We start from the raw sequence: 143,843 nt of genomic DNA, 5'->3' as shown, positions 1-143,843 counted from the left end.
GTAGTACTGTATCAAACCCTGCACGGGACTAGGTAGTACTGTATCAAACCCTTCACGGGACTAGGTAGTACTGTATCTGAGAGTGCATGGGACTAGGTAGTACTGTATCAAACCCTGCATGGGACTAGGTAGTACTGTATCAAACCCTGCACGGGACTAGGTAGTACTGTATCTGAGAGTGCATGGGACTAGGTAGTACTGTATCTGAGAGTGCATGGGACTAGGTAGTACTGTATCTGAGAGTGCATGGGACTAGGTAGTACTGTATCTGAGAGTGCATGGGTGCCTTTGTTATTAGACGACAGTTGGTTGTGTATTAGACAAGTACATCTAAGTTGTAGTTGTGGTACATTGTGCATTGCAACTCCGAACGGGTGCCTCTGTCAGGACCTGCACATCTCTGAAACTAAGAGACTCCTAGTATTGTTATATTCAAGGGAATGGTAGACATGCAACATTAACAATTTGCCTTATGTGAGAAGAGCAGGCCAAACAAGCCTTCACATCAGTAACCAAATGGCGCCAAGACTGTTTCTCCCTTTTGTGATTCATTCATCCTGCCTGTGAATTGGATTGCTGGAGATCTTCCATATTGAGCTTGCCAGTACTATACTATCATTACATTATATTGGTATACATTATTTTATTCCAAACTGTGGTGCTATGACAGAATGCCGCTATTGGTGTTCAGAAGTACTGTTTGAAGAAACATTTTTTTTTTTTTTTTTATCCCTGTGACATATTTAGATGTTTGGCCTTGCTCCACAAGCTCATTGTGAATGTTACACACCATGTATGCTGGAATGGCTAGAATGTACAGTGTTTGGTAAACCCATTAAGACAGTATTTTAGGGCATGAAGCCAGCAGGGCCTATAGTTTCTAGTGTGTAAAGATGGGTCTTAGCTAGCACTTCGTGGCATTAGACAGTTGGGGCCAGAGAGGGACTCAGTCAGGAAACACAGTGTCCCCTTATAGAACAATAATTTACTATGGATAAGCACATAAACAAGGATCAACAAATAGTTTCTCTCAACAGGATTATTTTTAGCGTATGAATGAATAATATTATTGATCCCCTATAAAACAAATATATAACTCATTCCTCAACCAAAATCAATATAGAATGATTGTACACCGTTATAATCCCTATATGTATACCCTTCTATAACAGGAAGCAGCCATAGCACTCCTGTAGGTGATACTTGAGGGTTCAGGTGTGGAATGTTGTCCCCTTTTGATATTTCCATTGATCCCCCAATGAGAAAGGTGTCATTTTAAACAATATGACAGGTTCAGCCATAGAGGTATACTGAACACAAATATAAACGCAACATGTAAAGTGTTGGTCCCATGTTTCATGAGCTGGAATAAAAGATCCCCGAAATGTTCCATATGCACAAAAAGCTTATCTCAAATTGTGCTAATATTTGTTTACATCCCTGTTAGTGAGCATTTCTCCTTTGCCAAGATAATCCATACACCTGACAGGTGTGGCATATCAACAAGCTGATTAAACAGCATGATCATTACACAGGTGCACCTTGTGCTGGGAACAAAATGCGCAGTTGGCGTCACACAACACAATGCCACAGATGTCTCAAGTTTTGAGGGAGCGTGCAATTGGCATGCTGACTGCAGGTGTGTCCACCAGAGCTGTTGACAGAGAATTGAATGTTCATTTCTCTACCATAAGCAGCCTTCAATGTCATTTTAGAGAATTTAGCACTACGTCCAACAGGCCTCACAACCACAGACCACGTGTATTGCGTCGTGTGGGCGAGTGATTTGCTGATATCAATGTTGTGAACAGAGTGCCCCACGGTGGGGTTATGTTATGGGCAGGCATAAGCTACGGACACAATTGAATTTTATCTATGGCAATTTCAATGCACAGAGATACCGTGACGAGATCCTGAGGCCCATTGTCGTGCCATTCATCCGCCGCCATCATTTCATGTTTCAGCATGATAATGCACAGCCCCATGTTGTAAGGAGCTGTACACAATTCCTGGAAGCTGAAAATGTCCCAGTTCTTCCATGGCCTGCATACTCACCAGACATGTCACCCATTGAGCATGTTTGGGATGCTCTGGATTGACGTGTACGACAGCATGTTCCAGTTCCCACCAATATCCAGCAACTTTGCACAGCCATTGAAGAGGAGTGGGACAACATTTCACAGGCCACAGTCAACAGCCTGATCAACTCTATACAACGGAGATGTGTTGCGCTGCATGAGGCAAATGGTGGTCACACCAGATACTGACTGGTTTTCTGATCCACACCCCTACCTTTTTTTTAAGGTATCTGTGACCAACAGATGCATACAGTGCATTTGGAAAGTATTCAGACCCCTTGACTTTTTCCACATTTTGTTATGTTACAGCCTTATTCTAAAATTGATTAAATCGTTTTTTTCCTCATGTAAATAATGTATCTGTTTATGTTCAATACATTTGCAAAAAAAATTTAACTATTTTCGCTTTGCCATTATTGAGGAATTTTTTTTATTTAATCAATTTTAGAATAAGGCTGTAATGTAACAAAATGTGGAAAAGGTAAATGGGTCTGAATACTTTCCGAATGCACTGTATCTGTATTCCCAGTCATGTAAAATCCATAGATTAGGGCCTAATGAATGTTTCAATTGACTGATTTTCTTATATGAACTGTAGCTCAGTAAAATCTTTGAAATTGTTGCATTTATATTTTTGTTCAGTGTATATACACACACACCTCTAGAGAAGCCCTAGAATAGTTAAAGACTGCCTGATCTGCAGGCCATTTTCCCCTTGTAATGAAGAGTTGGCCTTTCGGGCTTCAAAATCAGTTAAAATGTTGAAGGGTTGTTTGATGTATAAAGATGGAGGAAAGGGAAAGGGAAAGGGGATACCTAGTCAGTTGCACAACTGAATGAATTCAACTGAAATGTGTCTACCGCATTTAACCCAACCCCTCTAAATCAGAGAGGTGTGGGGGGCTGCTTTAATCAACGTCCACATCATCGGATCCCGGGGAGCAGTTGGGAGTTAACAGCCTTGCTCAAGGGCAGAACGGTAGATTTTTTCCACCTTGCCGACATTACGTTGAGATTCATGAGGTATGGGTTTGGGTTGCGGAACATGCCATGCAATACTTGGTTGTACCCCTCCAACAGAGATGCAGTGATTTATATTATTGTATTGAAGTATACCTATTCCAACAGTGTCCCATGTGCTGTCTGAGCTTTACCCTGCTTTGTTTAATAAGGTAGTAGATTCCTGGACTAGACCAGGGATCCGAATTGCAGTGATTTGACACTGTCGGGGTTAGACACTGCACACCAGGCTCTATGAAATGGGCCTTGTACTCAAATTTTTGGGATTTAAATATCATCAGCTTCAAGACTCTTGAACAAGTAGGAGTCTGTTTTTTTTACATTAATGGTCCAAACAACTGGATCAAGGCAACTCAAATACTTTCAGTAAAGGGTAGTGTTTTTTTATTGGCGAACTACTATATTCATTATCATTCTGCCAGACATTGCATTGTCCCTATATTAAAGAAATGAGCGAGCTATTTTAGTGTACATCTGCATCACATTTTAAACCTCTAGAGCAACTATGACACACAGCACAGCCTATGAACCAAGTTTGTAAATAGTTATATTTATTAGTATTTTCTAATTATTTATTATGTCTCCTCGGTCTTAAAATGCCTACTCCAAAAATGTATTATGTACCGCAAACTTTCCGCTTTTTTTGTCTTCCTGTGCTGTATTTTTGTACAGACTATTACAACTAACATATTCCTGTTTTTTTTGTTAAAATGCTTAATGTCAAATTCAACAACCTGGTATTACTGCTTTTCTTTTTACTTTTGTATAAACTGTACGTGTGTGTATGTGTAGAGGAATCACATAAATGCTTTTTAATGTGCTGTCAATTGCCTATTTTTCTTTCCATGTTCTTTGGGGACTGGCATGTTTTCATACTGTATTCCTACCTGAATTCATTAAAGATAAAGAATTAAGTAATTGCTTGTAAGTGGAAAATACTTTCGCAGAATTTTATTATGTGCGGTTTATAGTCAACATTTTTATGATGAATATGCTTTGTGCAATGATAATTACACATTTGGGAATCAGAAAAAATCAAGGGTCTTTATGGGGTTGTAAAGTGTGATGAAACGTACATCCTTTAGTGGGGTGCAGGGGCGAAAAAAGTAGGTATAAAAGAAATGGAGCCCGCACATTCAAGCCCCACCACGTACCTACTTTTCGATCCTTCATGTTGTGTGTTTATTAATAAAGGTATGTGGTGGAGCTTGAGCAAAGACATTACAGTATGCTAAGGGCCAAAACTGCTTCCCCAATATGAAAGATCAAAATGTCACAATAGCAAGCAAATTTAGGGTGTGTTCATATATTCACTCCAATTTCAAAACAACTCTTCTGAGTATGCCAGAGTGCAGAATAACTGATGAATTTACAAACACACCCCTAGTTCCAGGTGGAGAAAATTGCATTCTGTGCATGGTTGTACTCTGTATTTACAAATCGGTAATCGCATAATGTAGTTTTTTTTAAATTTATTTTATTTTTTATTTTTTATAAATAAATAAATAAATAAAAAAACATGTATTTTTTACGGGGGGAATGGATCAGCTTAATATTGCAGATAGATTGTATCTTCTATCAATGTAATTGTCTGCATCACTTCCAATCCCCCATGTTTATTTTTATTTTTTATATATATATTCCCCTTTATTACTTTTCAACCCCACCATCCTTTCCCTACTTGGAGTAAATTAGTGAACAACAACGCCCAGGCCTCTACTTCCGGTCTATACTTACTATCTACACCTTATGGACAGAGTTAATTTTACAATAATTCTGTGTATATATATATACAGTGGGGGAAAAAAGTATTTAGTCAGCCACCAATTGTGCAAGTTCTCCCACTTAAAAAGATGAGAGAAGCCTGTACTTTTCATCATAGGTACACGTCAACTATGACAGACAAATTGAGAAAAAAAATCCAGAAAATCACATTGTAGGATTTTTAATGAATTTATTTGCAAATTATGGTGGAAAATAAGTATTTGGTCAATAACAAAAGTTTCTCAATACTTTGTTATATACCCTTTGTTGGCAATGACACAGGTCAAACGTTTTCTGTAAGTCTTCACAAGGTTTTCACACAATGTTGCTGGTATTTTGGCCCATTCCTCCATGCAGATCTCCTCTAGAGCAGTGATGTTTTGGGGCTGTCGCTGGGCAACACGGACTTTCAACTCCCTCCAAAGATTTTCTATGGGGTTGAGATCTGGAGACTGGCTAGGCCACTCCAGGACCTTGAAATGCTTCTTACGAAGCCACTCCTTCGTTGCCCGGGCGGTGCGTTTGGGATCATTGTCATGCTGAAAGACCCAGCCACGTTTCATCTTCAATGGCCTTGCTGATGGAAGGAGGTTTTCACTCAAAATCTCACGATACATGGCCCCATTCATTCTTTCCTTTACACGGATCAGTCGTCCTGGTCCATTTGCAGAAAAACAGCCTCAAAGCATGATGTTTCCACCCCCATGCTTCACAGTAGGTATGGTGTTCTTTGGATGCAACTCAGCATTCTTTGTCCTCCAAACACGACGAGTTGAGTTTTTACCAAAAAGTTATATTTTGGTTTCATCTGACCATATGACATTCTCCCAATCCTCTTCTGGATCATCCAAATGCACTCTAGCAAACTTCAGACGGGCCTGGACATGTACTGGCTTAAGCAGGGGGACACGTCTTGCACTGCAGGATTTGAGTCCCTGGCGGCGTAGTGTGTTACTGATGGTAGGCTTTGTTACTTTGGTCCCAGCTCTCTGCAGGTCATTCACTAGGTCCCCCCGTGTGGTTCTGGGATTTTTGCTCACCGTTCTTGTGATCATTTTGACCCCACGGGGTGAGATCTTGCGTGGAGCCCCAGATCGAAGGAGATTATCAGTGGTCTTGTATGTCTTCCATTTCCTAATAATTGCTCCCACAGTTGATTTCTTCAAACCAAGCTGCTTACCTATTGCAGATTCAGTCTTCCCAGCCTGGTGCAGGTCTACAATTTTGTTTCTGGTGTCCTTTGTCAGCTCTTTGGTCTTGGCCATAGTGGAGTTTAGAGTGTGACTGTTTGAGGTTGTGGACAGGTGTCTTTTATACTGATAACAAGTTCAAACAGGTGCCATTAATACAGGTAACGAGTGGAGGACAGAGGAGCCTCTTAAAGAAGAAGTTACAGGTCTGTGAGAGCCAGAAATCTTGCTTGTTTGTAGGTGACCAAATACTTATTTTCCACCATAATTTGCAAATAAATTCATAAAAAATCCTACAATGTGATTTTCTGGATTATTTTTTCTAAATGTGTCTGTCATTGTTGACGTGTACCTATGATGAAAATTACAGGCCTCTCTCATCTTTTTAAGTGGGAGAACTTGCACAATTGGTGGCTGACTAAATACTTTTTTTCCCCACTGTATATATATATATATATATATATATATATATATATATATATATATATATATATATATATTTATTTATATTGATTTATTTTTTTGCTCCTGAACTACTTCTACTCTCAACCTCTCCGATCATTTTCATGATGTCCATCCGGTTTGCTTCTAAATGCCATATCTTTCTAACTGTGCTCTTTCCCAAAAGCTCCCAACATACAACCTATATACTTATTATGGACACAGTATGCTTACATTATTAGCTATCTTTGTTATTATTTGTTGTTATTTGTTATTAGTCCCATCCTTCAACTCTATTCAATACCTCCCATCTATCTCTTAACACCATCCATATAGGATTTCTATTTGCCATATATATTTCAACCGTACTGTGATGTTTTACAAAAGTTCTGAACCTTTCTATTCTCATTGCTTCTACAGATTGTGAATTAAAAATAAACATTTTTGCTAAAAGTATTATTATATTATTGATTGATTGACTATGACTTTTCAGATCACCCAGTAAGAACAGAGGAGCCTCTTAAAGAAGAAGTTACAGGTCTGTGAGAGCCAGAAATCTTGCTTGTTTGTAGGTGACCAAATACTTATTTTCCACCATAATTTGCAAATAAATTCATAAAAAATCCTACAATGTGATTTTCTGGAGAAAAAAAATCTCAATTTGTCTGTCATAGTTGACGTGTACCTATGATGAAAATTACAGGCCTCTCATCTTTTTAAGTGGGAGAACTTGCACAATTGGTGGCTGACTAAATACTTTTTTTCCCCACTGTATATTGTAGTGAATAAATTGGCAAAATGTATTTACATTTACAATTCTATGTACTGTCTTGTGCAAGTTTTAAATTGACAATACCTGTTAGCAAAGGTGTCAGCTAGAGACGACGTGCAGGAGCTTGCAGGGATTTGTAGTCTTGCATGATGTCTACTTTGATGATAATTAGCATTTTTGAATCAGTAAATAGAGCCAAATATGTTAAGTCACCTTGTCCGAGAGATTTACACAGTTATCAAAACGTCACGCCAGGGTAAGCCTACAGGAAACACAGCCCTTATATTAAGTGTTTCTAAAATTTCCTATTGGAAAAATGAATGGTGGAAAAACAATTGGAACCATTTCTCTGTTTGACTGCTAGGTTTTATGGGTATTAAGACACCTCCACTGTGGGGCTCTATAATATTATATTTTTAAAAGGTTATTTTCTGTGTAACACTAGCTACAAAAAGCAAGCAGGCAACTAGTCCAATCCTTGGAGCTAGATTAGGAAAACCATTAACAAATAAATATTGCAATTAGCTAGCTACATGTCGACATGTAGGCTATGGCTTATGCCAGACAAGTAGCTACCTAGTACACTTTCTGATGACCTCGTAGCCCCAGCTCAGCAACTCACATATGGCAGGCTATGGAAACATCGTCGGCATTAGGTAAGGAAATGTGTGTGTGCTGATGTAGACAGCTACCAAACCAGTTTATTAATTGAAAACTACTCGTCTTTGCTTGTTAACGTTACATGACTGACATCTACATTCATCCATGCATGCTGGCAAGATAGCCAATGCAATGGCTGAGGCAGGGATATCTAACTACACTGAACAAAAATATAAAACGCAACATGTAAAGTGTTGGTTTCATGAGCTGAAATAAAAGATCCCAGAAATGTCCTTTATGCACGAAGCTTATTTCTCTCCAATTTTGTGCACAAATTTGTTCACATCCCTGTCAGTGAGCATTTCTCCTTTGTCAAGATAATCCATCCACCTGACAGGTGTGGCATATCAAGAAGCTGATTAAACAGCATAATCATTACACAGGTGCACCTTGTACTGGGGAAAATAAAAGGCCACTCTAAAATGTGTAGTTTAATCACAACACAGTACCACAGATGTCTCAAGATTTGAGGGAGCTGGCAATTGGAATGCTGACTGCAGGAACGTTTTTTTATTTTATTTAACCCTTATTTTATCAGGTAAATTGACTGAGAACACATTATTTTTTACAACAATGACCTGGGGAAGTTACAGGGGAGAGGAGGGGGCATGAATGAGCCAATTGGAAGCTGGGGATGATTAGGTGGCCATGATGGTATGAGGGGCCAGATTGGTGATTAAGCCAGGACACCTGGTTTAACGCCCCTACTCTTAGCTTCAGAGGCAAACCAGCAGTGGTATGCTGCTGGCAAATGTCCACCAGAGCTGTTGGCAGAGAATGTAATGTTCATTTGTCTACCAATGTCGTTTTAGAGAATTTGGCAGTATTTCCAACCGTCCTCACAACCGCAGACCACGTGTATCCACGCCAGCCCAGGACCTCTAGATCCGGCTTCTTCACCTGCGGGATCGTCTGAGACCAGCCACCCGGACAGCTGATGAAACTGTGGGTTTGCACAAACAAATCATTTCTCTGCTAACTGTCAGACCGTCTCAGGGAAGCTCATCTGCGTACTCGTCATCCTCACCAGCGTCTTGACCTTACTGCAGTTTGGCGTCGTAACCGACTTCAGTGGGCAGATGCTCACCTTCGATGGCCACAGGCATGCTGGAGAAATGTGCTCTTCATGGATGAATCCCGGTTTCAACTGTAGCGGGCAGACTGCATGTATGGGGTTGTGTGGGCGAGCGGTTGCTGATGTCAACGTTGTGAACATAGTGTCCCATGGTGGTGTTATGGTATGGGCAGGCATAAGCTACGGACACTTGCATTTTATCAATGGCAATTTGAATACACAAATACTGTGACGAGATCCTGAGGCCCATTGTTGTGCCATTCATCCGCCGCCATCACCTCATGTTTCAGCACAATGCACGGCACCATGTTGCAAGGATCTGGGGACAACATTCCACAGGCCACAATCAACAGCCTGACCAACTCTATGCGAAGGAGATATTGCGCTGCATGAGGCAAATGGTGGTCACACCAGATACTGACTGACTGGATTTCTGATCCACACCTGTACTTTTTTTTACGGTATCTGTGACAAAGAGATGCATATCTGTATTCCCAGTCATGTGAAATCCATAGATTAGGGCCTAATGAATGTATTTCAATTGACTGATTTCCTTATAGGAACTGTAACTCAGTAAAATCGTTAATTGTTGGGTTTTATATTTTTGTTTAGATAGCTACCACCCACTGGCAGGCAATTTGTGGTCATTCCGTGAAAATAACTATAACTAAATTAGCCAGTTAGGTGGGCAACAGATTGGCTTACTAACGTTAAAGCTAGTTAACGCTAACTATACTGTTTTTGCCTACAATGCACAGTGCCGGTGGGTGAAAAATTGGGTAAGTTAAAATACCGTTTGAATTGTCGCTATTTTCATAAATGGAACAGATTGGCTATCTATCCAATATTACAATTAGAGCTGGCTGCCTATGTATTGTAGAAAAAAAATACACATACAAATACATGGCTCTAACTAGCATCCGTCAGCTGCAACCACTAGCTTTGTAGCTAGTTAGCGTTTCCCCCATGAACAAAGCAAACTAGCTACCAACTTAAAGAAGCATGGAGTCTCGATAACAAGAGTAGTGTTGATGATTTATAGAAATATTAGAAGACTAGTTAAGTATATTATTCATTAGCTAATCCGGCGGTCTGCATATGGTTTCCTACACGTTCTCGAGTCCAGCGTTCCGACACTCGCAACCCGGAACTACTAGAACCGCTTTGTTTACAAACATTCTGATTTGGTCTATAGAAATCCCCGATCACACATGTAGGCGATGTCATCGCGACGCTTAAACTCGCGTCATCCAGTCTAACGGTGGTATCGCGGCAAACTGCGCATGTGCAGCCGTCAAATCAAAGGCACTCCTTCAATATAAATAATGAAAACGTGTCACTTTCACGAGGTTGGAGTAATAACATGTTAAACTACTTAAGACATTGGCTCGAATCTATTTAGATTTTGAGAAAATTAACAACTGACTAATAATTTTTGTGTTTAATAAAAGTGCCTGTTTGGTCTGTTTCGCAAGCGTTCACGGTAGTCTCACGATGGGAGTGAAAATGTTACGAGTGTGCGGGCTCTGTTTCTTTTATATATTTGAAATGAGGTGCCATCAGCCAATCACATTTCCTGTTAACCTCTTCTGTCCAATAGACCAGTAACGTTCTTACATTGTCGTCAGAGAGACCAGGACGTTTTCTAAATGGGTCTCGAAAGTACTATGGTCTGGTAAGAACAACAAACATCTTGTTTGATTTATATTGGTTTCATAAAGAATTTTGTTATACAAAAGAATGGCAGGAAACGTCGATGCAATTGTATATTTATTGGGATAAAATTGTTGATACCAGCTAATCCTGTGAAATAGCGGGATTATACTGGACTGGCTGTCAGGGCTCAGTCTCACTGTCCTGTCATTAGTTATCACTAGCTAATAGTTATCACACTAGGATAGTATCCGTGACCGGCAAAATTCCTCAACGTTTTTCATTATTACATACTTGTCACTTTACAAATGGATAACAAACCAGTGGTGCCCGTTTGCCTGTTAGTATATGTTATTAACTAGCTTTGCCTGCCATTAGCTAAACATTAGTTCAGCTTTTATGCTAATCACAACAGAGTTTGCCTAACGTTACAAACTTCGTTAGCTGCTAGCTGGCTAGACTGACATTAGCTGTAGCTAACAGTTTCAGTCTTGGATTGCAATTTATTCCTCATTGTTCTTTTTTCCGTGTATACATTACTTGGTCCCTTTTTACATATTTCATATTTCTGGGTGCTCAAGCTACTTGGCTAGAGTCCCCTGTCAGTCCCCTGGCCCTGTGAATATTTATCACCCCGGTCTCTAAATTTGATGAATTTCCCTAGACCTCGCACTTCTTGTTATCCTACATGTACACACGACCAATTTATCTTGAATATTTCAACTGCCATCCAAACTATTCATGTCTCTAGAGTCCAGATTAGCATAAGAATGGCATTTGTTGATTTATCTAACTTTCATTAGCTACGCTTTTTTTGCACTGTCACCATTGTGAAAATAGGTGCTTAGCAATTGTTGGGTTCTATTTTTCTCATAATTGGATCTGTATGTGATGGATAGCTTGGAAGGAATGCATTAATGAACTGTACTGATATATATTGTTTCACATAACAGGCTGTTATTCATGTGGGGAACGTTGGGGGTAGGACAGATAAGACTTGTGTTTCTTGCAGATGCGAACACTCTCTCTTTGTAGTCTGTGAAACTGTCCTTGAACATGGAGTACAGTGGAATGGTGTCTTTTCGGTGCTGACTCCGCAGGTTATTATCATAGCAACTATGCCTGGCAACAAATGGAGTGCCGAGGAGTTGGGACCAACCCCTGCGCCAACGGATTGGCTGAATGGAGTCTGGACCACACTCAGTCCTTTGCTCTGGTTGGCCAACAGAAGAGGTGGAGGCTTTCTGTCAGAGTATTTGAGAAAGAATCTGTAAACAATCATTCTAGTTAACTGAGTGCCCTGCGTGGTATTTCAGTGGACCCGTATATACGAACCTTCATACTTATCATACATACATTTTGCATATAATAAATTAAGCTTGGATTGAAGATCTCTTGATTCTTATTCCAATACCAGATTTGAATTACGCAATTTCTAACAATTGGTGACCTCCGACTGTGATCTGGTGGCGGAACTTCGCTGGAATTCACCCAGCCTATTGGACATCACTGTCATCGAACTGTGTTTCACAAATTGCCCGGGCTTCTAAAAAGGTAAGCAAAACACCTATTGTAATATAACTAAAGTTTTGCACATTGGCTTTATCCAAATTAATTTTGTGAAACACCTCTTTGATGTAAGTGAACCCTATTGTACTATAAATAACGATTACAGTATACTATTTCGATTTCATAATATACTATGCAAATGTTTGATAAATGTGAGGGTTAAAAGCCATGGTATATTGAGTATTGTTCCACAGAAGAGCGGTTCTGGGAAAATACTGAAATCCCCAGACTAGGTACCACCAGGGGTGGGCTGGGGATATAGGGAATTATTGGATAAAAGTGTGTACGCTATTTGTCACTATATTCCATAAAAAGCTATTGTCATTGTATCAGTCTAGGCTGAATATAATTGGGAACATAGTCTGGATATAGTTAGCATCATAGGACAGCACTCGAGTGTGTACGCTATTTGTCACTATATTCTATAAAAATCTATTGTCATTGTATCGGTCTGGGATGGATATAATTGGGAACATAGTTTGAATATAGTTGGGATCATAGGACAGCACTCCTAAAAACTTAGAAGACAGTATAAATCGCCATTTGTCGTTGTACTTAGGTATTGGCCGGGGCAACTGGGAACATGGGTAGATACTGCAAATTAGTAGAGAGTATAAACGTATTGTCTTTGCACCAATAGGGTGCAAATGGGAACATAAGTGAGATACTGCAAATTAGGAGAGAGTATAAACTTATTGTCTTTGCACCAATAGGGTACAAATGGGAACATAAGTGAGATACTGCAAATTAGTAGAGAGTATAAACTTATTGTCTTTGCACCAATAGGGTACAAATGGGAACATAAGTGAGATACTGCAAATTAGGAGAGAGTATAAACTTATTGTCTTTGCACCAATAGGGTGTAAATGGGAACATAAGAAATAGAGTAGGTTAAACGAAAGGGGTAAGGGCGTGGCAACGTACCTATTGTTGGTACTTTAAAAGTTAGACAGTGCGGGTGTTGTCGTATGCATGAGTGTGAATGATAAACCTGTATACCTTGATAGAAAACTAATTGGGAATCAAAGACGTCTGTGCATGTCCAAACTGTATAAATTTGGGGATAACTGTTGGGTTTGTGGTTGCTTAAAACCGTATAACCTGTTATTGATGTTTGACATAGCATAATACTGGTTTTGAATAGTTGTGTTGAAGCAATTCGGTTTATTATTTGATTTAACGTTTGATGTTTGACCCTGCAAAATACTGGTTAAACAATTAGACTGAAATAATTTGGTTTATCGTTTAAATATAAACATGCACCAACTTTAACTAATTAGGTGGGAATAATTTGATTTAAATAACTAGATTAAAGTACCTTAAATAACGACAGAATATTGGAAACACAGCTCCTCAAAAGCTGAAGAGAGAGTTGCGAGGGGAGGGGCTGGAGAGAGCGAAAGTGTGGCTTTTGGAGCGAGGAAAGACTGGAGTTGGCTGGGAACACCACGGGGTGATTATTTGAGAGGTGCATGTGGGTTTCTGACGAGGGATGAGATGGGTGAGAAAGTAGAGAATATTTACATTTGCATTTTTGGTGATTTGGCAGACGCTCTTGTCCAGAGCGACTTGCAGGAGCGATTGGGGTTGAGTGCCTTGCTCGAGGGCACATCGGCAGATTTTTCGCCTGGTCGGTTCGGGGATTGGAACCGGCGACCTCTCGGTTGTTGGCGCGGCGCTATTGATCACTAAGCTGCCTGCCGCCCCATATGAGTTTAAGGTTGTGGCGTTGTTTGATCATGTGATAAGGTTTAATTGCTAATCGGACCATGACTAATGTGGTTATGGAAGTAATGTATAGGTAGGGGAGAGCCAATAGGGGGCTCCATTGAACTATTATGGTTTATTTGGCATTTCAATGGCATAAGGTGAAATCTGTATGCATGAGGGGAATTCGATTATGTATTATTATAGTATTATGGACACTCCGTAATAAATAAACTGAACCAAAAACAAGACGTTACTACAGCAATAGAGAATAGTTAATGTTGTTACGTTAGTTCTTAAACCCGATGATGGAGGTAAATGCAGAACGCTGTTAGAGTGTGTTTTATTTTTGTTACTAGGGTGTTTGAGACGGAAGGGCTGGCTAGACGGGGGTGATGACGTGGCTGGATGTGCGACGTGAAAGTATTTACTTTGAGAGAATCGTAGATGGTGTGGAGTGACTGGCGATGTCCCTGGTTCGAACACAGGCAGGGACAGTAGACAAAGCTTTCGCAGTGGGGCTATATACCTAGATTACTATGTGGATTGAGAAATGTGAAAGGTTGAATTAGATAGCTTAAATAGAAGTATTCTAGAAAAGTCTATGAAAATATGTTATAAGGTTACCATGCGCTCTCCCCGAAGGAGCAAGGGGAGGGTGAGAGACAGTACAGTTCAGATGGTAGGAACATCATTAAATGTATGCTAATCAACGATAGCAAGTATTTGTTTTATTAATTAGGGCATAATCAGAGAGAACAGTTAAATATATTGAATAGCGAACTGAAATGGTTTAGCGGGAAAATATTTTTTTTTGGTACAATTAAGAACGATAATGTATTCTGGTTAAGTGGATGCAAGTGACATTGGCTGTTGTGGTGGGGGAATAGCGCCAGCCTGTGGTGGGTTATGGATTTGTTACATAAACTTATATTTTAAAACTAAAGTGATAACATTATCAGAAAAAAAGACAATTTAATGTGAAATAGTTATTACAATTATTATTGATAGTTATTACAGTTATTATCATTGATCCAGTAATGATATAAGGATAGTAGAGGAAGGCAGGGGATTTAATCTCATTTAGGGAAGTTATATTAGGAAGAAAATACCATTAAATGAGGGAACATTTGATGTAACCGTGATTGTATTGGCTAAAAACTCAAATATGACATTTACAGGGGGGACAGGAACAATAGAAGGGGAGAAAGATTTTCCTAGGGGGTTGAACAGATAATTGATAATGGATCATTTGAGATGAGATCACATGTAGCAGAGTTAGGGTAATCAATTAAATAATCATTGTATACTCGAGGAATTTTGAGTGGTTTTATAGATTAATTATGAGGAATTAGATTGATGCAAACAATTATTGATGGGTTAAGACTGGGGATAACCAGGAGAAAGAGATTAGCTCATCTCGTTGGAATGTTGCCAAGGGCTAGGGGAGCAGTAGTGAAGTTAGGCAGTATTTAGGTCATAAAAGTGAGCTACCAAATTAAGGCCTGGCTATTTGTGGTTGTTTTTCAAATTGGGTTTTTCAAACAAAAAATAACACACCTAGTATGATGTTTATAAAGCCTTGTTGTTTCAATTTTGGGGGGGTTTCAGCAGGTCAAGGGTGATAGGTCTTAGAGGAGCACACAGTGAATTTTATGGAGTTTTTTAGCTTTTGGCTGAGTTTGGGGTATATATGATTTCTTATGAGAATGAATGTCATGAGGACTTAATGAACACTTGGGATAACTAACATTTATGAAGTATTTAGAATAATGGTAATGTTTAGTATACTATGGGATTAAACAGTTCGTTAAATGATTTCAATTGCCTCTGAACTCTGTTTTAACATTCTGGTGTTATTTTAATCATCCACACTAGTAAATTCTAAAAGGCATGAGAGGAGGACTTTAAGATAGTTTATTTTACTAAGTTGAGGGTAATTTGTAATACTGTGCAAATTGTGAAGAAGATTATAATTTGGTAATAATATATTTAATTTTAACCATAAAATAACAGAAGAGAGAGTGGAGGAATGGCAATTGGATAATGAATTACCAATATTAACTAAAGTGATTGTTTAGGTAGGTGGTAATATTGACACATGGCCAAATCATGTGTCAAAAAGGGGGATGGTTGGATTAAATATTAAATATATACGAAGGAGAGGACAAAATACTTTTAAAAAAACAAACAAACAAACATGTATGATAGTTTATTAACCACACCTGTATGTCAGAGGTTTTGTGCCCCACAGGTGAACTAAAGGAGAAGGTGACCCACTCTATCTAACCAGGAGACTGAAGCAGGCCTGGCGGGAAGGGCCCTACCAAGTACTGCCTTCGCCAGCAGAATAGCTGAGAGATCCATTTGGGTGCATGTCACTCACTGCAAAAAGGTAAACCCAGCTACACCTGACGAACAAACACAGAGTTAGGAGAAAGATCCGATCACCATTAGGGCTCGGGGGTTGGCTCCTTAACGAAGATTCCCTTACCCTGTCTGATCATCCCTGTGTGAGTTCGATAGAAGGTGAAGCAATGGGTTGGCCTCTGGCGTCTGACATGTTCTCAGGGCGAGGGTGGGGATTCACAGGTCTCCCGACGGTAGGTAGCTGTCTGATTGTGGGGGCCATATTCCTAACACACACGGACCCTCCTGTTTCAGCCAGAAGTGGTAGTTAACCTAACACAAGTTGAAAAGGCATAGGAGACAGCTAGACGTAGGGAAAGGGGAAGTACTAGGGACTTTAGGGAAGGACATCACCAATCTCCATACACAGTTTAGGGTTGTGAAAGTAGGGAATTATCAGAAATGGCAGTGCGACCCATATAAGGGAAGGTACTGTCTGAAAGTCTGAATTATGCTAAAACAGATTACAGACCTGACAAGTGAGATATCTTCTTCAACTGGGGCACCCTATAGAGTAAACCTGTCTGAGGGAGGTAGTGAGATAGTGCAAACTATAGACCTGAAGGAAGTAGTACAGATGGAGACGGAGTAAATAGATTTTAACCTGTGGTTGGAATGGATTCAGTATACGGTCTAAAGAGGACTGTTATGCCTGTAGGACAGCCAAACCAAGGTTAACAACTACTCCGTTCCCCTTAACAGGCTTTGACTCTCTGTCAGGTTTATCCTCCATGCAAGCCACCTGGGGATGTGGTGAAAGAGTCTTATGGTAACTTGCACTATCTGTTTCCCCCGATAACAAAGTCATCCCGACCTGGGTTGCCTCAGTTTGAAGTCACAGGGGATTCTTATTGTTTTTCTAGGACTAATAAGATAGGATACAGGGTAGGGCCTCTTAGCTCCTGCTCCCACACAGAGAATGTCACAACTAAAAGAGACCATGACTAATCTCTCCTCTTTGTTGCAGACCAGGCCCGTGCTGACATCTGATGGTTGTGTGGTGATAACTGATTGTGAACTCACCTACATACGCAAACAATCAAATGTGTCAGAGACTGGTGAGTTGTCACGTAGAAAGTAGGACCTCCTCCCGGGATCCTTTGATGAAAGGATATATATTGATGGGATCCACAATCAGATCGCAGCTGGGTTTGAATCAAGTATTTTCTGGTGGTCAACAATTAATAAACATTTAGATTGGATAAATTATATTTAATATAACCAGCAAAATATTTATAAACCACACTCGTGATGCAATAAAGGGATTAGCTGAGCAGACAGCGGCAACTAGCTTAATGCCATGGCAGAATAGAATAGCTTTAGATATGCTTTTGGCTGAGCGGGACGGGGTTTGTGTTCTGTTTGGATATATGTGCTGTACTTTCATCTCCAACAACACAGCACCGGACGGGTCCGTGACCAAAGCGCTTCAGGGACTCACCACGCTGGCGAACGAACTGGTTGAGAACTCTGGTATTGATAGCTCCATAAACGGTTGGTTTGATAACATATTTGGTAAATGGAAAACTATTGTTGTGACTATTCTGGGTGAAGTTATAGCTTCTATGGGTATACTTGTTCTTTGTGGATGTTGTCTTATTTCCTGTGTCTGAGGGTTGGTGAGAAAAGGAGATGGAGAAGGTTATTTCCAAACAGATGGTGAGATACGGCCCAATCCCGGACTCCGACCTAAGGAATGAAGGATATGACCTACCAGGCTTGGTGGAGTGACACTCTAGAGGGTGTCTAAAGGGGGCCAAAATTTACTTCCCTGTTGGTGTTTTATGTTTTAATAATCTTATGTTTTGTGTTCTATTAATCCTGTGTTTTATGCTTTATTAATCAAGTTAACCATTGAGAATGTTTGTCTTTCCTTATGTGAAGGTTTGAAGTGCCTGGGTGACTTGTGACCAACCGTTTGCAAGTTGGGTGTAGATGGAAGGACTGAAGGACTTTTATTATCAAATTGTCTATTAATAAAAGTGTTTATTTTTGTTTGTATTGTATTTTAATGAGTGACACCCTAGAGGGTGTCAAAAGGGGGAATTGTTGGGTTCTATTTTTCTCATAATTGGATCTGTATGTGATGGATAGCTTGGAAGGAATGCATTAATGAACTGTACTGATATAGATTGTTTCACATAACAGGCTGTTATTCATGTGGGGAACGTTGGGGGTAGGACAGATAAGACTTGTGTTTCTTGCAGATGCGAACACTCTCTCTTTGTAGTCTGTGAAACTGTCCTTGAACATGGAGTACAGTGGAATGGTGTCTTTTCGGTGCTGACTCCGCAGGTTATTATCATAGCAACTATGCCTGGCAACAAATGGAGTGCCGAGGAGTTGGGACCAACCCCTGCGCCAACGGATTGGCTGAATGGAGTCTGGACCACACTCAGTCCTTTGCTCTGGTTGGCCAACAGAAGAGGTGGAGGCTTTCTGTCAGAGTATTTGAGAAAGAATCTGTAAACAATCATTCTAGTTAACTGAGTGCCCTGCGTGGTATTTCAGTGGACCCGTATATACGAACCTTCATACTTATCATACATACATTTTGCATATAATAAATTAAGCTTGGATTGAAGATCTCTTGATTCTTATTCCAATACCAGATTTGAATTACGCAATTTCTAACACAATAGTTGGGCGATATGGACAAAAATCCATATCGTGATAGTGTCTGAATTGATAAATGGAACGATAAGTTTATAACATTAATGTGCATCCGTTTTTTATTATCCTTTAAACTACTACTACTACGGGTAGTTTGCTGGTTGTAGTAGCCATCAGTTGTCCCATTAAAGCTGCAATATGTAACTTTTTGGGCGACCCCCCCCCCCCCCTGACCAAATTCAAGAAATGTGAGTTATAGATCTTTCATTCTCATTGAAAGCAAGTCTAAGTGGTAGATATGTTCTATGTGCGCTATTTCTATGCTTCGCATTCTTAAATTTAGTTTTGCGGCTTTTACTTTCGGTTTTGTACACCAGCTGAAAATGCAATATTTTTGGTTATTGAAAATATATTTCACAGCGGTACAATGATTCTCTACTCTTGTTTTCTCTCACAAACTGAAATTAGGCGAATTATTAGAATTTTACCAACCTTGAAATGGCGGCGCGATTTCTGCATATTGCACCTTTAACAATAACCCATATTAGCGCACTTATTTCATTTCTCTAGTATAGGCTACTTTATCATAATGAACGTTATCAGCAAAATGCGTGCGTTAAGTGGTCGGTGTCGATAATTTTCAGTTTATCGTCCCAGCTCTACATAGCAGCATTAACAATCCTATGTTCTTCTTCAATAGGGTTTATCGTCGATTGGCATCCAACGGTATGGTGCATTACCGCCACCTACTGTACTGGAGTGTGGGCCAGAGACTGGGATAAACTAAATCCTACCTGCCAGCCCTGTTGCTCTTAAAAAGATAACAAAATATTTTAGACTATATCTAATAACGTTTTAATCAATATACTCTTTAAACTATTTTCCTGTATCCCCTTCTCCCTCATACTAGATCTCATCCTCTCTCTTTCCCTCTGACACTGCCCACACTGTAGCAATACATGCTCCACGATCTCTGTTTCCTGGCAATAATCACACTTTCCTGTTGGATGCTTTCCAATCACATTTAATGTCTTATTCAACTTAATCTTGTAAAAATAGCCTCCTCTCTTCTGTCCCTTCCTGCCATCCTCCCCTCCCTGACTTTCCTCTGTACTTGAAATAAATGCCTGCCCTTATTATCTCTATTCCACTGCTCCTGCCATCTCTGCACCATCACTGTATATATCAGGCTTTTTGCCTTGCTCATTGAAACTACAACATCAACATCCCCACTACTAAGTGCTTGTTTAGCCAGTACATCAACTGCCTCATTCCCCTCCACCCCCACATGGGCTGGTACCCAAGTAAATCTTATCTGTATACCCATCTGTCTAATCCTGCCATGGGTTTGTAGCACCTCATAAAGCAGGTCTTGTCTGCTACGTGAGCTAAAGGACTGGAGACTCATTAACACTGCACATGAATCAGAGCAAATAACTACTGTGTCTGGTTTGACTTCTTCCACCCACGGCAAGGCCAACAGTATGGCCATCAGCTCTGCCGTATATACAGCCAGATATGTAATACGTTTCCTGACTTCCACCCCACATTCCTGCACAACAAATGCTGACCCAGTACGTCCTGTCCTTGGATCTTTTTAACCATCTGTGTAAATGGCCACCAAATCCTGATACACAGTATCCAGACATCTCTTAAACCAATCAGATGGATCAACACTCTCCCTATCTTTCTGTAGTCTCTCCAACACTTCTAGATCAACTATGTGCTTCTACATCTGCATTGCTTGCTGTTTGGGGTTTTAGGCTGGGTTCCTGTATAGCATTTTGTGACATCTGATGATGTAAAAAGGGCTTTATAAATAACATTTGATTGATTGAGTTGATACTGGAGGTGGGAGTAGCCATGGTGGATTTACAGGAATAGCTACCGTTGGACTCAACTCCCTTCCATACAGTCCCATCTCCTTCGCCTGGGTATTACCCACCCACCCAAAGCTCGTGTTCTGTCTTCGCTCATGTTCCCAGCATGCCTGTAAAATCCCTTTCATAGGATGAGACACCCCATGTCCTTGTAGGTTGACCCAATAATTCATTGCCAGCTGCTGTCTCCTAATCTGCAATAGCATATCCCCCATCTCCACCTGTAATGCAGCCACTGGGGACGTCCGAAACGCCCCACTACATATTCTGAGTCCTTGCCCCTGTATGATATCTAGCCTTTCCAATGAGGTCCGGGCTGCCGAACCATATGCAGATAAACTCAGCAAAAAAAGAAACGTCCCTTTTTCAGGACCCTGTCTTTCAAAGATTATAATCCAAATAACTTCACAGATCTTCATTGTAAAGGGTTTAAACACTGCTTGTTCAATGAACCATAAACAATTAATGAACATGCACCGGTGGATCGGACACTAACAGCTTACAGACAGTAGGCAATTAAGGTCACAGTTATGAAAACTTAGGACACTAAAGAGGCCTTTCTACTGACTCTAAAAAACACCAAAAGAAAGATGCCCAGGGTCCATGCTCATCTGCGTGAACGTGCCTTAGGCATGCTGCAAGGAGGCATGAGGACTGCAGATGTGGCCAGGGCAATAAATTGCAATGTCCGTACTGTGAGACGCCTAAGACAGCGCTACAGGGAGACAGGATGGACAGCTGATTGTCCTCGCAGTGGCAGACCACGTGTAACAACACCTGCACAGGATCGGTACATCTGAACATCACACCTGCGGGACAGGTACAGGATGGCAACAACAACTGCCCGAGTTACACCAGGAACGCACAATCCCTCCATCAGTGCTCAGTCTGTCCGCAATAGGCTGAGAGAGGCTGGGCTGAGGGCTTGTAGGCATGTTGTAAGGCAGGTCCTCACCAGACATCACCGGCAACAACGTCTCCTATGGGCACAAACCCACCGTTGCTGGACCAGACAGGACTGGCAAAAAGTGCTCTTCACTGACGAGTCGCGTTTTTGTCTCACCAGGGGTGATGGTCAGATTCGCGTTTATCGTCAAAGGAATGAGCGTTACACCGAGGCCTGTACTCTGGAGCGGGATCGATTTGGAGGTGGAGGGTCCGTCATGGTCTGGGGCGGTGTGTCACAGCATCATCGGACTGAGCTTGTCATTGCAGGCAATCTCAACGCTGTGCATTACAGGGAAGACATCCTCCTCCCTCATGTGGTACCCTTCCTGCAAGACAGGAATGTCAGTGTTCTGCCATAGCCAGCGAAGAGCCTGGATCTCAATCCCATTGAGCACGTCTGGGACCTGTTGGATCGGAGGGTGAGGGCTAGGGCCATTCCCCCCAGAAATGTCCTGGAACTTGCAGGTGCCTTGGTGGAAGAGTGGGGTAACATGCTCGGAGTACACGTCCTGGTAATCCGTCTGGCCCTGCGGCCTTGTGAATGTTGACCTGCTTAAAAGTCTTACATCGGCTACGGCGAGCGTGATCACATAGTCATCTGGGACAGCTGGTGCTCTCATGCATGCTTCAGTGTTGCTTGCCTCGAAGCGAGCATAGAAGTGGTTTAGCTCGTCTGGTAGGCTTGTGTCACTGGGCAGCTCACGGCTGTGCTTCCTTTGTAGTCTGTAATAGTTTTCAAGCCCTGCCACATCTGACGAGCATCAGAGCCGGTGTAGTACGATTTAATCTTAGTCCTGTATTGACTCTTTGCCTGTTTGATGGTTCGTCGGAGGGCATAGCGGGATTTCTTATAAGCGTCCGGGTTAGAGTCCCGCTCCTTGAAAGCGGCAGCTCTACCCTTTAGCTCAGTGTGGATGTTACCTGTAATCGATGGCTTCTGGTTGGGGTATGTACGTACGGTCACTGTGGGGACGACGTCATCGATGTACTTCTTGATGAAGCCAGTGACTGATGTGGTGTACTCCTCAATGCTATCTGAAGAACCCCGGAACATGTTCCAGTCTGTGCTAGCAAAACAGTCCTGTAGCTTAGCATCTGCGTCATCTGACCACTTTTTTATTAACCGAGTCACTGGTGCTTCCTGCTTTAGTTTTTGCTTATATGCAGGAATCAGGAGGATAGAGTTATGGTCAGATTTGCCAAATGGAGGGCGAGGGAGAGCTTTGTATGCTAAATGACGTAAATGTAAATGTAAATCTCAGTGTGTGGAGTAAAGGTGGTCTAGAGTTTAATTTCCTCTGGTTGCACATTTAACATAAAGTCCCCGGCCACTAGGAGAGCTGCCTCTGGATGAGCGTTTTCCTGTTTAGTTATGGCCTTATACAGCTCATTGAGTGCAATCTTAATGCCAGCATTGGTTTGTGCTGGTAAATAGACAGCTATGAAAAATATAGATGACAACTCTCTTGGTAAATAGTGTGGTCTACAGCTTATCATAAGATACTCTACCTCAGACGAGCAAAACCTTGAGACTTCCTTAGTATTTGATTTTGTGCCCCAGCTGTTGTTTACAAATATACACAGACCGCCACCCCTTGTCTTACCGGAGTCAGCCGTTCTATCCTGCCGATGTAGCGTATAGCCTGCTAGCTGTATGTTGTCCATGTCATCGTTCAGCCACGACTCGGTGAAACATAAGTTATTACAGTTTTTAATGTCCCGTTGGTAGGATAACCGTACTCTTAGGTCATTTAAATTATTTTCCAATGATTGAAGATTGGCTAATAGGATTGATGGAAGAGGCAGTTTATTTGCTCGCCGTCGGATCCTTACGAGGCACCCCGACCTACATCCACAATATCTCTGTCTCTTTCTCCTGCGAATGACTGGGATTTGGGCCTTGTCGGGTATCTGTAGGATATCCTTCGCGTCCGACTCGTTGAAGAAAAAATCTTCGTCCAATACGAGGTGAGTAATCACTGTCCTGTTATCCAGAAGCTCTTTTTGGTTATAAGAGACGACGGCAGAAACATTATTTACAGAATAAATTACAAATAACGCGAAAAAACACATAATTGTACATTTGGTTAGAGGGCTGTAAAATGGCAGCCATCTTCACCGGCGCCACTCCTAGAGAGACCCTAGCTCAGTGCATGTAAACTTCCGACTTCAACTGTATATGTTTGTGTGTGTACCAGTATGAAAAATGTATGCACTCACTAACTGTAAGTCGCTCTGGATAAGAGCATCTGCTAAATTACTAAAATGTAAATGTCTTGGCATTCTCTCAACCAGCTTCACAAGGAATGCTTTTCCAACAGTCTTGAAGGAGTTCCCACATATGCTGAGCACTTGTTGGCTGCTTTCCTTCATTCTGCGGTCCGACACATCCCAAACCATCTCAATTGGTCAATTATCCTCACATGGCCTCTCCTATCATTGCTACGCAGACGACACACAACTAATCTTCTCCTTACCCCCTTCTGATAACCAGGTGGCGAATCGCATCTCTGCATGTCTGGCAGACATATCAATGTGGATGACGGCTCACCACCTCAAGCTGAACCTCAGCAAGACGGGGCTGCATTTCCTTCACTGCCGTCCGACTCATCCCAAACCATCTCAATTGGGTTGAGGTCGGGGGATTGTGGAGGCCAGGTCTTCTGAGGCTCCATGATGGGTCTGGGCGCCAGCGATTGAGTTTGGCGTGGACCCCAGCGCTGACCCCGAGCTTGCTCTGGTAAGAAGGCAATAGTTGTTGTTTACATTTTGGTCATTTAGCAGATGCTCTTATCCAGAGTGACTTAGTCAAATGAACCAGAGTTACCAGCTGTATTATTGTTTCCTTGGCCTCAAACTCTGTGTGCCCCTCTACTCAGGCTCTGTGTGTGTCCATGAAGGAGCAGAGACCGAGGCAGGAGGGGGAGGAGGAGGCTCGCCGGGTGGCTGTTGCTTCTGCAGCCGATGTCACCACAGCGGACGGTAAGGAGAGGGAGGGTAGGGATAGATGTCTCTATAGTGAGTAGGTTTTGTATCCCTTTGTCTGATGTATTTTTTTATGCGACTTACAGGAGCAATTAGGGTTAAATGCCTTGCTCAAGGGCACATCGACAGATTTATTCACCTAATCGGCTCGGGGATTAGAACCAGCGACCTTTCGGTTACTGGCACAACGCTCTTAACCACTAAGCTACCTGCCGCCCCTAGTTCCACTGACGCACCGCAAACCAAAACTAAGGGACGGATGCGGCCACTTGCCATTGCCAGATACACAGAGTTTCCATACAGTGAGGGAAAAAAGTATTTGATCCCCAGCTGATTTTGTACATTTGCCCACTGACAAAGACATGATCAGTCTATAATTTTAATGGTAGTTTTATTTGAACAGTGAGAGACAGAATAACAACAAAAAAATCCAGAAAAACGCATGACAAAAATGTTATAAATTGATTTGCATTTTAATGACGGAAATAAGTATTTGACCCCTCTGCAAAACATGACTTAGTACTTGGTGGCAAAACCCTTGTTGGCAATCAGAGGTCAGACGTTTCTTGTAGTTGGCCACTAGGTTTGCACACATCTCAGGAGGGATTTTGTCCCACTCCTCTTTGCAGATCTTCTCCAAGTCATTAAGGTTTCGAGGCTGACGTTTGGCAACTCGAACCTTCAGCTCCCTCCACAGATTTTCTATGGGATTAAGGTCTGGAGACTGGCTAGGCCACTCCAGGACCTTAATGTGCTTCTTCTTGAGCCACTCCTTTGTTGCCTTGGCTGTGTGTTTTGGGTCATTGTCATGCTGGAATACCCATCCACGACCCATTTTCAATGCCCTGGCTGAGGGAAGGAGGTTCTCACCCAAGATTTGACGGTACATGGCCGTCCATCGTCCCTTTGATGCGGTGAAGTTGTCCTGTCCCCAAAGCATAATGTTTCCACCTCCATGTTTGACGGTGGGGATGGTGTTTTTGGGGTCATAGGCAGCATTCTTCCTCCTCCAAACACAGCGATTTGAGTTGATGCCAAAGAGCTCGATTTTGGTCTCATCTGACCACAACACTTTCACCCAGTTCTCCTCTGAATCACTCAGATGTTCATTGGCAAACTTCAGACGGGCCTGTATATGTGCTTTCTTGAGCAGGGGGACCTTGCGGGCGCTGCAGGATTTCAGTCCTTCACGGCGTAGTGTGTTACCAATTGTTTTCTTGGTGACTATGGTCCGAGCTGCCTTGAGATCATTGACAAGATCCTTCCGTGTAGTTCTGGGCTGATTCCTCACTGTTCTCATGATCATTGCAACTCCACGAGGTGAGATCTTGCATGGAGCCCCAGGCCGAGGGAGATTGACAGTTCTTTTGTGTTTCTTCCATTTGCGAATAATCGCACCAACTGTTGTCACCTTCTCACCAAGCTGCTTGGCGATGGTCTTGTAGTCCATTCCAGCCTTGTGTAGGTCTACAATCTTGTCCCTGACATCATTGGAGAGCTCTTTGGTCTTGGCCATGGTGGAGTGTTTGGAATCTGATTGATTGATTGCTTCTGTGGACAGGTGTCTTTTATACAGGTAACAAGCTGAGATTAGGAGCACTCCCTTTAAGAGTGTGCTCCTAATCTCAGCTCGTTACCTGTATAAAAGACACCTGGGAGCCAGAAATCTTTCTGATTGAGAGGGGGTCAAATACTTATTTTCCTCATTAAAATGCATATCAATTTATAACATTTTTGACATGCTTTTTTCTGGATTTTGTTGTTGTTATTCTGTCTCTCACTGTTCAAATAAACCTGCCATTAAAATTATAGACTGATCATTTCTTTGTCAGTGGGCAAACGTACAAAATCAGCAGGGGATCACTGTATGATATATGTTTTATTTGATTTTGACTCTCTCCCTCCACTCCCTACCAACCTGTCCCTGTGATGGCAATGGACATAGGTGCCCCCATAGACACTGAAACTGCCAAGGTAGGTAACTCACATGATCAATGAAATCAGGAACCATACAATTTGTCGTTCAATACAGTCATGTGTGGTATCGTTCAGCAAAAAAATCCCAGTTGCATTTTATATATAACACGCTCTCTCTTGATTGTGTATGATCTCTATCTCCCTTCCAATCAGAATCATCTTTATTTGCCAAGTACATTTACAGGTACCAGGAATTTGACCTGATGAAATGCTGAAAACAATAAACATAATATGCAATCAGTGCCCTTATTAATGATGTACCTTGTGGCTCTTCCTCAGGAGGACGATGACTATGATGTGATTCAGGACCCAGAGTTCCTCCAGAGCGTTCTGGAGAACTTGCCAGGCGTCGACCCTAACAACGAGGCCATCCGAAACGCCATGGGCTCCCTGGCCTCCCAGACAGGCCCACCCAAGCCTGACAGCAAGAAGGACGAGGAGAAGAAGAAATGAGGCATGGGGACAGACAGATTGACGATACACATGGGCTGCGTCCGAAATGGCACCCTTTTCCCTAAATGGTGCACTACTTAGTTTTGACAGGGCTATGGTCTAAAGTAGTGCGCTATATAGGGAATAGGGTGCCATTTCAGATGAAACCATGGACAACCAGACAAAGACATGACACATATAGGGTAGTTGACACTGACAGACTAACGCAAGATTACATACAGGACTGACGCTAATGCATGACATGACTTACTGATGAAGGACTGTCGACAACATCCACAAGAAACCCACAAGCAAACCAAACGGGGATGCCACCAGTCTTTACTGTCATGAAATTGGATATGATCTTTATATCTGCATAGAATCTCAAAATGGAATATCCATCTTTTCCGGTTTCTCACTGATTTACCCCATCTTAACTGGCTGACTGGCATTAAGTGGTATTTAATGACAGGTCCCCAAGCTTGTAAACTAAACAGTATCCTCCTTTCATTTCTTCGTTTTTTCTATTGCAATAAAAAAGATGGATGAAGCTTGGTGGTATGCCTGGCTCTTTGATTGCTCGCCAGGTCCCCATGTCCCTCTCAACCCCATATAGCTAGAACAGGAAAGTTTAATAAGAGAGGTGTGTGTGTGTGTGATCTGTGGCAAGAACTAACATATCTGGTTTTATTGTATACAAACTGTAGACACCAGTTTAGTGTCCCCATTTAGAAATGAACAAATTACATTTGTTCGTATGTGGCACCATTCCCTTGACAATTTAATTTGTAGCGTCGGCAGTAAAAAAATTAATTGCATCGATACAATGATCCGATAGGACCTCTTCATCATGTGACGGGAAGTAAAGGCTCTTCGTCTGGAGTGTGCAACGATAGTCGGGAATCACAGATCCAGGTAAACAATCAATGTGCAATATACCAGTCCCACCAATTGTCCGCAGTGACAATGATCGACCCATAAGATCCTTTCATTGACAATAGTGCATGGTTATTCGCCAGTAACCCGTTATGAATGGATGCAATGGCCTCCGCTAAAGGAACCTCGCACTGCTTGGGCTCAACGCAGCCAGCTAGCCTGGCTGAAATGATGAAGGGGAAGCCGAAAATAAACTCACAGCTGCAAGACGTTTGTGGTGTTAAATTATTCATCATTGTGAAACCATTGCAAGTTAATCCATATGTAAGGCATCTCAAAAGCGGCATTTAATGTCCACACTCAGTGAATTAATCTATTGAACAGAATTGCATTTCTTTCTTCGCTAGCTGTAGTAAGCTAGCTATGTTGTAGCTTTTACCTAGCTAGCATTAGCTAGTCGACATAATCGTAGCCAAGACGATCGGTCTGTGTCAGAAACTGTATTGTGTTCATGTTAGCTAACTAGGCAATATAGCCCCCCTCTCGCAATGTTTACTGTACAATACTTTGAGAAGCTGGCTAGTAATGTTCGTGTCGGCACAGTCGGGGCTACCACTGCTCGGTCAAAGAAATCCTGCTCTGTTGTCCATCGACATGGATCTGTGTTGCTAGCTTGCTTAGCTACTAACTAACTAGCTAGTTACATTTACTGAACAGGAACATTTAAGGATAGCCAACTGGCTATCAATTTAGCAATTTCAGTACTGTTGCAGGTTTGTAAGCCAAGATGTCCTGCAACGTGCTGTTTTTATCTCCCTTTTTATTTAAAATGTGTATACATAATTTAACTACAATTGAGACAATGAGAAACACAGGGTGTTGTTATCTTACCATCATGTCACTCATTATCTGTCCGCTTGGTGTACCCTGTCTTGCAGGATTAGGTCCCGGCATGGGGGACATGAAGACCCCAGATTTTGATGACCTGTTGGCAGCGTTTGACATTCCCGACATCGACGCTAAAGAGGCCATCCAGTCTGCTCCTGATGAGGCTGAGAGCTCACACGGGCCAGGCGGTGCTCCTCTGGGAAAGCCGGACGGTGGGGTTGGTGTAGGGCCGTCTCTGAGACCACCTAGCCCCCCAGACCCCCAGGCTGACACCCCTATTGTCAGCGTTATCGTAAAGAACCGTGTGCGACCCGACACCAACGATGGAGGGGATGGAGACACAGACCAGGACACTATGGACGGCATTGCTGGGGTCGCTGTGGGTCCACGGCTCGGTGCCTGTGCCCCAGGCATGGCGGAATCTGAACCACTCAACCTCAATGGGTTTGGGGCCTCTGGTGTGACCCTGCCCCTAACCCAGGTTCATGCCCAATCTAATGGGCAGACGTGGTCAGTGTGTACCCCCAAAACAGCATCAGAGGGCAGAGGATGCAGTGCTGGATCAAATAAATCTGCCAAACAGGTTGGCAATATATTCAACAGACTGAAGCCTCTTATGGCGCAGGGGTCGGGAGACCCTGTAGGGAGGGCTAGGAAGATGCAGCTCCTACAGCAGCAGCACCACCAGCAGCAGCACACACAGCAAGAGACAGGCCAAGAAGGAGGAGATGAGGGCAAAGCTTCATTATCCTCCTCCTCCTCTGTCCCAGGAGTGTCAGTTGGACTGTCCTCTCCTTTCTTCCCACCTTCCAAGCCTCTCCCGTTCCCGCCATCCGCCCTCTCCTCACACCCGCTGCACTCATCTCAGCCGTTTAATGGGGCACCTAAAGCCGGCCCAGCATTATTCCGTCCCCGAGACTCAGAGGAGGATGATTCTGATCCGGACCTAGGGCCCCCGCTGATGATCCAGGAACCCCCTGACACCCCCTCCCGCACCCCTCCCAAACTGACACGTCGTTTTAGGTCCCCTGCTGCCAGCTCTAACTCCACCCATCCCATGGCCTCATCGGCAGCTCACCCCAAACCAGGGGACACTCCCTCGGGCACTAGCGTGACCTCCTCAACCCCCCAGTCAGGCTCCACCAAGAGTCCACCACAGGAAGACAAACACCCAGAGCATGTTATAGAAGAGCGGGACTCTCCTGAAAGTCCTGAGCCAGAGATGCCCAAATCGGCAGCACCAGTAACTGCAAAGAGGTGCTCCAGCCCTGCAGTAGCCTCCACACCGCCCCCCTCAGACCTTCAGGAGCCTAAGGAGGAGATGGAGGGGAATGGAATAGAGAAGGCTATGGATGGCAAGGCAGATTTTGGAAAGGAAGAGGGTGCAAGAACAGGAGAGGAGAAAATGGAGGTGGATGATGGCAAGTCTAAACCTACAACCACTGAAGGTGGCACCTCTACTCCAGGAGGGCCTGCAGCTCCTGCCCGGCCCCTCAAAGTGCGGATAAAGACCATCAAAACCTCCACTGGTGGAATCACCAGAACCGTTACCAGGGTCGCACCCAAAGCAGGTGCTGCCGGAGCCAAGGGTTTGGACCCCAGCAAAGCTCATCCAGGGGGGCACAAGGCCCCAGCCAACAGGGCTCAGAAACCGGACACTCCCTCTGGTCGTATGGTAGCCTCCCAGCCGCAGAAAGTAAAGAGCCTCAACACACTACCCGTGTCTACACTAGCAGCCAGTAGCGCTATGCTAGTCGCTGCAACCAAGGCTCAGAACAAGATGGCTGCCTCCTCGGACAAGGCCAAGGTATCTACCACTGCTGTTAGCTTCACTAAATCTGCCACCCTGCCTGCCACTCCCTCTGTCGCCTCCTCTCCTAAATTCTCAGTAGCCACTGGTGGGATGTGCATACGTCCTGTCGGTGCTAAAACGGCTAACGGAGGCAGCACCAGCGTCCTAACCGGCACTCAACAGCCAAACAAGCCTGCCTCCATCGTGAACAGTACGGGAGCCGTCATCTCCCGCAGCCAGTCTAGCCTGGTGGAGGCCTTCAACAAGATCCTCAACAGCAAGAACCTGCTGCCCAGTTATAAACCCGACCTCTCGGCTCCTCCGCCCCCAGAGTGGGGGCTTCCTCTGCCTGCCACGGGCTACCGCTGTCTGGAATGTGGCGATGCCTTCGCCCTGGAGCGTAGCCTGGCCCGCCACTACGACAGGCGCTCGCTGCGCATCGAGGTGACCTGCAACCACTGTGCCAAGCGGCTGGCCTTCTTTAACAAGTGCAGCCTGCTGCTCCATGCCAGGGAGCACAAGGAACGCGGGCTGGTCATGCAGTGCTCTCACCTCGTCATGAGGCCCGTCACCGTGGAGCAGATGATTGGCCAGCAGGACACCACACCCATCGGTAAGGCGGGTCTTTCAGAAGAGTTTTTAGTGACAATGGCTGCGTCCCGTAGGGCTCTGGCCAAAGGTAGTGCAAAAAAGTTAAAGCCATTTAGGACGCATACAATGTGGCTTCATAAACAATGCTTTATTTCTGTCAGGATGTGGTCAATGTTATTGCGTGAAATACAAGAGAGGTGAGAGATACCATCATGCACCTGTAAATAAGTTCAATTCACCTCCATCTTCTTTGTGTTCTTGCTTCGCTTTCTTGCTTGGTTGACAAGGCATGCTCTCCCCTTCTTCAATCTCATCTCCTCCTCCAGTCTGCTCCCCCTCCACTATGTCCGGAGTCCCCGTCGTGTCGTCCAGCTCCAGCCCACTGAAGGACACACCGTCTCCCTCCGCAGCCCAGCCGAGACCGGTCCGCCGCGCGCTCCAGAGCCCCCAGGCATTGATGCCCCTCCCCTGCAAGAAGGGCGAGGTGCTGCAGTACCACAACTTCAAGTGTTCCGAGTGCCAGGCCCAGTTCTCTGGCAAGGCTGAGCTGGTCGCCCACTTCCAGCAGATCAGAGCTACCCCCAACTCAGTGAGTCCTTTGATACAGAGCCTGAAGTATGGGTGTGCATTACTTACAGGCTAGTATCGAACTACTAGTGTCAAGCTTAGTCATGCATAATGACTGAATAAGGCAGTTTCCCAGACACCGATTTAAGCCTTGTCCTGGACTAAGAAACACTTAGAGGTTCTCCATTGAACATGCCTTTTAGTCCAGGATTAGGCTTAATCTGTGTCTGGGAAACCTCAATATGTTTAATGGCCTGCTTTACTTTATGTATTAGTCAATACTATTACATAATACTAGTGTTTACTATGAAAACAAGCCATTTGGAATGCCTCAATATGCTTTATTAACTCTCCCTCCCACTTCTAAGACCTGTGGGTGATGACTGTCTTATTACACAATACTAGTTTTAGTATTAGTAGAAGTTTTGCAGTATTAGAAGTAGTAGTGTATTCATAGTGTTATGCCGTAGTCAACTTTTAAAGCCTTTCTCCCCTCCCTACCCAAACATGTATGCTGTGCTCCACTCCCATGGTGCTGCTAATGTTTACTATGAAAACTAGTTATGATTAATGCCTCTGTGTGTACTATATGTCAATTGTTTAACCTGTTCCCTCATCTTCCTTCCCAGACCTGTACCCTGTGCTCCCCTCCAATGATGCTGCCTAACTGGTGCAGTGTGTCGGCTCACCAGAGGATTCATAAGCACCGGGCGCCCCACGTCTGTCCAGAGTGTGGGGGCATCGCCCGGCAGGCCAGCTTCCAGACCCACCTGGAGGAGGCCTGTCTACATTTCGCCCGCCGCATCGGATATAGGTGAAGAGATAGTGTCTGCACTGATAAGTCAGTAACAAATGTAATAGGTCTGCACACAAAAAGATGTCGCAAAAAGTATTTTCACTAGCTTATTCAGATGTTTCGGCTTAGCAGCCTTTTTCAGTGTGTAGGTACTCTGCACTAATAGGCAAACGTGCCACAAATACATGCAAGTCTACATACCACAAATTACTGCTTAAATGCAGCATTGTCAGGTGGATGTATGAGAGGGAGAGCGATGCCTACAGTCATCAAATGCAAATATGCCTCTCACGCATATATAAAACATTGTTTGTGAAAGGACACTTTGGTGGTTGAAGATTCTTGCCGTAGTTGCATGACAATCAAGCCACCCAATTGTCAATGGACACTATATTAGCATAATTGACAACAGCGACTAAACCTATGTGTTTAACATTTGTTTTTGTTCATATCTGTTCCCCAGGTGCTCCAGTTGCCAGGTGGTGTTCGGGGGTCTGAACTCCATCAAGTCCCACATCCAGACGGCCCACTGCGAGGTGTTCCACAAGTGCCCCAGCTGCCCCATGGCCTTCAAGTCTGCCCCCAGTGCACAAGGACACATCAGCACCCAGCACCCTACCCTCACCGGGGGACAGGCCAAGTAAGTGCCCCACAGTCACTGAACCATGTTATGTCTCTTTAGTTTTCAAGTCAAATCAAATTGTATTTGTCACATGCGCTGAATACAACAGGTGTAGACCTTACAGTGAAATGCTTACTTACAAGCCCTTAACCAACAATGCAGTTTTAAGAAAAATAAGTGTTAAGTAAACAATGGATAAGTAAAAAATAAAAGCAGTAAAATAACAATAAGAATAACAGCAGTGAGGCTATATACAGGGGGTACCGGTACAGAGTCAATGTGCGGGGGCACCGGTTAGTCAAGGTAATTGAGGTAATATGTACAGTTGAAGTCGGAAGTTTACATTAGCCAAATACATTTAAACTCTGTTTTTCACAATTCCTGACATTTAATCCAAGTAAGAATTCCCTCTTAGGTCAGTTAGGATCACCACTTTATTTTAAGAATGTGAAATGTCAGAATAATAGTAGAGAGAATTATTTATTTCAGCTTTTATTTATTTCATCACATTCCCAGTGGGTCAGAAGTTTACATACATTCAATTAGTATTTGGTAGCATTGCCTTTAAATTGTTTAACTTGGGTCAAACGTTTTGGGTAGCCTTCCACAAGCTTCCCACAATAGGTTGGGTGAATTTTGGCCCATTCCTCCTGACAGAGCTGGTTTAACTGAGTCAGGTTTGTAGGCCTCCTTGCTCACACATGCTTTTTCAGTTCTGCCCACAAATTTTCTATAGGATTGAGGTCAGGGCTTTATGGCCACTCCAAAACCTTGACTTTGTTGTCCTTAAGCCATTTTGCCACAACTTTGGAAGTATGCTTGGGGTCATTATCCATTTGTAAGACCCATTTGCTACCAAGCTTTAACTTCCTGACTGATGTCTTGAGATGTTGCTTCAATATATCCACATCATTTTCCTTCCTCATGATGCAATCTATTTTGTGAAGCTCACCAGTCCCTCCTGCAGCAAAGCACCCTCACAGCATGATGCTGCCACCCCTGTGCTTCACGGTTGGGATGGTGTTCTTCGGCTTGCAAGCCTACCCCCTTTTTCCTCCAAACATAACGATGGTCATTATGGCCAAACAGTTCTATTTTTGTTTCATCAGACCAGAGGACATTTCTCCAAAAGGTACGATCTTTGTCCCCATGTGCAGTTGCAAACCGTAGTCTGGCTTTTTTATGGCGGTTTTGGAGCAGTGGCTTCTTCCTTGCTGAGCGGCCATTCAGGTTATGTCGATATAGGACTCGTTTTACTGTGGATATAGATACTTTTGTACCGGTTTCCTCCAGCATCTTCACAAGGTCCTTTACTGTTGTTCTGGGATTGATTTGCGCACGAAACTACGTTCATCTCTAGGAGACAGAACGCGTCTCCTTCCTGAGCGGTATGACGGCTGCGTGGTCCCATGGTGTTTATACTTGCGCACTATTGTTTGTACAGATGAACGGGGTACCTTCAGGCGTTTGGAAATTGCTCCCAAGGATGAACCAGACTTGTGGAGGTCTACACATTTTTTTCTGAGGTCTTGGCCGATGTCTTTGGATTTTCCCATGATGTCAAGCAAAGAGGCACTGAGTTTGAAGGTAGGCCTTGATATACATCCACAGGTACACCTCCAATTGACTCAAATGATGTCAATCAGAAGCTTCTAAAGCCATGACATCATTTTCTGCAATTTTCCAAACTGTTTAAAGGCACAGTCAACTTAGTGTATGTAAACTTCTGACCCACTGGAATTGTGATACAGTGAATTATAAGTGAAATAATCTGTCTAAACAATTGTAGAAGCTGACAATGCAAATAGTCCGGGTAGCCATTTGATTAGCTGTTCAGGAGTCTTATGGCTTGGGGGTAGAAGCTGTTAAGAAGCCTTTTGGACATAGACTTGGCTCTCCGGTACCGCTTGCCGTGCGGTAGCAGAGAGAACAGTCTATGACTAGGGTGGCTGGAGTCTTTGACAATTTTTAGGGCCTTCTTCTGACACCGCCTGGTATAGAGGTCCTGGATAGCAGGAAGCTTGGCCCCAGTACTGGGCTGTACTCACTACCCTCTGTAGTGCCTTTCGGTCGGAGGCCGAGCAGTTGCCATACCAGGCAGTGATGCAACCAGTCAGGATGCTCTCGATGGTGCAGCTGTAGAACTTTTTGAGGCTCTGAGGACCCATGCTAAAATCTTTTCAATCTCCTGTGGGGGAAGAGGCTTTGTCGCGCCCTCTTCACGTCTGTCAGTGACGTGGACACCAAGGAACTTGAAGCTCTCAACCTGCTCCACTACAGCCTGCTCCACTGTGTTTAGAGCAGTGTTTTCCAACCCTGAGGAACCAGAGGGGTGCACATTTTTGCCCTAGTGCTCTAGTACTAACACACTTAATACAACTGTGTTCATGTGTATTAAAACAAAAATTTGCATATTTTGGGTCCCCAGGACCAGGATTGGGAAACACTGGTTTAGTGTATTTTAAAGCACGTCTCTTGTCTCAGGTTTTGTCCAAATTTGAGTGCTGATAAAAACGCAACATTCACGCCACTATTTCCCTCTTTCTCTGTATTTCCAGAATGATCTACAAGTGTGTGATGTGCGATACAGTTTTTACCCAGAAACCGTTACTGTACATGCATTTCGACAACCACCTAGCCAAGCAGAAAGTGCATGTGTTCAAGTGTCCTGACTGCACCAAACTCTACGCACAGAAAGGTTCCATGATGGAACACATAAAGGTTTGTTTAGTTACATTATAACTCACAGGGAAACATATGTTTGCAGTAAAGGATAGTGATATGTTAGTTGTTCAATCCCCTGATGGTAAATAGTCACTTCTATTTGCTCATTTGTCAGTGTTGTCTTCCATTCTCACTTCTCTCTTGTCTGATTTGTCATTCCTCTCTCACTTCCTCTTATACTCTTGTCCAGACTGCTCACAGAGGGCTGTCAGTCAAACAGGAGGGACAATCCGATGCCTCCGCCCCTGCCACAGCCCCCACCACCCCCTCCCTCCCCAAATCTAAGCCCTCTGCAAAAACAGACAACTCAGATGGGGAGGACTGGGGCCGAGACCAAGAAGAAGAAGAAGAAGAGGAGGAAGGAGAGGAAGAGGGGGATGAGGACTATGAGGAACCTGAGAATCAGTCTAGTTCTATTGAGGTAGGCAGTCATCGTGGGACCCCCTCAGAATGGAGCTGTCAGCAATGTCAGAAGAGCTTCACACAGAGCGACGACTACATCTCTCACATGAAAACAGAGCATGGAAAGGTAAGGCCATACAAATGTAATTAATTGCATAACGGATGCCCCACTTCAGAGGAAAAAAATAGAAAAAAAATATTCATTTGATTCATGTGAATAAATTTTTTTAAACGATTATTTTTGACAAATTGAATGATTCGCTTCACTATTGTAGTAGTTGGGATTCGGTAAGAGCTCAGTGAATTGAATCATGGGAATCAAAATAATTTGTGAATCGCAAAAATTAAAAGGGATTTCTTTAGTAGCCCTCCTTTTGGATTATTTCGCTGTTAAACTTGTTTTGTAGATACTTTAAGTTGATTTGGGCATTGCAACTCAATAGATGCTAGTCAGACTGCAGTAAACACTTCTAAGGTAAGATCAATCTGACTGAACTAGAATAGGTACATTTCCTGAAGACAGTGTGTGCTTGCTTCAGCTGTCTGAAAATAGTTGTATGATTACGGTAGTGGGAGATATGTTAAATGTAGAATTCAAGCTAAATAGTAGCTGAAGCAGTTCAATATAGTAAAAATATGTCTGATTACTTTAGTAGAATGCTATACACTGAGTGTACAAAACATTAGGAGCACCTGTACTTTCCATTACATAGACTGACCAGGTGAAAGCTATGATCCCTTATTGATGTCACCTGTTAAATCCACTTAAATCAGTGTAGATGAAGGGGAGGAGAGAGAGGTTAAATAATCATTTTTAAGCCTTGAGACATGGATTGTGTACTGTATGTGTGCCATTCAGAGGGTGAATGAGCAAAACAAAAGTTAAGTGCCTTTGAATGGGGTATGGTATTAGGTGCCAGGCGCACCGGTTTGTGCGTGTCAAGAACAGCAACGCTGCTGGGTAATTTCCGTGTGTATCAAGAATGGTGCACCACCCAAAGGACATCCAGCCAACTTGACACAACTGTGGGAAGCATTGGACTCAACATGAACCAGCATCCCTGTGGAATGCTTTCAACACCTTGAGTCCATGCCCTGACAAATTGAGGCTGTTCAGAGGGCAAAAGGGGGTGCAACTCAATATTAGGAAGGTGTTCCAAATGTTTTGTACACTCAGTGTAAATGATCAATTATGAAAAATGCCTCTGAAAAATTAACTGTGACTAATTCGGCTGGGATATGCTTTCAATGATGCTATCCAACACCTGACACCAATGTAGTTAATTAGGAGGGTACCCTGACTGGGACTCAAACCCTGGTCCTTGTGACTGTCGTTCCATAACCATTATACCAAAAGGCTAAAATCTCTTGCTGAGGTCACTAGGTGTTGTACCAAGGTTGCTTAGTATTTGTACAACTTGTTGATGTTTGTTTTTTTCGCTCGCTTGCTTCACTTTTCCGGAGAAAAAATCTGTTATGCAGTAAATCAAATTTGTATGGCCGAAGTGTAATGTCGGTGTCTGTGTACACACACACAGGGAGATTACAAAAGGACTCACCCTCTCTAATTTCCTTGTGTGTGTGAATCTGCCTCTGTAGGCTATGAAGAAGTTCCCGTGTCGTGTGTGTGAGACTTCCTTCTGCACCTCTTCCAGCCTGCGGCGCCATGTACGTGTCATCCACGAGGGCAACAAGAGACTTTTCCACTGCCAGTGAGTGAACCCCATACTCATCTACACATCCACAAAAGCACCATATTTGGTTCCCTGTAGCTCAGATGGTAGGGCATGGATAGTGGGTTCGATTCCCGGGACCACCCATACATTGAAAAAAGAAGATGCACGCATGACTAAGTCGCTTTGGGAAAATGGCATATATTATATTTGAAAACGTCTGTAAGAGTGGATGGGACAAGACAATTAGCAGGGACATTTTAGAATGTTATGTTCAGTCTAATATCAGCCTACCTAGGAAGTGTATAGCATCCTCAGAGCGTGCGTGTGTACTTGTGTGTTTGCAGATATTGCACAGAGGGCAAGCGGACCTTCAGTAGTCGGCTCATACTGGAGAAGCATATCCGGGTCCATCATCACGGGGTCAGAGCCACTGACGGACAGGTCAGTTAGAATCCATTCTTCTTTCCATCACATGGTGGGGGTACATTTCAGTTTGTCATAACTGGACAACTGTACTCGTTTCCTGTGTGCTCTCTGCAACTTTGGTCTGTAATGTTACCCATCGTGTGGTGACTTGGATCTGAATATGTTAAACCAAAAATCAAGATAATACGTTTTGATGGTCTCTCTTTTTCCCCATCACCGCTCTGTCCCCCTGCAGGGCCCTCAGACCAGGAAGCGTTCAGCACCGGGTAAGGGGCCAGGCAGCTCGTCTGAACCTGACGGGGAGGGGTGTCAACCAGGTGATGAGGATGGGGGCGGCACGGACAGCGGAGAGGCCACAGAGGGGTGCGAGGAGGGCTGCAGTCCTGTGAAGAGAACTCGAGCATCGGCGCCTCCAGAGCCCGAGGAGGACGACAACGTGTTCCACTGCATGCCATGCGGCTTCGCCACGGAGGATGGCGCCGAGTTCCAGCGCCACATCCCGCAGCATCGCGCCGACGCCGCCTCCTTCCAGTGCCTGCAGTGTGGCGTGTGCTTTGCCTCGGCCGGCTCCCTGGGACGCCACCGTTTCATCACCCACCACGTAAGAGACCCCCAGGGGGAGTCCGACCGCAGGGCGCCCCGCATTCCCTCCTCCCCGGATGGCTCACCCTCCTCCCCCCAGGAGGGAGAGGACGGGAAGGGGAGCATGAGCTGCAGGGTGTGCAGGCGGCACTTCAACAGTGCCTCCGACCTTAACACCCACTTGAGGACCCACGGCATGGCCTTCATCACCGCCCACAAGACGGACAAGACCCAGTAGGGTGAAGTTGCCCCTAGATGCATTTCCCCCACTAATGGTTAAGGTTAGGATTGGGGGAGAGAAAGCTGATCCTAGATCTGTAACTCAGGGAAACTTCAGCCCAGAGCCGTACAAGCCCCAGTATGGAGAGGAGGGGTGAGGTCTCAGCGTGACGGACAGGCCTGGGAGATGAGGGGTTTTGACTTGGAATCATTCTTGGGGAGCTGAATTTGGATAAGAGCCGACCCAGATCTACTTCTGTGCTGTTTTGAGCCACCTGAGCTCTGTGTTTCTTTGTCACTAACTGTGCAGTCATACTCGCATGCTGAGCAGTGGACTGGACACGCATGGGGATGGGAGTTCTGATGGTCAAGACCACCTGATCATAGCATTTACATCAGCCATATGTGTCCATCAACTTTTCCATAACTGTGTACATTTATCTGCCTTTAATATTATTGTTTGTCTATCTTCATGTGAACTATACTATATTTTCTACATTTCCTTCTGTATTGTCTTTCTATCATTTGTACTGATATTCTTGTATTTTTTCACATTTGTCCATGTCTTTCTTACTAATTTCCTTGTCTAAGCCATGTGTCTTGAAAGGTATTCTGTCTTGCATTGTCAAACTCACATCCACTGTACAAAGAAAGCACTCTTGTTGGTCCTAGATCAGTTTCTATGGGTCCGTCTCTTTAGTGAGGGCTGGATGAAATCAGTAACTTTAAAAATAGGTATCTGAAACAAAAAAGGGAGTATTTGAAGAGTTTTAAACACTGATTCTAAATATTAATTACATTGTTCTATTTATATGAAACACATTATTGTTGTTTGTGTGAGTCATTTGCCACCAATCTTAAACCAAGATGAAATGGTAAAAGTAGTTTGAAATGGATGCCACAGACAGAGAAAGGTTCGGTACACATTTCTGTAGGAGACAAGGTTACATAGATTATTGTAACCGGTCTTGTTTTGAGTGGTACATTGTGTCGTCAAAATTGTAGCTAGGACAAGAGAGATTTCACCTGTGGTGCACATGGGTGTATGTCGCGCTGTAAATACATATTATACACTAAAAGAAAGCTTTCGGGTCTTGTTATTTCTTTTGAAAATGTTAATTTAAGTATAGTATTTATACTTGTAACTGTATGTATATATATGTATGTGTGTTTTTTTAACCAATTTGAAACAAAAACAAATTGGATTTTTATGGGAGGTAGCTAGCTATATATTGTCACTCACAAATAAGCAGAGGGAAAGTGCGAGGGGTTGTATTGTGTTTTAATGTGTACAAACGTTTCTCTTTGGTATGATTGTTTTCTAACTGCAGAATCGGTGCTTGCTGTACCCCACTTTCTTGTGTATCTGTTTCAATAACCTCTTGTCACGTGAAGAAAGCCTATTATATTGTTTTGTTTTTATTTATATAGAGAAATGATTCCACAAGCATCGTTTTATTTTCCATTATGATTGTGGTCTGCTTGCTGAATTGCCATACACTTTTTGTGCAGTTTCAAAATAAATGTGTAAAGGAGAACTTTACTTCTGTCCAGTCTTTGAATAAGCTTTATAGAACTGTTTTGAGATAGGCAAGTTTACATTATGTACAACAATTTTATACATAATTCCTCTGTTCATAATCTTGGCACAGACAGTGTATTGCAAAGGGAGTAATCTTATACTACAGTCCTTTGGGATATATTGGATTCTCCCCTTTCACATGATGGTCCCATCAAGTCTGTCCTTTAGGCAGTTTTTTTTCTTCTGGATGTACCCCCTCCAGCGCCACTGTAGTACGACTTAAGCAGTTTTTTGGGGTATCTTTACTATTTATATTTTTGACAACTTTTACCCCATACATTTTCCCTGACACCCAAAAGTACACGTTACATTTCGAATGCTTAGCAGGACAGGAAAATTGTCCAATTTGGCGCACTTCTCAAGAGAACATCCCTGGTCATCCCTACTGCCTCTGATCTGACGGACTCACTAAACACACATGCGTCGTTTGTAAATTATGTCCAAGTGTGCCCCTGGCTATCCTTAAAAAAACAAGAAAATGGTGCCATCTAGTTTGCGTAATAAGGAATGTGAAATGATTTATACTTTTACTTTTGATACTCAGCTATTACAATTTACTTTTGATGCTTAAGTATATTTAAAACCAAAATCTTTGATACTTTTACTCAAGGATTATTTTACTGGGTGACTTTCACTTTTACTTGAGTAATTTTCTATTAAGGAATCTTTACTTTTTCCACCACTGGATTCTAGTATTGTAGATTTTGATACTACATTTTGTCCTTATTCCCTTACCATAGTAATGCAGGCCTACGGTGGCAGCAGCCATAAAGGCCCCCAGTATCTGGAAGAAGACGTAGAAAGGTAGGCGTGTCCAAGGATGCCTGCCCAGAAAGCAGAGGCTGAGAGACACTGCATGGTTCAGGTGAGCACCTTTTGAGAGAACAGTACAACCACTATTTGATAATGTATCAATTATTTTGTCAAGATACAGATGGTTACTTTGCTCTGATAAAAAGGCTATAAGAATAGATTAAACTAGTATTTCCTTCCATCTGTACCACCAACTATAATCTCATCCACCCAGCCGGCTCTCTCTGTGTAGCAATTGAGCCTGGAGACAAGGTTATGCCAACTAGACCTTGTGGGCCATCTCCACAGCATTGTTGTTTTTGATGATTTCCAGCTTTTTCACAGTCTTTATATCCATTGTCTTGAACTGCAGGTCATTGGTTTCATTTATCTCAGAGTCTGGTAAGTGCCATTGGACGAAGACCAGGTAGAGCCCAGAGCCGAGCACTGCCCCCACCATTGGGGCCACGATGGGGACCCAAAACCAGTAGTTATAGCACCTGTAGGGTCAGAGAGAGTGAGGTTAGTTAGTGTAGATTAGGGAGGTTTTGCATTGTTTTGTTGAGCTCTAGACTGCACATAGTATGTATATTATATGTCAAATGTATTTGCACGTAAGAGGTGCTGAACCTCCATTTGAGTCCCTTGATCTAATGTTGCATTATCTAAATATCAATGTATAATAGTGAGTACTCTTCATTGCACGTCATTAAAATGTCTCACTACGTCTCCTCCATCTCCCTCCCCAAAGACACTCTTGTGTAATCTCTTGTGGACAGACGTATATAAATATATGTTACTTAATTGAGTAGCTGACATGAGATTTTGGTTCCGGGTTGCCGAGATGACTCACGTGAAGACCTCTGTACCCCATCCTGCAGTCAGGGTGAGGAGGCGTGGCCCCAGGTCCCGGGCAGGGTTGATCCCTCCCCCACAGTTTGAGGACATGGACTGGGAGATACCCATGAGAACCACGGCAGTGAGGGGGGGCACCAGGTCAGCGGATGCAGGCTTGTTCCGCCAGTCATCCAGGGGTAGAAAGCACAGCATGATCATGCCTGTGCCCACCATCTGAAGGAAACAACAGAAATGTATGAATTAGCTTTTGTGAACTACAAGTCCAATTACACTTTCAAATAGGTTTTATTTCCTGAGGGAACTAACTGTGTGTGGGGAAGGAATGGTAGATACAACAAGACACAACATAGTAAACTAAAAACATGTACAGTGTAAAGGATTAGAGATTAAGTTAGAGGTACAGATGTAGGATCTTAATTTGATCACTTGTTGCTGAGAATTTTCCTGAACCACAGGAAATGCAGATGAGCGTCAGGATTTATATAAATTAACTGAAAACACGCAATAACACACGGTTATATTAACAGTATTGCACTTTTCATGTTGCCTAATTTTGGTCAGCTAATAGCCTAACCACCGATAAAGCAACATGGACTAAACGTTCAAATCCTGTTGCTGCAGGATGTTTTTTCTTGGTACAATACTGGTCAAATTCAGATCCTACATCTGTACAATATCCTCTAAAGGAGGTACAATACCCACAATCCTCAAGAATGCATCACTATATGCACTGATTATTTTCCCTCTCTCCTACCTGGTCAAAGAAGCTGCCCCCTAGAGAAAGGTAGTCGGATGGGTAGGTAGCAAAGATGGAGGCTGTTTCATTTGGGCCGTATACAGTCAGGACGCCACCGCTGTAGTCCATAATAGCATCTGGATAGAGGGACAGAGAGAGGAAAACCAAGAAAGACGGTTAGAAATATCTAAGACAACTGTCATTTCAGCAGTGTTATCAGACCCACCATAGTACATGAGGAAGACCACAGCAGCAGCTATATAGGCCCCCAGAACCTGAGACAGGCAGTAGGGCAGAAGTTTAGACCAAGGCAGCCTCCCCAGCACACAGCAACTGAGGGAGACAGCTGGGTTCAGGTGGGCTCCTGAGAGAGGGAAAAGGAAAGAAAAGAGGGAAGGAAGAAGAGGTAAGACGAAAAATATTTTTCTTTTTGATATGTATGGTACAATATTGATAACATTCAGTATACGTAGTGAGTCTACAGTACAAGGGTCAGGTTACAAACAGTAAGGTTCCAAGAGAGTTAAATGAAAACATTCACACTGCTTTGACTTGATTATCACTACAATTTGGATTCTCTGTCTTGTACTTGGAAGGGTTATGCATATATGAGGCTACCGGTAGTTGTCTTGAATTACCACTTACCGGAGACGCCCCTGGCAAGGTACATGGCACTCATGACACCCACTGAGAAGGCCATATTGACAGAGAGGTACTCGCCCTTGGTCCCTCGACTCAACTTCACCTGGGCCATCGCCGCACAGCCAAACATCTGAGGGAGAGATTGAGGAAGGAGAGAGGGACGGAGTAGGGAGAGTGGAGGAAGGGTGGACGGATGGGAGAGGTATGGGGAAGAGAGATGTTCCATGGTCAACTTAGTACAGTCACCATGCATGCTTGCCAAATATCTTCAAAAGAAAGCACACTGATTAAGGAATGAAGATGGAAGAGAAAAAGAGACATTGCAACAAGGTTGGCGAGAACTAAAAACAGCACGTAGAGACTTGCAATGGTGGAGGTGATAGAAGAGTGAAGTACTTTCTAGAACATTCCGTTTTAACCCAGGGTTGCTGTGTTCAGTTCCATGTTTCTGGATCTGATTCCAACTCAAGTCTTGACCGTGTCAAAACATATATTTGAATGGTCAATGGATTCTTGAGGAACAGCTACTCTAGAGCATTTTGATTGTTCTTCAATGGTGGTGAGGTAGTTTTTGCTCCCAAGCACTTTAAAACACATAGAATAAACAAATTCCCAGGAGATTTAAGAATACATAAAACAGTAACAACCCTTGATCATTGATGATAACAATAGGAAAAGATACATTTACCATAAGTACTCACCATAAGGACGAACGTAGCCAAGGTCTCAGCCATTAACTCCCTAAACAGCATATTCCTCACCCTCAGCCTTCCCTTCAGTACCTCCATCCTTCGTACCCGTCTGTCCCAACTAAATCAAGTCCCCCAATTGTTCTCTATCATATCACCCTCTTAGGTCTCCGATTGTCTCCTGTCCTGGTAGTCCTGTGTTAAACCAAAAATACTTACAACTAACTCTAAACTGTAGACTGGTCATCTGTGGTTAAACTGGCTGAGTATGCCTGTTGTCATCCCCTGCTTAAGCCTCCGTCTGTCTGCAGAGGCTCTGTCCAGGTATCTCAGCTTGTCCGTCCAATATGTCCCCAATAAGTAGGTTACTGAGTAGGATAACCTAGCAACTAAAGTCTGCAACTATACTAGATAAGCTGCTTGCTCTACTGTAGCCAAGCACAAGGTCAAAAACAAACTGCAGATTACATTTTTTTTTTATTAAACCAGTTTAGTCTCTGACCATATAATGGAACAGATTAGGTCAGAGGTGAGCATTTAGCTAAATGATGATATCATCCATCATCAATAAGATTACCATCTTATTGATGGTCATGTTGCTTTTCTTAACAGACATACCCCTTTACTAGCTCTATTGCTTCTCAATAAATAAGTGTATGACATCAAATACATTTTAAAATCAGAAGCCTTGGACTGTTGTTTAACAGGCCATTAACCCCACACCTACAGAAGTATCTGGCAAAAACATACATCAGATTGTGTCTATTGCAAAGCAAAAATGTGGTAGCTTATGTCATCATGAAGATCACATTAAAGTTAACCCATATTTTAGAGTACATGTAGCAATGCTTTCATTGAAGGCAGGTCAACAACCTTCAAAATTACTTCAGTTTGTCCTCATGCAACAACAAAAAGGTGCAAGTTACGCTTGTTTTCTGGAAAGACCATTTAATTGTTGCGAGAAGCCTAGTTCTTTTTAATCTCAGTTCATAGAAATGGCATCACACACATTATTTTGTGTGTGACCTACAAAAAATGATATCGCTTCTGAGTAGTGTGAGGCTTATTGAGGCAAAAGGGTTAAAGAGGTCCTCGTGTGAGTGTGACTGCATCCCAAATGGAACCCTATTCCCTAAATTGTGCATTTATTTTGACCAGGGCCCTCAACAGGTTGTTTTTCAACAGATTTAAACAAGCATCGCAATTTTATAAAAAACACTCAGTGTAAATATATTATGCCTCTTTATTGTTCAGTCAAAAATTCACATTGCAGAATTTGAAAAGGATTTCACAAAAATAAAATACGCATATTGAGAAGTGAGAATTTTCTTATGCCTGATTTAGGTTGCGCTCTTTCTGCAAACTATTCACAAAAGGGTTATTTGACTCTTCAATTCTGTCCATAATATCGTCTGCCTAGCTCACTTAGTGGTCATTGGTCAATTAAGAATCACACTGCCATGCTACACGTTTTACTGTACAGAAATACTCAGGTTTTTTGGCAATCAGTTGATTCTAGCCTGAGTGCCAGTCTGTTGTACCATCATGCCAACTCCTTGTCACTCATTGTGTGCCAAGTCATGTTTGGCTTGACAATGAGCAATGGAGTTGGCAAGAGCACAAACAGATCTGGGACCAGGCTTAGTTGATCCAGCCTGACCACACTTAAGAGAGAGGCAATATAACCAACAGTCTTCATTAAATCCTTACTGAATATATAACCAACCCTAAACATGACTTTACCACAATGCCATACAGTGAAATAATGTCTACAACTGATTTGACATTTATTCTTCTTCCGTGCTCCCGATCGATAGGTTCACCTCCTGCCTCCAAAGAATTTGGAAAACAAGGAAAGATCATCGTGCATGTCCGAAAAGGGGTGTGTGCCACCTGGGGGAAAAAATGGTTTAATATACTGTTAAGTCCGTTGGAGGTTGATAAGGCATTTTACGTATCTTCACAAGATACAGTTTTCCCCCATACTCAGTGATAAATACATGGCTGCCAACCTTGACCATGCAAGGTTCTCAGTGTCAAGGTTTTTTCACATACAATTGTGTCAAATCATCGGTCTATGTAAATGAATAGGATTGCTGTATTGAATATGATCTGCCATTTCATGGTTCCATTTCTGCATCTGTTAAATGGCATATATTATAATATGATCCAGTTAATGGGGCATCATTTTGGTGACTAGAAACATAAACCCTACTGGAGGACACTGACCTGGTGGTAAGAGGGGTCCGGCTTGATCCTGTACCCCCTCGCGCCCCCCTATATAAGTCACTGTGGTTTCCTCGTTCCCCTGGCAATCTTGGACGGTGCGCCTCTCCTCAACACTCTAAACAAAACACATACAAACAGAACATCCAAGACTGTCATACAAACTCTATAAGGGTTTGGTAACTCTGCATGGTTCTGAAAAGCGGAGTGAACATGTTGTGCGTCCCAAATGGCACCCTATTCCCTTTGTAGTGCACTACTTTTGACCAGGGCCCATAGGGACACAGATATTGAGTGTCTCCATGTTGACCATCTTGGAAAAAACAGGGAGCACTTTATTGTAGACCAAGATACAACATTCAAAATGAAGTACACTAACTTCTGTCTACCATCTCGAGGTGAACTGTATCTCTTACCCCATCAGGCTTCACCACTTTGGTGACAGTGACCGACTGGTAGAAAGAGCGCTTCTTTGGCTGAGTGGGAGACCAAGCCGGTGGCGCTAGAACCTGATCCAGCCCTCCAGAGGAGACTTGCGAGTCCAGATCTGAGGAGATGGTGTTTGGGAAATTGAAATTATTATGGAAATCCAACAAAGAACAAGACAGGTAACTGTAGAGAAGGCTGATATTTTCATCATCTACCTTTGTTACAGCGTCTTTATCAAACTGCAGTGTTGCAAAGTTCGCTATTTGCTAATATGATGAGTGTTATACCAGAACCCAACCCTAAAGCACTTTCAAGGAGCGGGACACTAATCCGGACGCTTATAAGAAATCCCGCTATGCCCTCAGACGAACCATCAAACAGGCAAAGCGTCAACACAGGACTAAGATTGAATCCCACTATACCGGCTCCGACGCTCGTTGGATGTGGCAGCGCTTGCAAACTATTAAGGACTACAAAGGGAAACCCAGCCGCGAGCTACCCAGTGACACAAGCCTACCAGACCAGCTAAATGCCTTTTATGCTCGCTTCGAGGCAAGCAACGCTGAAGCATGCATGAGAGCACCAGCTGATCCGGACGACTGTGTGATCACGCTCTCCGTAGCCGATGTGAGCAAGACCTTTAAACAGTTCAACATTCACAAGGCCGCGGGGCCAGATGGATTAGCAGGACATGTACTCAGAGCATGCGCTGACCAACTGGCAAGTGACTTCACTGACATTTTCAACCTCTCCCTGACCGAGTCTGTAATACCTACATGTTTCAAGCAGACCACCATAGTCCCTGTGCCCAAGAAAGCGAAGGTAACCTGCCTAAATGACTACTGCCCCATAGCACTCAAGTCGGTAGCCATGAAGTGCTTTGAAAGGCTGGTCATGCATGGCTCACAACACCATCATCCCAGAAACCCTAGACCCACTCCAATTCGCATACCACCCCAACAGATCCACAGATTATGCAATCTCAATCACACTCCACACTGCCCTTTCCCACCTGGACAAAAGGAACACCTATGTGAGAATGCTGTTGATTGACTACAGCTCAGCATTCAACACCATAGTGCCCACAAAGCTCATCACTAAGCTAAGGACCCTGGGACTAAACACCTCCCTCTGCAACTGGATCCTGGACTTCCTGCGCCCCCAGGTGGTAAGGGTAGGCAACAACACATCTGCCACGCTGATCCTCAACACAGGGGCCCCTCAGGGGTGCGTGCTTTGTCCCCTCCTGTAATCCCTGTTCACCCACGACTGCATGGCCAAGCACATTTTACATTTTTTACATTTTAGTCATTAAGCAGACGCTCTTATCCAGAGTGACTTACAGTTAGTGAGTGCATACATTTTCATACTGGCCCCCCGTGGGAATCGTAATTACCAACTGAGCTACACGGGACCTTAGCACGACTCCAATACCATCATTAAGTCTGCTGACGACACAACGGTGGTAGGCCTGATTACCGACAACGATGAGACAGCCTATAGGGAGGAGGTCAGAGACCTGGCAATGTGGTGCCAGGACAACAACCTCTCCCTCAACATCAGCAAGACAAAGGAGATGATCGTGGACTACAGGAAAAGGAGGGTCGAACACGCCCCCATTCACATCGACGGGACTGTAGTGGAGCGGGTCGAGAGTTTCAAGTTCCTTGGTGTCCACATCACCAACAAACTATCATGGTCCAAACACCCACGAAAGTTGTGAAGAGGGCACGACAACGCCTTTTTCCCCTCAGGAGACTGAAAAGATTTGTCATGGGTCCCCAGATCCTCAAAAAGTTATACAGCTGCACCATCGAGAGCATCCTGATCGGTTGCATCACCACCTGGTATGGCAACTGCTCGGCATCCGACCATAAGACTCTACAGAGGGTAGTGCGTACGGCCCAGTATATCACTGGGGCCAAGCTTCCTTACATCCAGGACCTATATACTAGGCAGTGTCATAGACTCCAGTCACCCAAGTCATAGAATGTTCTCTCTGCTACCGCACGGCAAGCGGTACCGGAGCGCCAAGTCTAGGTCCAAAAGGCTCCTTAACATCTTCTACCCCCAAGCCATAAGAATGCTGAACAATTAATCAAATGGCCACCCGGACTATCTGCATTGACACCCACCCCCTTTGTTTTTACACTGCTGCTACTCGCTGTTTATTATCTATGCAGTCACTTTACCCCTACATACATGTACAAATTACCTCAACTAACCTCTACCCCCGCACATTGACTCTGTACCGGTACCCCCTGTATATAGCCTCATTATTGTTATTTTACTGTGTTATTATTTTTTTTACTTTATTTTATTTAGTAAATATTTTCTTAACTCTATTTTCTCAAAACTGCGTTGTTGGTTAAGGGCTTGTAAGTAAGCATTTCACTGTAACGTCTACACCTGTTGTATTCGGCGCATGTGACAGGACCTTGCGTCTAAATTCAAATAACTTGGCCGTTTGACAATAACATGCCCATACCTCTGTCTGCTTTCGGCTCCTGCTCTTGACCCCTTTGTAGCCTTCCTCTCCAAATATCATTGAACTGGAGAAAATAAAAGATAATAAAAAGGACATGATTAATGAAGAGAGTAAACTGTACACAAAAAGTAACCACCCGCAGGATCATGTGTAGCTCATATTAATTATTATTCAGAATGTACTATACTGTGAGAATGATGACTGGGATAGATCTCTCCTATACCTTAGAAAAGGGTGTCCAGCGATCAAAGGGTGTGTTGGGGGAAAATGGGCCACCAGATGGAGGGCTCTTATCGACCCCGGGGCCTCCTGATGGTCCTGAGGGCAGCCCAGTCGGCCCGCGTGGGCAGTCATTCGGGCCTTTCAACATGAAGTCCCTCAAGGAATTTCCACTGGATCCTCCCCCACCTCTCTCCGGCCTGTCCTGGGGAGTGGGCGCCTCAATACTGGGAACACCTGGCATGAGGGAGAGGTCACAGAGATTGATAGTGTTGAGTATTAAATAATAATTACCGTAGTGTTATTAGACCAGTCTATTACAGAGATGATGCTCAGTTGGTTATGGCAATTGGCAAGCATTAGTGAACACAGATAGTTCTTAGTTAAATAACTAAACCAGTAGCAACGACATGGCTCATCCATAACATATATTTTTTAACCTGGGAATTTCATTCACACTACACAGAATCAGCATTCCCCTGTCAATATCAACTTGGTAGAGGTATGTCTGAGGGTTGTCTTGGTAAGTCGCTTTGGATAAAAGTGTCTGCTAAATGGCATATTATATTATTATATTTTTTTTTGTGTCATATTAACTCCTTGTCACTCATTGTCAATGCAAAAAAAAGGATCTGAGACCAGGCCAAGGATCACTGACTGCTCCTACCAAACTGTCCTGCTCCAAACTGACCATCGAATCGGCCTAGCTGTGAGAATATCTCCTCCATCTCTCTGAAGACCTGGCCAAACACCTCAGGCTCCTGGATCCTCACTCCGTTTGGGCCCATGCTGAACCCAAACCTCCACTGATCATCAAACGGGTCCTGCTGGCCACCACCACCCTGGGAATCATCAAAGTAGATTCCATCCTCCTCTTCATCGTCGTCGTCATGGGTCATGCCTTCGAAGAAGGGGTCCCTGAGCAAGATTAGGAACAGTGAGCCAGCAGAAACTTTAAAGACGTCACTGTGCATGTAAGCAGCAGTGCTTGTACAAGAAAGTACCATTTAACCTACACTTTAGCCCCACCTTCTGGTCTCTTGAGCAAATAACACGTTACAAGTTATGTCAAATCCAAGACTTATATCGTGATAGAAGACAAGCAAATAAAATACTTAACATTAAATAGCTAGCTAAACATATAGCTAGTCAGCTCTACTAGTTACGGCGGTGGTTTAATTTGCTTCAAGACACTGATTATGAAGCAGGTTATGCAAGACCATTTATGCTATCTAGTTAGCTAGCCAAGTGGCTAACGTTTGCTAGTAACCGACAGCTGTTCTTGTTTTTGCAGACCAGCCTGAAAGCTAGCTGGCTTTAGGCATCTCACCTTCGGCCCTCCCCACGATAATGGCCTCCAGGTACCCCAAAAAATCCACGAAATAGATCAAAAACGCTCATTTGAATCAAACATTTGATGTAAACTTAGCTACTTCATGCTGAACGACAGTCAAAAGACGATGTCAACATTACCGTAAAGCGCTAGACGTCCCTGAAGAATGACGCAATCGACGGGTTTGGAACACACAGACCAATTTACCGGAGAAATAGTAATGGCGAATTTTTGTAGGCACTAACTCCACTATGGTTCGTTTGGACAAAGCCTATCGGGAAAATTAATGTCGTTTTGGGATAAACGCCTTAAATGAGGTATGTCGTAATCACAGGTTTAGGAGATTTGATACGTTTTGTTCTGCGATAATCTCTATTAGCTAACGTCACTTAGCTATGCAATAAATAAATAAAGCACAAAGACTTCATAATGGTCACGTTAACCGACTTCTATTATCTCAGAACAAAACGTAAACTAAAATCTCCTAAACCGGTGTAAACATCGGACCTTATTTTCGGCGTTTATTACAAAACCCTATTATTTCCCCGCCCCCATAGGGCGGCAGGTAGCTTAGTGGTTAAGAGCGTTGTGCCAGTAACCGAAAGGTCGCTGGTTCTAATCCCCGAGCCGACTAGGTGAAATCTGTCGATGTGCCCTTGAGTAAGGCACTTAACCCTAATTGCTCCTGTAAGTCGCTCTGGATAAGAGCGTCTGCTAAATGACTAAAATGTAAATCTCAACGAACTCATTAACGTGTTTTAGGACTACAAGCTGGCGAGCTCTATGCAGATCTTTTGTTGTACTACATCTTCACTTCAAGAGGACCAGCAGCAGCACTGGTGTGAGTGATTAGTAGTCCCCTCAAAATAATTGTGTAGCAAGTTAATTTCTTACAGGTCAATACAATGGATTTATTTAACAAATGAGATGTGCTTTGTATTTTAAGTGCAACAGGCTAGTCTATTCTCAAGGAAACATCAATGCACAAATGACTCAATGAAATTACTTGAAATGTTACCTTTTAGCTAACCAAAATGCTATTTTTTCAGCCAAAAAAAAGACAAGGATGCACCATGCAGAGTTCTACGGGGAAACAACCACTGAGTTTAGTTTTATTTGATACTGCAGATCCTACAAACCAACTGTGTAAGAACACAGCCCTGCCTACCCCACACACCTCCCTTGGATGACTACAGAGCAGTGATGTCCAATCCTGTTAACATAAGGCTGTCCTTGAGGTTTCCCTTCAATCCAGGTCTTTTGAATGAAGTACTGTATTTAACCAAATTATATCAAAATTGTTTTATATAGAAAGGAGATAAAGGGAAACTTGCAGAATAACAGCCCCAAGACCAACGTTGGCCACCACCGTGTTTAGCTGACTAAGACTTACAAGCCACATGATACAAAAATAAGTTTCTTTAAATAAAAAATAAAAAAAGACATTCACATCCAAAATGATGAAAATGTATTTTTCCTGTTTATTTACTTAATATTTATATATTTTTTACACAAAAGAAACAGAACAAAAAAGCTAACAAGTGAGGATTTACAAAGGGGGAGGGTGGAAGCCATTGAACAAATAAGGACTAGAGTACTTTTTTTTTTTTTTTTATATGTACAAGTTTATCCATTTAAATACCTTTTTTTATGCACAGTACAAAAATCACTGACAAAACCATAGTACAATTTTGTCCATCAGTAATCATTGCTGCAGCTTTCCTAATATATTGGGGAGACAGGTGGCGGGAACGTGTAGAGGGATTAGAAAAATAACTGATTCAACACATAGGTAGGTAAGGGTGTGCCCTGGCCTCTCGTACAACGTCATTTTGTACTCCAGATGTCTTGCAGAATAAGCAACAATCTACAAATGTTACACTTTTAAATCAGGGGTAAAGCTATTTTACAACATAGGATAATGGGAAATCATTTTACATGGTGTAAGGGTTGTGTACCTCACTGTGTTTGGGAGTAACAAGGACCGGTACACACCCAAGGCCCACCAGTGTACACACAAAAACACTCCGCACATATTCCACACCTGTGCATTTGCATACATAACAGTAAAAAATTAACTTCACAATTCATTCTTAAAACTAAAATGTTGTACAAACTCAATGGGAAACAAAGGAAAAAGTTAATCTGTGTTTGGGTTTATGGTAGGAAGGGTACATTTCGCCCAAGTATAAAGGGGAGAGGGTGAGAAATAGAAAACCAGCCTGTCCCCTTCAAATTTTTCAACTTTCCTCCCATCAGTAAAAAAACAACAAAAACAATTATATTAGAAAACAGCTCTATGTTACATACAACAGAGAGAAAGGGAGGGGGGTTGGACATCATACAAATTCCAGACACTCAATACTCCGCTCTTAATGGTCTGTTACTATAACCATTTAACACCATCCCCCTCTTATAAGACTGCCCCGCTACCCTTGCTTGCCCTCTCAGCTCAGCGACACCCGTGGCAGGGGTGAGTACTGCCGGTGTGCTGAGCAGAGAGAGTGGGGAGGGGATCTCTGTAGGAGAGCAGGGGTTACATGGAGACCATTTGTGGGGAAGGATGCCCCCATTTCTGTCAGACTTTGGAACACATGGGGCCGGATGGGCAGGTGTTAGTTGGCCCCCCAGTTGTAGCTGTTGTATGCAGACTTGTTGATCTGGGTTTTCTGTTGAAGGGAAGCATTCTGGCTGCGCTGTCCAGTGCCACTCTGTTAGGAGGAGAGAAGATAGGAAAATATCATAGGCAAGGTATCCTGTGCTAGCTATTTCTCTCCAAGATACAGTGTGACACGCGCGGTCACACCACACACACGCACCGTGACACACACCGTACCTGTCCGTCCTGCTGCAGGTGGTGGTGCAGGATCTGAGAGTGGGGCTGCTGGTGCGGTGCCAGGATGTGCATGAAGGGTGCCGGAGCATAACCAGCCGCGGCTGGGGGGTTGATGGGACCACCACTGCCCAGGGCCGAGGGCAGGCTGAAGGAAGTTGCCGGTGTGGCTCCGTGGAAACCCTGCTGCTTCTCAAAAGACTGCTGCTGGAGGGATAAACATAACATCGGTCACCTGTCTTTACTAGTGTGCGGTTTTTACACTTGTTTGCGTACATACAAGCTTTTATACAGACACTGGTTGTCATAACCGTTCCGTATTTCTCAGAACATAATCATTTATTCCAGTGTTTGTACCACTGTATCATCATTCTCACCTGCTGTGTCTTTGTGTAAACAGACCCTGAAATGTCTGGGACCCCTGTGTTGCTTGACGTGACTGAGACTCCTGCAGAGGAAACAAAGGGGTTCGGACACATTTACTTCACCATGTCTACAGGTCACAACCCCTGCAGGAGAGGCAGAGAAACCCCTGGGAGTCAGATCCACAGAATGGTCCAAGAGTAAGGCAGCAGTTTCTAGATGGAAAATAATGCTGTCAAACATACATCACATTCTAATTAGGTGCTAGGTGAGAAACTCCACACAGAGAAATAAAAAGGCTTGTACATGATTTGCTCCTAAACCATTCCTATTGCTATAATGCCTTGTACATGATTTGCTCCTATACCATTATTGCTCCTACACCACCTTTAATCAATCATGACATACATCACTCCTCACCACTCCACCATTATAGCTGATGTGTGGTGAACATTCTGGCACGAAATGGTGGCGGTGCCAAGTGTGTGCTACACTTTGGTGGTGGAAGAGGAGTTGCCCCCCCTTACTATGCAATGCATTTTGAGCACCATTATAAATCCAAATCAATTATATACAACTTCAAATCGAAACATTCTCAGTACAAGGCTGTATAGGAGCAATATAGCACTTTCTAGAAGATAGTCACTAGATGCTAATCTAAAGTATTAGATGCATCAATGTAGGGGAAGGACAGCAAAAAGAGCAGTGAAGGATTGACAGGATGAGATGGAGGAGAGGAAAACAAAAATGATCAAAAGAAAGATGTAGCAGCACATCAGTTCCAGTCAGCCACGGCAAAAAAGGTCTGACTGCATCTGGTGGTCGCTACATATTGTTCTAGCACACGACTGTCCCCCTGCACCCTCAGCGGGTCAGTAGGAACCGGAAGCATCTCGTTCAGGGGAAAAGCAGAGAGGAGGCGAAGCCTGAAAATCAGAAGCTTTCCAGTTCTCTTTCGACCCTGCTCAGGCATTTCCTTTACGCCTGCTACGTTTGGTATTTATTAGGATCCCCATTAGCCGCTGCAAAAGCATAATCTACTCTTCCTGGGATCCACATGAAACATGACATGATGCATAGTACAGAACATTATTAGTCAAGAATTGAAATGCATACATTTTAAACGTCACAGCCTACCTATCAGTACATACACACAATATCTAGGTCTAATACATAGTACAGTGCAAATTACAATACAAGATATTTAAAATGGCTGTCTCTTCACAGTTCCCTTTGTGCAGTAAGGTGTTATTTTATTAGGTTAGTCCCCCTGTATCGCCATGGAGACGCAAGACAGGGTCAACAGATGTGCAGCACAGAACAGAAACACAAAACCCTGAGACCCTAACCGTGACTCACACGACAACTCCAGTTTACTGACACCTAACATTAGTATCAACCCAGGGTTCGTACAGACAGTGGCAAGTCAAATTCAAGGACTTAAGTACTTTTTCAAGCACTAATATTTAATTTTCAAGGACCATCAATTTGTAATAGTTCCTATTTTGCAATTGTTTCTATTCGCCACCAGATGGCAGTATATCGCCACAACCTCATGAAAACAACAACTTGCTATTAATCACTACCTTACAAGTTCTACTCAATAATACGTTTCATTACTTATTTACTACATACATGAGTGGTAAGTCAGTACTGATGATGTGGACTGATCTCCTTATATGAACTGTAACTCAGTAAAATCTTTTAAATTGTTGCGCTTATATTTTTGTTCAGCGTACATTATATTACATTTGGTCCCACAGGCTGTCCTAACATGAAAGTGAATTCTGACAGTGTAAAATGCCCTTAATTGACTCTAAAATGTTGTATTCTATATTCATTTGAAAATAAACAAGTTATTGTGTTTGATAAGATTAAAGATTCTCTGAGCTGACCCTATTATACCGGACCCCAAGTTTGGGAACCACTGTACTACTAACCTCTCTCCCTGCTTGCTTCAATGCTTCCTCTCTCTATCTCCTTTGCAGCCTGACTCACCACTGTCGGTCTCACTACTCTCTATAAAGAAAATGTATTTTGTTATGAGCCCATCTTTTGATTATTGCTAGCCTAATTTCAGTCAAATGCTCCTGCTGAGGTCAGGCTCCGTTCAACTTTAGCTTCTAACTTCATCCTTCTAGCCAGCTAGTTATAGCTAGCTACCTGGCTAATAGCCAGAGCCCTTGAGCTACCTAGCTAGCTAGACACCTGACTGAAATATCTGCAACTGAACACTCATTCTGAGAGGCATTTTCTTCTGTTTGGGGTATGTCTGTTGACACGGCAGGAGTCTAGGGATGTAAAAAAAAATCTCACTGCCAGCATCGTCTCTGCTACTGTAGGTCTGGGTTAAGGTAGTTTGTTTCACCTCTCGGCCTATGTCGTGTTAACAGTGGTGAATGAATGCAGTGCTAACAAGGCAAATAGCGAGCATACATGACTCATTCATGATTCCACTAGTTCGCAGAGGTAGGCGCGATTAGAACTCCGATCAAGAAGCCTTCTGTGCGTTGATTAACGCTGGGAATGCAAGTGGGTAAACAATAATTAACTAAATAAAAAGGTGAGTAAACGCTATTTCACAAATACCCTCCACTACATCCCTGGTTGGGTCTGGCAAAACCCATTGATAAACAATATCCTGCCAGGCAGGATTTAATCTACATTTGCCCGGCATTTTAGCTATCGATGTGACGTTTGGCAGCGCCTAAGCAGTCACTTCTGTACCTGCCTGGCTGAGTGGCAGTGTGGGTGGAATGCGCGAGCTCGCCTGGCAACCAGAACGCAAAACACGTGAGGAAATACAATTCTGTAGTCTGCCTGGAAATTAATTCGCAAGACCAATACATTTTCTAATATTTTTCAAATGAACACATTTGATCATTTTCTGTTCTCATTTTAATTCAAGTACTTTACAAGTACCAAGTTGAGAAAATTTGATTTTAGGTATTCCAGTACTAAATGTCAACCACACTCAGGAAATTCACTGTTCATCTACATAAAAAATCAATTCCTTTTCATCTGCTATACATGAGAGAATACATTGAGTTTGAGGGAGAGCATCACTTTGCAAACATGCTACCGTCATACCCCATAGTCTTAGTATCCCCATTTCAGAGCATGGCAGTTCAACAGGCAGGACCTCCATTTTGTCACTTGTTCCCCACCCTTATAATAATAATAATAATAATAATATGCCATTTAGCAGACCCTTGAGGTGTGTGTATATCCTGTATCAACCACACAGGCCAGCGGGCAGCGAGGTACTTCTGACACACACTTAAGCAAGCACACCATGGGTGGAAAGCTAGCAGCACAGCGTGTGAGGGGAGCATGGACCAGGGCTACTCATCAACTGTTAAGTGGTTAGCAGCTAGCTAGTTAGCCCTCCTTTAGCTTCCCCGCACTACTTTAGAAATGTAAGAATTGAACATAAACAATTAGTTAGCCTCTATGGTAGCATTTCCCAAACTCGGTCCTGGGGACCCCATTTTTTGCCCTATCACTACACAGCGGATTCAAATAATCAACTCATCATCAAGCTTTTAATATTTTAATCTGAAGTGCTAGAGCAAAAACCAAAATGTGCACCCCTTGGGGTCCCCAGGACAGTGTTTGGGCAACGCTGTCCTATGGCTAAGGTATAAGATTGACAGTGTTAATTCTGAGAACATTTGACCCTTCCTACAGCACCTTGGTGACTAATGATGAGTAGTCCTGGGGGACAGAGCAGAGGAGTAACAGGAGAATGGATGCAGGCAGAGAGTGGCGGTTGACTGCATAATGGGTGTCAGGGGCTCCTCTGTGGTGCAGACGGTAAGCAGCGATGAGGGAGAGGAGGATGGAGGTGATGACGGCGCGAGGGAGGAAGGGAGGGTTGGCGTGTGGCGGCACTCACCGACTCCAGGCCCGCTGACAGAGCTGGCTTGCTTGTTTTGAGCAGAAGCGGCGGTGGCCACGGCAGTGCCATATCCACCCTTACAGAAATCCCCACTCCCCGAAGCCTGGCCCATATCCTCATAGCCTGCAACAGTCAGACACACAGCCGCAGCCCACAGCGTTAGACACACCAAGCAGGGTTAGGGTGTGGGTGTCAGGCAGGGGGAGGGAGGGGTGGGCGGTGGAGGCAGGAAGCAGTAGGTGGTGTAGATAAGAGGTGCTGTGTGACCAGGTGGATAGAGAGAGAGAAAGAAAGAAAGAAAACTGAAGGACAGAGGTGGAGACACAGAGCGAGGGAGAGAAACAGGTTTTAAGATGACCTCATGTGGGATGGGGTGGAGGGTGTAACCGGAAGCCCAACTCCACTTGTTGAATGAGCAGAAGCCAGCAATGATAGGCAATAGCAACAGAACACCCACCACCTTACTCCCCTGTAATACATGTAGTAGGAGGGCCATGGGACATCGATACAGACCACTTTTCCAGTCCAAAACAACTAAAATAGAACAAATTACTGGACTAACAAAAGGTACAAAGGGTGAAATAGATATCCTTCCCCATTCAAAAGAATGGTGAAAGTTGCAGAATAATACAACTACCATTTCCACTCCCATTTCAGACAAGTCTTCACAAACACACAAACCGTGTAAACATTTTTTATAAAAGTAAAATCACAAACCTCAAACGAATAATCTATATTGGGCCCAGATCACTCTATTCATGGGTTGCACGTTGCGCTACAATATTGTTTTAAACGTTTGTTTTAAGACTGATGCCTCCTAAGTCTTCTACTCAGACTTAAGAGGCGCGCACACCGCCCATCACTTCCAAGTATATTACTCGCTAATGTCCAGTCCCTAGATAACAAAATGGACGAGATCAGGGCAAGGGTTGCTTTCCAGAGAGACATCAGGGATTGTAACATACTCTGTTTCACGGAAACATGGCTCTCTCGGGATATACTGTCCCCGTCCCATACAGCCATCTGGGTTCTCAGTACATTGCGCCGACAGGAATAAACATCTCTCCGGGAAGAAGGAGGGGTTTGTTTCATGATTAATGACTCATGGTGTAATTGTAACAACATACAGGAACTCAAGTCATTTTGTTCACCTGACCTAGAATTCCTCACAATCAAATGCCGACTGTATTATCTCGCAAGAGAATTCTCTTTGGTTATCGTTACAGCCATGTATATCCCCCCTCAAGCTGATACCACGACGGCCCTCAAGGAACTTCACTGGACTTTATGCAAACAGGAAACCATATACAGTGGGGGAAAAAAGTATTTAGTCAGCCACCAATTGTGCAAGTTCTCCCACTTAAAAAGATGAGAGATGCCTGTAATTTTCATCATAGGTACACGTCAACTATGACAGACAAATTGAGAAAAAAAAATCCAGAAAATCACATTGTATGATTTTTAATGAATTTATATGCAAATTATGGTGGAAAATAAGTATTTGGTCACCTACAAACAAGCAAGATTTCTGGCTCTCACAGACCTGTAACTTCTTCTTTAAGAGGCTCCTCTGTCCTCCCCTCGTTTCCTGTATTAATGGCACCTGTTTGAACTTGTTATCAGTATAAAATACACCTGTCCACAACCTCAAACAGTCACACTCCAAACTCCACTATGGCCAAGACCAAAGAGCTGTCAAAGGACACCAGAAACAAAATTGTAGACCTGCACCAGGCTGGGAAGACTGAATCTGCAATAGGTAAGCAGCTTGGTTTGAAGAAATCAACTGTGGGAGCAATTATTAGGAAATGGAAGACATACAACACCACTGATAATCTCCCTCGATCTGGGGCTCCACGCAAGATCTCACCCCGTGGGGTCAAAATGATCACAAGAACGGTGAGCAAAAATCCCAGAACCACACGGGGGGACCTAGTGAATGACCTGCAGAGAGCTGGGACCAAAGTAACAAAGCCTACCATCAGTAACACACTACGCCGCCAGGGACTCAAATCCTGCTGTGTCCCCCTGCTTAAGCCAGTACATGTCCAGGCCCGTCTGAAGTTTGCTAGAGTGCATTTGGATGATCCAGAAGAGGATTGGGAGAATGTCATATGGTCAGATGAAACCAAAATATAACTTTTTGGTAAAAACTCAACTCGTCGTGTTTGGAGTACAAAGAATGCTGAGTTGCATCCAAAGAACACCATACCTACTGTGAAGCATGGGGGTGGAAACATCATGCTTTGGGGCTGTTTTTCTGCAAAGGGACCAGGACGACTGATCCGTGTAAAGGAAAGAATGAATGGGGCCATGTATCGTGAGATTTTGAGTGAAAACCTCCTTCCATCAGCAAGGGCATTGAAGATGAAACGTGGCTGGGTCTTTCAGCATGACAATGATCCCAAACACACCGCCCGGGCAACGAAGGAGTGGCTTCGTAAGAAGCATTTCAAGGTCCTGGAGTGGCCTAGCCGGTCTCCAGATCTCAACCCCATAGAAAATCTTTGGAGGGAGATGAAAATCCGTGTTGCCCAGCGACAGCCCCAAAACATCACTGCTCTAGAGGAGATCTGCATGGAGGAATGGGCCAAAATACCAGCAACAGTGTGTGAAAACCTTGTGAAGACTTACAGAAAACGTTTGACCTGTGTCATTGCCAACAAAGGGTATATAACAAAGTATTGAGAAACTTTTTTGTTATTGACCAAATACTTATTTTCCACCATAATTTGCAAATAAATTCATTAAAAATCCTACAATGTGATTTTCTGGAATTTCTTTTCTCATTTTGTCTGTCATAGTTGACGTGTACCTATGATGAAAATTACAGGCCTCTCTCATCTTTTTAAGTGGGAGAACTTGCACAATTGGTGGCTGACTAAATACTTTTTTCCCCACTGTATCTTGAGGCTGCATTTATTGTAGCTGGGGATTTTAACGAAGCAAATTTGAGAAAAAGGCTACCTAAATTCTATTAGCATTTTGACTGTAGCGCTCGCGCTGGAAAAACACTGGATCACTGCTACACTAATTTCTGCTATGCATACAAGGCCCTCCCCTGACCTCCTTTCGGCAAACCTGACCACGACTCCATTTTGCTCCTCCCTTCCTATTAGGCAGAAACTCAAACAGGAAGCACCCATGCTAAGGACTATTCAACGCTGGTCTGACCAATCGGAATCCACGCTTCAAGATTGTTTTGATCACGCGGACTGGGATATGTTCCGGGTAGCCTCTAAGAATAATATAGACGTATACGCTGATTCAGTGAGTGGGTTTATAAGGAAGTGTAGAGGAGATGTCGTACCCACTGACTATTAAAACCTAACATAAACAGAAACCGTGGATAGATGGCAACATTCGTGAAAAACTGAAATCACGAACCACAGCATTTAACCATGGCAAGGTGACGGGGAATATGGCAGAATACAAACAAAGTGGTCGTTCCCTCCGCAAGGCAATCAAACAGGCAAAACGTCAATATCGAGACAAAGTGGAGTCGCAATTCAACGGCTAAGACACGAGACGTATGTGGCAGGGTTTACAGACAATCACGGACTACAATAGGAAAACCAGCCACGTCGCGGACACCGACGTCTTGCTGCCAGACAAGCTAAACAAGTTCTTTGCCCGCTTTGAGGATAACACAGTGCCACCGACGCGGCAAGCTACCATGAACAGTGGGCTCTCCTTCTCTGTGGCCGACGTAAGACATTTAAACGTGTTAACCCTCGCAAGGCTACTGACCCAGACTGCATTCATAGCAGCGTCCTCAGAGCACGCGCAGACCAGCTGGCTGGTGTGTTTAAGGACATATTCAATCTCTACCTATCCCAGTCTGCTGTCCCCACATGCTTCAAGATGGCCACCATTGTTCCTGTACCCTAGAATGCAAAAGTAACTGAACTAAATGACTATCGCCCCATAGCACTCACTTCTGTCATCATGAAGTGCTTTGAGAGACTAGTCAAGGATCATATCACCTCCACCTTACCTGTCATCCTAGACCCACTTCAATTTGCTTACCGCCCCAATAGGTCCACAGACGATGCAATCGCCATCACACTGCCACTGCTCTATCCCATCTGGACAAGAGGAATACCTATGTAAGAATGCTGTTCATTGACTATAGCTCAGCATTCAACACCATAGTACCCTCCATGCTCATCATTAAGCTTGAGGCCCTGGGTTTCAACCCCGCCCTGTGCAATTGGGTCCTGGACTTCCTGACGGGCCGCCCCCAGGTGGTGAAGGTAGGAAACAACATCTCCACTTCACTGATCCTCTACACTGGGGCCCCACAAGGATGTGTGCTCAGCCCCCTCCTGTACTCCCTGTTCACCCATGACTGCATAGCCATGCACGCCTCCAACTCAAATCATCAAGTTTGCAGACGACAACAGTAATGGGCTTGATTACCAACAACGATGAGACAGTCTACAGGGAGGAGGTGAGGGCTGTCGGAGTGTGGCGTCAGGAAAATAACATCTCACTCAACGTCAACAAAACATAGGAGATGATCGTGGACTTCTGGAAACAGCAGAGGGAGTACCCTCCTATCCACATCGATGGGACAGCAGTGGAGAAGGTGGAAAGTTAAGTTCCTTGGGGTACATATCACTGACAAACTGAAATGGTCCACCCACACAGACAGTGTGGTGAAGAAGGCGCAACAGCGTCTCCTCAACCTCAGGAGGCTGAAGAAATTTGGCCTGTCATCTAAAACCCTCAAACTTTTACAGATACACAATTGAGCGCATCCTGTTGGGCTGTATCACCGCCTGGTACAGCAACTGCACCGCCCAGAACCGCAGGGCTCTCCAGAGGGTGGTGCGGTCTGCACAACGCATCACCGAGGGCAAACTACCTGCCCTCCAGGACACCTACAGCACCCGACGTCACAGGAAGGCCAAAAAGATAATCAAGGACAACTACCAACCAAGCCACTGCCTGTTCACCCCGCTATCATCCAGAAGGCGAGGTCAGTACAGGTGCATCAAAGCTGGGACCGAGAGACTGAAAAACAGCTTCTATCTCAAGGCCATCAGACTGTTAAACAGCCATCACAAGCACAGAGGCGCTGCTGCTTACATACAGACTTGAACATCACTGGCCACTTTAATAAATGGAACACTAGTCACTTTAATAATGTTTACATATCTTGCATTACCCATCTCATATCGTGGTCAAGTTTTGAGAATGACACAAATACTAATTTTCACAAACTCTGCTGCCTCAGTTATGATGATTGCAATTTGCATATACTCCAGAATGTCATGAAGAGTGATCAGTTGAATTGCAATTAATTGCAAAGTCCCTCTTTGCCATGAACATGAACTTCATCCCAAAAAAACATTTCCAATGCATTTCAGCCCTGCCACAAAAGGACCAGCGGCCATCATGTCAGTGATTCTCTCGTTAACACAGGTGAGAGTGTTGATGAGGACAGGGCTAGAGAGCACTGTCATGCTGATTGAGTTAGAATAACAGACTGGAAGTTTTAAAAGGAGGGTGGTGCTTGTAGCTTAGCGGTGGGTAGCTTAGTGGTTAAGAGCGTTGTGCCAGTAACCGAAAGGTCGCTGGTTCTAATCCCCGAGCCAACTAGGTGAAAAATCTGTCGATGTGCCCTTGAGCAGGGCACTTAACCCTAATTGCTCCTGTAAGTCGCTCTGGATAAGAGCGTCTGCTAAATGACTAATTATTTAATTATTTATAAATCATTGTTCTTCCTCTGTTAACCATGGTTACCTGCAAGGAAATACGTGCAGTCATCATTGCTTTGCACAAAAAAGGGCTTCACAGGCAAGGATATTGCTGCTAGTAAGATTGCACCTAAATCAACCATTTATCGGATCATCAAGAACTTCAAGGAGAGAAGTTCAATTGTTGTGAAGAAGGCGTCAGGGCGCCCAAGAAAGTCCAGCAAGCACCAGGACCATCTCCTAAAGTTAATTCAGCTGCGGGATCGGGGCACCACCAGCGCAGAGCTTGCTCAGGAATGGCAGCAGGCAGGTGTGAGTGCATCTGCACGCACAGTGAGGCGAAGACTTTTGGAGGATGACCTGGTGTCAAGAAGGGCAGCAAAGAAGCCACTTTGACATCAGGGACAGACTGATATTCTCCAAAAGGTACAGGGATTGGACTGCTGAGGACTGGGGTAAAGTCATTTTCTCTGATGAATCCCCTTTCCGATTGTTTGGGGCATCCGGAAAACACCTTGTCCGGAGAAGACAAGGTGAGCGCTGCCAAGAGTAAAGCATCCTGAGACCATTCATGTGTGGGGTTGCTTCTCAGCCAAGGGAGTGGGCTCACTCACAATTTTGCCTAAGAACACAGCCATGAACGAAGAATGGTACCAACACATCCTCTGAGAGCAACTTCTCCCAACCATCCAAGAACAGTTTGGTGACGACAAATGCCTTTTCCAGCATGATGGAGCACCTTGCCATAAGGCAAAAGTGATAACTAAGTGGCTCGGGGAACAAGACACCATTTTGGGTCCATGGCCAGGAAACTCCCCAGACCTTAATCCCATTGAGAACTTGTGGCCGATCCTCAAGAGGCGGGTGGACAAACAAAAACCCACAAATTCGGACAAAACTCCAAGCATTGATTATGCAAGAATGGGCTGCCATCAGTCAGGATGTGGCCAATAAGTTAATTGACAGCATGCCAGGGTGGATTGCAGAGGTCTTGAAAAAGAAGGGTCAACAATGCAAATATTGACTCTTTGCATAAACTTCATGTAATTGTCAATAAAAGCCTTTGACACTTACAGTGAGGGAAAAAAGTATTTGATGTTTGATGTTCGCCCACTGACAAAGTCATGATCAGTCTATAATTTTAATGGTAGGTTTATTTGAACAGTGAGAGACAGAATAACAACACAATCCAGAAAAACGCATGTCAAAAATGTTATAAATTGATTTGCATTTTAATGAGGGAAATTAGTATTTGACTCCTCTGCAAAACATGACATGTTAGTACTTGGTGGCAAAACCCTTGTTGGCAATCACAGATGTCAGACGTTTCTTGCAGTGTGCAAACCTGGTGGCCAACATCTCAGGAGGGATTTTGTCCCACTCCTCTTTGCAGATCCTCTCCAAGTCATTAAGGTTTCGAGGCTGACGTTTGGCAACTCGAACCTTCAGCTCCCTCCACAGATGTTCTATGGGATTAAGGTCTGGACTGGCTAGGCCACTCCAGGACCTTAATGTGCTTCTTCTTGAGCCACTCCTTTGTTGCCTTGGCCGTGTGTTTTGGGTCATTGTCATGCTGGAATACCCATCCATGACCCATTTTCAATGCCCTGGCTGAGGGAAGGAGGTTCTCACCCAAGATTTGACGGTACATGGCCCTGTCCATCGTCCCTTTGATGCGGTGAAGTTGTTCTGTCCCCTTAGCAGAAAAACACCCCCAAAGCATGTTTCCACCTCCATGTTTGACGGTGGGGATGGTGTTCTTGGGGTCATAGGCAGCATTCCTCCGCCTCCAAACACGGCGAGTTGAGTTGATGCCAAAGAGCTCGATTTTGGTCTCATCTGACCACAACACTTTCACCCAGTTCTCCTCTGAATCATTCAGATGTTCATTGGAAAACTTCAGACGGGCCTGTATATGTGCTTTCTTGAGCAGGGGGACCTTGCGGGCGCTGCAGGATTTCAATCCTTCACAGCGTAGTGTGTTACCAATTGTTTTCTTGGTGACTATGGTCCCAGCTGCCTTGAGATCATTGACAAGATCCTCCCGTGTAGTTCTGGGCTGATTCCTCACCGTTCTCATGATTATTGCAACTCCACGAGGTGAGATCTTGCATGGAGCCCCAGGCCGAGGGAGATTGGCAGTTATTTTGTGTTTCTTCCATTTGCGAATAATCGCACCAACTGTTGTCACCTTCTCACCAAGCTGCTTGGCGATGGTCTTGTAGCCCATTCAAGCCTTGTGTAGGTCTACAATCTTGTCCCGACATCCTTGGAGAGCTCTTTGGTCTTGGCCATGGTGGAGAGTTTGGAATCTGATTGCTTCTGTGGACAGGTGTCTTTTATATAGGTAACAAGCTGAGATTAGGAGCACTCCCTTTAAGAGTGTGCTCCTAATCTCAGCTCATTACCTGTATAAAAGACACCTGGGAGACAGAAATCTTTCTGATTGAGAGGGGGTCAAATACTTATTTCCGTCATTAAAATGCAAATCAATTTATAACATTTTTGACATGCGTTTTTCTGGATTTTTTTGTTGTTATTCTGTCTCTCACTGTTCAAATAAACCTACCATTACAATTATAGACTGATCATTTCTTTGTCAGTGGGCAAACGTACAAAATCAGCAGAGGATCAAATACTTTTTCCCCCTCACTGTATGGAATGCTTGTAATTATACTTCAGTATACCATAGTAACATCTGACAAAAGTATCTAAAAACACTGAAGCAGCGAACTTTGTGAAGACCAATACTTGTGTCATTCTCAAAACATTTGACCACGACTGTATATACTGTATTCTATACTATCTATTGCGTCTTAGCCTATGCTGCTCTGACAATGACATTGCTCATCCTTATATTTATATATTCTTATTCCATTCCTTTACTTAGATTTAAGTGTATTAGATATTTGTTGTGGAACTGTTAGATATTACTTGCTAGATATTACTGCACTGTCGGAACTAGAAGCACAAGCATTTTGCTACACTCGCAATAACATCTGCTAACCATGTGTAAGTGACCAATACATTTGATTTGATCGGAGCATTCTACTCAATGCATCCTCATTGGGCGCTGATGAAGATTGTCTAAAGTGCATTACTGTGGCTTGAAAACACGATGACATTTCTAAAGGCAAATAAATAGTGCACAAATCGTATCATTTTGAAGTCGCCAGATTGACATTAGATGCAGTATAACGTTATCTTAGCTCATTGGTCACCATAGCAGCACCCACCCGTAGTCTGCGCTCCAGCAGGTATATCTCACTGGTCATTCCCAAAGCCAACACCTCCTTTGGCCGCCATTCCTTCCAGTTCTCTGCTGCCAATGACTGGAACGAATTGCAAAAATCTCTGAAGCTGGAGACACTTATCTCCCTCACTAACTTTAAGCATCAGTTGTCAGAGCACCTTACCGATCACTGCACCTGTACACAGCCCATCTGAAATTAGCCCACCCAACTACGTCATCCCTATATTGTTATTTATTTTGCTCTTTTGCACCCCAGTATCTCTATTTGCACATAATCTCTTGCACATCTAGCATTCCAGTGTTAATACTAATTGTAATTATTTTGCACTATAGCCTATTTATTGCCTTACCTCCATAACTTGCTACATTTGCACACACTGTATATATATTTTCTGTTGTATTTTTTTACTTTATGTTTTTTTACCCCATATGTAACTCTGTGTTGTTGTTTTTAATCGCACTGCTATGCTTTATCTTGGCCAGGTCGCAGTTGTAAATGAGAACTTGTTCTCAACTGGCTTACCTGGTTAAATAAAGGTTAAATAAAAATATAAAAAAAGCTAGCTATTTAAGATTGAGGGGAGACCTCCAGATTTCAGCTAGCTAACATTAGCATTGCTAGCTAATAACATTGCCATCTGTCTAAAGTAAATTTGACATGGCAAAGTTGTTTCCTACTAAATATGTGCCAACTTTAGCAATGTCATTTTATTTCCAAGCCCCTATAGTGTAATTTAGATGACAGTCATTAGCCCCGGTTCCAAGTCATTAGCCCCAGTTCTACATTTGACCATCAATATGGCTGCAGCATCTGTGGAACGTTGGCAACAACGCGACCGAGTGGCGGAGGTGCAACCCATGAATAGCTGGCCCATAATCAGACAGCGCACAGGGTTGGTTGGTTAGAATGGTTTGTTGGTAACAACGGCAGCAGGCAGTTTGTCTCCAAGCAACAGAAACCGCTCCATAACAGCTGGTCAACAACATCAGTGGCTGTGGCTATGCATGCCTGATTAGAATGGTTGGAGTTTGTGCCGTTTCATTCACTAACCATGTTGAAGAGCGGTTGATGTAGACCGGTAATGTGGGCAATGTCAGCCTTAGCAGGCTTAGGCACAGGCAAATGTTAATGTCTCCAACTTGGTGTAACTGAAATGAGTTGCATTCAAACCCAACAAACCTTTGAACGTGAGAGGCTTATTAAATATAAAAGTGAATGCAGGCAGTGTCGACTAAACTGACTTTCAGTTGCATGCAGTGTTTATAGCCATTCTACCAGTATGTACAGAGTTGAACTGAATGACCCCTGAACAGATGCTGGTTCACAGGTTGTGTCCTCAGGGTGTGTGTTTAGTCTTACCAGTGTTGTAACCATGGGAACCGTAGCCGCTGGCCTGCTGGAAGGCTGTTGCCGAGGCGTTGACTCCAACATTCACACCGTGCTGCTTCGACGAGGTAGGAGCCACCTGGAAACACAGACAGGTTAGAGGTCAAACTAACATACTTAGTTGTCTAAAGTATATAAAATATCAGCTGCTAACACGTCATTTCAATTCCTTTTACAGCATACTGGATTCTCTCAATTGAAGCTGCATTAGAGGACATTTTGCCAAAAAACTGTTTGTAATACATGTGTCCAGTTATAAATTACAGTTTGCATGTCATATTACAAAATGCATTTGTACATGCATCACGAGAACATACCCTTGTTAACTTCATAAAAACATCCAAAATTGACAATACCCAGACAAATCATGAGAAACCTCACCGGGAACATGGCGGGGCCGTACTGGAAGGTGTTGGGCAGGCCCGGCACGCCGGTGTAGTAGGGCAGGCTGGTGTAGCTGTAGCCAGGGGGCAGTGCGGGGTTCAGGAAGGGCTGCTGCGTGGTGTGGTGCGTCTGGCTCTGGTTCTGCTGCGACTGCTGGGCCAATGTGGTGGCCGGCGCCGGGGATGACGCGTCACCTCGACCAAACTTTGATAAGTCACCTGCGGGGAACGGGGGAGAGAGATTAAAGGCAAAGGGAAATGTGTGAAAGGGGGATGAGTGGGAGAGAGACGAGAGAGGAAAAAGTTACAGAATAACTTCCGTTGTGTTCAAGCAACAGGCGGGTGATTCTCAGATCAGTTAGTACACCAGTACAATAACGTTGTAGCAGCGTATCAGTTCCAGTCAGTCACAGCGATGAAGGTCTGACTATCTGGTGGTAGCTGCACATTGTTCTAGCACACCACTGTCCCCCTGTTTCGCCATGGAGACGCAGGACAGGATCAACTGTTGTGTTCGTTCCTAACACCAAACCCCTCCCTTCACTGTGTTAGCACTCAGTACACAGTCCATAGATTAGGAAAGTAGAGTTAGTTGTACACCATAGATGGGGGTTAGAATGGCGCTTACCAGAGTAAGGGTTGTTGCTCAAGCTGCCATCTCTGCCAGTCAGTGCTGTGTTGGGGGTGGCAAACGGGATGCTGTAGTAATCCTGAGAAGACAGAAGAGGCTTAGTTTTAACTAGTACGAAAGGACTATCAGACTATATCCCGTTTCATTCAATCGCTACATAGCAAAGTTCCTGGAAAGAAATGAGGGTTCCAAGAACAGTTTGGCAAGACAGCCAGTTGTTCCCTTCTTTAAAAAACAGTTTGCAACTGTTGCTAGAGTTAATAGTAAATACCAGAAGTCATATTTGGCCAGTCCACACATGGATGGGTTAGATCCAGATAACTTACTCACCAGTGGTATTCTTGTCTGGAGCATCTGTAGGTCATCATAGCCGTACACCTGAGGCTGAGGGGCACAAGGCGGTGAGACAAGACAAAGAATTAAAAAAACTTTCGCAATTTTTCTCTAATTGCAGTATACAATTATGAAGCACTAAATCGCATCTTTTATAAACTGTAAAAATCGGAATATTGAACGATATGCCCAGATATAGGCAGTCAGTCACATACAGATAAGACTTCATGATTTCCATGACCTAAAGGCAGGTTTAGTTGACAGAGACAGTGAGGAGTACTTAGGTCTTCCTATAAACTAGAGTTCCAGTGAGGATTTCCTATGCTGTTTATTACAGCTGTTGATAAATCATTGATAATAATCTGCCAATTTGTGTCATGTCATTAAATTAAGATATAAGGGGAACATAGCTCCAGTGAGCGAAAAAAGTATTGGATCCCCTGCTGATTTTGTACGTTTGCCCACTGACAAAGACATGATCAGTCTATAATTTTAATGGTAGGTTTATTTGAACAGTGAAAGACAGAATAACAACAAAAAAATCCAGAAAAACGCATGTCAAAAATGTTATAAATTGATTAGCATTTTAATGAGGGAAGTATTTAACCCCTCTGCAAAACATTACTTAGTACTTGGTGGCAAAACCATGGTTGGCAATCAGAGGTCAGACGTTTCTTGTAGTTGGCCACCAGGTTTGCATACATCTCAGGAGGGATTTTGTCCCACTCCTCTTTGCAGATCTTCTCCAAGTCATTAAGGTTTCGAGGCTGACGTTTGGCAACTCGAACATTCAGATCCCTCCACAGATGTTCTATGGGATTAAGGTCTGGAGACTGGCTAGGCCACTCCAGGACCTTAATGTGCTTCTTCTTGAGCCACTCCTTTGTTGCCTTGGCCGTGTGTTTTGGGTCATTGTCATGCTGGAATACCCATCCATGACCCATTTTCAATGCCCTGGCTGAGGGAATGAGGTTCTCACCCAAGATTTGATGGTACATGGCCCTGTCCATCGTCCCTTTGATGCGGTGAAGTTGTCCTGTCCCCTTAGCAGAAAAACACCCCCAAAGCATAATGTTTCCACCTCCATGTTTGACGGTGGGGATGGTGTTCTTGGGGTCATAGGCAGCATTCCTCCTCCTCCAAACACGGCGAGTTGAGTTGATGCCAAACTTCAGACGGCCCTGTATATGTGCTTTCTTGAGCAGGGGGACCTTGCGGGCGCTGCAGGATTTCAGTCCTTCACGGCGTAGTGTGTTACCAATTGTTTTCTTGGTGACTATGGTCCCAGCTGCCTTGAGATCATTGGCAAGATCTTCCCGTGTAGTTCTGGGCTGATTCCTCACCGTTCTCATGATCATTGCAACTCTGCGAGGTGAGATCTTGCATGGAGCCCCAGGCCGAGGGAGATTGACAGTTATTTTGTGTTTCTTCCATTTGCGAATAATCGCACCAACTGTTGTCACCTTCTCACCAAGCTGCTTGGCGATGGTCTTGTAGCCCATTCCAGCCTTGTGTAGGTCTACAATCTTGTCCCTGACATCCTTGGAGAGCTCTTTGGTCTTGGCCATGGTGGAGAGTTTGGAATCTGATTGATTGATTGCTTCTGTGGACAGGTGTCTTTTATACAGATAACAAGCTGAGATTACGAGCACTCCCTTTAAGAGTGTGCTCCTAATCTCAGCTCGTTAACTGTATAAAAGACACCTGGGAGCCAGACATCTTTCTGATTGAGAGGGGGTCAAATACTTATTTCACTCATTAAAATGCAAATCAATTCATAACATTTTTTACATGCATTTTTCTGGATTTCTTTTTTGTAATTCTGTCTCTCACTGTTCAAATAAACCTACAATTAAAATTATAGACTGATCATTTCTTTGTCAGTGGGCAAATGTACAAAATCAGCAGGGGATCAAATACTTTTTTCCCTCACTGTATATTCAATAAAATTCACAAGTTTATTTAAAACCTGTTTAACTCTTTCATGGTTGGGTTCTTGACGGATTTGTCCAAAATCGTATGACATAAAACATTACTTTTCTATCATTGCATTCATGGCAGTGTAAGTTGTCATTATATTGTATATTAAGCATTAATCAGTTAAATTAGAAATTGAACCATGTAAGAATCCTGGATCTAGCCATCTGACAGTTTTTTGTATAGATTTCAGAAATGCAGTGTAACTACGTAACATTTCGTGTCTCCTTATGTTACGGGGTGAAAACAGTTAAGGGCACACAAATCCCCCAAAATGTATGCGATTGCAAAATCGAATGCTTCTAACCGAAAGAGTCACCTTGATACTTAAAACCTAAATCGATACTGTCCTTAATGTGGTTCTTCAATAATTATGCATAATACTTGTTGGATGAACATTTGGTGTCGAGCTGTTTAATTATGCCATGATATTTTCAGACATCAGAAAATTCCTTCCTGGATCAGATGAATGACAGTCAATTGACGAACAGATGTTGTGATGGCACATGCGATGCAACAGCTGAGAAAAAGGTGTTCGCAAGTAATGTCCAGAGTATTGGAGTATCTCATTCGTTACACCGGTGAAGACAGTTGTGCCTGGATCCACGTTGGATCTAATATCCCTAGTGAATTGATGTTGATCATCTGTTGTCTGCTTGGTTTACAGCAGGGTCTCGTGAAATTTAACAGAGAAAGAAAGCATCAATGTAATGAGTTCATGTTTTAATATGTTTTTGTTTCTCGGATTGGACACAGTCTACTGTGTGCAATTCTATAGGATAGACTATGGCGCAACACCCAACGCTATACTTTTTAATTATTATGGATATAATGACACCAAATTACATAGCCTAGTGGGCTTCTTCACAATATGATCTGGTAATGAAATAACATGACAAATTCATTTGTTTCCATGTTAAACCTGCAATTTTAAACAATACAAAGGGCTTGAAGTAGCCTACTTGAATTTGGAGCTCAGAAGTACTGGAATAGACCTACATTGAAAATCAGACATTTCCTCAATTTGGTGCTTTAAAAGTCCTATTGTAGCCAATTTATAAGTTCTCCTGCTCCCTTACAATTATCAGTGATTTCATTTTTGATCAGTTTGAGAGAGTTGTGGCCACTTCCGCTTGTTTCGCGCTGCTTCAATTGAAGTGTAAAACCATGTGCGGCTATTATGAGGACGACAACATCTAATGCAGGCTTCAACCTGTGAAGACATCAAAACTATGAAATAACACATGGAATCATGTAGTAACCCAAAAAAGTGTTAAACAAATCAAAATATATTTTATATTTGAGATTCTTCAAAGTAGCCACCCTTTGCCTTGACAATTTTGCACACTTGGCATTCTCTCAACCAGCTTCATGAGGTAGTCACCTGGAATGCATTTAAATTAACAGGTGTGCCTTGTTAAGTTAATTTGTGGAATTTCTTTCCTTCTTAACCTCTTAAGGATCGGACCCCTTTTTTCAATTTTTACCTAAAATGACATACCAAAATCTAACTGCCTGTAGCTCAAGACCTGAAGCAAGGATGTGCATATTCTTGATACCACTTGAAAGGAAACATTTTGAAGTTTGTGGAAATGTGAAATTAATGTTGGAGAATATAACACATTAGATCTGGTAAAAAATAACAAAAAAACATGCGTTTTCTTTTTTGTTTTGTTCCATCATCTTTGAAATGCAAAAGAAGATAGCCCTATTTGGGAAAAGACCAAGTCCATATTATGGCAAGAACAGCTCCAATAAGCAAAGACAAACGACAGTTCATCATTACTTTAAGACGTGGAGGTCAGTCAATACGGAACATTTCAAGAACTTTGAAAGTTTCTTCAAGTGCAGTCGCAAAAACCATCAAGCGCTATGATGAAACTGGCTCTCATGAGGACCGCCACAGGAATGGAAGACCCAGAGTTACCTCTGCTGCAGAGGATAAGTTCATTAGAGTTACCAGTCTCAGAAATTGCAGCCCAAACAGACACATCAACATCAACTGTTCAGAGGAGACTGTGTGAAATCAGGCCTTCATGGACGAATTGCTGCAAAGAAACCACCACTAACGGACACCAATAAGAAAAAGAGACTTACTTGGGCCAAGAAACACAAGCAATGGACATTAGACCGGTGGAAATGTGTCCTTTGGTCTGGAGTCCAAATTTGAGATTTTTGGTTCCAACCACCGTGTCTTTGTGAGACGCGGTGTGGGTGAACGGATGATCTCCGCATGTGTATTTCCCACCGTAAAGCATGGAGGTGGTGGTGTTATGGTGTGGGGGTGCTTTGCTGGTGACACTGATTTATTTAGAATTCAAGGCACACTTAACCAGCATGGCTACCACAGCGATACGCCATCCCATCTGGTTTGGGCTTAGTGGGACTATCATTTGTTTTTCAACAGGACAATGACCCAACACACCTCCAGGCTGTGTAAGGGCTATTTGACCAAGAAGGAGAGTGATGGAGTGCTGCATCAGATGACCTGGCCTCCACAATCCCCCGACCTCAACCAAATTGAGATGGTTTGGGATGAGTCGGACCACAGAGTGAAGGAAAAGCAGCCAACAAGTGCTCAGCATATGTGGGAACTCCTTCAAGACTGTTGGAAAAGCATTCCTCATGAAGCTGGTTGAGAGAATGCCAAGAGTGTGCAAAGCTGTCATCAATGCAAAGGGTGGCTATTTGAAGAATCTCAAATATAAAACATATTTTGATCTGTTTAACACTTACTACATAATTCCATATGTGTTATTTCATAGTTTTGATATCTTCACTATTATTCTACAATGTAGAAAATAGTCAAAATAAAGAGAAACCCTTGAAGGAGTAGGTGTTCTAAAACTTTTGACCGGTAGTGTAAGTCAAATCAAAAACTGTATTTGTCACATGCGCCAAATACCGTGAAATGCTTACTTACAAGCCCTTAACCAACAATGCAGTTAAGAAAATATTTACTAAATAAAATAAAAGTACAAAATAAAAAAAAGTAACAATAACATAACAATAATGAGGCTATATACAGGGGGTACCGGTACCAAGTCAATGTGCGGGGGTAGAGGTTAGTCAATGTAATTTGTACATGTAGGTAGTGCGATAGTTAGCTTAGTGGTTAAGAGCGTAGTGCCAGTAACCGAAAGGTCGCTGGTTCTAATCCTCGAGCCGAATAGGTGAAAAATCTGTCGACGTGTCCTTGAGCAAGGCACTTAACCCTAATTGCTCCTGTAAGTCGCTCTGGATAAGAGCGTCTACTAAATGACTAAAATGTAAATGTAGTGGTAAAATGACTATGCATAGATAATAAACAGTGAGTAGCAACAGTGTAAAATCCGGGTGGCCATTTGATTAATTGTTCAGCAGTCTTATGGCTTGGGGGTAGAAGCTGTTAAGGAACCTTTTAAGCCGTTAAGGAGCGTTTTGGACCTAGACTTGGTGTTCCAATATCGCTTGCCGTGCGGTAATAGAGAGAACAATCTATGACTTGGGTGACGAGAGTGACAATATTTTGGGCCTTCCTCTGACACCGCCTAGTATATAGGTGCTGGATGGCAGGAAGCTTGGCCCCAGTGATGTACTGGGCCATACGAACTACCCTCTGTAGCGCCTTACGGTCAGACGCCGAGCAGTTGCCATACCAGGCGGTGATGCTACTGGTCAGGATGCTCTCGATGGTGCAGCTGTAGAACTTTGAGGATCTGGGGACTCATGCCAAATCTTTTCAGTCTCCTGAGGGGAAAAAGGCGTTGTCGTGCCCGCTTCATGATTTTCTTGGTGTGTTTGGACCATGATAGTTTTTGGTGATGTGGACACCAAGGATCTTGAAACTCTCGACCCGCACCACTACAGCCCCGTCGATGTGAATGGGGGCGTGTTCGGCCCCCCTTTTCCTGTAGTCCATGATAATCTCCTTTGTCTTGCTCACATTGAAGGATAGGTTTTTGTCCTGGCACCACACTGCCAGGTCTGACCTCCGCCCTATAGGCTGTCTCATCGTTGTCGGTGATCAGGCCTACCACCGTTGTGTCGTCAGCAAACTTAATGATGGCGTTTGAGTCATGCTTGGCCTCGCAGTCGTGGGTGAACAAGGAGTACAGGAGGGGACTAAGCACACACCCCTACGGGAACCCCGTGTTGAGGATCAGCGTGGCAGATGTGTTGTTGCCTACCCTTACCACCTTGGGGCGGCCCATCAGGAAGTCCAGGATCCAGTTGTAGAGGGAGGTTTTTAGTCCCAGGGTCCTTAGCTTAGTGCTGAGCTTTGTGGGCACTAAGGTGTTGAACACTGAGCTGTATTCAGAGCATTTACTCAGTACTTTGTTGAAGCACAATCCTGTCTCGGATCTCTACGGACAATTCCTTCGACCTCATGGCTTGGTTTTTGTTCTGACATGGACTGTCAACTGTGGGACCTTATATAGACGTGTGTGCCTTTCCAAATCATGTCCAATCAATTGAATTTACCACAGGTGGACTCCAATCAAATTGTAGAAACATCTCAAGGATGAACAATGGAAAAAGGATGCACCTGAGCTCAATTTCTTGTTTCAAAGCAAAGGGTCTGAATACTTATAAATAAAGTATTTATATTGTTTATTTAGCTAAAATTTCTAAAAACCAGTTTTCGCTTTGTCATTATGGGGTATTGTGTGTAGATTGATGAGGATTTTATTTCTTTAATCCATTTTAGAATAAGGCTGTAATGTAGAAAAAGTGGAAAAAGTCAAGGGGTCTGAATACTTTCCGAAAGCGCTGTAAATTATACATTTTTACATTTAAATGTTAGTCATTTAGCAGACGTTCTTATCCAGAGCGACTTACAGTTAGAGAGAGCATACATAATTTTTTTTATTTTTCATACTGGTCCCCCGTGGGAATCGAACCCACAACCCTGGCATTGCAAACGCCATGCTCTACCAACTGAGCTACATCCATGTGCGCCGCCCCATGGGTCTCCCGGTCGCGGCCGGCTACGACAGAGCCTGGATTCGAACCAGGATCCCTTAGACCACTGCGCCACTCTGGAGATATTACATTGAGATCCTTGAAAAGTACAATTAAGTGCTTGAAATAGTCCCTGAAATTCTTTGAATTTGGCTTGCCAATGTCTGCATGAACCCTGCTTAAAGGATGTATAGTCCTAGGCCTACGTAGTTGTATAGGTGGAGTCATGGGGTAATTTGCATATATTCCTCTAAGCACACATATGAAACTACATAAATCATTTTTATTTTGGTTTCAAAACATTTAAAAAATGTTGATCCCAATGTCACACATTGGCCCCATTATTTATAGAAAGACCCACTTACAGGGTAGGCGTGCAGTAGCCCAGGGGCCATGATGTACGGGTTGGGCAGCAGAGGAGGCACTCCAGGAGGAAGGTTAGGAGGTGCTTTCCCTGTAAAGAGACCAGCAGAAACAAAATACAAAACGTATGAAATAATAGGATGGAAATTATAGTATTAGAAAAAGAAAAAAAACACACTTCAAGTTTACAACACGCTTACATCCCACATCTAAACCGGAGACCCCTGTCTGCATCCTAAATGGCACCCTTTTCCCTATACAGTGCCCCTGGACTTTTTCCACATTTTGTTGAGTTACAGCCTGAATTTAAAATGGATTCAATTGAGATTCTTCAGGAGGCTGAAGAAATGTGGCTTGGCCTCGAAGACCCTTACAAACTTTTACAGATGCACAATTGAGAGCATCCTGTCGGGCTGTATCACCGCCTGGTACGGCAACTGCACCGCCCGCAACCGCAGGGCTCTCCAGAGGGTGGTGCGGTCTGCCCAACGCATCACTGGGGGCAAACTGCCTGCCCTCCAGGACACCTACAGCACCCGATGTCACAGGAAGGCCAAAAAGATCAACAACCACCCGAGCCACCGTCTGTTCACCCCGCTATCATCCAGAAGGCGGGGTCAGTACAGGTGCATCAAAGCTGGGACCTAGAGACTGAAAAAAAGCTTCTATCAAAGGCCATCAGACTGTTAAATAGCCATCACTAGCCTGCTACCACCCGGTTACTCAACCCTGCACCTTAGAGGCTGCTGCCCTACGTACATAGACATGCAATCACTGTTCACTTTAATAATGGAACAGTCACTTTCATAATGTTTACATACTGCTTTACTCATCTCACGTATATACTGTATTCTATTCTACTGTATTTTAGTCAATGCCCCTCCGACATTGCTCGTCCTAATATTTATATATTTCTTAATTCCATTCTTTTACTTTTAGATTTGTGTATTGTTGTTAGATACTACTGCACTGTTGGAGCTAGGAACACAAGCATTTCGCTACACCCGCAATAACATCTGCTAAATATGTGTATGTGACCATTACAATTTCATATTATTTACATTATTTTTTGAATGTCTACATCTCTGTACCCCACAAATACAATTATCTGTAAGGTCCCTCAGTCGAGTAGTGAATTTCAAACAGATTCAACCACAAAGACCAGGGAGGTTTTTCAGTGCCTCGCAAAGGAGAGGAACTAAACTGCTCAGGGATTTCACCATGAGGCCAATGGCGACTTTAAAACAGTTACAGAGTTTAATGGCTGTGATGAGAAACTGATCCAACACTGTAGTTACATCACAATACTAACCTAATTGACAGAGTGAAACGGAAGCCTGTACAGAAGAAAAATATTGCAAAACATGCATCCTGTTTGCAACAATGCACTAAAGTAATACTGCAAAGAATGTGGCAAAGCAATTAACTTTTTGTCCTGAATACAAAGTGTTATGTTTGGAGCAAATCCAATTCAACACATTACTGAGCACCACCATCCATATTTCCAAGCATAGTGGTGGCTGCATCATGTTATGGGTATGCTGCTTGTAATCGTTAAGGACTGGAGAGTTTTTCAGGTTAAAAAAATAAATGGAATGAGCTAAGCACTGGCAAAATCCTAGAGGAAAACCTGGTTCATTCTGCTTTCCACCAGACACTGGGAGATTAATTCGCCTTTCAGCAGGACAATAACCTAAACACAAGGCCAAATCTACACGAGTTTCTTACCAAGACAGTGAATGTTCCTGAGTAGCAGAGTTACAGTTTTGACTAAAATATATGGCAAGACCTGAAAATGGTAGTCTAGCAATGATCAACAACCAATTTGACAGAGCTTGAAGAATTTTGAATAGAATAATGGGCAAATGTTGCACAATCCATGTGTGGAAAGCTCTTAGACTTACCCAGAAAGACTCACAGCTGTACTCGCTGCCAAAGGTTATTCTACAAAGTATTGACTCAGGGGTGTGACCAGTGAGGTTTTTATGGTGTATTGTGTGTAGATGGATGAGATTATTTTTTAAAATCCATTTTGAATTCAGGCTGTAACAACAAAATGAGGAATAAGTCAAGGGGTATGAATACTTTCTGAAGGCTCCCGTCAAAAGTAGTGCACTACATATAGGGAATAGGGTGCCATTTGGGACGCACTCCCCTTAACCAACAACCCATGTCTAACCTGAGGAGACTACAGAGCTGCGTGAGGAGGCGGAGGAAGCGATTGCCTGGGCTTGGGCTGCAGAGGCTACGGCTGGAGGTCCCATGGAGGCTGTTGTGTGGAGGCCCATGCCCGCTAGGCTGCTGACGGGGCCCATGCCCGCTAGGCTGCTGACGGGGCCCATGCCCGCTAGGCTGCTGACGGGGCCCATGCCCGCTAGGCTGCTGACGGGGCCCATGCCCGCTAGGCTGCTGACGGGGCCCATGCCCGAGGGGACCGACTGAGACACTGTGTTCACTGAAGAGGGCTGAGGGGCCCCCATGGAGACCTGATGAGCTGCTGCATCCACCGACGAGGAAGAGGGGACCGAGGAAGAGGACACCGCCGAGACAGAGGGGAAGGAGGTGTGCAAGCTGGAGTTGTCTACGCTCTGGAGCTGTAAGGATGGATGAAGGAGGGATGGATGGAGAGAAGAGGAGATTGTTATGATAAATAGGATTAAATCCCCACTAGGTTAGATTAAGTAGTAATTGATTAATCCTCTATCACAGGAAATGCTTTCTCTTCTCGCTCACACACACACTCACCATTTGACTGGCGCTGGATATGCAGACTTGTGCTAGAGCAAGACTGTTCTGTTGTGTAGAAAGGGAACTGGAGAGAGAACAAACAATCATCCATCAATTTAGTTGAATAAAGAACCATTATCTACTGGCACTACTACAGTCGTGGTCAAAAGTTTTGAGAATGACAAATATTAATTTTCACAAAGTCTGCTGCCTCAGTTTTTATGATGGCAATTTGCATATACTCCAGAATGTTATGAAGAGTGATCAGATGAATTGCAATTAATTGCAAAGTCCCTCTTTGCCATGAAAATTAACTTAATCCCCCCAAAAAAACTTTTGTGGCCGGGCATTTCAGCCCGGCCACAAAAGGACCAGCTGACATGTCAGTGATTCTCTCGTTAACACAGGTGAGAGTGTTGACGAGGACAAGGCTGGAGATCACTCTGTCATGCTGATTGAGTTAGAATAACAGACTGGAAGCTTTAAAAAGGAGGGAGGTGCTTGAAATCATTGTTCTTCCTCTGTTAACCATGGTTACTTGCAAGGAAATACGTGCCGTCATCATTGCTTTGCACAAAAAGGGCTTCACAGGCAAGGATATTGCTGCTAGTAAGATTGCACCTAAATCACCCATTTATCGGATCATCAAGAACTTCAAGGAGAGAGGTTAAATTGTTGTGAAGAAGGCTTCAGGGCGCCCAAGAAAGTCCAGCAAGCGCCAGGACCGTCTCCTAAAGTTGATTCAGCTGCGGGATCGGGGCACCACCAGTGCAGAGCTTGCTCAGGAATGGCAGCAGGCAGGTGTGAGTGCATCTGCACGCACAGTGAGGCGAAGACTTTTGGAGGATGGCCTGGTGTCAAGGGCAGCAAGGAAGCCACTTCTCTCCAGGAAAAACATCAGGGACAGACTGATATTCTGCAAAAGGTACAGGGATTGGACTGCTGAGGACTGGGGTAAAGTCATTTTCTCTGATGAATCCCCTTTCCGATTGTTTGGGGCATCCGGAAAAAAGCTTGTCTGGAGAAGACAAGGTGAGCGCTACCATCAGTCCTGTGTCATGCCAACAGTAAAGCATTCATGTGTGGGATTGCTTCTCTGCCAAGGGAGTGGGCTCACTCACAATTTTGCCTAAGAACACAGCCATGAATGAGGAATGGTACCAACACATCCTCCGAGAGAAACTTCTCCCAACCATCCAAGAACAGTTTGGTGACGAACGATGCCTTTTCCAGCATGATGGAGCACCTTGCCATAAGGCAAAAGTGATAACTAAGTGGCTCGGGGAACAAAACATCAACATTTTGGGTCCATGGCCAGGAAACTCCCCAGACCTTAATCCCATTGAGAACTTGTGGTCAATCCTCAAGAGGCGGGTGGACAAACAAAACCCCACAAATTCTGACAAACTCCAAGCATTGATTATGCAAGAATGGGCTGCCATCAGTCAGGATGTGGCCCAGAAGTTAATTGACAGCATGCCAGGGCGGATTGCAGTGGTCTTGAAAAAGAAGGGTCAACACTGCCAATATTGACTCTTCGCATAAACTTAATGTAATTGTCAATAAAAGCCATTGACACTTATGGAACGCTTGTAATTATACTTTAGTATACCATAGTAACATCTGACAAAAGTATCTAAAAACACTGAAGCAGCAAACTTTGTGAAGACCAATACTTGTGTCATTCTCAAAACCTTTGACCACGACTGTTCAATCCAAACTCTTCAAATGTCACTCAAAATCAGGATCCTACAGCATTCTTCAACCTGTTCGGCTCCAGTATCCCTGCACGAATTGACCTAGAAATTGTGCACAGGTCTCCAAGTGGCCCCCCTGCACCAGGTCACCCATCGTGCAATGTCTAGGTAAGATTTATGCGATTCCAAGACAAACTACACATACGACTCTCGAGGGAAGGGCCATCTGAGCATTAAAAATGCACGGATCCCGAATACTCTGTGGAGATTCAGAAGCAGAGAAGCGCCTTCATGGACATAAAGAACGTGTTGTCCTTCGTATCCAAGGCTGAAGCCGCTGCCTTCCTAGCAGAGAATAACCTTACCAAAAAAGACACCGGTGCAAGGTAATACTACCGGGCCATGCCCTATTTATTGAAACTATCATGCCTATTTTCGTTGTATTATGAAGGCGTAAGTAGAGAATTACTCAACTTGTACATCTTCTGGTCTATTTCTTCCATTGGTCTTTATTTTTATGATAATTTTTATATAAGGGAATACACAATCTTATAGCAATGCGATATGTGTGGCTAACAGACAAGCTACGGCTATATGTTATTTTGGTATACGAAGCGCGCTGGACCCAGTCCTGGGTCCTGGTTTGTGTCTGGGAGCCCGACTCCAAAAGCTTTCAATGGATGAATTATGTACATATTTTTTCCGCTGTCTTCTAATTGTAATATATCATCGATGATCCCCGTTAAAAAAAAAAGTTATTGTAACTTTTAATTTTTACCTAAGATGGACTCATAAATGAAGTTAGTGTCGGGAGACTAGGGGAGCATAATGTGCACCTCAGACCCAGAGCCAATGAGGTATCCAGGGTTGGGCCTGAGCCTATGGTGGGTTCAGGCATTGGGGGGAGGTGGGGGGGGGGGGGTGGTTACAATTGTTCAGTATTTCAGGTGGGTCAGACAAGGTCAGGGGAAAAGCAACATGTATATGGGTACATTTTTCCTTAGGGCTGACCCCAAATAGTCGACTGGTCGATTGTTTGGTCGTTAGGCTGTTGGTCGACCAAGATTGTTTTAGTCGAGCATTAACATATACAGTGCCTTCGGAAAGTATTCAGACCCCTTGACTTTTTCCACTTTGTTACGTTACAGTCTTATTCTAAAATGGATTATATTTGATAAAGTCCTCAGGAATCTACACAAAATACCCCATAATGACGAAGCAAAAACAGTTTTTAGAAATTTTTGCAACTTAAAAACAGAAATACCTTATTTACGTAAGTATTCAGACCCTTTGCCATGAGACTCAAAATTGAGCTCAGGTGCATCCTGTTTCCATTGATCATCCTTGAGATGCTTCTACAACTTGATTGGAGTACACCTGTGGTAAATTCAATTGATTGGACATGATTTTGGCATGTCTATATAAGGTCCCACAGTTGACAGTGCATGTCAGAGCAAAAACCAAGCCATGAGGTAGAAGGAATTGTCCCTAGAGCTCGGAAACAGGATCGTGTCAAGGCACAGATCTGGGGAAGGGTACGAAAAAATGTCTGCAGCATTGAAGGTCCTCAAGAACACAGTGGCCTCCATCATCCTTAAATGGAAGAAGTTTTGAACCACCAAGGCTCTTCCTAGAGCTGGCCGCCCGGCCAAACTGAGCAATCGAGGGAGAAGGGCCTTGGTCAGGGAGGTAACCAAGAACCTGATGGTCACTGACAGAGCTCCAGAGTTCCTATGTGGAGATGGGAGAAACTTCCAGAAGGATAACCATCTCTACAGCACTCAACCAATCAGGCCTTTATGGTAGCGTGGCCAGACGGAAGCCACTCCTCTCTAAAAATGCACATGACAGCCCGCTTGGAGTTTGACAAAAGACATCCTAAAGACTCTGACCGTGAGAAACAAGATTCTCTGGTCTGATGAAACTAAGATTGGCCTGAATGCCAAGCATCATGTCTGGAGGAAACCTGGCACCATCCCTACGGTGAAGCATGGTGGTGGCAGCATGCTGTGGGGATATTTTTCAGCGGCAGGGACTGGGAGACTAGTCAGGATCGAGGCAAAGACGAACGGAGCAAAGTAGAGAGATATCCTTGATGAAACTCTGCTCCAGAGCGCTCAGGACCTCAGACTGGGGCGAAGGTTCACCTTCCAACAGGACAACGACCGTAAGCACACAGCCAAGACAATGCAGGAGTAGCCTAGCCAGAGCCCGGACCTGAACCCGATTGAACAACTCTGGAGAGACCTGAAAATAGTATTTTGTGTAGATTGATGAATTGAATCAATTTTCGAATAATTCTGTAACGTAACAATATGTGGAAAAAGTCAAGGGGTCTGAATACTTTCCGAAGGCACTGATATACACACTGCAAAAAAAGAAATGTCCTCTCACTGTCAACTGCATTTATTTTCAGCAAACTTAACATATTTGTATGAACATAAGATTAAACAACTGAGACAAACTGAACAAGTTCCACAGACGTGACTAACAGAAATTGAATAATGTGTCCCTGAACAAAGGGGGAGTCAAAATCAAAAGTAACAGTCAGTATCTGGTGTGGCCACCAGCTGCATTAAAAATAATAATAATATGCCATTTAGCAGACGCTTTTATCCAAAGCGACTTAGTCATGTGCGCATACATTTTTACGTATGGGTGGTCCCGGGGATCGAACCCACAACCCTGGCGTTACAAGCGCCATGCTCTACCAATTCAGCTACAGAGGACCACAATGTACTGCAATGCATCTCCTCCTCATGGACTGCACCAGATTTGCCAGTTCTTGCTTTGAGATGTTACCTCACTCTTCCACAAAGACACCCCATTAGTTCCCAGACATTTCTGGGGGGAATGGCCCTAGCCCTCACCCTCCAATCCAACAGGTCCCAGACGTGCTCAATGGGATTGAGATCAGGGCTCTTCGCTTGCCATGGCAGAACACTGACATTCCTGTCTTGCAGGAAATCACACACAGAAAGAGCAGTATGGCTGGTGGCATTGTCATGCTGGAGGGTCAAGTCAGGATGAGCCTGCAGGAAGGGTACCACATGAGGGAGGAGGATGTCTTCCCTTTAATGCACAGCATTGAGATTGCCTGCAATGACAAGAAGCTCAGTCCAATGATGCTGTGACACACCGCCCGAGACCATGACGGACCCTCCACCTCCAAATCAATCCTGCTCCAGAGTACAGGCCTCGGTGTAACGCTCATTCCTTTGACGATAAACGCGAATCCGACCATCACCCCTGGTGAGACAAAACCGCGACTCATCAGTGAAGAGCACTTTTTGCCAGTCCTGTCTGGTCCAGCGACGGTGGGTTTGTGCCCATAGGCGACGTTGTTGCCGGTGATGTCTGGTGAGGCCTACAAGCCCTCAGTCCAGCCTCTCTCAGCCTATTGCGGAGAGTCTGAGCACTGATGGAGGGATTGTGCGTTCCTGGTGTAACTCGGGCAGTTGTTGTTGCCATCCTGTACCTGTCCCGCAGGTGTGATGTTCGGTTGTACCGATCCTGTGTAGGTGTTGTTACACGTGGTCTGCCACTGCGAGGACGATCAGCTGTCCGTCCTGTCTCCCTGTAGCGCTGTCTTAGGCGTCTCACAGTACGGACATTCCAATTTATTGCCCTGGCCACATCTGCAGTCCTCATGCCTCAGAATAATAGTGAAGACATCAAAACTATGAAATAACACATGTAATCATGTAGTAACCAAAAAAGTGTTAAACAAATCAAAATATATTTTATATTTGAGATTCTTCAAAGTAGCCACCCTTTGCCTTGATGACAGCTCGTTGCAGACAGGCCATGTGTTGCCAATGTGATTTATAAGATATTTATTTTAAAATCAGGATATTTTCTACTTGCAGGCTGCAATGTTTTATTTATTGGCTTTATGTAGACTAATTTTATATAGATGGCAATAGAAGTTACTTCATTAGGTTTGTATAATTTTCATTTAGATCTTTATAGAATTTTGATTAAACCAGATGACAATGATTGATATATGCCTATAAATTAAACGAAATTGTTTCACGAAAATGTGCATATGAAAACCATAACTGGCACGCAGATCGGTAGAAGTGGTAAGATAAATTGGCATTCATGAGAAAGGTTGCCGACTCCTCGTGTAGCCTATTACCGGCAACTTCAGGAGAGTAATGGCAGAATCTGCGAAAGCCAGAATTCAAGGCACACTTAACCAGCATAGCTACCACAGCATACGCCATCCCATCAGGTTTGCGCTTAGTGAGACTATCATTTGTTTTTCACCTCCAGGCTGTGTAAGGGCTATTTGATCAAGAAGGAGAGTGATGGAGTGTAAATGTAAATGTAATGGAGTGCTGCATCACATGACCTGGCCTCCACAATCACCTGACCTCAACCCAATTGAGATGGTTTGGGATTAATTGGACCGCAGTGTGAAGGAAAAGCAGCCAATAAGTGCTCAGCATATGTGGGAACTCCTTCAAGACGGTTGGAAAAGCATTCCTCATGAAGCTGGTTGAGAGAATGCCAAGAGTGTGCAAAGCTGTCATCAAGGCAAAGGGTGGCTACTTTGAAGAATCTCAAATTTATAATATTTTGATTTGTTTAACACTTTTTTGGTTACTACATGATTCCATATGTGTTATTTCATAGTTTTGATGTCTTCACTATTATTCTACAATGTACAAAATAGTACAAATAATGACAAACCCTTGAATGAGTAGGTGTCCAAACTTTTGACTGGTCCTGTACATATTACCTCAATTACCTCAACTAACCTGTACCCCCACACATTGACTAGGTACCGGTACCCCCTTTATATAGCCTCGTTATTGTTCTAATATTGTTGCTCTTATTTTTTCTTTAGTTGATGTAGTAAATATTTTCTTAACTCCATTTTCTTAATACTGCATTTTTGGTTAAGGGCTTGTAAGTAAGCATTTCACAGTAAGGTCTACACTGGTTGTATTCGGCGCATGTGACAAATAACCTTTGATTTGATGGCACCTTTTGGTCTAGTACCTACTGGTTTAACCTCTATGGGATTGGTGTCCCGTATATGGGACGGTTGAGCTAACGTGCGCTAATGTGATTAGCCTGACTGTTGTAAGTAACAGCAAACTTTCCAGGACATACGACATGTCTTATATGGGCAGAAAGCTTAAATTCTTGTTAATCTAACTGCACTGTCCAATTTTCAGTAGCTATTACAAGGAAAAAAGACCATGCTATTGTTTGAGGAGAGTGCACAACAAGAAACGTATCACGGCAACTGGTTTGATACATTCACCTCTGAAGGTATATAATGTACTTACATTAAGTAATCTTGCTCTGATTTGTCATCCTAAGGGTCCCAGAGATAAAAGGTAGCATCGTTTTGTTTGATAAAATCATTTTTTATATTCAAAAAGTAGGAACTGGGTTCTACAGTTTGAACCCCTGCTGTCTCTGGCTCCACACCCACCCCGCCATCTAGATGCGTGAAACTTAGTGTATAAGCTAATGATCCATCATGTATGACATTCCTGGGAGTGTGTAAACTTACATTTTGTATTACCATATCATTTTTGTATCTTCTCTATAGTTATGTACTTGGAAATGTATCAATTGACCAATTCGGCACATTTGGGCAGACTTGTATTGCAATGCTTCACTGGATCAATCTGGAACTTTGCACACACACTGCTGCCATCTAGTGGCCAAAATCTAAACTGCGCCTAAACTGCAATATTATATTGTGGCCTTTCTCTTGCGTTTCAAAGATGGAAATAAAATAAAAAATAAGACAACACATGTTTTTTTGTTTGTATTACATTTTACCAGATCTAATGTGTTATATTCTCCTACATTAATTTCACATTACCACAAACTTCAAAGTGTTTCCTTTCAAATGGTATCAAGAATATGCATATCCTTCATTTTAGGCGAAAATTGAAAAAAATTGGTTAATGGTTTCCAGGCTGGTGCAGGCTGCAATTGCTTTCTCTACTATCCTTGCAAGAGACAAGTTATTGAGTGGAAAAACGTGCAGGACTTAATTCACTTTTTAAAATTAGAAAAAATACATTACACTTTAATTCCAGCTAGGGGCCCCTTCATACACCTTCTACAAAGGCCCTCCTTTCGACTTGTAAATTGCTTGACTGACTAATGTTGCTTTTGTTGTTATTTGCACCCATTGTGTGGATGGCTTGGTCCCGCTGAGAATCTGCTACCATATCTGTCCGTACACCTCAGCTGGTGCTGGCCCTCGGGACCCATCAAACCTCTCATTGGGGTTGGGTGTATGAGGGTGGTGCACCCCTTTGGGTCCCCGGGACTAGGAGCTGTGAAGCACTTCCTTCTAACAATGTATAAATGTCCTTGAATGTACATGACCCATCTAAAATATCTGACTGTATGAAGTAATCTGATATTGTAAGCCATGAAATGTATACAAAATATTTCTGAAATATGAAAGCTGAAAAAAATATCACTCAAGCCCTTCGTTCAAACCATTCAGGGTACCATCTTACTTGCTGTGCTGAGGCATGGTATTCGGGGGCAGGTCTTCATTGTGCCCCAGAGTGCTGAGCAATGACTGATTGGATGTGGTCGACAAGGAGGCGGGCCCTGAGCCACTGTCCGTCAATGTAGCCATGGAGACTGACGCGGGTGCGGCCGAATCGGAGGCTGACTTCACAGACACTACAGCTGGGCAGACTGAACAGAGACGAGATGGAGAGAGGGAGCGGGAGAATTCTGGAATTAGTGCCAACCCAGATGGACGACAGCTCTACAATACACATACTGTCTGATTGGGGAGATGGTCCATAGATTGCCATTCCAAGCTGTATCCCCCTTTAAGGGTTACTTTGAATGAATAGCCATAAAATACTAATAGAGGACCACAAAATAACAGGCATGGCTCCAGAGTACTTAACCTACATCCAGGAAATGAGCTGAGTCCCACTTCAACATTCAGACTTCCTTCACTACAAACCCACACAACTACCAAAATGACTCACCTTCAACAGATTGCGTCTGTATTGAACTGAATCCATTCTGAAAAAACAAGTTCAGGTGGGTTTGTTAGGGTACACTAACATAGGGGAGACGTTTCCATAGCAACAGTCCATTCAGTAACAGAGGGAGCCGTTCAAAGAAAAGTGAACAGAGCAATTTATTTCGCATTTATCTAGGAATCAATGAAATATGACTGGAGGAATGAATCTCTAGGAGGCATAGCGATATGAATGGCGCAATGAATGAATGGAGGCTCACCTTATTCTGCATGTCTTTCTGCGGGAAGGAGACTGTGGGGTAGCGCCGGGCCTGGGGAGCCCTCTGGTCGTATATGTCCATCTGACTGGGGTTGGACAGGGAGGGAGTCGCCTCACTGGAGGAGGAGAAGCAGGGAGATTACATAAAGCCATGGCCTACTTTGAGAAAGGAGAAGGGGTCCAGTCTCAAAGCTCAAGTGGGGCCAAGTGATCGATGCTACACATGGGTCTGTGTGTGGTGTTACAGTTGTACAAGACCCCATCTTACACTCATTTAGCTGTGTCTGGTATGAATGCTCACCTGCTGGGGCTTATGTAGAGGCTGTTCTGAACCTGGCTGCCTGGTGTGGTGGTGGCGGGGATGCTGTCATACTCCTGGAGCACAGGTTCAGAGCCAAACTGCAGCGCTCCAAACTGCAGGTTGAGCCCAGAAATGTCTGCCGAGCCAGGCATCTCCACCGGCATCGCTGGGATCTGGAATAAAATATAATAAAGATATGGTTGATGTCTGAGAAAGCAAGGAAATTAAGTTATGAAAAAGTAGAGAGATGTAGGGATACATAGGGGTTAGGCAAACAGAGTGCTGAAAGTAAATGAATGTGTGCTCACTGTTTGCTGCGAGTGAGCAAGTGTTACCTGAAGAAAATAATTAGAAGTTGGGCACAGCATGACCGGCTATTTTTTACTTTTTAAAATTTTCTTAAAACTGCATTGTTGGTTAAGGGCTTGTAAGTAAGCATTTCACTTTAAGGTGTTGTATTCGGCGCATGTGGCAAATCAAATTTGACTTGAACTTTGTATCAGTGTTGAGCTGTTACCTTGGTGGTGATGGAGGTCCTCTTCTTCTGCTGCTTGAGCTTGTGCTGCTGCAATGGCAGGGGGCTGGAGCCCTGGGCGTCCGGCGAGCCAGGGGACACCTGCTGCCCAAGGGGGGGCACCACCATCTTGGGGAGGGCGGTCACGGCGGGCGCCATGTGGGACGAGGGGGTGCTCTGTGGGGGCAGGGAGGAGGAGACGGAAGGGGGGAGGAAGGCGTCCAACACGGAGGTGGGTTGGTAGGGCTGGCGCTTTGTGAAGGGGCTATTGGCCGCAGGCTCCGGCTGGGCGTTCATGTCTGTGGGGGGGGTGATTACAGAAAGGAAGGTAGGGGCTTCACCTGATGGATATAAACGTCTAAAAACAAATATCTGATTCTGAACCTTGCATAGGGCAAATAAGACGTGTCCTCTTCGTAACCAGAAATACCAGTCATGTAGGCATTTCTAACTCTCTGCAAACCCAAGTTAGCCTAGCCTCTATGTACACCCCCTGCTTTACTTGACAACCATCCAAACTGTCCCTATGGTCCCAGTATCTCCCTGAGTGTCCTCTTACCATACTGGCCCAGCGCTGCAGAGCTGGTGTCCCAAGAGGAGGGGGTGGGCTGTCCTGTCTTGGAGTGCTGGGTGGCCAGCTGGGCCAAGGCCTGGGCAGTCTTAAACTGCTCCAAGAACTGGGAGCCGCTGGTCGTCCCTGTACTGCCTCCTTTAGGGTCCCCCACTTCCCCGAAGCCCTTGCTTAGCATGCTCACCTGCAATGGGAACAAAAGAGGAGGAACTGAAATTCTGCACGTTTTAGGAATGAGTCTGGAGCAGAATATAACAGCTGTGCTGGTTTATTGCTAGAACACTTAAAGTGGAACTGACAGCATATTAGCAACATTAAATCTTATTAAAATCTGTTCATTCAGTGAATTCGGAAAGTATTCAGACCACACATTTTGTTACGTTACAGCCTTATTCTAAAATAGATGAAATCGTTTTTTTCCTCTCAATCTACACACAAAACCACATGACAAAGCCCTCCAAAAATGTTTTGTTTGTAAAAGTATAAAAGAAAAGAAACAGAAATATCACATTTACATAAGTATTCAGACCCTTTACTCAGTACTTTGTTGAAGCACCTTTGGCAGCGATTACAGCCTCGAGTCTTCTTGGGTATGACATTACAAGCTTGGCACACCTGTATTTGGGGAGTGTCTCCCATTCTTCTCTGCAGATCCTGTCAAGCTCTATGAGGTTGGATGGGGAGCGTCGCTGCACAGCTATTTTCAGGTCTCTCCAGAGATGTTCAATTGGGTTCAAGTCCGGGCTCTGGCTGGGCCACTCTAGGACATTCAGAGACTTATCCCGAAGCCACTCCTGTGTTGTCTTGGCTGTGTGCTTAGGGTCGTTGTCCTATTGGAAAGTGAACCTTCGCCCCAGTTGGAGGTCCTGAGCGCTCTGGAGTAGGTTTTCATCAAAGATCTCTGTACTTTGCTCCGTTCATCTTTCCCTTGATCCTGACTAGTCTCCCAGTCCCTGCCGCTGAAAAACATCCCTGCAGCATGATGCTGCCACCACAATGCTTCACCGTAGGGAAGGCCAAAGAGTTAAATCTTGGTTTCATCAGACAGGGAATCTTGTTTCTCAAGGACAGAGTACTTTAAGTGCCTTTTGGCAAATCCCAAGCGTGCTATGATATGCCTTTTACTGAGGAGTGGCTTCCGTCTGGCCACTACCATAAAGGCCTGATTGGTGGAGTGCTACAGAGATGGTGGTCCTTCTGGAAGGTTCTCCCATCTCCACAGAGGAACTCTGGAGCTCTGTCAGAATGCCCATCGGGTTCTTGGTCATCTCCCTGACCAAGGCCCTTCTCCCCCAATTGCTCAGTTTGGCCGTGCGACCAGCTCTAGGAAGAGTCTGGGTGGTTTGAAACTGCTTCCATTTAAGAATGGAGGCCACTGTGTTCTTGGGGACCTTCAATCCTGCAGAAATGTGGGACCTTATATAGACTGGTGTGTGCCTTTCCAAATCATGTCCAATCAATTGAATTTACCACAGTTGGACTCCAATCAAGTTGTAGAAACACCAAGGATGATCAATGGAAACAGGATGCCCCTGACCTCAATTTCGAGTCTCATAGCAAAGGGTTTGAATACTTATGCAAGTAAGGTATCAGTTTTTTTATTTGTAATACATTTGCTAACATTTCTAAAAACCTGTTTTCGCTTTGTCATTATGGGGTATTGTGTGTAGATTGATGAGGAAAAACACAATTTACGCCATTTTAGAATAAGGCTAACATAACAAAATGTGGACAAAGTCAAGGGGTCTGAATACTTTCCGAAAGAACTGTATATACCACCAGGAAGAATGACAAAGAAAAAAAACATTTTGACAAGCGAGTCATTTTCATGTTTTCATAAATTCTTCTAATGTTTAGGAATTACGTATAGTAAAGCATTTGTGAACATTCTATAGCAATATAGAGTGGGAAAGCAGCCGTGCGTTTGGACAATTAATAGACACTGCAGCAAATAAAACCTAATAAAAACATCTGTCTTGTCCAGGACCGAAGTCTATGCAGACCGGTGCGCCATAGCCAAATCAGAGCTACAGTAGACCTTTATGCAACAAGCCAATTGCCACACGGTCCTGTCATCATTTACTTTGAACGGGACTGTGTGTTTACAGGCACTTGCAACAGTACAACCTTAGATTAGAACGCTTTCGGCAAAAGCCACAAAATACACCCGAATGGATTTCTGCAAATATGTAAATACCACGCGAGTCCTCTTACATTTGGGAACTTTACAGTCCTATTGATCAAACAACCATAGAAAGGTAGGCCATCTTTCCCTATATACGCACATCAACAACAAGATCAACAACTAATGCTAGCCAGAGGAGGATGGTGCCGGAGGGGATGGCTGCCGTTAACCAACAGTGCTATTTTGTTAGTTTTTTCACATTGTTTGTAACTTATTTTGAACATAATGTTGCTGCTACCGTCTCTTATGACAGAAAAGAGCTTCTGGACATCAGAAAAGCGATTACTCACCTTGATAATAATAATACTTTTTATTTAATGAGTCGACGAGAGGGATTTGCTCCAGACACCCGACAGGGCCCTCATCCCCGTCATTTGCAGTAGAAAAGTCAGATATCGCGGAAGGAGATCGGGGTGCCTGCTAAGGAGCCGGCGATGAGTGGCTAATCTGCATTTGCCATCGGTACTATTGGCCAACGTACAATCGCTTGATAATAAAGTGGACGAACTACAAGCACGTATATCCTACCAATGTAACATTAAAAACTAATATCTTATGTTTCACCGAGTCGTGGCTGAAAGACGACAAATAACGTCAATTTCTCCCAAATCCCAAATAAAAATATTGTCATTTAGAGCATTTATTTGCAGAAAATGACAACTGGTCAAAATAACAAAAAAGATGTCTGACAACACTACCTCAAATAATGCAAAGAAAATAAGTTCATGTTCATTTTTAAACAACACAACACTAATGTTTTAACTAAGGAAGATTTCAGAAATTAATATTTGGTGGAATAACCCTGATTTTCAAATCACAGCTTTCATGCGTCTTGGCATGCTCTCCACCAGTCTTTCACATTGATGTTGGGTGACCTGTTTGATGGCTTATGACCATCCATCTTCCTCTTGATCACATTCCAGATGTTTTCAATGGGGTTCAGGTCAGGAGATTGGGCTGGCCATGACAGGGTCTTGATCTGGTGGTCCTCCATCCACACCTTGATTGACCTGGCTGTGTGGCATGGCGCATTGTCCTGCTGGAAAAACAAATCCTCCGAGTTGGGGAACAATGTCAGAGCAAAAGGAAGCAAGTTCTCTTCCAGGACAACCTTGTACGTGGCTTGACTCATGCGTCCTTCACAAAGACAAATCTGCCCGATTCCAGCCTTGCTGAAGCACCCCCAGATCATCACCGATCCTCCACCAAATTTCACAGTGGGTGCGAGACACTGTGGCTTGTAGGCCTCTCCAGGTCTCAGTCTAACCATTAGACAACCTGGTGTTGGGAAAAGCTGAAAATTGGACTCATCAGAGAAGATGACCTTACTCCAGTCCTCTACGGTCCAATCCTTATGGTCTTTTGCAAACCTCAGCCTGGCTCTTCTTTGCTTCTCATTGATGAAGGGCTTTTTTCTAGCCTTGCACAACTTCAGCCCTGCCCCTAGGAGCCTGTTTAGAACCGTCCTCGCCGTGCACTTCACCCCAGCTGCCGTTTGCCATTCTTTTTGTAGGTCACTTGATGTCATCCTACGATTGTTGAGTGACATTCGAATGAGTTGGCGGTCATCCCGGTCAGTAGAGAGTCGTTTTTGCCCTCTGCCGGTCTGTAGCTTTGTTGTCCCCAATGTCTGCTGCTTGACCTTGTTCTTATGAACCGACATCTTTGACATTTTAAGGATGGAAGCAACCTGACGCTCACTGTATCCCTAAGCCAGAATTGAACCCTTTTCCTCACTCAAAACTTTCCTTTTCAACTCTTTTGGCATGGTCAATAGTTATTTTTTTATTAATATTACTTTTGAGGTACTATTAGCACTGTTTTTGCCATCCAGCTGGTCCTATTGCAAGAGGATAGTGATGACCACAGCAGTGGTTTTTACTTTTCCTCGTTAAATAACATTTGGTTCATGTGATCACCTAATCAGTACCTAATTCAGTAGAATGAGGTGTGCCTGTGTTGGAATTCAACAGACACTGGAATGGAATGGCTGTCATACATGTAGAGATGCTGATTTAAGAAAAAATTGCAGTGGTCTCTTAATTTTTTCTGAAGAAGACAAGGAGAGCGCTACCATTAGTCCTGTGTCATGCCAACAGTAAAGCATCCTGAGACCATTCATGTGTGGGGTTGCTTCTCAGCCAAGGGAGTGGGCTCACTCACAATTTTGCCTAAGAACACAGCCATGAATAAAGAATGGTACCAACACATCCTCCGAGAGCAACTTCTCCCAACCATCCAAGAACAGTTTGGTTACGACCAATGCATTTTCCAGCATGATGGAGCACCTTGTCATAAGGCAAAAGTGATAACTAAGTGGCTCGGGGAACAAAACGTCGACATTTTGGGTCCATGGCCAGGAAACTCCCCAGACCTTAATCACATTGAGAACTTGTGCTCGATCCTCAAGAGGTGGGTGGACAAACAAAAACCCACAAATTCTGACAAACGCCAAGCATTGATTATGCAAGAATGGGCTGCCATCAGTCAGTATGTGGCCCAGACAGCATGCCAGGGCAGATTGCAGAGGTCTTGAAAAAGAAGGGTCAACACTGCAAATATTGACTCTTTGCATAAACGTAATGTAATTGTCAATAAAAGCCTTTGACACTTATGGAATGCTTGTAATAATACTTCAGTATACCATAGTAACATCTGACAAAAATATCTCATAACACTGAAGCAGCGAACTTTGTGAAGACCAATACTTGTGTCATTCTCAAAACCTTTGACCACGACTGTACACACATGTATGCATGTATGTATGTATGTACAGTGAGGGAAAAAAGTATTTGATCCCCTGCTGATTTTTGTACATTTGCCCACTGACAAAGAAATGTTCAGTCTATAATTTGAATGGTAAATTTATTTGAACAGTGTAAAATCCAGAAAAACACATGGCAAAAATGTTATAAATTGATTTGCATTTTAATGAGGGAAATAAGTATTTGACCCCCTCTCAATCAGAAAGATTTCTGGCTCCCAGGTGTCTTTTATACAGGTAACAAGCTGAGATTAGGAACACACTGTTAAAGGTAGTGCTCCTAATCTCAGCTTGTTACCTGTATAAAAGACACCTGTCCACAGAAGCAATCAATCAGATTCCAAACTCTCCACCATGGCCAAGACCAAAGAGCTCTCCAAGGATGTCAGGGACAAGATTGTAGACCTACACAAGGCTGGAATGGGCTACAAGACCATCGCCAAGCAGCTTGGTGAGAAGGTGACAACAGTTGGTGCGATTATTCGCAAATGGAAGAAACACAAAAGCACTGTCAATCTCCCTCGGCCTGGGGCTCCATGCAAGATCTCATCTCGTGGAGTTGCAATGATCATGAGAACGGTGAGGAATCAGCCCAGAACTACACGGGAGGATCTTGTCAATGATCTCAAGGCAGCTGGGACCATAGTCACCAAGAAAACAATTGGTAACACACTACGCCGTGAAGGACTGAAATCCTGCAGCGCCCGCCAGGTCCCCCTGCCCCAGGCCGAGGGAGATTGACAGTTATTTTGTGTTTCTTCCATTTGCGAATAATCGCACCAACTGTTGTCACCTTCTCACCAAGCTGCTTGGCGATGGTCTTGTAGCCCATTCCAGCCTTGTGTAGGTCTACAATCTTGTCCCTGACATCCTTGGAGAGCTCTTTGGTCTTGGCCATGGTGGAGAGTTTGGAATCTGATTGATTGATTGCTTCTGTGGACAGGTGTCTTTTCTACAGGTAACAAGCTGAGATTAGGAGCACTACCTTTAAGAGTGTGCTCCTAATCTCAGCTCGTTACCTGTATAAAAAACACCTGGGAGCCAGAAATCTTTCTGATTGAGAGGGGGTCAAATACTTATTTCCCTCATTAAAATGCAAATCAATTCATAACATTTTTGAAATGCGTTTTTCTGGATTTTTTTGTTGTTATTCTGTCTCTCACTGTTCAAATAAACCTACCATTCAAATTATAGAATGATCATTTCTTTGTCAGTGGGCAAACGTACAAAATCAGCAGGGGATCAAATACTTTCCCTCACTAATATATATATATATATATATATATACACATACACACACACACACACACACACACAGTGGGGAGAACAAGTATTTGATACACTGCCGATTTTGCAGGTTTTCCTACTTACAAAGCATGTAGAGGTCTGTAATTTTTATCATAGGTACACTTCAACTGTGAGAGACGGAATCTAATTTTTTTCTCTCCAGAAAATCACATTGTATGATTTTTAAGTAATTAATTTGCATTTTATTGCATGACATAAGTATTTGATACATCAGAAAAGCAGAACTTAATATTTGGTACAGAAACCTTTGTTTGCAATTACAGAGATCATACGTTTCCTGTAGGTCTTGACCAGGTTTGCACACACTGCAGCAGGGATTTTGGCCCACTCCTCCATACAGACCTTCTCCAGATCCTTCAGGTTTCGGGGCTGTCGCTGGGCAATACGGTCTTTCAGCTCCCTCCAAAGATTTTCTATTGGGTTCAGGTCTGGAGACTGGCTAGGCCACTCCAGGACCTTGAGATGGTTTTTACGGAGCCACTCCTTAGTTGCCCTGGCTGTGTGTTTCGGGTCGTTGTCATGCTGGAAGACCCAGCCACGACCCATCTTCAATGCTCTTACTGAGGGAAGGAGGTTGTTGGCCAAGATCTCGCGATACATGGCCCCTTCCATCCTCCCATCAATACGGTGCAGTCGTCCTGTCCCCTTTGCAGAAAAGCATCCCCAAATAATGATTTTTCCACCTCCATGCTTCACGGTTGGGATGGTGTTCTTGGGGTTGTACTCATCCTTCTTCTTCCTCCAAACACGGCGAGTGGAGTTTAGACCAAAAAGCTCTATTTTTGTCTCATCAGACCACATGACCTTCTCCCATTCCTCCTCTGGATCAAACTTCAGACGGGCCTGGACATGCGCTGGCTTGGGCAGGGGGACCTTGCGTGCGCTGCAGGATTTTAATCCATGACGGCGTAGTGTGTTACTAATGGTTTTCTTTGAGACTGTGGTCCCAGCTCTCTTCAGGTCATTGACCAGGTCCTGCCGTGTAGTTCTGGGCTGATCCCTCACCTTCCTCATGATCATTGATGCCCCACGAGGTGAGATCTTGCATGGAGCCCCAGACCGAGGGTGATTGACCGTCATCTTGAACTTCTTCCATTTTCTAATAATTGCGCCAACAGTTGTTGCCTTCTCACCAAGCTGCTTGCCTATTGTCCTGTAGCCCATCCCAGCCTTGTGCAGGTCTACAATTTTAACCCTGATGTCCTTACACAGCTCTCTGGTCTTGGCCATTGTGGAGAGGTTGGAGTCTGTTTGATTGAGTGTGTGGACAGGTGTCTTTTATACAGGTAACGAGTTCAAACAGGTGCAGTTAATACAGGTAATGAGTGGAGAACAGGAGGGCTTCTTAAAGAAAAACTAACAAGTCTGTGAGAGCTGGAATTCTTACTGGTTGGTAGGTGATCAAATACTTATGTCATGCAATAAAATGCAAATTAATTACTTAAAAATCATACAATGTGATTTTCTGGATTTTTGTTTTAGATTGCGTCTCTCACAGTTGAAGTGTACCTATGATAAAAATGACAGACCTCTACATGCTTTGTAAGTAGGAAAACCTGCAAAATCGGCAGTGTATCAAATACTTGTTCTCCCCACTGTGTGTGTGTGTGTGTGTGTGTGTGTGTGTATATATACACACATATACAGCTCAAAAAAATAAAGGGAACACTAAAATAACACATCCTAGATCTGAATGAATGAAATAATCTTAAATACTTTTTTCTTTACATAGTTGAATGTGCTGACAACAAAATCACACAAATTATCAATGGAAATCAAATGTATCAACCCATGGAGGTCTGGATTTGGAGTCACCCTCAAAATTAAAGTGGAAAACCACACTACAGGCTGACCCAACTTTGATGTAATGTCCTTAAAACAAGTCAAAATGAGGCTCAGTAGTGTGTGTGGCCTCCACGTGCCTGTATGACCTCCCTACAACGCCCTCATACCACCCTCATGAAGTCTGTTTCTGACCGTTTGAGCAGACACATGCACATTTGTGGCCTGCTGGAGGTCATTTTGCAGGGCTCTGGCAGTGCTCCTCCTGTTCCTCCTTGCACAAAGGCGGAGGTAGCGGTCCTGCTGCTGGGTTGTTGCCCTCCTACGCCCTCCTCCACGTCTCCTGATGTACTGGCCTGTCTCCTGGTAGCGCCTCCATGCTCTGGACACTACGCTGACAGACACAGCAAACCTTCTTGCCACAGCTCGCATTGATGTGCCATCCTGGATGAGCTGCACTACCTGAGCCACTTGTGTGGGTTGTAGACTCCGTCTCATGCTACCACTAGAGTGAAAGCACCGCCAGCATTCAAAAGTGACCAAAACATCAGCCAGGAAGCATAGGAACTGAGAAGTGGTCTGTGGTCACCACCTGCAAAACCAGTCCTTTATTGGGGGTGTCTTGCTAATTGCCTATAATTTCCACCTGTTGTCTATTCCATGTGCACAACAGCATGTGAAATTTATTGTCAATCAGTGTTGCTTCCTAAGTGGATTAAGTTTGATTTCACAGTAGTGTGATTGACTTGGAGTTACATTGTGTTGTTTAAGTGTTCCCTTTATTTTTTTGAGCAGTATATATATATATATATATATATATATATATATATATACACACACACACACACACACACACACATACATACACACGGTATACCGCCCAGCCCTAATTGACATTCCCAGGCTTAGTTACATTCGTCCGTTTTTGTCCAGAATATTGAGTCTTTGAAACTGAAACAGTGCATCCCGAATGAAGGCAGCAAACAATGTACCAGGCCAGCTGTGATTTACAACCTGATGGCAATATTCTTTGGACTACCAAAAAATGTATTGGTGAATTATATTAAATCATGCATTGAACTGCAGCCATCTATTCTGCCAACAATGCCTTACTGTGTACATCATGGAATGTTGAGTCAAATAGAAGCTATTTTTAAAACATAAAGTTTGTTTTGTAGAATAAACTTGGAATTTTATATTTTTTACTGATATGATTGTTTCATATCTACAAAGTAGTTAAAACGCTGTCAGTTCCACTTTAAGTAGTCAATAAAACTGTAGAATAGAGCGGAGGCCGTTGTGCGTGTCCTGTGGGCTCACCATGCTGTGCTGGGTGTAGGGGGTGCTGCTGGAGGGGGGTTGTGACAGCGGCACACCCTGCTTGGAGTTGCTGAAGACCAGTGACTGGGGGAGGGAGGGGGGCTGGCTGGCCTTCATGGGGCCCAGGGCCTCTGCCTCTGAGGAGGATGGGGGAGTCTTCCCCAGCAGCACTGCCAGGTCAATCCTGCAGAGGTCAGAGATGGTAAGTAATTAGCATTGTCCAAGCCAGAACGGCCCATAGGGCAGTAGCCCACCACTACCTCTGTAGCGTGTCAGCTTGATGTACAAGTACACCCCCTTGACAGGATTTTAGCCTATCACAGGGTCTAAGCAACAGATGTTGTTCTGACTCATGTTAGCAAACCGATTGTATGTATGTTAGTTCGTTTTGGGGTGGATGAAACCTGATTCAGAGCTGAAAATCAGAGCCATAACACCAGAAGTGCTTGAATTACACATTTGAATTTTCTACACATGGAATCTCACAGTAAAGGGGGAAAACTTTGGCCATTTGACTAGACTGCAGTTTGGTGATGTTGAAGATAAGTGTTTTACATGAACTTGAGTGAAGATACACAACCTGATAAAAAATGCATGGCTTTGAGTGGGTGAGGAGTTGTGGTTGCATGTACAGTGGGGAGAACAAGTATTTGATACACTGCCGATTTTGCAGGTTTTCCTACTTACAAAGCATGTAGAGGTCTGTCATTTTTATCATAGGTACACTTCAACTGTGAGAGACGGAATCTAAAACAAAAATCCAGAAAATCACATTGTATGATTTTTAAGTAATTAATTTGCATTTTATTGCATGACATAAGTATTTGATCACCTACCAACCAGTAAGAATTCCAGCTCTCACAGACTTGTTAGTTTTTCTTTAAGAAGCCCTCCTGTTCTCCACTCATTACCTGTATTAACTGCACCTGTTTGAACTCGTTACCTGTATAAAAGACACCTGTCCACACACTCAATCAAACAGACTCCAACCTCTCCACAATGGCCAAGACCAGAGAGCTGTGTAAGGACATCAGGGTTAAAATTGTAGACCTGCACAAGGCTGGGATGGGCTACAGGACAATAGGCAAGCAGCTTGGTGAGAAGGCAACAACTGTTGGCGCAATTATTAGAAAATGGAAGAAGTTCAAGATGACGGTCAATCACCCTCAGTCTGGGGCTCCATGCAAGATCTCACCTCGTGGGGCATCAATGATCATGAGGAAGGTGAGGGATCAGCCCAGAACTACACGGCAGGACCTGGTCAATGACCTGAAGAGAGCTGGGACCACAGTCTCAAAGAAAACCATTAGTAACACACTACGCCGTCATGGATTAAAATCCTGCAGCGCACGCAAGGTCCCCCTGCCCAAGCCAGCGCATGTCCAGGCCCGTCTGAAGTTTGATCCAGAGGAGGAATGGGAGAAGGTCATGTGGTCTGATGAGACAAAAATAGAGCTTTTTGGTCTAAACTCCACTCGCCTTGTTTGGAGGAAGAAGAAGGATGAGTACAACCCCAAGAACACCATCCCAACCGTGAAGCATGGAGGTGGAAAAATCATTATTTGGGGATGCTTTTCTGCAAAGGGGACAGGACGACTGCACCGTATTGATGGGAGGATGGAAGGGGCCATGTATCGCGAGATCTTGGCCAACAACCTCCTTCCCTCAGTAAGAGCATTGAAGATGGGTCGTGGCTGGGTCTTCCAGCATGACAACGACCCGAAACACACAGCCAGGGCAACTAAGGAGTGGCTCCGTAAAAACCATCTCAAGGTCCTGGAGTGGCCTAGCCAGTCTCCAGACCTGAACCCAATAGAAAATCTTTGGAGGGAGCTGAAAGACCGTATTGCCCAGCGACAGCCCCGAAACCTGAAGGATCTGGAGAAGGTCTGTATGGAGGAGTGGGCCAAAATCCCTGCTGCAGTGTGTGCAAACCTGGTCAAGACCTACAGGAAACGTATGATCTCTGTAATTGCAAACAAAGGTTTCTGTACCAAATATTAAGTTCTGCTTTTCTGATGTATCAAATACTTATGTCATGCAATAAAATGCAAATTAATTACTTAAAAATCATACAATGTGATTTTCTGGATTTTTGTTTTAGATTCCGTCTCTCACAGTTGAAGTGTACCTATGATAAAAATGACAGACCTCTACATGCTTTGTAAGTAGGAAAAACTGCAAAATCGGCAGTGTATCAAATACTTGTTCTCCCCACTGTACAGTGGGGAAAAAAAGTATTTAGTCAGCCACCAATTGTGCAAGTTCTCCCACTTAAAAAGATGAGGGGCCTGTAATTTTCATCATAGGTACATGTCAACTATGACAGACAAATTGAGAAAAGAAAATCCAGAAAATCACATTGTAGGATTTTTAATTAATTAATTTGCAAATTATGGTGGAAAATAAGTATTTTGTCACCTACAAACAAGCAAGATTTCTGGCTCTCACAGACCTGTAACTTCTTCTTTAAGAGGCTCCTCTGTCCTCCACTCGTTACCTGTATTAATGGCACCTGTTTGAACTTGTTATCAGTATAAAAGACACCTGTCCACAACCTCAAACAGTCACACTCCAAACTCCACTATGGCCAAGACCAAAGAGCTGTCAAAGGACACCAGAAACAAAATTGTAGACCTGCACCAGGCTGGGAAGACTGAATCTGCAATAGGTAAGCAGCTTGGTTTGAAGAAATCAACTGTGGGAGCAATTATTAGGAAATGGAAGACATACAAGACCACTGATAATGTCCCTCGATCTGGGGCTCACGCAAGATCTCACCCCGTGGGGTCAAAATGATCACAAGAACGGTGAGCAAAAATCCCAGAACCACACGGGGGGACCTAGTGAATGACCTGCAGAGAGCTGGGACCAAAGTAACAAAGCCTACCATCAGTAACACACTACTCCACCAGGGACTCAAATCCTGCAGTGCAAGACGTGTCCCCCTGCTTAAGCCAGTACATGTCCAGGCCCGTCTGAAGTTTGCTAGAGTGCATTTGGATGATCCAGAAGAGGATTGGGAGAATGTCATATGGTCAGATGAAACCAAAATATAACTTTTTGGTAAAAACTCAACTCGTCGTGTTTGGAGGACAAAGAATGCTGAGTTGCATCCAAAGAACACCATACCTACTGTGAAGCATGGGGGTGGAAACATCATGCTTTGGGACTGATCCGTGTAAAGGAAAGAATGAATGGGGCCATGTATCGTGAGATTTTGAGTGAAAACCTCCTTCCATCAGCAAGGGCATTGAAGATGAAACGTGGCTGGGTCTTTCAGCATGAAAATGATCCCAAACACACCGCCCGGGCAACGAAGGAGTGGCTTCGTAAGAAGCATTTCAAGGTCCTGGAGTGGCCTAGCCAGTCTCCAGATCTCAACCCCATAGAAAATCTTTGGAGGGAGTTGAAAGTCCGTGTTGCCCAGCGACAGCCCCAAAACATCACTGCTCTAGAGGAGATCTACATGGAGGAATGGGCCAAAATACCAGCAACAGTGTGTGAAAACCTTGTGAAGACTTACAGAAAACGTTTGACCTGTGTCATTGCCAACAAAGGGTATATAACAAAGTATTGAGAAACTTTTGTTATTGACCAAATACTTATTTTCCACCATAATTTGCAAATAAATTCATAAAAAATCCTACAATGTGATTTTCTGGATTTTTTTTCTCGCATTTTGTCTGTCATAGTTGACGTGCACCTATGATGAAAATTACAGGCCTCTCTCATCTTTTTAAGTGGGAGAACTTGCACAATTGGTGGCTGACTAAATACTTTTTTTCCCCACTGTATATGTGTGATAGCATGACTGTAGAGTGACTGTCTGTGGGTGTCTGCATGCCGCGTCAGGCCTGCCCACCGCTGTCCTGCAGTGATGGTGACATTCTCCTGGGGGAGTGGCATGGAGGCCACACTAGAGGCTGTGAAGATCTTGGTCTCTGACAGCTAGAGAGAAAGAAAGGACAAATTGATTAAGATCAGTACATCAGCATTAAAGGGATCAAGCCATAACTAAATGCATTAGCCTAAAACTACAAACAGAAGAATAAAGAAGAAGGCTGGAGTATTTCAATAGGAGTGTTCCCTATATAATGCCAGAGAGCCTCTTAGATATGTAGCTATTTGGGCAGAAGCAACACCAAGTTCAGTTTTCAGGCTTATTTGAACATCTGGGTACATATGCAGAACATACATAAAATGTGATTTTGATGTCATATATAATAAAGACTGGTCAAAAGAGGATCTGCCAAAATATGGACAGTATATCGTATATAGTCATACAACAAATAGGCATACCACCAAATCAATATATAGGCATAGTAAAAAGGTACTTACGTCCTCATTCCAGTCCTCAGTACCCCACTCTTCTGTCGCGCTCCTCCAGGCAACTATAGGAATGTAAAGAAACAAACAAACTGTATTAGGTTTCAAACCAACCAGGCATCAAACAGAAAAGGAGATGTGATGTTTAGGGCCTCAGGAGATGGAGGTTCAATCTTACTATGGGCAGAGTCAAACTTTGGTTGGTAATTTGTTCCCTCTCCTCCTGCCGAGTACTCAATCCCTACAAGAAAGGAGAAGTGAGAGGTGAGACCTGTGGCTAGTCTACAGACGGGTATACTACGTACCGGGTTTGAGGAGTTAGCGAGAACTTGGGTCATCTCTCAGTTCAACTCGGGATAACCGGTACCACAAAAGTAGCTCACCTTTTAGGCAGGCAAATTTCTATAGCAACAAATCCTTGAGAACTAACCTGAACTACATTTATGCTGAATGAAGTGTCTGAGCCATGAGTTGAGGAGCAATGAAATTAGATTCCCTCCCTCTTGCAAAGATTGAGTCATCTTCCCTTTCATTTGAGGAAAACGACTAATGAAATATTTCATTACTGATTTTTGTGTTCATTTTTTTTATTTATTTGTATAAAGGTGTAACTGTACACGTATTGGTACCAGTCGGTCCCGTTCGGTACAGGGACCTCGGGTCGCACTGAACACAAATGAATATATACAAATGTTTTTACAAAATAAAAAACACTAAGCCTATAGGCTATGCATCGAGTAAATCTGAGCTGAAACATTTTTTTCAGGCTATTCCGTTAAAACTAGAGCCTATGTGAACATTGTAATGAAAATTATATTCTTAATTGGTGCATTTCAAAACTCTCCTTTTGTGAGGAGCAGCCCGGGAACTAGTTCTGTACAATGGCGAGTTGCGGGGTCGATAAATCAGAATTGGAGGATCCTCCAACATCGTTTGAATCTCCAGTTTGGGAACATTTTGGCTTCCAGTAGATTACAACGGCAACAGACAGAAAGTTGTGGATAAAACGTTAACAGTATGTCGCCACGCTCAACGAGAATAGCCTATGCTGCTGCCAAAACCTCAAATATGTTGACACATTTACGCCGATGTCACCCCAGTATACCGGAGCAAGACAAACAGTCTCCCCTCTGCATTCAAGCAGACCTTTGAAGCCGATTCTGACCGTACCAAATAAATACAATAGCGATAGGTAGGCCATGTTTACATACACTGCTCAAAAAAATAAAGGGAACACTAAAACACACCCTAGATCTGAATGAATGAAATAATCTTATTAAATACTTTGCTTTACATAGTTGAATGTGCTGACAACAAAATCACAAATTAATCAATGGAAATCAAATTTATCAACCCATGGAGGTCTGGATTTGGAGTCACCCTCAAAATTAAAGTGGAAAACCACACTACAGGCTGATCCAACTTTGATGTAATGTCCTTAAAACAAGTCAAAATGAGGCTCAGTAGTGTGTGTGGCCTCCACGTGCCTGTATGACCTCCGTACAACGCCTGGGCATGCTCCTGATGAGGTGACGGATGGTCTCCTGAGGGATCTCCTCCCAGACCTGGACTAAAGCATCCGCCAACTCCTGGACAGTCTGTGGTGCAACGTGGCGTTGGTGGATGGAGCGAGACATGATGTCCCAGATGTGCTCAATTGGATTCAGGTCTGGGGAACGGGCGGGCCAGTCCATAGCATCAATGCCTTCCTCTTGCAGGAACTGCTGACACACTCCAGCCACATGAGGTCTAGCATTGTCTTGTATTAGGAGGAACCCAGGGCCAACCGCACCAGCATATGGTCTCAAGGGGTCTGAGGATCTCATCTCGGTACCTAATGGCAGTCAGGCTACCTCTGGCGAGCACATGGAGGGCTGTGCGGCCCCCCAAAGAAATGCCACCCCACACCATGACTGACCCACCGCCAAACCGGTCATGCTGGAGGATGTTGCAGGCAGCAGAACGTTCTCCACGGCGTCTCCAGACTCTGTCACGTGTGCTCAGTGTGAACCTGCTTTCATCTGTGAAGAGCACAGGGCGCCAGTGGCGAATTTGCCAATCTTGGTGTTCTCTGGCAAATGCCAAATGTCCTGCACGGTGTTGGGCTGTAAGCACAACCCCCACCTGTGGACGTCGGGCCCTCATAGAGTCTGTTTCTGACCGTTTGAGCAGACACATGCACATTTGTGGCCTGCTGGAGGTCATTTTGCAGGGCTCTGGCAGTGCTCCTCCTGCTCCTCCTTGCACAAAGGCGGAGGTAGCAGTCCTGCTGCTGGGTTGTTGCCCTCCTACGGCCTCCTCCACGTCTCCTGATGTACTGGCCTGTCTCCTGGTAGCGCCTCCATGCTCTGGACACTACGCTGACAGACACAGCAAACCTTCTTGCCACAGCTCGCATTGATGTGCCATCCTGGATGAGCTGCACTACCTGAGCCACTTGTGTGGGTTGTAGACTCCGTCTCATGCTACCACTAGAGTGAAAAAAAATCCACATTTTACAGCCCTAAAACTGCTAATTACTAAATGGTAAACTATCATCCTGAGCACCCACATGGTGACCTTTGACGTCACCTACTAAGGAAATGGTCTCTATAACAGCATTTGTCAGTTAAATGCAACAAAACATTTATAAAAAGCAATGTCGTTGCCAATATCTAAATCTAAACAAACTTTGAATTTGTTTAGATTTAGATATTGGCAGGTAAGAATGTACTGCATATTTCACCAGCCACGTTGGCATGTGGTCAACTTGCAGGGCTCTACAGTGAGAGCATTACATTAGCAAATAAAAAGTAAAAAGTCAAGTATAAGCACATGTGCAAGTTAGAAAAATGCTGCAGTAGTATTTCTGCTTTTGTTTCAGAGCTGCTAATTGCACAAAGAAATAGAAATCCTATATCCCACCTCGCGCAGAAACACTGCCTGGCAGGAAAGCTGTGCGCAATGAGTGAAGTGCTGATAGATACATATTTGGAGGCGCTGCGCACAGGCATAAAAAAGACGGTCTAATTTACTCAAAAGTCTACAAAGTGAGACTTTGTCCTCCTGTTTCTTGGCCATTTACATTGTTTTGTTCTTAAACTGTTTTTTTTTCTTTCAACATTAGTCTTAGTCTGCTGCTTCAACTGATAAAGATCACACATCTCTCTTACACACACACACGACAGGACTTGAGTAGCCCCGTTACCACGGTAACCTCCCGCCTTTAAAAAGGGGCATCTGAACATTTTGTCTCTGATATTTAGATTAAAAGACTCGGATCACAAAACATTTTATGAAATTGAGCAATATACCACATTACTTCTTACTAATACATTTATTGTTTTAGAAACATTACAAATCATGGTAATCTGTTTGCCTTTTTTTATTTAATTATGGCGCTAAAATATTTTGGCTGGTAAAAATATATGAGTGGCTGATATTATTTTTTTGTATCTACCTGCCACAGTGGATGGTGGACCAAAAAGTAAAATGTTAGGCCCTGCTTTAGTTTATGGTTGACACCATATGGTTTCTCAATGAGTTCAAATCACATGAATGCATCCAACTGGTATTTACTCCCACATGATTACAAACGCAGCATCAGCGTGGAAACGTGAGGCCCAACATAATGATCCGGTCACAACAGACAATGCAAGGAACATTGTGAATGGCATTTAATTCTCCCGCTGTACCGAAACATGACCCCAAAACCGCAATACGTACCGAACCGTTACACCCCTATTAAAATACTTATCACATTACACATTTATTGATGAAAGAATGCATTTGAAACTTCACACAGTAAAACTTTTGTATGACTTAATACAATTACTTAAAAATCGATAGGAGTGGGGAAAAGGTGCTCGTGCATTGATAAGCACACCAAAGACGGCATTAACAATAAGTAATAAAATAAAGACGGCAATTCTAAAAGCCTATTTCACACCATAGCTTGCTGAATTTGCAAGACAACTTATATTTCATTTAGATTTTGGCCCAAATGAAAATGTGGCATTGAGTCGCCCATGGATTGATGTTTCAGCATTGTCTCAATGAAGAGTTTGGCGTTCAACAAGCCACATGCGACATGCACACGCAATTACAAGCCTGCTAGAGTTAGCAGCAGGCGGACAAGCAATATCCACCGTTGTAGTACGGATGAAACCTGAGCTGGAATGTGAAGCTAACTGAAGCTGGCCAGCTTTAAAAAAAACACTGAATAGATCTAGCATGCATCGTAGTATACCTCAGATCATTCCCAAGACAAGCAGATTAAGCCCCATCAGACCCCATGGACAGTTACTAGTTATTAACACAACTAGACCACCCATCTGTCTGATTCTTTCAGGTCTACAGAAAGTGTCTAGTGAGTGTTTTTGATTAAGCAGTACCTTGGTTTCTTAATGGCTCCTTCCTCTGGCTCTAGATAAACTAGATGGACATTCCACCATCTTGCTAACACTCTCTTTCTAACACACCATCTTGCAGATCTACAGGAAGTGTTTAGGCCTAGGTTGGGGTGGTTTTGGACTGGGGCTGAGCAGTAGTTGGGTTCCTTACTGGCTCCTTCCTCTGGCTCCAGGTTGCCTGTGTTGTTCCAGGTGCTTCCCCTGCCGTAGCTCTCCTCTGTCTGGGTCGGCTCAGCGTAGTCCGCCGGGTTGAACGTTCTGCAAGAGAGAAGAAGCTGTGGTTTTGAGCATAACCACTTCTTATGGGTCTACCAACGGGAACATTTGACTGGGGGGGATATACAGTAAAGGAGGAAGTAAGCAAGCAGCGAGATAGGAGAGGAAGTGTTTGAGGAGATCTGATGTGTCGCAGTTAGACAATGTTCATCTGAGCAATGTCAGGCGAACAGATTCAAAAAGACTGGAGGAAAACCAAGGAATGGGAAATAATCCAGGCAGTGCTTCATTTTTCCTCAACTCTTTCTCTGGCACTGTGGGCGGTGGCAAAAAAACTTAACGTCTTCCACAAATCTTTCAACGCATCATATCACGTCATGGCTTCAGAGAATTATAGAGCAAAAGAAAAAAGCATATCCTTAAAATAACTGTTCTCTTGCTTCTTTCAGGCTCAGCTAGAGACGGTGCGGCGCTACAAGTTGTACAGTGCACTACAACCTAGTGCAGTTTAGACTGACTTCAGAAGTTTCCAGGATCTGACTGGAATTCAGACTATTCACGTTTGACTAGCTCCCGATGAGAACCAACAATAACAGGGGTGCTGTAAATTGGCAGGGAGGGACTGTTGAGTGAGCCACTGGTCACCCAACATAGCTTATTCTAATATTTGCACTACTGTACATTGCATTTTAGTTAGTGTTTATACACTGCATATTTATTTACAGTGCATTCGGAAAGTATTCAGACCCCTTGACTTTTTCCACATTGTTACGTTACAGCCTTATTCTAAAATGGATGAAATCGTTTTTTCCCCCTCAACTGTGTACACAACCAATACACTTGATATGATTTCTAATGGGGCTTGTGTGAACAGGTTTACCCTCGACGTTCAAAAGACAGCTGTCATTTAATTCCATATCGTGTTACCAGGGTGCATGTCATTTCGGTTTAGTCTGCCCTGATACCCTGCTTCCTGTGTGTCTATCTCCATCCTCCTCTCTCTCGTGGCATTTGGCAGAATGTTCCCCCCCAACAGATAGCAAGATTGACACACCAGTGGTGGTGCACTCACCTCTCTTCTCCTGAAAAATCATATCTGGGCCCCTTATCAATCTGGCTTTAGAGGAAAAACAACAGCAACGATTACAAGCAGCACAACGGGGACAGTGGGGGATGCAGTGTGTGGTTTTAGACTATTCATTATTTTACAGAGGAATGTAAGGAAATCACATGCATGGACAAGTTACTACACTCACACTTCTGCAACACACATTATCTGAGCACTACATTGTTGGGGCATAGTCACTTTCTATAGGTGTAGCTGGTACACTAACAAAGGGGAAACAGGGCTGCCAAACAAACACTCAAACTGAAAACTGTGTTCCATAAGTAACAATAATTGCATTATGATCAGGACAGGATGCACAGTTAGAACCAACAGAACACACTCATGCAAACTGCAAACACAGGCTCCCAAAGGCCACACAAGAGCAGCAGCGGAAGCGACACACCCTAAGAGAGAGACATGTTGGGGACAACGCAACAAACTGCCTGGCTGTCCATCTATGCAAGCCTATGGCGCTGGCTCACTCACGCTCCAGGTTAGAGGCTATCCGGACAAAGCCAAACTTGCGCACACATACACAAGCCGTTCTGCCACCGCAAAGGCATTGCCCCCTCTCCTCTAACGTCTCCCTATTAAACCGTAGAACATTAAGATAATATTTACAAGTTGAAACAAGTTAAGGACTTAAGTATTTTTTTCTTCTTTATTTAGTATTCTATGATCAGCTCATCTTTCTTTCATGTCCAACAAACCAGGTGCGTCGGAGATAAATGACTTAATTATTTCAAAGGGATGAAATTAACATGCAGGTTTGTCTGAGGTAGGGCTGGGCGATATATATTATTAATTTGAATGTATGTTTTAGCGCAATGTTTCAAATGCCGGTATCGCAAGAATCGCGAAAAAAAAAAAAATATCTCCTTCGCTCCTTCTGTGCACCTTCCCACTCGCACACAGACTCCAAGCTCCTCCCCCTGCCACCCACAACAACAAAGAAACTAAAGATCACTTCTTCCTCTCTGACAAGCAGTTTCAACACGCTATTTGCATTTGAGGTTTGGTAAAAAAATATATATTTTAAAAATCGGTCATATGGACACCAAAAAACCATTAGACATTTTACTCTAGAGGAAACGAAACCTTTGTAACGACACCCTTTTTAGGTCTCAACTCCCACATTTTAGAACAGACCGTACTAAGATGAGTGTATCAATGAACATTTTGAAAATTAATGCTCAGTTTGTCACGCGCAGCATTGCAGTACCATGTACGCTAGCAACATTTTAGCTACAGACTTTTTAATTAATTTTTTATTTATTTAACCGTTATTTAACTAGGCAAGTCAGTTAAGAACATATTCTTATTTACAATGACGGCCTACACCGGCCAAACCCGGACGATGCTGGGCCAATTGTGCGCCGCCCTATGAGACTCCCAATCACGGCCGGTTGTGATACAGCCTGGAATCGAACCAGGCGGTCTGTAGTGACGCCTCAAGCACTGAGATGCAGTGCCTTAGACCGCTGCGCCAGCTCGGGTGCTAGCTGTCTAAGAGTTGGTCCCCCCTTTGCTCCTATAAACAGTCTCCACTCTTCTGGGAAGGCTGTCCACCAGATGTTGGAACATTGCTGCGGGGACGTGTGTCCATTCAGCCACAAGACCATTAGTGAGGTCGGGCACTGATGTTGGGCGATTAGTCCCGGCTCGCAGTCGGCGTTCCAATTAATCCCAAAGGTGTTCAATGGGTTTGAGGTCAGGGCTCTGTGCAGGCCAGTCAAGTTCTTCCACACCGAATGACAAACCATTTCAGTATGGACCTCGCTTTGTGCACAGGGGCATTGTCATGCTGAAACAGGAAAGGGCCTTCCCCAAACTGTTGCCACAAAGTTGGAAGCACAGAATCGTCTAGAATGTCATTGTATGCTGTAGCTTTAAGATTTCCCTTCACTGGAACTAAGGGGCCTAGCCCTAACCGTGAAAAAAAACAGCCCAAGACCATTATTCCTCCTCCACCAAACTTGACAGTTAGCACTATGCATTGGGGCAGGTAGCGTTCTCCTGGCATTCACCAAACCCAGAGTCGTCCATCGGACTGCCAGATGGTGAAGCGTGATTCAGCACTCCAGAGAATGCGTTTCCACTGCTCCAGAGTCCAATGGCAGCGAGCTTTACACCACTCCAGCCGACGCTTGGCATTGCGCATGGTGATCTTAGGCTTGTGTGCAGCTGCTCGGCCATGGAAACCCATTTCATGAAGCTCCCGACTAACAGTTATTGTGCTGACGTTGCTTCCAGAGGCAGTTTGGACCAAGGTAGTGAGTGTTGCAACCGAGGACAGAAGATTTCACGCACTACGCGCTTCAGCACTCAGTTGTCCCGTTCCGTGAGCTTGTGTGGCCTACCACTTCGTGGCTGAACCGTTGTTGCTCCTAGACGTTTCCACTTCACAATAACAGCACTTAGTTGGCCGGGGCAGCTCTAGCAGGGCAGAAATGTTACGAATGTACCTGTTGGAAATGTCGCATCCTACGACGGTGCCACGTCGAAAGTCACTGAGCTCTTCAGTAAGGCCATTGTTTGTCTATGGAGATTGCATGGCGGTGTGCTTGATTTTATACACCTGTCAGCAACGGGTGTTGCTGATATGGCCGAATCCACACATTTGAAGGGGTGTACACACACATATACTCTATCTACACTGCTCAAAAAAATAAAGGGAACACTTAAACAACACATCCTAGATCTGAATGAATGAAATAATCTTATTAAATACTTTTTTTCTTTACATAGTTGAATGTGCTGACAACAAAATCACAAAAATTATCAATGGAAATCAAATTGATCAACCCATGGAGGTCTGGATTTGGAGTCACCCTCAAAATTAAAGTGGAAAACCACACTACAGGCTGATCCAACTTTGATGTAATGTCCTTAAAACAAGTCAAAAAGAGGCTCAGTAGTGTGTGTGGCCTCCACGTGCCTGTATGACCTCCCTACAAAGCCTGGGCATGCTCCTGATGAGGTGGCGGATGGTCTCCTGAGGGATCTCCTCCCAGACCTGGACTAAAGCATCCGCCAACTCCTGGACAGTCTGTGGTGCAACGTGGCGTTGGTGGATGGAGCGAGACATGATGTCCCAGATGTGCTCAATTGGATTCAGGTCTGGGGAACGGGCGGTCCATAGCATCAATGCCTTCCTCTTGCAGGAACTGCTGACACACTCCAGCCACATGAGGTCTAGCATTGTCTTGCATTAGGAGGAACCCAGGGCCAACCGCACCTGCATATGGTCTCACAAGGGGTCTGAGGATCTCATCTCGGTCCTGCACGGTGTTGGGCTGTAAGCACAACCCCCACCTGTGGACGTCGGGCCCTCATACCACCCTCATGGAGTCTGTTTCTGACCGTTTGAGCAGACACATGCACATTTGTGGCCTGCTGGAGGTCATTTTGCAGGGCTCTGGCAGTGCTCCTCCTGCTCCTCCTTGCACAAAGGCGGAGGTAGCGGTCCTGCTGCTGGGTTGTTGCCCTGCTACGCCCTCCTCCACGTCTCCTGATGTACTGGCCTGTCTCCTGGTAGCGCCTCCATGCTCTAGACACTACGCTGACAGACACAGCAAACCTTCTTGCCACAGCTCGCATTGATGTGCCATTCTGGATGAGCTGCACTACCTGAGCCACTTGTGTGGGTTGTAGACTCCGTCTCATGCTACCACTAGAGTGAAAGCACCGCCAGCATTCAAAAGTGACCAAAACATCAGCCAGGAAGCATAGGAACTGAGAAGTGGTCTGTGGTCACCACCTGCAAAACCAGTCCTTTATTGGGGGATGTCTTGCTAATTGCCTATAATTTCTACCTGTTGTCTATTCCATTTGCACAACAGCATGTGAAATGTATTGTCAATCAGTGTTGCTTCCTAAGTGGACAGTTTGATTTCACAGAAGTGTGATTGACTTGGAGTTACATTGTGTTGTTTAAGTGTTCCCTTTATTTTTTTGAGCAGTGTATATACAGAAATCGCCCATAAGTTTGGAAAAAATGTAGATATGATTTTTAGGCCATATCGTCCAGCCCTACTTTGAGAAATCGTTTTTGCACCCCCTTAGAAAGAGCCCACACTAGCAGCGCCCACTCATCTAAACCCCACAAAGCCTGGTCTTTGACAACCCTAGAAATAGTAGGCTGTGTCATCTCACTGGGGCTTAATGCTAGTCCTAACACCTAGGAGGAATTATATTGCCAACTAAGTGTTCATTATAATGAAATACAAAGTGACATACAAGATACACTAATATGTCTTATGTAGAGTGAATTTGATACTACTCAATATCAAAGCTGGTTTAAAGGGCTGTTTACAATCTTGTCACTGTGAGCATCGTCAAAGCAATTATATAGTATATAGGCCTAACCACTTCCTATGTGATGACATCTAGGGCACTCAATGACCAGGGTTAGGTGAGACAATGCATTCTGACAGACAAAACATACAACTCACGCACACAAACCTGTGCCCCATTTAACCCAAACGGAAGGACAAGGAACTAGAACACACCATATGCCAGAGACACAGAGCAGAACCCTATGTGCAACAATCTCAATGCCCACCCATTGAGTTACAGATATGGTGTGGGTCTATCTATATTTGACTGTTATTCAGAGACAAAAGAGCTCAGTGGAGTTACGTAAGGGTTTATGTACAGCCCTCGCATTTCAACTTGATTTGGCCAATGTATTAAGCCTCAACAATAGGCTGAGGTTCTGCTCTCTGGTGACCATGGCAACAGGTAAGAGGGAACATAAATCCCTCTCTGTGAGCAGCACAGGTGTTCACTTACCCCATGCCCTGCGCTGAAAACCTGCCCCCTCGCCTGCCTCGCTCCCGCTCTCCCCCTAGAGAGAGAGAGACAAGTTACACTATTGACAAAAACATAACTACAGAAAATACAATGCATTGTCCCTTGTGGAACATTTGCCGGCTTGAATGCACATTAAGCATGTTATCGCGCGCCCTACAACTGAAATAGAATGCAGGGCTCCAGACTGCAACCATTTGGCTGTGAGAGTAAAATGTTTATTTGGTGGAATTGGTGCAAGCTGCACATTCTACCTGGTCACCTCATTCCAAAGTCTTATTTTTTTGGCAGCTAAAACCATGATTTGGTGAAACCGTAAAGTACATTATTGTAATACATCAATATTGAGCAAATAGCACATGGTTTTACAATCAAGATATCTGATATGTCGTTGAGCTACGGAGCATGCAAAATGCGCACAGGACATCGCGAGTGCATATAAGCCTCATTGCTTAAATATAACATGCCTCAAATGTACCGTTAGATTAATACATTGCTACTACCAGTAGGTATTATATTTAGAGTTATATCTAGCTAATGTGTTTTGAGTTCACTTTCTCAGGTGTTGAATTAGCCCCAAATTTAAATCAGCCTGTGATATTAGTGCACATAAAGATGTAGGCAAATTAATCAACAAAAAAAATAAGAACATTTTGGAGCCCTATTTTGATATTAAAATATAACAGCCTAATTGTCAACCCAAAATGTAATGACAATCACGAGATTAGGGTGCACATAAAAATATATTGAATACCATCTCAGTAGTGTATTTACACTTAATACAAAACTGGGAGTGACTTTGTAAGAACCAATTATTTATATTGTGTGACGAAACAAAAAATGTTTGATGCGACAAAAATCATGGGCTGGTGCCACCAACTGAAAAAGTTAGTGGCACCAGTGCCACCAGGGTAAAAGGTTAGTCTGGAGCCCTGGAATGCTATGACATCTTTGTTTTGACACTCGAGGGGGCATTAGCCTTAGTTTATGTTGAGACCTTGTTTCAGGAGTCCAACCAACAGCTCTTCACACCGAAACCCATGGAAACTACTATTCTTTCAACGGGCCATATTACAGTGGAAAGTATTCAGACCCCGTCCCTTTTTCCACATTGTTACGTTATAGCCTTATTCTAAACTGGATTAAATAAATACAAATCCTCAATCTACACACAATACCCCACAAAAACAGGGTAAGAATTTTTTACAAATGTATTAAAAATAAGACAAAAATACTTTATTTACATAAGTATTCAGACCCTTTGATATGAGACTCGGAATTGAGCTCAGGTGCATCCTGTTTCCATTGATCATCCTTGAGAGATGTTTCTACAACTTGATTAGAGTCCAACTGTGGTAAATTCAATTGATTGGACATGATTTGGAAAGGCACACACCTGTCTATATAAGGTCCTTCAGTTGTCCGTGTATGTGAGAGCAAAAACCAAGCCATGAGGTCGAAGGAATTGTCCGTAGAGCTCCGAGACAGGATTGTGTCGAGGCACAGATCTGGGGAAGGGTCCCAAAAAATATCTGCAGCATTGAAGGTCCCCAAGAACACAGTGGCCTCCATCATTCTTAAATAGAAGAAGTTTGGAACCACCAAGACTCTTAGAGCTGGCCGCCCGGCCAAACTGAGCAATCTGGGGAGAAGGGCTTTGGTCAGGGAGGTGACCAAGAACCCAATGGTCACTCTGACAGAGCTCCAGAGTTCCTCTGCAGCACTCCACCAATCAGGCCATTATGGTAGAGTGGCCAGACGGAAGCCTCACCACTGTAAAAGGCACATGACAGCCCACATGGAGTTTGCCAAAAGGCACCTAAAGGACTCTTAGACCATGAGAAACAAGATTCTCTGGTCTGATGAAACCAAGATTGAACTCTTTGGCCTGAATGCCAAGCGTCACGTCTGGAGGAAACCTGGCACGGTGAAGGATGGTGGTGGCAGCATCATGCTGTGGGGATGTTTTTCAGCGGCAGGGACTGGGAGACTAGTCAGGATCGAGGGAAAGATGAATGGAGCGAAGTACAGAGAGATCCTCGATGAAAACCTGCTCCAGAGTGCTCAGGACCTCAGACTGGGGCGACGGTTCACCTTCCAACAGGACAACAACCCTAAGGACACAGGCAAAACATCGCAGGAGTGGCTTCAGGACAAGTCTCTGAATGTCCTGGAGTGGCCCAGCCAGAACCCGGACCTGAACCCGATTGAACATCTCTGGAAAGACCTGAAAATAGCTGTGCAGCGACACTCCCCATCCAACCTGACAGAGCTTGAGAGGATCTGCAGAGAAGAATGGGAGAAACTCCCCAAATGAAGGTGTGCCAAGCTTGTAGCGTCATACCCAAGAAGACTCGAGGCTGTAATCGCTGCCAAAGGTGCTTCAACAAAGTACTGAGTAAAGGGTCTGAATACTTATGTAAATGTAATATTTGCTAAAATTGATAAAAACCTGTTTTTGCTTTGGCATTATGGGGTATTGTGTGTAGATTGATGAGGGGAAAAAACAATTTAATCAATTTTTGAATTAGGCTGTAACATAATGTGGAAAATGTCAAGGGGTCTGAATACTTTCCGAATGCACTGTATATAGTGGAGAGACTTACCTCTTCCTCTGCCTCTCCCCCTGTGGCCTCGCTCTGTGCCCCTGCCTGCTATCCCAGCAGCCTTTCCTCCATCCAGACCATTCTCCTGTCCACGGACTGAGAGGAGGGAATGTGCATTAGAGGTAGTGAGGGAAAACAGATGCATGTGGAGTCAAGAAATGTAGGCCAAGAAATTAGGTTTGACAAGGGCAGGAGCTACAAAGGGTCTACACTGGTGTGCCAGTGTCACTTCCCATGACCCTAATGCAAAGGCATGTGATCTCTACTCACACTCTCGTCCCCTGCTGGCCCCTCGGCCCCTGCGTGGGGCCCCACCTCGACGACGTGCCACGTCCCTCTCTGTTCCCCTCTCCCTGTTCTCCTTTCCTTCCTCTCCGGTCTCAGCCTGGCCAGGCTCCTTCTGACCAGACACTCCTTTCTTCTTCCCCACCATCTCCCAAGAATCCTGAGAAGACAGGTGAGGTGACCGAGAGGGTTCAGTTTGATTATGTTAGGGGCGAATCCTAACTTCCACTTAAGTCAAATGTTTACTTAGTCTCCCACTGACATGAATGCATGACTAAATCAAAATTAGACTTAAATGGAAGTTAGGATTCGCCCTGTAGTGAGCTAGATGGGTAACCGTGTTTACTCCCTCCCTTTGGCCCAACTACTAAGCCTTGACACAGGAAAAACTCACAGTATCTGGGCTACCCTCCAGCAACACGTTGATGGCTCTGTTGACATCTCCATTGCAGTCGTGCAGCGCGATCATGGACTCATCCTGGTCCTTGCCTGTGATGTCAATCAGCTGGACGGGGGAAACGGATGAAAATCTTCAGTGAGTATATTGCAATGTAACCCTTTACACTCGTACCGATATACGGGTTGAAAATGGCAGATTTGGGCACTGATAAGCACCTAAATTGGAACGCAGTGGCTGTACAGTAACATGCTATAAATTACGTCAGAGCTCAGGCTCTATGCTTCACAGTGCTATATGGATTTTGACTGACAGAAGTTCTGAACTTGAACAACACATGCGACAAGAAGTTGCCCACATCCCTCCTGCTAATTGGGTAACATTTGCACTTTTTTGTTGTCCGAATGAGGGAAGTGCTGTAAATTAAGAGGACTCTATGTATTTTGAGAGACAATACTATTATAACAAATACCACTTTGATGTAATACAAACAAGCCAAACACCCGTCCAAATGTGCACTTCACATTTCCATATCATTAAACTCATGCCATACACATTGTCAACATTTATCATTACTATGTCTGATGTACAGTTACAAGATGACATGGCATCATACCCTGGGTTGTTCTGAATAGAATGAGCCTGTTTGTCTATTGTGAAGAAAAAAATGCCACGGAACGCACACCTGAATGCACTCATGACTCCTATGCGCACCAAAATTACAATCAGTATCTCTGAATTGCTTTGTGAAAGCCTAACACTGTAAGACTGTATTTTATAACTTAGTCATATTGGCAACAGAACAAGCTTTCAACAGAACATGCCCACCTGACCCGATTTAAAATCGTCCGTTTTTGGATTGAGTAAAAAGTAATAGGTGTGATTCCAGGGATGTAGGGTTGTGTTCCAAACAAAACTACAAGTGTGCTTGCTCTAGTTCCTCACCCGCACAGCTAGGACAGCTCAAAAAAAGCACCTTACAGTTGAAGACTCTTCTTTGAGTAATAAAAGTACATTGAAATTACTTAGGAACTGTGCACACTTTGGAGAGGTGTGGCACCACTTGGAGACACCAGTTAGTTCTCTGTCAAACCCTTGGCATTTTTTGGTCTTATGTTGCACCTTGCCCACATTTTCCAGGAATATTGTTATGTTACTGAACAAATCGAGTATTTTCACATTTCGTTAAACAAATGCGGCTAAAGTACAATAAATGTAAAATCCACATAACAGTACACTGTGCTCCTGAGTGGCGCAGTGGTCTAAGGCACTGCATCGCAGTGCTAACTGTGCCACTAGAGATCCTGGTTCGAATCCAGGCTCTGTCGCAGCCGGCCGCGACCGGGAGACTCATGGGCGGCGCACAATTGGCCCAGCGTCGTCCAGGGTAGGGGAGGGAATGGCCGGCAGGGATGTAGCTCAGTTGATAGAGCATGGTGTTTGCAACGCCAGGGTTGTGGGATCGATTCCCACGGGGGGCCAGTATAAAAAAATAATATGTATTTACTAACTGTAAGTCGCTCTGGATAAGAGCGTCTGCTAAATGACTAAAAATGTAAATACAACGTTTGGATTCAGTCTTGTGTCAGGTGAACCTGTTGTGTCCTCAACTTGTCTAATAATTTCCCATAATCTCCTAATTGTTCCGTTTCAATTGCTACCATGCTTATGCATTTCATATTTATTCTGTAAGAAAGATTTCAATATAGCCCTATCCACATAGGCCAATTCCCCAGAGTGTTAAGGAACGCTTCTTTTATGCATTTATACTTCAAGCAGTGAAGTAAAGCTAAGCTCTAGTTAGCAGACCAGAGCAAAAGAGGCTAAAGGTGGTTTGACGCTACAAGTGAGGACACTACAGGGTTTCCGTTAGCTGGCATTTGGCTGCTTTTGGCCAATAAATTAAAGGTTGATAAATAAAACAGTTGGCGGCCAAAATGTCTGCGAGAAAAAATAAATCGCAATGCTTTATTCATTGATGGAAATACCAGTCGATGGAAATACATTTGACCATCATGCTTATAGGTCTATAGGTTCATTTGCATAATTTAGTGGAATTAAAAATTGTCCTGTGTAATTTCGTTAGTCATCATGCATCTTATTTATCCAACAACTATCATACGCACACAGAGCCTATTTTGAGCAGGATTTCTTCAGCTGGTTGCTGCTAGCGTAAAACATGCGCTTTTATAAGCATATTGACAATTCAAGTGCAGGCAACAGGCTATCAGCTCATCACCCACCACTTTACAATGTGAGCTGGAGGCAGTATGCATTTTGAAAACACTTAAATTGTTTGAAACCTGAATGTTTTATTTCATATTATGAGGTATGTCTTCCCTTGCTTCAAAGTACCCTATAGGTAAAATCCAACCATGGAAATGTGGAGGCAATTCTTTTATAAAGACTTCATAGGCGCACGTGAGTTTCAAGTTTGGGGAAGCTCACAATTGCCAGTTATGATTTTCATATGTACATTTTCATTTCAATAATATTGTTTTTGTTTCTCAAAAGTATTGTCATGTGGTTAATCAAAAATCTGAATCAAAATGATACAAATCTAAAAGTCAACTAATGCGAGATCACCAGCTTCTGCCATATGGACACATTGAGTCCCTGTGATCCATTGGCGGCTAAAGATAAGAGAGAATGGAAATGCAGCAGTAGGCTTCCATTGCTCTTTCACACCGATTGGTGATTATCGAGGGGGAGATTGTTGTAAAGATTATTCAAATAGCTTACTGTGAGGATCTATAGTTTTAATATATCATTCGCAATGCATGTATAAAAATAAAAAATATAAAACATTTCCTACATTTCCGTGCAGCAGGCCAGGTACTTCTATGCGTGTTCAGGCGCATTTTTTTTTTTTACAAATCTCGTAGATGAGGGTTATGAAATAAACCAAAATTGGTTTATCACAAGTGTAGCAGGTTGTGAATACTGCAAACAACGTTTCCCCTCAGAATGAGAACGGTAATTGGCTAACATGCATTACGAGAAATTAATGTAACCAAATTACGGGGATTAACGGTACATTTACTCCTGGTGACATATGTAATGGGGAATTGATCAAAACAAAAATCAAGGGCAAACAATTCGCACAATGAAACAATGAAAGCGCAAGAATTGGCGGGAGCTGAGCAATTCTGCCACACACCACTCCCCTTCTTGTCTCAACATTTTAAATTATACTCAAGAGATTATCTTCACACATGTTTTAGATGCTTTTTACTGACATTCGCAACTCAATGAGCTAGGCCTATTGCCACGTGCGCTGCCCAAATTGAGGGCTTCCCAAACAGGCATAGGCCCACGAGCTTGTGACTTTAAACAATCCACAGCTATTTTTTTAAAGAAGCTAATGATACTCGATTCCTCTTTGGCTTTCTGGTGAAGTATTCTGAATGACTTATTTCTGTATAGACAGGAGTAATTATATAACATTGGCAAATGTATTTCTATTTAGTTCCCTATTGGACCCATAACTATGCCATCTCTCATGTTCTACTGGTTCTTATCAACTTTTTTCATTGTCTAGAAGCCAAAGGCACAAGCCTAGTCATATTAGCAACCCATCCTAGCTGTTGCATCTTTAGATTCCCCCTCTAAGTTTCTAACAGAGATTTTCATCTGTCACATATGGAACCGCTATCAGGTGCGCTGTTTAGAATGGTGTTTTCCCAGGTGCGCTCTTCTCTACCGCAAATTGGACTTTGGCAAATGTTTGAAAGTTACGTTTTATTGGCTGCTTCATTACATGAGTTGCATGTTCTGTTAAGATGCATTACCATAATCTAAATGTGATTTATCATTCTGAGCACAGTGGGCGGACGCCTTAATGGGTATGCACCAAATGCATATGGGTCAAGTACATTTCTCAAATGGTTGGTAAATTAAAATCTTCCCGGACACGTTGTCTGGCGCCACATTTTCCTCAAATGGAAACCCTCAGACAATACTAGATCTCTTTGAAATGTACACCAATGTAACGGACCTCCCTTCAGGCAGCAAAAGAGGTCTAAAAGTGCAGTGGGATGCTACATGTGATGAAGGGCGAGCCATGTTCTCACCTGCTTGACTTTCTCCTCAAAGTCAGCATCATTGTGGTCCGAAATCATCTGCGCGAGTCGGATCTGCTCAGCAGTGGCCTGTGTGGAAAAAGGGTGGAACATCAACTTCTGAGTCACCAAAGTCGTTTAAAAGTGGCTCTTCTGTAAATCTCAATGACAGTCTTATCCACCCATTAAGTATTGATTCGGTACCACCTTTAGCTTTTCACTATCAAACAAACAATAACGGTTCTATTCAATCCGTATCGCGGTAGTTTAGAGTTACCGTGTGAGTGAAATTTAAAGGCAATATTCCTGCGTTAGCGGAGACCGCATTCACGGTAAACGCTGCATGACTGCTTAATCAGAAATGACCTTTACATTTCTAACGCACAATCTAACGTTCAGCGACACAGATTGGATAGAGCCCCAAGTCATACAATTCCACAAGTGGGTGATCCTGACAACATAAAATCGTCCAGAACTCTGCCGCCCTGTCAGTCACAAACCTAGTGATGACAGCAAAACACTGCTGGTTTACAAATGTATTCTAAATAAAAAACAGAAATACTTGCATAAGTACTCAGACCCTTTGCTATGAGACTCGAAATTGAGCTCATGTGCATCCTGTTTCCATTGATAATTCTTGAGATGTTTCTACAACTTGGAGTCCACCTGTGGTATATTCAATTGATTGGACATGATTTGGAAAGGCACACACCTGTCTATAAGGTCCCACAGTTGACAGAGCATGTCAGAGCAAAAACCATGCCATGAGGTTGAAGGAATTGTCTGTAGAACTCCAAGACATGATTGTGTCGAGGCACAGATCTGGGGAAGGGTACCAAAAAAAATTCTGCAGCATTGAAGGTCCCCAAGAACAACGTGGCCTCCATCATTCTTAAATGGAAGCAGTTTGAAACCACCAAGACTCTTCCTAGAGCTTGCCACCTGGCCAATCCGGGGAGAAGGGCCTTGGTCAGGAAGGTGACCAAGAACCCGATGGATACTCTGACAGAGTTCCTCTGTGGAGATGGGAGAACATTCCAGAAGGACAACCATCTCTGCAGCACTCCACCAATCAAGGTAGTAGCCAGACGGAAGCCACTCCTCAGTAAAAGGCATGACAGCCCGCTTGGAGTTTGCCAAAAGGCACCTAAAGGACTCTCACTCTTGTAGCGTCATACCCAAGAAGACTACAGGCTGTAATCGCTGCCAAAGGTGCTTCAACAAAGTACTGAGTAAAGGGTCTGAATAATTATGTAAATGTCAGTTTTTTATTTTTAATATATTTGCAAACATTTTTAAAACCCAGTTTTTGCCTTGTCATAATGGGCTATTGTGTGTAGATTGATTTGAAAAAACAACTATTTAGTCCATTTTTAAATAAGGCTGTAACGTAACAAAATGTGGAAAAGGTCAAGGGGTCTGAATACTTTCCGAATGCCTTAAAATGTGTGCGAACTGAAAAAGTATGAGCAAGTATGAGTGTTATGATTTCTAGCCAAAATTTCTGCCGTAGCTATTAAGAATATTTGTGCCGTTTTTTTTCATAGCTGGTAGCTAATCACACAAAGAACCATTTATTTCTGTGCAAAGAACTAGAGTCCTATATATACACACACACACCAACTCGCATGCAGCAACAGTGAAGTGCTGAAAGATTCATTTTTAGAAGTGCACAGGCATAGAAGTTGGTCGAATTTACCCGAAAGTCTACTAAAGTGTGACTGTCCTTGTTAGTTTGAGCTTGCTCAACCGCTACTAGCAAAAGGGATGTAAGAGACTCATCTCTGTCAGACATGTCTAAGACGGTGCCAAAAGACATGACATGTCAGCTCTGGTTCTAGCTCCTAAGCAACTTCGCAGTATTTTTTGTGTTATTTCTTACATTATTAACCCAGAACGTTTGTGTCATTACAAACAGCATGAAATAACTACTGGATATCAGAGAGCCGGTAAATCGCCAGCATTCAGACCAGAAATACTACTTTCCAGAATTGGATCCTTTGTTCATACACCCCAAGGTAATTTAACTTATCCCAGAGGTATTCGGAGTGGACTTCTAGTCCGAATCTGGAGGAGTGCACACCATCCACCGCTTCAAAGTACACTGCTCAAAAAAATGAAGGGAACACTTAAACACAATGTAACTCCAAGTCAATCACACTTCTGTGAAATCAAACTGTCCACTTAGGAAGCAACACTGATTGACAATACATTTCACATGCTGTTGTGCAAATGGAATAGACAACAGGTGGAAAATATAGGCAATTAGCAAGACACCCCCAATAAAGGACTGGTTTTGCAGGTGGTGACCACAGACCACTTCTCAGTTCCTATGCTTCCTGGCTGATGTTTTGGTCACTTTTGAATGCTGGCGGTGCTTTCACTCTAGTGGTAGCATGAGACGGAGTCTACAACCCACACAAGTGGCTCAGGTAGTGCAGCTCATCCAGGATGGCACATCAATGCGAGCTGTGGCAAGAAGGTTTGCTGTGTCTGTCAGCGTAGTGTCCAGAGCATGGAGGCGCTACCAGGAGACAGGCCAGTACATCAGGAGACGTGGAGGAGGCCGTAGGAGGGCAACAACCCAGCAGCAGGACCGCTACCTCCGCCTTTGTGCAAGGAGGAGCAGGAGGAGCACTGCCAGAGCCCTGCAAAATGACCTCCAGCAGGCCACAAATGTGCATGTGTCTGCTCAAACGGTCAGAAACAGACTCCATGAGGGTGGTATGAGGGCCCGACGTCCACAGGTGGGGGTTGTGCTTACAGCCCAACACCGTGCAGGACATTTGGCATTTGCCAGAGAACACCAAGATTGGCAAATTCGCCACTGGCGCCCTGTGCTCTTCACAGATGAAAGCAGGTTCACACTGAGCACGTGACAGACGTGACAGTCTGGAGACGCCGTGGAGAACGTTCTGCTGCCTGCAACATCCTCCAGCATGACCGGTTTGGCGGTGGGTCAGTAATGGTGTGGGGTGGCATTTCTTTGGGGGGCAGCACAGCCCTCCATGTGCTCGCCAGAGGTAGCCTGACTGCCATTAGGTACCGAGATGAGATCCTCAGACCCCTTGTGAGACCATATGCTGGTGCGGTTGGCCCTGGGTTCCTCCTAATGCAAGACAATGCTAGACCTCATGTGGCTGGAGTGTGTCAGCAGTTCCTGCAAGAGGAAGGCATTGATGCTATGGACTGGCCCGCCCGTTCCCCAGACCTGAATCCAATTGAGCACATCTGGGACATCATGTCTCGCTCCATCCACCAACGCCAAGTTGCACCACAGACTGTCCAGGAGTCGGCGGACGCTTTAGTCCAGGTCTGGGAGGAGATCCCACAGGAGACCATCCGTCACCTCATCAGGAGCTTGCCCAGGCGTTGTAGTGAGGTCATACAGGCACGTGGAGGCCACACACACTACTGAGCCTCATTTTGACTTGTTTTAAGGACATTACATCAAAGTTGGATCAGCCTGTAGTGTGGTTTTCCACTTTAATTTTGAGGGTGACTCCAAATCCAGACCTCCATGGGTTGATACATTTTATTTCCATTGATTCATTTGTGTGATTTTGTTGTCAGCACATTCAACTATGTAAAGAAGAAAGTATTTAATAAGATTATTTCATCCATTCAGATCTAGGATGTGTTATTTTAGTGTTCCCTTTATTTTTTTGAGCAGTGTATATTACTCACTAAATGTTCAGCCCCTGGACAATAAAGTAGATGAGCTCAGGGTGAGAATCTCCTTCCAGAGAGATCTATAATGGCGCCGTAGGAGATGGCTGCCGTTTTACGGGCTCCTAACCAATTGTGCTATCATGTGTGTTTCTTAGCGTTATTTGTAACTTATTTAAACGACAATATTTTTTATTTGGAATTTGGGAGAATTGTTGTCAGTAGTTTCTAGAATAAAAAAAAAAAAGTACAATTTTACCCAAACACATACAGTGGGGAAAAAAAGTATTTAGTCAGCCACCAATTGTGCAAGTTCTCCCACTTAAAAAGATGAGAGGCCTGTAATTTTCATCATAGGTATACGTCAACTATGACAGACAAAATGAGAAAAAAAATTCTGAAAATCACATTGTAGGATTTTTTATGAATTTATTTGCAAATTATGGTGGAAAATAAGTATTTGGTCACCTACAAACAAGCAAGATTTCTGGCTCTCACAGACCTGTAACTTCTTCTTTAAGAGGTTCCTCTGTCCTCCACTCGTTACCTGTATTAATGGCACCTGTTTGAACTTGTTATCAGTATAAAAGACACCTGTCCACAACCTCAAACAGTCACACTCCAAACTCCACTATGGCCAAGACCAAAGAGCTGTCAAAGGAAACCAGAAACAAAATTGTAGACCTGCACCAGGCTGGGAAGACTGAATCTGCAATAGGTAAGCAGCTTGGTTTGAAGAAATCAACTGTGGGAGCAATTATTAGGAAATGGAAGACATACAAGACCACTGATAATCTCCCTCGATCTGGGGCTCCACGCAAGATCTCACCCCGTGGGGTCAAAATGGTCACAAGAACGGTGAGCAAAAATCCCAGAACCACACGGGGGGACCTAGTGAATGACCTGCAGAGAGCTGGGACCAAAGTAACAAAGCCTACCATCAGTAACACACTACGCCGCCAGGGACTCAAATCCTGCAGTGCCAGACGTCTCCCCCTGCTTAAGCCAATACATGTCCAGGCCCGTCTGAAGTTTGCTAGAGTGCATTTGGATGATCCAGAAGAGGATTGGGAGAATGTCATATGGTCAGATGAAACCAACATATAACTTTTTGGTAAAAACTCAACTTGTTGTGTTTGGAGGACAAAGAATGCTGAGTTGCATCCAAAGAACACCATACCTACTGTGAAGCATGGGGGTGGAAACATCATGCTTTGGGGCTGTTTTTCTGCAAAGGGACCAGGACGACTGATCCGTGTAAAGGAAAGAATGAATGGGGCCATGTATCGTGAGATTCTGAGTGAAAACCTCCTTCCATCAGCAAGGGCATTGAAGATGAAACGTGGCTGGGTCTTTCAGCATGACAATGATCCCAAACACACCGCCCGGGCAACGAAGGAGTGGCTTCGTAAGAAGCATTTCAAGATCCTGGAGTGGCCTAGCCAGTCTCCAGATCTCAACCCCATAGAAAATCTTTGGAGGGAGTTGAAAGTCCGTGTTGCCCAGCGACAGCCCCAAAACATCACTGCTCTAGAGGAGATCTGCATGGAGGAATGGGCCAAAATACCAGCAACAGTGTGTGATGACTTGTGTCATTGCCAACAAAGGGTATATAACAAAGTATTTCTTTCATTTTGTCCGTCAAAGTTGACGTGTACCTATGATGAAAATTACAGGCCTCTCATCTTTTTAAGTGGGAGAACTTGCACAATTGGTGGCTAACTAAATACTTTTTTTCCCCACTGTACCTATAAATAGTAAAATCAGAGAAACTGATAATTGTGCAGTGGTCTCTTAATTTTTTCCAGAGCTGTATGTATGTATGTATGTATGTATGTATGTATGTATGTATGTATGTATGTATGTATGTATGTATGTATGTATGTATATATATATATCTCACACACACAGTATTCTAGTCAAAGCCACTCCGACATTGCTCGTCCTAATATTTATATATTTCTTAATTCCAGTCTTTTACTTTGAGGTGTGCATTGTTGGGAATTGTTAGATATTACTGCACTGTTGGAGCTAGGGACACAAGCATTTCCCTACACCCGCAATAACATCTGCTAAATATGTGTATGTGACCAATACAATTTGATTTAACATGTGTCTCACTCAAGGCAGTCAAATATGAGGGTACATTGCACTTTATTGAACACCCCCAAAACAAATTTAACTTTGTAATTTCTTAATATATATTTTTTTAAAAAAGTCTGCTCCTAAATGTGCTCGTTGTAAAAAAAATAAAAAAAGGTCAGCGGATAGCCCCGAATTTGCATGTCCCATGTAATGTAGCCTTAGTGGTAACAATGAGTCAAAAATCCACTGAGATGCTGACCCCACCGCTCGCGTTACGTTCGCGTGCGTTGCAAAATAAAATGTACACATACATGTTATTCAATAATTTCATCCAAACTGCTCTTGAGCGTCTGCGTAGCCAGGATCTAAAATAGAACTCTGTTCTATTTTTGACACTTGTTGCGCTGCAAGTTCCGCCTCTCCCATCTCGTCATTGGTTTTTAGGAGCATATATCCCAGCTTCCAATTGGCTCATTCATCCCCTCTCCTCCCACTTTAACTATTCCCCAGGTCATTGTTGTAAAAGAGAACATGTTCTCAGTCATCTTACCTGGTAAAATATGGGTCAATAAAATGTTATTTTACACTGAACAAAAATAAAACGCAACATGCTACAATTTCAAAGGTTTTACTGCGTTACAGTTCATATAAGGAAATCAGTCAATTGAAATAAATCAATTAGGCCTTAATCTATTGATTTCACATGACTGGGAATGAAGATATGCATATGTTGGTCACAGATACCTAAAAAATAAAAGGTAGGGGCATGGATCAGAAAACCGGTCAGTATCTGGTGTGACCATCATGCAGCGCAACATCTCCTTTGCATAAAGTTGATCTGGCTGTTGATTGTGGCCTGTGGAATATTGCCCCACTCCTCTTCAATGGTTGTGCGAAGTTGCTGGATATAGGCTGGAACTGGAACACGCTGTCGTACACGTCAATCCAGAGCCTCCCAAACATGCTCAATGGGTGACGCGTCTGGTGAGTATGCAGTCCATGTAAGAACTTTGACATTTTCAGCTTCCAGGAATTTTGTACAGATCCTTGCGACATGGGCCGTGCATTATCATGCTGAAACATGAGGTGATGGCGGCGGATGAATGACACAACAATGGGCCTCAGGATCTCGTCACGGTATCTCTATGCATTCAAATTGCCATAGATGAAATGCAATTGTGTTCGTTGTCCGTAGCTTATGCCTGCCCATACCATAACCCCGCCACCACCATGGGGCACTCTGTTCACAACGTTGACATCAGGAAACCGCTCACCCACACAACGCCATACACGCTGTGTGCCATCTGCCCAGTACAGTTGAAACCGGGATTAATCCATGAAGAGCACACTTCTCCAGTGTGCCAGTGGCCATCGAAGGTATTTGCCCACTGAAAAAGGTTACGACGCCGAACTGCAGTCAGGTCAAGACCCTGATGAGAACGATGAGCACGCAGATAAGCTTCCCCGAGACGGTTTCTGATAGTTTGTGCAGAAATTATCATCTTGTGCAAACCTACAGTTTCATCATCTGTCCAGCTGGCTGGTCTCAGACGATCCCGCAGGTGAAGAAGCCAGATGTAAAGGTCCTGGGCTGGCGTGGGTATATATGTGGTCTGCGGTTGTGAGGCCGGTTGGATGTACTGCCAAATTCTCTTAAACGACGTTCTAGGCGGCTTATGGTAGAGAAATTAACATTACATTCTCTGGCAACAACTCTGGTGGACATTCCTGCGGTCAGCATGCCAATTGCACACTCCCTCAAAACTTGAGACAGCTGTGGCATTGTGTTGTGTGACAAAACTGCACATTGTAGAGTGGCCTTTTATTGTCCCCAGCACCTGTGTAATGATCATGCGGTTTATTCAGCTTCTTGATATGAAGCTGTCATGTGGATGGATTATTTTGACAAAGGAAAAATGCTCACTAACAGGTATGTAAACAAATTAGAGAAATAAGCTTTTTGTGAGTATGGAACATTTCTGGGATATTTTATTTTAGCTCATGAAACACTTTACATGTTGTGTTTTTCGTTTTTGTTCAGTATACTGATCATATAGGCCTAGGCGATATCCAAAACTACTAACAAAACAATGAATTCATACATTTTCAGTAATAAAAAAGTGTAAAGTCATGTCCTTCTACACACAATATCACAACACATTTATCAAATTTACCTCCCAGATTTAAAAAAGTATTCAATAATTTTGCTGTGTATTTCAGATGGAACCAAGGCATTAGAATGTACCAGAGGCCACCAAAATATAGGTCGGGCGGCAAAATAAATGTTTAACCGAGGGGAGGCCTGGCTGGCTACTTTTTCTATTTGGCTGGCTACTCCAGGTACCTGTGGAAAACACTGAGAACTACTTCCAACTAAGGCGTTGCACCATGAAAATTAAAGCATCTGCTGTTGGGTCAGTGGGTGCACCCGAAATGGCACCCTATTCCCTAAAATGGTGCACTACTTTTGACTAGGGCTGTATTGCAATGTTTTTTCCATGGCAAAAATGAAAACACGAAGCAGACCAGTCTCTTTGGTCCTTTAAAAACATGCTGTATGTAAAATATTGTGTGCTATTGATTGGATGACAAGATGTTTGTTTCCAACTTTAGGGCTGTTTTCCTAAAGAAGTTAAATCTGCTTCGTGTTGGGTTTCCTTGCATGATACTAATGCGTATCGCAATACTGGTTTCGTCCCGGCCCTACTTTTGACCACAGGGCTCTGGTCAAAAGTAGTGCACTACAGGAAATAGGGTGCCATGTGGGACACACCCAAATGTAAAACCTTCCAGAACCACTTCCAAGTTGTTTCACCATGAAAACCAATGCATCAGCTGTTGAGTCAGTGTGTGTGGTGACTAAGTGCATGACATCCTGTGTGAGCAGCAGGGTCGAGGGCAGGGTACCAACCTGAGGCCTCTGCTTGTGCTGTGTCTGGCTCTGTGTCTGGCCTGTCTGCGTCTGCTGCTCCCAGCTACCTCGGGCTCGGTTTCCGCCCACCGACGTCATCATTTACAGTATATACAAATAACAGTATTTACAAAGGAATAACACCTGCAAAAGAAAAGTGCGAGAGTGAGGTTCTGTGGCAATAGAAGGGGGTCCATGGTCCCCCCAGTTAACATATATGTAGGACTAAGAAGCTCAGTTCTGGTGACTTTTTAAAAAGACATTCTACTCCAAAATGAATTAAAATAAAATGATGCTGACGCCATCTAAAACATGATTTCCATCTCCAGAAATGAGCCCAATAAGATTGGTAAAATTATCTTAATATATTGGACCATGCATATACAGTGGGGAGAACAAGTATTTGATACACTGCCGATTTTGCAGGTTTTCCTACTTACAAAGCATGTAGAGGTCTGTAATTTTTATCATAGGTACACTTCAACTGTGAGAGACGGAATCTAAATTAAAAATCCAGAAAATCACATTGTATGATTTTTAAGTAATTAATTTGCATTTTATTGCATGACATAAGTATTTGATCACCTACCAACCAGTAAGAATTCCAGCTCTCACAGACCTGTTAGTTTTTCTTTAAGAAGCCCTCCTGTTCTCCACTCATTACCTGTATTAACTGCACCTGTTTGAACTCGTTACCTGTATAAAAGACACCTGTCCACACACTCAATCAAACAGACTCCAACCTCTCCACAATGGCCAAGACCAGAGAGCTGTGTAAGGACATCAGGGATAAAATTGTAGACCTGCACAAGGCTGGGATGGGCTACAGGACAATAGGCAAGCAGCTTGGTGAGAAGGCAACAACTGTTGGCGCAATTATTAGAAAATGGAAGAAGTTCAAGATGACGGTCAATCACCCTCGGTCTGGGGCTCCATGCAAGATCTCACCTCGTGGGGCATCAATGATCATGAGGAAGGTGAGGGATCAGCCCAGAACTACACTGCAGGACCTGGTCAATGACCTGAAGAGAGCTGGGACCACAGTCTCAAAGAAAACCATTAGTAACACACTACGCCGTCATGGATTAAAATCCTGCAGCGCACGCAAGGTCCCCCTGCTCAAGCCAGCGCATGTCCAGGCCCGTCTGAAGTTTGCCAATGACCATCTGGATGATCCAGAGGAGGAATGGGACAAGGTCATGTGGTCTGATGAGACAAAAATAGAGCTTTTTGGTCTAAACTCCGCTCGCCGTGTTTGGAGGAAGAAGAAGGATGAGTACAACCCCAAGAACACCATCCCAACCGTGAAGCATGGAGGTGGAAACATCATTCTTTGGGGATGCTTTTCTGCCAAGGGGACAGGACGACTGCACCGTATTGAGGGGAGGATGGATGGGGCCAGGTATCGCAAGATCTTGGCCAACAACCTCCTTCCCTCAGTAAGAGCATTGAAGATGGGTCGTGGCTGGGTCTTCCAGCATGACAACGACCCGAAACACACAGCCAGGGCAACTAAGGAGTGGCTCCGTAAGAAGCATCTCAAGGTCCTGGAGTGGCCTAGCCAGTCTCCAGACCAGAACCCAATAGAAAATCTTTGGAGGGAGCTGAAAGTCCGTATTGCCCAGCGACAGCCCCGAAACCTGAAGGATCTGGAGAAGGTCTGTATGGAGGAGTGGGCCAAAATCCCTGCTGCAGTGTGTGCAAACCTGGTCAAGACCTACAGGAAACGTATGATCTCTGTAATTGCAAACAAAGGTTTCTGTACCAAATATTAAGTTCTGCTTTTCTGATGTATCAAATACTTATGTCATGCAATAAAATGCAAATTAATTACTTAAAAATCATACAATGTGATTTTCTAGATTTTTGTTTTAGATTCCGTCTCTCACAGTTGAAGTGTACCTATGATAAAAATTACAGACCTCTACATGCTTTGTAAGTAGGAAAACCTGCAAAATCGGCAGTGTATCAAATACTTGTTCTCCCCACTGTAGCTTATATTATCAGGTATGCCATTAGCAATAAACATTATCACATGTAGTCAAAATGATGCAGCATAGTGGCTATAAATAAATAGGCTGAAGCATGGGGTTGCCTATCTGCATTTACCCTATTGGGCTAATCATTAGCTAGATCCCAAAAGTACATATTTTAACTAGTCAGCATCCTATTGATTAATTGTATGTCCCAAAAAACTTGCATAAACAGTGAATATAATGTAAGCCTAACTCTTAGGGTAACTTGGGGTAATCAACCACACAGGGTAACACACATCCTGCCTGTACTTCTCACAGAAACCACTTAATGTCAACCCCCCCCCCCCCCCCAAAAAAACAAAAAAAACGTTCCCTGGTTGCCACTAAAAATGTAATTAGTCTCATCACAATAAGTCACTCCACACTCAATTTAAGTCACCTTTCAGGTAGGGTGGCGTTTCACCCCAAGTTACCCTACAATTTACCCGTGTTGCATTTAGCCCCACTCTCCCCTATGCACTCACAGCTACTTGCAGAGTGGTAAGGTGCTTAAAACTCCGGTTTTAAAATTGTGCAGTTTACGCATATTTAGGAGTTGAGAAATAAATAAAGTAGGAAAATAAAACTAGGATTGCCCTCTTTTTAACAAAGGCCATTAAAACTGTCGTTTTCCCCGCGCTTGCAAGAATTGTTGTGCATTGACTGCTTGTCAGAATGCAGGTTTCCCTCCCTTTGGCACTCATATGCACCTCGAGAGGAATATTTATCTCGCACTGAACACACAAGCAGATTAGGTAAATAGATTAACTATTTGACTATGGGGTTGTCTGATTTTTCTGTTCATAACTCGTTTTGTTTGTAGAGAAAAAGTAAATGTGGACTGTTCTAGCATCTTCAGTGCGCCTTAACCAAAATATTTTATATTTCTTTGGCGTGGCGGCTATGATTTTTCTGTGGCGCAGAGCCACACTTAAATGACTGCAGCGTAAACACTTGTAAGACCAGGGTTACTTATGAAAATCTTTGGTAAGACTGCTTATGGCAGTATTGCAGTTCTTGAGAATCAGTGGCTTAATTAACCTATAAATGAATGTGCCCTGGTACTAATCTTGAAATAACAATTCTGATTTTCAATAGCAATTGTTAATGCTCATCTTTTACACGATGGTTGGGGAGCAAATAGACTAGCTAGCTAGCTAATCAGTATCCAAAAAAAATAACAGGATTTAACCCGGGAACTAGGATAATGCATAGCTAATAATTTAGTAAAGGCCCTGGACCCAGTTTCCCAAAAATGTCTTAAGGCTAAGTTCCTCGTTAAAACCTTCGTAGGAGCATCATTAAATATCTGAGCGTTTTCCCAAAACCAACGTTATTAACGTTGCACTTGAAAACACTGAATCTAACTCCTGCCTCAGACCACTCGTAGAACAGCTAAGTGGATCGTCAGATGCTTTTCTGCCCTCCCGTGTCACTTAAGACACAGATGTCCGCTAAACACATGGTTGAGTCGTCTCTCTGTGACCGCCGATAACTTCAGAACAAAAGTTGACTACAGATACGAAGTTGCCATTGTCTTTGTAATTGATACAAACAAGCGACGTATAAAAATGCTTCAAAAGAAAACCAAGATGACTGCAATAAAATAAACAGTAGGATAGGTGTTCTCAATCACATTGAAACACATTTAACATTCAATTTGCTAAATGTAGGCTACCATCTATAATTTGTCAAAATATATTTAATGATGTGTAGCCTAACATGCACAATGTGCCAAATTGGTGATTTAGTGCATTTTTATTGGGTAAGCATTAGAATAAGCCGCCTCAATATTTGCAGCTGTAGGTGGTAATCTCTCTAGGCGCTGACCCGTCGTCAATATCATGAAATAATTATAAAGTTAAAGAAAATATTTGAATGGAGAAAGCTGATCTGAGCAACGCTCCCTTTCTTTCGATCCTATCAGTATCGCCATGCTCCAACGATGCACTTAGTGACCATTCTCTCTGCGTGGTGTTTTAGGAAACACATTACATCTGCGGCCGTTGTAGGAAAGATGCACCGTTAAAACACTCATAAACCTAAAATCCATCACTATGGGGAAACCAGGCCCTGGATATGTCGACCATTTATTGTCGAAGTTGACAGATGTTTAGGTGGCAGCTAGAAACCCCATCCAAAGGGTGGCAGCCACAAAGTCAGAATTAGCTATAATTGTAAAAAGTTCAGATTTTTTTGTTGTTGCTTTTTGGTCTTAATTTAACCTTTTAAATGTAACTACGTTCAAATGTAACTCGATCAAAACATCTGCCCCCACCACTGTGAACTTCACACAGAGCTCTAGCTTGGCTTCCTGAACTCGTTAGGAACTCAACTTTCATCTCCAATTAATCTTGTCCATCTATGACAAACAAAGTGTTTTGTTTAAAATCTTTGAATGATTTTGGATTAATGACTATAAAAATCGATCTCTGAATGTGCTATAGTGATGAAACCACTCTCTCCTGCTGTGCTACGATGTAAGGATTACAGGCATGTGCATTGTCAGTGGCTGTGACGTAGTTTTATTTTCATGACAAATCAAAACTCATTCTCATTTTACATTTACATTTTAGTCATTTGGCAGACGCTCTTATCCAGAGCGACTTACAGTTAGTGAATAAATATTTTTTTTATACTGGCCCCCCGTGGGAAACGAACCCACAACCCTGGCGTTGCAAACGCCATGCTCTATCAACTGAGCTACATCCCTGCCGGCCATTCCCTCCCCTACCCTGGACGACGCTGGGCCAATTGTGCGCCGCCCATGAGTCTCCCGGTCGCGGCCGGCGGCGACAGAGCCTGGATTCGAACCAGGATCTCTAGTGGCACTGCGCCACTCTCATGGCTCTCTTGTCCCTCTGCTGCATATGGTGAGCAATATGTTTAGGACATCAAACAGCCATAAATATACACTGAACAAAAATATAAAACGCAACATGTAAAGTGTTGGTCCAATGTTTCCTATGCACAAAAAGCGTATCTCTCAAATGTTGTACACAAATGTTTACAACTCTTTTAGTGAGCATTTCTTCTTTGCCAAGATAATCCATCCACCTGACAGGTGTGGCATATCCACAAACTGATTAAACGGCATGATCATTACACAGGTGCACCTTGTGCTGGGGATAATAAAAGGCCTCTCTAAAATGTGCAGTTGTGTCACACAACGCCACAGATGTCTCAAGTTGAGGGAGTGTGCCATTGGCATGTGGACTGCAGGAATGTCCAACAGAGCTTTTGCCAGAAAATCGAATGTTCATTTCTCTACCATAAGCTGCCTACAATGTAATTTTAGAGACTTTGGCAGTATGTCCAACCAGCCACACAAGTGCTACCACGTGTAACCACGCCACCCCAGGACCTCCACATCCTGCTTCTTCACCTGCGGGATAGTCTGAGTGGGGTGATGAGGAGTATTTATGTCTGTATAATGCCCTTTTGTGGGGAAAAACTCATTCTGATTGGCTGGGCCTGGCTCCCCAGTGGCTGGGCCTGGCTCCCCAGTGGCTGGGCCTATGCCTTCCCAGGTCACCCATGGCTGCGCCCCTGCCCAGTCATGTGAAAACCATAAATTAGGGCCTAATGAATTTATTTCAATTGACTGATTTCCTTCTATGAACTAACTCAGTAAAAACTTTGAAATTGTTGAATGTTGCGTTTATATTTTTGTTCAGTATAGAATCGTGAGAAAAGTAATACATATCGTATCGGCACCTAAGTATCGTGATAATGTCGTATCATGAGGTCCCTGGCAATTCCCAGCCCTAATTTTCATCAGTGAAATTCACGGGGTTTATGACTTTGTGGCTGTGGTAACGACCCATCCAAAGAGATGGTTAACTAGCTAACATTAACTCATTTTAAACAATTTGGTTGTAGCCAAGTTAGCTAATTGACCAATTAACGGCATCTACCTAGCTAGGTTGCTAACTAGTTAACTTTACTTGGGTAACGTTAAATAATACCTAGCTTTAGTATATGCAAATAATGGTCTGATGAAATGGGAGTTCGCTAACGTTCGCTAGCTAATTGAGATCAGGCAAATTACGTTTGTCACACATTTGCTGGGATTCTAGCTAACTAACAAGATAACTACTAGGTACCTTGCTAGCTAACTTAGCATAGATTTGAATGGTGTCTACTAGCGAACGACAACACACACAAAACGATACAACTCGATTTGACATTCTCAACATTTTAATTTAGCTGACGTTAGCGAGCTAGCTAACTATTAGTGTCTTTGGCTTCACTATGCTAGCTAACGTTACATAAACTCCATGAATATGATTTCACTAGCTAGCCAACGTCAGATCTTTCAAGAAATATAATTTGTTAAGTAAACATTATTTACTAACATTTAGCTAGCTAAGATGGTAGGTCATTTTTAGGAGACATCCAGCTAGCTTTGTCGATGAGATTCCGTTCTCAACCTCATGGCGAAGATAAGACTTACTAACAGCCAGCACTGCAGCTAGCTGACTAAATTGTTGTTCTCAACCACTCAAATCATCACCGTTAGCCTAACTGGTCAACATGTTACATCGTACCGCATGTTACTGAGCCCACAAACGTATAGGCCGCACATTAACGTGGTAACTAACGCACAAATCACATTACAAATTGCACTATGCATAACCAACGCACACATTTGGAAACGCTACCGATGTGTTCTTGTATATACACACACACGACACCGAGGCTCTAGGTAGGCCCGTAGGCCCAAAATAATGAAAATAAATAAACGATATACTGACCAGAAACCCAATTGAATGTCTGATATTCTGCAACACAACCAACCAAGCGGTCTCTCTGTCGACCTCCAAGTCGGATTTCGACGATATGAAAACCCTAGAATAATACAGTTAGCTATATGCGGAATTATGCCGAACCGACTCGCGCAGACAATAAGTGAGGGACTTTGAATTTACCTGTTTCTTTTCCACTCTGACGCTACATATAGCTCCGTCATGTGGTTGACAGGGCGCTTAAAGGAAACTAGACCATCGACACGTGATCACCCACCTCTAAAAACTGCAATAAAATAAATAAACAAACTTTAAATATTTAGTGATTTCCTATCCTAGATTGTATGATTTGTCTGATTGACTGCGTGTTTAGCAGGACCACTATAACGGTAGGAATACATGTTCCTAGCTATAAGGTGCACTACAGTGACAGTAATGGTGTGTCTCCGGAGTGTACCAGGCAGTGGAGGAAGGGGAGGACCATCCTCTACAGTGAATTTCATAAAAATTTAAATTATAAAACATTTAGAAAGTTATCCTTTTTAGATAAAAATATACTAAATATAATCACGTCGCTAGACAATCTGGACCCTTTCTTTCTAAAACTAGCCGCCGAAATTGTCGCAACCCCTATTACTAGCCTGTTCAACCTCTCTTTCGTAACGTCTGAGATCCCCAGAGATTGGAAAGCTGCCGCGGTCATCCCCCTCTTCAAAGGGGGTGACACTCTATATCCAAACTGTTACAGACCCATATCCATTCTGCCCTGCCTTTCAAAAGTTTTTGAAAGCCAAGTCAACAAACAGATCACCGACCATTTCGAATCCCACCGTACCTTCTCCGCTATGCAATCCGGTTTCCGAGCTGGTCATGGGTGCACTTCAGCCACGCTCAAGGTCCTAAACGATATTATAACCGCGATCGATAATAGACATTGACCTGGCCAAGGCTTTCGACTCTGTCAACCACCGCATTCTTATTGGCAGACTAAATAGCCTTGGTTTCTCAAATGACTGCCTCGCCTGGTTCACCAACTACTTCTCAGATAGAGTTCAATGTGTCAAATCGGAGGGCCTGTTGTCTGGACCTATGGCAGTCTCTATGGGGGTGCCACAGGGTTCAATTCTTGGGCCAACTCTTTTCTCTGTGTATATCAATGACGTCGCTCTTGCTGCTGGTGACTCTCAGATCCACCTCTACGCAGACGACACCATTTTGTATACATCTGGCCCTTCATTGGACACTGTGTTAACAAACCTCCAAACGAGCTTCAATTCCATACAACACTCCTTCAGTAGCCTCCAACTGCTCTTAAACACTAGTAAAACTAAATGCATGCTCTTCAACCGAACGCTGCTTGCACCCGCCCACCCGACTAGAATCACTACTCTAGACGGGTCTGACCTAGAGTATGTGGACAACTACAAATATCTAGGTGTCTGGTTAGACTGTAAACTCTCCTTCCAGACTCACATTAAGAATCTCCAATCCAAAGTTAAATCTAGAATCGGTTTCCTATTTCACAACAAAGCCTCCTTCACTCATGCTGCCAAACATGCCCTCGTAAAACTGACTATCCTACCGATCCTTGACTTCGGCGATGTCATTTACAAAATAGCCTCCAACACTCTACTCAGCAAATTGGATGTTGTCTATCACAGTGCCATCCGTTTTGTCTCCAAAGCCCCATATAATACCCACCACTGTGACCTGTACGCTCTTGTTGGCTGGTCCTCACTACATATTCGTCGCCAAACCCACTGGCTCCAGGCCATCTATAAATCACTGCTAGGCAAATCCCCGCCTTATCTTAGCTCATTGGTCACCATAGCAACACCCACCCGTAGTCTGCGCTCCAGCGGGTATATCTCACTGGTCATCCCCAAAGCCAACACCTCCTTTGGCCGCAATTCCTTCCAGTTCTCTGCAGCCAATGACTGGAACAAATTGCAAAAATCTCTGAAGCTGGAGACACTTATCTCCCTCACTAACTTTAAGCATCAGTTGTCAGAGCACCTTACCGATCACTGCACCTGTACACAGCCCATCTGAAATTAGCCCGCCCAACTACCTCATCCCTATATTGTTATTTATTTTGCTCATTTGTACCCCAGTATCTCTATTTGCACATCATCTCTTGCACATCTATCATTCCAGTGTTAATACTAATTGTAATTATTTTGCACTATAGCCTATTTTATTGCCTTACCTCCCTAACTTGCTAAATTTGCACACTGTATATTATATGTATTTCTGTTGTATTTTTGACTTTGTTTTGTTTTACCCCATATGTAACTCTGTGTTGTTGTTTTTATCGCACTGCTTTGCTTTATCTTGGCCAGGTCGCAGTTGTAAATGAGAACTTGTTCTCAACTGGTTTACCTGGTTAAATAAAGGTGAAATAAAAAAATAAAATATAACTGATTAAAACACACTATTATGCAAATAAGGTCTACAGTAGCATCAACAGCACTCTGTAGGGTAGCACCATGGTGTAGCCAGAGGACAGCTAGCTTCCGTTCTCTTCTGGGTACATTGACTTCAATACAAAACCTAGGAGGCTCATGGTTCTCACCCCATTCCATAGACTTACACAGTAATCATGACAACTTCCATAGGATGTCCTCCAGCCTATCAGAGAACTTGCAGCATGAACTGACATGTTGTCCACCCAATCAAATGATCAGATAATTAATCTAGTACTGAAAGCATAAACTACAGCTACCTAGCACTGCAGTGAATACAATGTGGTGAGTAGTTGACTCAAAGCTAGAGAAAGACAATAGTTGAACAGTTTTGAACAAACTAATTTCTTCCAAAATGAAGGAGAACCAAGTGAGGAATAGAGAGAGATTTCCAAAAATAAAAATCACTTTCAGTTTCACTTACGTAGCTAGCAAATGCAGCCAGCTAGTTTAGCCTACTGAAACAACCTGCTCAAACAGAGGTATGCTATGTTAGCTAGCTGGCTATGACTTTCCAACACAACACTGGAACTCTTCCAAGTAAAGGTAAGATTTTGGTATTACTCATTTATTGCCACAGGAGCCCGCCGGTGTAACTGCTTACTGACTGTACACTAACGTTACTGCATGATTGTAGTGGGTTTACTAACGCGTTAGTTCTATTAGCTATGCTGACTATGACGTTACTTTAGCTAATATGGTGACAACGATGTAGGCTGAGCTAATATGGTGACAACGATGTAGGCTGTGTGTAGCGGTTTGGTTTGGAAAGGTTATTTCGCCTGGTCACATACAGTTGAAGTCGGAAGTTTACATACACCTTAGCCAAATACATTTAAACTCAGTTTTTCATAATTCCTGACATTTAATCCTAGTAAAACTTCACTGTCTTAGGTCAGTTAGGATCACCACTTTATTTTAAGAATGTGAAATGTCAGAATAATAGTAGAGAATGATTTATTTCAGCTTCTATTTCTTTCATCACATTCCCAGTGGGTCAGAAGTTTACATACACTCAATTAGTATTTGGTAGCATTGCCTTTAAATTGTTTAACTTGGGTCAAACGTTTCGGGTAGCCTTCCACAAGCTTCCCACAATAAGTTGGGTGAATTTTGTACCATTCCTCCTGACAGAGCTGGTGTAACTATGTCAGGTTTGTAGGCCTCCTTGCTTGCACACGCTTTTTCAGTTCTGCCCACAAATGTTCTATAGGATTGAGGTCAGAGCTTTGTGATGGCCACTCCAATTCATTGACTTTGTTGTCCTTAAGCCATTTTGCCACAATTTTGAAAGTATGCTTGGGGTCATTGTCCATTTGGAAGACCCATTTGCGACCAAGCTTTAAATTCCTGACTGATGTCTTGAGATGTTGCTTCAATATATCCACATAATTTTCCTTCCTCATGATGCCATCTATTTTGTGAAGTGCACCATTCCCTCCTGCAGCAAAGCACCCCCACAGCATGATGCTGCCACCCCCGTGCTTCACGGTTGGGATGGTGTTCTTCGGCTTGCAAGCATTCCCCTTTTTCCTCCAAACATAACGATGGTCATTATTGCCAAACAGTTCTATTTTTGTTTCACCAGACCAGAGGGCATTTCTCCAAAAAGTACAATCTTTGTCCCCATGTGCAGTTGCAAACCGTAGTCTGGCTTTTTTATGGCGGTTTTGGAGCAGTGGCTTCTTCCTTGCTGAGCGGCCTTTCAGGTTATGTCGATATAGGACTTGTTTTACTGTGGATATAGATACTTTTGTACCCGTTTCCTCCAGCATCTTCACAAGGTCCTTTGCTGTTGTTCTGGGATTGATTTGCGCACCAAACTACGTTCATCTCTAGGAGACAGAACGCGTCTCCTTCCTGAGCAGTATGACGGCTGCGTGGTCCCATGGTGTTTATACTTGCGTACTATTGTTTGTACAGATGAATGTGGTACCTTCAGGCATTTGGAAATTGCTCCCAAGGATGAACCAGACTTGTGGAGGTCTACAATCTTTTTTGGCTGATTTATTTTGATTTTCCCATGATGTCAAGCAAATAGGCACTGAGTTTGAAGGTAGGCCTTGAAATACATCCACACCTCCAATTGAATCAAATGATGTCAATTAGCCTATCAGAAGCTTCTAAAGCCATGACATCATTTTCTGGAATTTTCCAAGCTGTTTAAAGGCACAGTCAACTTAGTGCATGTAAACATCTGACCCACTGGAATTGTGATAGTGAATTATAAGTGAAATAATATGTCTATAAACAATTGTTGGAAAAATTACTTGTGTCATGCACAAAGTAGATGTCCTAACCGACTTGCCAAAAGTAGTTTGTTAACAAGACATTTGTGGAGTGGTTGAAAAACAAGTTTTAATGACTCCAACCTAAGTGTACGTAAACTTCCGACTTCAACTGTACAACTGATGTGTTGTGCATTGAAGTCCACAAGCGAAGGGAAGAGGTGAGAGGAGGAGAGAGCATGAATGCGAGAAGGAATACAACGTGGCTGCTATGAAAGTGAACTGTGTTTATTCATGATCAGGGGTGTATTCATTCCACTGATACTGTTGAAAAAGTTTCTTAAACGGAAACATACCTGAATTTGACCAATAGAAACTCTCGTTTGCAACTGTTGGACTAATGATTACACCCTATTTCAGCTAGATGCAGGCAAGAGTGTGCAAGGCGGTACTGAATGTCACTGTCTGTCCATGTGTCACTGTCTGTCACCTCAAATTTGTCTCTTGACCTGTGTGCACCTATGTTGTACACTTTCATTCATAGGCTAGGTTGTAGAAACCTCATAATGGGTATTTGGAAAATTTGAGTATCATGTAGTAGCCTAAACCTATCGCTGTTACATTGAACTGGGTGAATGGAATATGAATGAGAGTCATCCAATATGCTGTAATAGAAATAAGGCCATGCTCATGAAAATAAAGTGTCCTCCCTTAAAACGGCACTGACCGCCACTGGTGCCAGGTGACCTAAAATAATCTAATCAAAAAGTCATTATTGTCATAACAGTCGCCCTGAATGCTATTAAGACTAGATGGCAATTCTCTTGAAAACCTATTGCATTGAAAAGGGACCACTGTCCAATTCACAATATGTGATGAGTTGTGTTAATGCTTTGAATGTTGTGCAAGGTAATGAAGATGCTAATTCTGATAAGCATTCAAGAGGTAGATGTGTTATTACATACAGTATGTGTTATTACATACAGCCGGAAATAACTTTTGGATATCAGAGCGGCAGTAACTCACCAGCATTACGACCAGGAATACGACTTTCCCGAATTGGATCCTTTGTTCATACCCCCAGGGCAATTGAACTTATCCCAGAGGCTGCTCCAAGACACCGCCGGCGGAGAAGAGGTATTCGGAGTGGATTTCTAGTCCGACTCAGGAGGCGTGCACACCATCCACCGCTTCCGAGTTTATTACTAGCTAATGTTCAGTCTCTGGACAATAAAGTAGACGAGCTCAGGGCGAGGATCTCCTTCGAGAGAGACATCAGGGACAGTAACATATTCTGTTTCACGGAAGCTTGGCTCTCTCGGGATATACTGTCCCATCCGTACAGCCAGCTGGGTTCTCAGTACATCGCGCAGACAGGAATAAAGAACTCTCCAGGAAGAAGAAGGGTGGTGGTGTATGTTTCGTGATTAACTACTCATGGTGTGATTGTGATAACATACAGAAACTTAAGTCCTTTTGTTCATCTGACCTAGAATACCTCAAAATCAAATGCAGACCGTATTACCTCCCAAGAGAATTATCTTCGGTTATAGTCACAGCCGTGCATATACCACATATCCTGAGGCCGCATTTATTGTAGCTGGGGATTTTAACAAAGCAAATTTGAGGAAAACGCTACCGAAGTTCTATCAACACATTGACTGTAGTACTCGCTCTGGTAAAAACACTCGAACACT

General features: G+C 43.5%; 4 protein-coding genes and 1 long non-coding RNA gene across 13 annotated transcripts; 2 read left to right on the top strand and 3 right to left on the bottom strand.

Annotated features, from left to right (window-relative positions):
• The first annotated feature begins 28,052 nt into the window (after positions 1-28,052).
• znf687b (zinc finger protein 687b) lies at positions 28,053-40,870 on the top strand. Its single transcript, XM_084158608.1, has 10 exons — positions 28,053-28,088; positions 28,988-31,342; positions 31,647-31,909; positions 32,517-32,701; positions 33,147-33,323; positions 35,864-36,026; positions 36,220-36,558; positions 38,031-38,143; positions 38,452-38,548; positions 38,769-40,870. Exons 2-10 carry the CDS (start codon positions 29,002-29,004, stop codon positions 39,351-39,353), a joined length of 4,263 nt encoding a protein of 1,420 aa, XP_084014734.1. The 5' UTR covers positions 28,053-28,088; positions 28,988-29,001; the 3' UTR covers positions 39,354-40,870.
• Positions 40,871-41,991: 1,121 nt separating this feature from the next.
• On the bottom strand, positions 41,992-44,732 carry aqp10a (aquaporin 10a; the record flags this gene model as incomplete). Its single annotated transcript, XM_084149571.1, has 6 exons — positions 41,992-42,208; positions 42,562-42,779; positions 43,321-43,439; positions 43,529-43,666; positions 43,948-44,074; positions 44,646-44,732. The coding sequence occupies 6 exons, from the start codon at positions 44,730-44,732 to the stop codon at positions 41,992-41,994; spliced, it is 906 nt and encodes a 301-aa protein (XP_084005697.1).
• Positions 44,733-45,858: 1,126 nt separating this feature from the next.
• hax1 (HCLS1 associated protein X-1) lies at positions 45,859-51,881 on the bottom strand. Of its 4 annotated transcripts, none has more exons than XM_084158293.1 (7): positions 51,326-51,881; positions 50,687-50,913; positions 50,000-50,232; positions 49,777-49,840; positions 47,276-47,406; positions 46,863-46,977; positions 45,859-46,526 (listed from the first exon to the last, which is right to left on the bottom strand). In XM_084158293.1, exons 1-7 carry the CDS (start codon positions 51,394-51,396, stop codon positions 46,453-46,455), a joined length of 915 nt encoding a protein of 304 aa, XP_084014419.1. In that variant the 5' UTR covers positions 51,397-51,881; the 3' UTR covers positions 45,859-46,452. The 4 variants fall into 4 exon arrangements, with proteins under 4 accessions (XP_084014419.1, XP_084014421.1, XP_084014420.1 ...); XM_084158295.1 differs by having other exon boundaries at positions 51,469-51,878; XM_084158294.1 differs by having other exon boundaries at positions 50,663-50,913; positions 51,469-51,875.
• Positions 51,559-52,169, top strand: LOC311124418. The gene is made up of 2 exons (XR_014612749.1): positions 51,559-51,645; positions 52,091-52,169. It is a non-coding gene; the product is annotated as an uncharacterized lncRNA (long non-coding RNA).
• A 235-nt stretch (positions 52,170-52,404) lies between these two features.
• On the bottom strand, positions 52,405-137,625 carry LOC311124345 (ubiquitin-associated protein 2-like). Of its 6 annotated transcripts, none has more exons than XM_084158286.1 (30): positions 137,463-137,625; positions 130,691-130,834; positions 122,038-122,115; positions 117,962-118,072; positions 117,553-117,727; positions 117,283-117,378; positions 114,659-114,713; positions 109,829-109,873; positions 108,692-108,798; positions 104,328-104,390; positions 104,162-104,214; positions 103,686-103,771; positions 99,821-100,004; positions 90,450-90,645; positions 89,894-90,189; positions 89,377-89,549; positions 89,077-89,191; positions 88,821-88,857; positions 88,329-88,515; positions 80,147-80,213; positions 79,581-79,995; positions 77,404-77,492; positions 70,115-70,168; positions 69,782-69,863; positions 69,152-69,372; positions 68,744-68,849; positions 58,423-58,548; positions 54,539-54,609; positions 54,165-54,368; positions 52,405-54,039 (listed from the first exon to the last, which is right to left on the bottom strand). In XM_084158286.1, the coding sequence occupies exons 2-30, from the start codon at positions 130,790-130,792 to the stop codon at positions 53,944-53,946; spliced, it is 3,690 nt and encodes a 1,229-aa protein (XP_084014412.1). In that variant the 5' UTR covers positions 130,793-130,834; positions 137,463-137,625; the 3' UTR covers positions 52,405-53,943. The 6 variants fall into 6 exon arrangements, with proteins under 6 accessions (XP_084014412.1, XP_084014413.1, XP_084014415.1 ...); XM_084158287.1 differs by having other exon boundaries at positions 54,165-54,365; XM_084158289.1 differs by lacking the exon at positions 58,423-58,548.
• Between the last annotated feature and the right edge of the window lie 6,218 nt (positions 137,626-143,843).

This window comes from Coregonus lavaretus (genome assembly GCF_964263955.1).
Source record: "Coregonus lavaretus genome assembly, chromosome: 3".
Classification (NCBI taxonomy): Eukaryota; Metazoa; Chordata; class Actinopteri; order Salmoniformes; family Salmonidae; genus Coregonus; species Coregonus lavaretus.
This window is presented reverse-complemented; position numbering and strand designations above follow the sequence as displayed.

Bases quoted from the DNA above. Each gene is read 5' to 3' on its own strand.
- znf687b (XM_084158608.1), top strand. From the start codon at position 29,002: ATGGGGGACATGAAGACCCCAGATTTTGATGACCTGTTGGCAGCGTTT. The intron at 31,343-31,646 runs GTAAGGCGGGTC...CTCCTCCTCCAG, and splicing joins GCAGGACACCACACCCATCG to TCTGCTCCCCCTCCACTATG. The intron at 36,559-38,030 runs GTAAGGCCATAC...CTGCCTCTGTAG, and splicing joins TGAAAACAGAGCATGGAAAG to GCTATGAAGAAGTTCCCGTG.
- hax1 (XM_084158292.1), bottom strand. From the start codon at position 51,396: ATGAGCGTTTTTGATCTATTTCGTGGATTTTTTGGGGTACCTGGAGGC. The intron at 47,407-49,776 runs GTATGGGCATGT...CCATCTCCTCAG, and splicing joins GGAGCCGAAAGCAGACAGAG to ATCTGGACTCGCAAGTCTCC. The intron at 46,978-47,275 runs GTAAGAGATACA...TGTTTTGTTTAG, and splicing joins AAGTGGTGAAGCCTGATGGG to AGTGTTGAGGAGAGGCGCAC.
- LOC311124345 (XM_084158286.1), bottom strand. From the start codon at position 130,792: ATGATGACGTCGGTGGGCGGAAACCGAGCCCGAGGTAGCTGGGAGCAG. The intron at 79,996-80,146 runs GTGAGTGTGTGT...CCATCCTTACAG, and splicing joins TATCCAGCGCCAGTCAAATG to CTCCAGAGCGTAGACAACTC. The intron at 69,373-69,781 runs GTAAGCGCCATT...CGTTCCCCGCAG, and splicing joins GAGCAACAACCCTTACTCTG to GTGACTTATCAAAGTTTGGT.